At 46.7% G+C, this 137,653-nt stretch overlaps 1 protein-coding gene and 1 non-coding gene across 10 annotated transcripts; both read left to right on the forward strand.

The window, feature by feature from the left end:
• Positions 1-38,804: 38,804 nt before the first annotated feature.
• On the forward strand, positions 38,805-113,517 carry ZBTB40 (zinc finger and BTB domain containing 40). Of its 9 annotated transcripts, XM_043444823.1 has the most exons (22): positions 38,806-38,963; positions 45,041-45,195; positions 46,014-46,054; positions 64,064-64,155; positions 65,804-65,854; positions 74,223-74,986; positions 75,444-75,577; positions 84,541-84,730; positions 85,334-85,491; positions 89,500-89,692; positions 92,035-92,171; positions 92,574-92,775; positions 93,142-93,275; positions 94,891-95,059; positions 95,368-95,826; positions 96,907-97,113; positions 100,675-100,839; positions 104,045-104,259; positions 105,561-105,723; positions 106,458-106,544; positions 107,639-107,856; positions 109,617-113,517. In XM_043444823.1, exons 6-22 carry the CDS (start codon positions 74,296-74,298, stop codon positions 109,809-109,811), a joined length of 3,717 nt encoding a protein of 1,238 aa, XP_043300758.1. In that variant the 5' UTR covers positions 38,806-38,963; positions 45,041-45,195; positions 46,014-46,054; positions 64,064-64,155; positions 65,804-65,854; positions 74,223-74,295; the 3' UTR covers positions 109,812-113,517. The 9 variants fall into 9 exon arrangements, with proteins under 9 accessions (XP_043300765.1, XP_043300758.1, XP_043300763.1 ...); XM_043444828.1 differs by lacking the exon at positions 64,064-64,155; XM_043444822.1 differs by lacking the exon at positions 45,041-45,195.
• TRNAC-ACA lies at positions 85,997-86,068 on the forward strand. Its single transcript has one exon. It is a non-coding gene; the product is annotated as a tRNA-Cys (tRNA).
• Positions 113,518-137,653: the final 24,136 nt, after the last annotated feature.

The raw sequence follows: 137,653 nt of genomic DNA on the forward strand, positions 1-137,653 counted from the left end.
CTAGCTCCCTGAACAGGGATTGAACCTGTAGCCCCTGCATTGGAAGCGGAAGTCTTAACCACTGGACTGCCGGGGAGGTCCCCACAGCTTTCTTTCCTTCCTGCATTCCTATGCATTCTCTTTTAAGCCCTGGGCAAGCTTCTTCTCGGTTTTCCCAGAACTCTCCTAGCGCCCGCCCCCCAGCCCTGCTGCAGCTTCGCTGACGGATCTCACGTCCCCAGCGTTTTGTAAGAGGCAGCATCAAGGGGCCGGTCTGCTAGAGCCTGGAGCTCTCAGCCTGTTTCTGACGCTGAAACTGTTGCCAGCTCCATGTTTACACATTTACTCTCATAATATTTGCTTTCCGTGGCCATTATTTGCCTGACGTCAGATGAAAATGATCAACTCCCCACGAGGGCTTTCAGAAAGCAAGGTCAGCACCTCCCTAACCCCCCTTCACTGTCCCATCCCTTCTCTCCGTTTCCTAAACTAACTACCCTCCAGGCAACGAGTAACTTAGCAAAATGTGTTGACGTGAGACCAAGAGAACAGGTACATTCTGATCCCAGCCTATCACTGACTTTGGCAATCTTGGGCAAGTCTGGTTCTTTCCCTGAGCTTAGGTGCGTCATCTCTGCCCTGAGAGGTCTGGCTTATCTGGTCTCTCAGGAGCCTCCCCGCACCACGGTTCTGTGACTCGGGGACCCTAAGATCCTCCCAGGTGGGAAGATTCCAGAGTTTACCTGGCTCTTCCCTCCCAAGCTGATGGAAGGGTAGGAAGAAAGAGAAGAGCGATTGTGAAAACAAAGCCATACTTCTCTTTATGTGCAACCATGCAAACGACACAATCTCTCTCTCATCAAGATAGAAAAGAAAAACAGAAAAACTACAAGCTCTCCTATTAGATCATCTCCTGGAGGCATGTTCCTTTATTCCAGCAAACACTCTGCACCCCCAAATATCTTGGGGAGCCTGGGAAGGGGCCATAAGTTGAGCTTCTCCCACCCATCTGCCACTTATCATGCTTGCTTAAGTCGTGGGTGAAGCCAACTACTCCCCAAGGCCAGCTCTGTTTCCCAGGGAGCAGGAAGGGTTACGCACAGGTTCAAGATGAGAGAAAATTGCAAAAGTCAAGTCAGGGAGTCCCTGATCCCAATGACATGGCCTTCCGTATCAAGTATGCAGCGAGAGCGCAGTGAGGGGGGCAGCCCACGCTGCCAAAGGACTGAGCAAATCATTACCTGAAACCTCAGCCTGAAACACTGCAGAAGGACGCATGGACCCCGCCCTGCTGGGCACGAGGCAGGCGGGATCGGGCAGGGGTGGAAGGAGATCCGTGAAGCAGGACAGACCCGGTGCAAGCCGCGTCATCCTACCGGCGTGCGCTCTGCCCGCTGTGAAATGGAAATTGGTTAGGATTCATTCCTCGTGGGGCCATTGGAATTTCAGGAAGGTAGTTTAGGGGAAGGGCCCAAGCCAGTTCTAAGTTCACGTAGGGCTTTATCAAACGTCCTTCTCCTGCCTTGAGAAGTGTTGTTGAATGATGCTTTGAGGGTAATGTGTGTGGATTAGTCACTCAGTCGTGTCCGACTCTCTGTGACCCCGTGGACTGCAGCCCGCCAGGCTCCTCTGCCCATGGGATTCTCCAGGCAAGAAGACTGGAGTGGTTGCCATTTCCTTCTCCACTGAGGGTAGTGACGATACCTTATTCAGGCATACAGAATGTCCGAGTTCTGAGTAGCACCCACACAAGCGCTCTCATTACAGCCTCGCTTACCACCGGCCCACAAGGCAGACGCCACTGTTCCCACTTTACAGCTGCTGAAGCGGAGGCTCAAAGAGGCGAAGCCAAGTGTCAAGAGCTCACCGTGATTCAGCAGCAGGCTGAGGGCCGCAGCCGGCCTCTGGTCAGGGCTCTGGCACATCCTCTCACAGGGCAGGGCCTGTGTGGCCTGAGCGGGTCTAGCTGTGCTCAGGGGCCCACCCGCAGGCACTAGCCCCAGGCCTCCCAGGTTCTCTCTGGCCTCAGGTGGACGTTCTGGGCCATCGGCGGGGAGCTCGTGGAGAACTGTGAGGACACAGCGCCCTCCAGTGGCTTCTGTGAGGCAGTGAGAGAAGCTGAAGTCACGAGTGCTTGCCTGTGCACTCAGGAGTCTCTGCCGCTTTCAGAAAAACCTCAGTTTCACAAGGGCTGCAGCCCAGATCAGGGGCACAGTCCCGCGACTGCCCCCACCTGTCCCAGCTGAGTCCCAGGGTCACTGGCTCCTTGACACCCAATAGTCCCTCTATCCCAAGGCTCTTAGAATTCCATTATTTTAACCTGGGAAGAAACTTAACCACCACCTAAACGAACTATTTCTTTGCACAAAGGAAATTCTTTTTTAATATCTATTTTATTTTTAAAATTTTATTTTATTTTTTAGGCCTTGCCATGAGGCACGCGGGATCTTGGTTCCCTGTTCTTGTTGTTCAGCCGCCCAGTCGTGTCCGACTCTCTGTGACCCCATGGGCTGCAGCACGCCAGGCCTCCCTGTCCCACTCCGTCTCCCGGAGTTTGCCCAAGTTCATGTTCATTGCATCAGTGATGCCGTCCAGCTGTCTCATCCTCTGATGCCCTTTTCTCCTTCCGACCTCAGTCCTTCCCAGCATTAGGGTCTCTTCCAATGAGTAGGCGGTTTGCATCAAATGACCAGAATACTTGAGCGTCAGCTTCTGTATCAGTCCTTCCAGTGAATATTCAGGGTTGGCCTCCCTTAAGATGGACTGGTTTGATCTCCTTGCTGTCCAAGGGACTTTCAGGAGTCTTCTCCAGCACCACAGTTCAAAGGCATCCATTCTTTGGTGTCCTGCCTTCTTTATGGTCCAGCTCTCACAACCATGCATGACCACTGGGAAGACCACAGCCTTGACTTAGTTCCCTGGCCAGGGGTCAAACCAGCACCCCCTGCATTGGGAGCATGGAGTCTTAACCGCTGGACCTTCAGGGAAGATGCCAACACAGAGGAAATTACTGAATGCAGAGTGGAGACGGCACATCCAAGGTCACACGGGAAGTGAGTGGAGGCCAGAGCCCAGACTGCCCGTCTTTTCATTCAGCCCCAGCAGGACGTTCAGACAAGCTGGGTTCACGAACCCTGCACCTGCCTCCCACCTGCTTCCTTTCTCCCCTCTGCCCCCAGGGTTGCCAGAGACACCAGGCAGAGTGGGGCACATGGAAGAGGCAAAGCACCAGCAACAGGCACTCAAGATCTTGATGACTGTGTGGCCTTGTGCAGGTTACTTAACCTCTCTGTGCCCCAGTTTCCTCCTCGGTGAAATGAGGAAATCATAGCACTTACATCACAGGGTTGCCATGGGGACCAAACGAGGTGTCAAGTAGAAAAGACCAGCGGCACATTCCTGGTAGGTAGTGACCACCTGCCACAACTTTTATTTTATTTTGGTGGTGCCCTTAATTCACTACTCACTGCTGGGGGCGCTAAAAGGTCTCCCAAGTACATCTCTCCTCCTCCCTTCTCTTGCTCATTTCTTCTCCTCAAGCCTTAAAGTGGCAAAGGAATCCCCAGCCCTGGAATTTCACCTCTCTCCCATGTGAGGTGCTGCAGGCAAGGTGGCCTGGGTGGGAACTGAAGAGCGGACACTGCTCCCATGCAGGTCATCGGGCCACGGTGAGCCGGGCTGAATTTCAGAGAAGGATTCACAGGGTTCCTCTGGGGCCAAGAGGACACGAGCATGACCAATACCTCCCAGGGCTTCTGGAATGATTCTAAAGGGCCCAGCTCTATCTGTCGGATGTCACCAGGCTCTGCTTTCATGATGGAACCTTGAAAATCCCTCCTTGGTTTTTTTTTTTTGCTTCCCAGCAGGCTTGGAGGCAGGCAGATGTGCGGTCAAATCCTGGCCCTACTGGTCACAAAGCTGTGTGATGTTGGGAAGAGACTTGATACCCCTAAGCCTCAGTTTCCTCATCTGTAAAGTGGGGGTTATGACAGGATTGTACAGAGCTGTTGGATCTGGAAGAAGGAGCACGGTGCAGTACATGAAGTGTGGCCCTTCGACTTGCCTTTGACCAGCAACTCAGGATAAATTCAGCATTTTGCCCCCCAGGTCTGCTCTTTCTCTTGGAGTCCCTGACTTGGTAGGTGGCAGCATCTACCCAGTGACCCAAGGACACGAGACTCAGGTCCTCCCACCTTGTGTCCGCTCAGAGAGTGAGGCGCTCAGGTCATCACGCCTTCCTCGCCTGCTGACCCTGTTCACCCTCTTCAGCCATGGCTCTTGATCCAGAATTAGGTTCTGGTGGTTCCTCCTTCCACAGAGCATGAACGGTAGCTGCTCAACAGATGGAAGTGATTCTTTTTATTACCACACCCCACCCCACGCACAAGATGCAAATTCTCAGAAGGCAAGACATATCCTATTTGGGCTTCTCAGGTGGTGCTAGTGGTACAGAACCTGCGTGCCAATGCAGGAGACATAACAGACATGGGTTCTGCCCCTGGGTTGGGAAGATCTCCTGGAGGAGGGCATGGCAACCCACCTCAGTATTCTTGCCCAGAGAACCCCATGGACAGAGGATCCTGGCAGGCTGTGATCCATAGGGTCTCAAAGAGTCAGACATGACTGAAGCAACTTAATACAAACATATCTTATTTATCTTTATATCCCCAACAAATAGCAGGGGCTCTGGCCATAGCAGAAGTTAGTAGATTTTTTTAATGGAAGGATGAATGGATGTGACTGAAAGAAGAGAAAAAAATATGTAAGAACTGCCATTTATCTGATAATGAGGCAGTGACAGAAACATGCAGGGCACTTTACAAAGTGATGTCTTTGAATTCTCACCCCAACCACAGAAACAATTTCTGTCTCCCTAGTTCATAGGAGAGGAAACTGGCTCAGAGAGGTGAAGACACCTGCCAGAAACCATGGTGATGATGTTGGTGACACAGCCCCGATCCAGAGTCACTACTCTCTGGCTGCAAACCCCACAAGATGTCCACTTCTCCACACTGCCTCCTAAGAGGGGGCAAGTCAGAATAGCAGCCAGCACCCGAAGGAAATACTAACTGCATTTATTTAGAGCTTGTTAAAGTTGTCAGGGGACTTCCCTGGCCGTCAGGTAGTTTATATTCCACCCTTCCAATGTAGGGAGCACAGGTTCTACCCCTGATCAGGGAAGTTCCATGGGGTGTGACCAAAATATGAATTAATTTTTAAAAGATTAATGAAGAAGCTTTTAGGTGCTTCACTTACTATCATTTAATCCTCACAATGAGGGAGGCTGCTGTCTATCATCCCCATTATACAGATGAGAAAACTGAGGCACAGAGAGCTTGGGTAACTGCCAGCAGATGCCCGACTCTTTACTGCTCCATAAGCCATTCTGTCCCCCAGATGCTCAGGGTACCTGATGCAGCACAGAAGGACAGACCTGGAAGGGGGAATCTTGGGTCTGAAAGTCAGAAGCAGCATAGACAAGGACGAACAAATGTCTCCAGGCGTTCAGGACCAGGGTATTAGGATGCCCAGGAAATGTTGCTGTTATTACTGATATTAATAACATATTACAGATGTTATGTAGGAATATACTATCAAATTACTTACACTGTCCTGGCATATTACAGTTTTCAGAGCCCTTTCGCATGCACAACCAATTTTCCCTCACCAAAGTCCTTCAGGATACACAAGGCAGGGGTAGTATCACAATCTTACAAGCAAAGAGTTTTTGGTAAAGAATCTGCCCACAATGTGGGAGACTTGAGTTCAATTCCTGGGTTGGGAAGATCCCCTGGAGAAGGGAAAGGCTACCCACTCCAGTATTCTGGCCTGGAGAATTCCATGGACTGTATAGTTCATGGGGTCACAAAGACTCAGACACGACTGAGTGACTTTCACTTTCACTTTCAGAGGAGTAAGGTGAATACCTGAAGGTCATGCATCAAGGAGGTAGTCATATGGATCCAGGCCTACGGTGTTCTAACTCACCTGTGTGGTTTCTCACATACCTGCAGCCTCTCTGAGACCCTGCATGGTATATAGCACGGGTCTTGTTTAGAAGGTTGGACGGGAGAGGAGGAGAGGCAGAGGACGGGCCGAGGAGGACGGGAGGAGAGAAAGCAGGACCGTTAGGGACCTCATAAGGGCAGCTCTGCCCTGCACTGCGGCAACTGGACAAGACAGAACAGAACAAGACAATCTGGGCGTCCGGGGCCCCTCTGGGTCTCAGCCTCCGCTCCGAGCAGCACGCCAGCCTGGCAACCCAGAGGCGGACACAAGGTGGCGCCCTTGGCCAGGGAGCTGACGGGAGTGAGCCCGAGGCCCGCAGACAAGGCAGCCGGTGTTTCCGCCCAGCCTCTGATGAGCCAGCTTCCCATTTGAAAGGCTCTTCCAAGCCTCCTCTACTGAAATCCCAGGTCAATCCTCTCGAATCCACAGATAAGGGAGCCACATGCTTAATCAGGGGTGGTGCACAGTTACGGCCAGCCTGATGCATCCAAACATGGGCGGATGCAGATTTTAAGGACAGTCCAGCAGGTTTCAGCAGAGAAATCTTTCTAACGTTTATTGAGGACTTCCAATGGGACAGGCACGATGCTAAGGGCTTCCTCTGCATGTAAGGTTGTCAGATAAAATTCAGGGCCCCCAGTTAAATTTGAATTCCAGATAAACAAGGAATCATTTTTTAGGATAAGTATCTCCCATTTATTGCACAGGGCATATTTGTACTAAAAAAAAATTATTCCCTGTTTATCTGGAATTAAGATTTCACTGAGCATCCTGTATTTCTGTTTGCCAAATCTGACAATCCTATCTGTATTATCTCATCCTTACAGCCACTGAGGAGGAAGAGTCTGGAACCATCTTCACCTTAACCTGCATCGTAACCAAGGTTCCAAGTCGCTTCTGTCTTGCCCAGATTGTTGTGCATCAGGTGAAGCGTGGGGCTGCGGTTCCAGCTCTGCCCGATGCCCAAATCTGCACCAGTTTCCTCTCTGACCAACACAAGGGGCAGAAGAAAGAAAAAAAAAATAATAATTCCTCTGTGCTGTTCAGGAAGTGACCAGTTAACATGGTCTCTGAAGGCACCAAATGGAAATATTCACCATATGATAATAATAGAGGGTCCATTGTAAAATGAGAAAGGGTCTTAGAAATCATCCAGCTGAGAGGCGGTTGAGATTTGGGGCTAAAACGCGGGCTCTGGAAACAGACTGTTTGGTAAAAGCCAAGCTCTATTTGTCATCAGCTGGGAGACTTTGAGCCAATGACTTTGCTTTGCTTTGCTTTCACCATTAAGAATATGAGGAAATGCTATCATGGTAGGGTTGTTGTAAGGATTAAATGATCTAATACATATACAGCACTTATTTTTTTTTTAATTTTTAAAATTGCAGTATAATTGCTTTACAATGGCTTGTTAGTCTCTGCTGCCCAACAAGGCTAATCAGGCGCATGTGTATATATATCCCCTCCCTCCCGAGCCCCCCGCCCCTCTAGGTCATCACAGACGCTGAGCTGTCTCCTTGTGTCATAGAGCAACTCCCCGCCCGATGCATATTCGCACTCAGAACAGTGCCTTGTGCCCGTGAAAGTCGCTCAGTCGTGTCCGACTCTGCGACCCCCTGGACTGTACAGTCCATGGAATTCTCCAGCCCAGAATACTGGAGTGGGTAGCCTTTCCCTTCTCCAAGGGATCTTCCCAACCCAGGGATCGAACCCAGGTCTCCCGCATTGCAGGGGGATTCTTTACCTAGCTGAGCCACAAGGGAAGTCCAGCTATCTATTTGCACTTAGAATAGTGCCAGGCACTTGCAAACATCCATATATGTATATGGAATCAATATCACGCAACAGGGAAGAGTCCACTTCTCGACCTTCCAATCCTGGTTTCTCCCATGACAGTTGGTACGATGGAATCCTACTACTCCGAGATCATTGACACAACTGAAATCTTCTGGCTCTTTTTCTCCAATACAATAGTGTAAATTCACTTTATTCTCTCCGCAAACATTGACTGAGCGGGGGTGGCGGGGCTGCCACATGCCAGACACTGGGGTAGGCACACAGGACAGAAAAGCAAGTAGATGCCAAGAGACCCTGGTGTGATCAGTAGCAGGAATGGGGAAGCCCGAGGTACCACTGGGCCAGCAGATGAGAGTGACGGAGAGGCAAGTGAGAACTGATCTGAGCCTCGCAGGACAAAGGCAGTTGGCCAGGCAAAGAAGGGGCAGGAAAGACCTTCCAGGTCGAAGGGACAGCACAGGTGAAAGCCTCGTGAAGTGAAAGTTGCTCAGTTGTATCCGACTCTTGGCGACCCCGTGGACTATACAGTCCATGGAATTCTCCAGGCCAGAATACTAGGTGGGTAGCCACTCCCTTCCCCAGGGGAATCTTCCCAACTCAGGGATTGAACCCAGGTCTCCCGCATTGCAGGCAGATTCTTTACCAGCTGAGCCACAAGGGAAGCCCAGGAACACTGGGGTGGGTAGCCTATTCCTTCTCCAGCGGATCTTCCCGACCCAGGAATCGGACCGGGGTCTCCTGCATTGCAGGCGGATTCCTGGCAAAAGCCTAGAGGCAAACCCCAAAACATGCCATCCTCTGCGGGGCCCATGACAAAGAGACTGGGGTTATATGCCAGTGAACCAAACGCTCCCCACAGTGCCCTGAGTGGGCAGGGTAGCAAGCTCTCTGCAGTGGGATGGCTGCCCCACGGTTAAGAAGCAGCTAGGCCAAAAAAGCTTTCATGTCATAAGGAAACCACTGCTCACCCAAACTGCCAAGCAGGACCCAAATCAATGCACTTAAGGAGGGACTCTGCCTTGGAGACGGGCTTGGGTTCACCCTTGGTGCTATTTTGAATATGAATTTATCCACCATGGAATGGAGGCCAGGTATCACAGCACATCCTGAGAGTCACCAGAATCAAAGATGGATGTCGGCGGAAGGCAGATCTTCGACAAATATCCATCTGTCTCATCTTGACGCGTTCGATGCAGAAGGATAGTTCTGATTGTTACCAGCTCGGAGAAGCAGGCAGCCTTGCCCTTTGAAGTTGGTATGGCTACAGCCCCTGGGTTCTGGAGTTCCCCCCGCCCCAGCTGGCTTTGTGCTCACTTGGACCTTCCTCTGAATGTCATCGTCACCAAGGTCATTGGAAGCACTGCATCTCTGAGGGGCCAGGGATATTTGCTGGTTATTGGATGATATTTCTTCCAGGGTCCTAAGGGAGCCTCCCTTGTGTGAATGCCAGGAAGTCTGAAATGCCTGCATTGCTAAAACCGTTGACATCATCTGTGCCCAGCAGCTCCCTCTCCTGCAGGTGCCCGCCGCTCTGCTACTGGGCACGAGTCTTTAGTCAGCGTCTCCTGGCCTCACCAGGGTGACCCCAACGTCGTTCTCACAGGCTTGAGGCTTCGTCTCTGGCTGAAGGCAGGTCACAGCCACAAGCCGTAAATGGCCACAGCCAGCCAGCTGTCTGAGTCAAAACGATGGGGACCGTCGCTGACTCTCGGGGTCCCTCAGCACCCCCGTGGCCATCAAGTCCTGCAGCTCCATCCCTCCCAAGCCTCTCCCTGCCCACTTTCCCCACCACCCCTCATGACCACTCTGGTCAAAGCCACCATGATCGCAAGCCTGGGCACCGTCTTAGTCACCTAGCAGCCTGTCCTGGTAGCCTACAGTCCTATCCCATGGTGATTTGCCATTCTACCACTAGACTGATGATTCTAAAACTAGAATTGGATCTTCCTGCTTAAAACCCTTCCCCTCATTCATTCATTCACTCAGTCAATTATTCACTTCTTCAATAAATATTTTGGTCTACCAACGCCAGACATTATTTATTATGTGGTTAGGAATACATCGAGACGGACGAAATCCCTGCCTTCATAGATTTACCTTCTAGTGCATGTGTACTGAGAAATATACAAGGAAACAGGTGAAAGATGTCAAGTAGTGGTAAGCGCTGGGAATAAAAATAAATCAGAGAAGGAGATTTATTGATGGAGGAAAATGCCATGCTCTCTAGGGTGGTCAGGAAGGCCCCTCTGAGGACTGTTTGAATAGAAACCTGAATGCAATAGGGGCCCAGAACTACATGAGATGTGTCCTAGGCAATGACAGGATACTGCATTTCATGAAAAATAATAACCCATAGGAAACAGTATAATATTTTCCTAGTGCATAAAACTTAGCCAAAGAGAACTGGTTGGCCATCTTTGCAAAAACCTAGGAGATGTTTAGAAAAGCTTTCATTGGTTCTATAACCTTCAGTAACTGACTTACCAGCCTTCTCTGGCGGCTCAGATGGTAAAAAATCAGCTTGCAACGTGCGAGACCTGGGTTTGATCACTGGGTTGGGAAGATCCCCTGGAGAAGGGAACGGCTACCCAGTCCAGTATTCTGGCCTGAAGAATTCCATGGACAGAGGAGCCTGGCAGGCTACATACAGTCCATGGGGTCGCAAAGAGTCAGACATGACTGAGCAATTTTCACACAACTGACTTACCATGCCGTTTCTATTGTTTCATCTATAAAATGGAGATTCTATCATCACTCACTCAGCTGTTCTAAAGATGAAATGAGTTAATGCATATGACGTGCTTTAGCATAGCTCCTGGTACATGTCAGCTATGATTCAGATCATCATGTCATCACTTTTTAATGGGAATCAGGATCCCTTTGAGACTGTGAAAATGCACACATGTACACACACAATTCAACCTACCACTGTGGATGTTTACAGATTCCCTGAGGTCCATCCACTACTCTCCCCAGTGGTGGGGTAGGACCGCATGGACAGAGCTCAGGACTCCACCTCCAGATTCAACCAGAGAAGCTCTGTGTTAACCTGTTCTACATACTTGCATATTGTATTTCTACATGTGATTTCACTGGAAGAAAAATATGAAAAGGGCTCTTTTCCCTCTCATTTTGCAGATGAGGAAATAAAGGCCAGTGACGGGTAGAAACGCATCCCAAAGTCACAGAGTAAATTAGAGGCAGAGGCAGAATGAGAATCTAGATCTCTTGTCTTCCAAGTTAGTGGGTAATATGAAAGGGAAATTGGCAGAAGCCTCACTGGGTAAAAATGGTCCCACTGGACTGGGCATAGCTTAAGTGGACGAGAACATGGATTTGGAAGACAGGCCTGGGTATGAATCCTGAACTGGCCACTTATTCACCTTGAGTAAGTTTTTTAACCTCTCCGACCATCAGTTTGTCCTAAAATGATATAAAAAATACTCAAAAGTCTTCTATCATGAAGGGCCAGTGCTGAGTGTGGGATGGCAAAGCAGTTTATGTAAACATGTTTGAGATCAGGTTCAGATATGTCTCAAAGTCCTCCTGACCACGCACGTCTGCATTTCTTCTGGATAAAAGTTTAGAGAGATACGATAGTCACTAAAAGAATCTGTGAGGTTGAAGGGAACGAGTTTTTGATGTGCAGAGAGCATCAGGCCTGGGTACAGGTTGGGGGACTGGAGAGGGTCTCTGAGGGGCTTAGCACCTGTTCCATGTATAGTCCTCAGTCGCATCCGACTCTTTGTGATCCCATGGACTGCAGCCCACCAGGCTCCTCTGTCTATGACATTCTCCAGGCAAGGGTACTGGAGTGGGTTACCATTTCCTTCTCCAGGCAATCTTCCCGATTCAGGGATCAAACCCAGGTCTCCTGCATTGCAGGCTGATTCTTTACTGTCTGCGCTACAACATGTAGTCGTGCCCTGTATGCTACTCTCTGGAAAATTCTACCCGGGACAAGATGATTCTGTTGTTGCATTTATTGCTCCTCAACTGCATGCTTAGGGGAAAGAAATTCTGAGACACACAAATAATATCAACTTCATAGAATTGTTGTGACATTTGGAAAAGATAATGGATGTAACAAGTTTCACTCTGTGCTTGGCATGGGGTAAACTTTTAATAAGCATATGCTGATTTTAGAAATGTGAGGTCACTGTCAGTGTTGAAAGCAAGAACCACAAATGATGGGGTGTGGTCTGTGTCATTTATCACAGAATCCCTAAGACTTGACACAGTACCTGGCACATAGTAGGTGCTCAATAAATTTTGGAAGAATGATTATAGACAGGGTAGAAAGATGAACAGCAAAATGGAAAAATGCTTGTTGGATTCATTATAAAAAATATAGAAGCAAAATGGAGACGTCTTTACAAAACTCTTGAGAAAATTCCTCATTTATGCAGTCAGTGCACATTTAGTGAGCGCTTTCTCTGCTCCAGGTACTGTTCCCAGTGTGGGGACTGAGCCATGAACAAAGCAGGCTGTTTTGTTCCCTTGGGGTCTCTGGTCTCATGGAGATCACATTTAAGTGTGGGGAGATAGATAATAAATGAATAAATGTGATTTAATAATTGGGGCCATGAAGAAAAATAAGGTGAAAGAAAGGATCTGGGGAGTAATGGAGATGCTGTTATAAATAGTGAAAATCTCTCCAAGAAATGACATTTGAGCAGACACATGAGTGAAGCCATGTGGATATCTAAGGGAAGAGCTTTCCACACTTGAAAACAGTTGAAAAGAGAACAAATGCATTTTATCCAGTACCTAGGCCTCATTTTCAATCGACTGAAACAAAATAAAGACTCTTTGTAGTGCACTGCCTGAAAGTTGAACAGAAATCTACTCCACACGAAAGGCAAACCTTTAGTTAATCTGTTTTTGTTGTTATTGAAATCTTAAGTACCTCCTTTATCCCAGATGGCTCAAAACCTGCAGGGAAAGAGATGCTTTAGAAACACAATTCCAAATGAAAAACAAAAGAACCCAGCAATGATAATGGCCTCACAAGAAATAACTTCAAATTGTGAGTGCGCTGCTTGATGAGATTAAACAGTTGGAGGCAAATGATGCAAGCCCCAAAAAGGAAAATATTCCTATGAATCATTTCACAAATCCCGTGCTGGAGCACATCAAACTGAGCAATTTTCTGTTTGGGGAACAGTCATCCACTTACTCAAGAAACATTATAGAACATCCGATTATTGTGTTTCATGGCTTGAAGGATTACTTGAACCCAGATTTAGTTTATAGAGCTTTCATCTTGCCCCAGGTTGGCACATATTTATTGATCATTTTTATTTCATTTACTAGTATTTTATTTTTCAATTTAATTTTTGCTTTTATTTCCAGTCCATTCACCTTTCCCCCATAGGCCCTCTTATCAGGTTCTCAGGCCATTTTATTTATATATATAAATTCATTCACACAAACAAGATGTGACATTGCTATGTGTGCATATTTAATGTACACAAGTGGTATATTGCTACATATCTGACTCTGCTTCTTTGAATCTATTCATGTTGATTAATGTAGAGCTAGCCTTCTTTTTGATGGTAGCCTTATATTCCATCATTCACACATGTTTTATTTAGTTATCCCTCACCAGGGCTTCCCTGGTGGTTCAGAAGGCAGAGAATCCACCTGCAATGCAGGAGACCTGGGTTCAATCCTTGGGTTGAGAAGATCCCCTGGAGAAGGGAATGGCTACCCATTCCAGTGTTCTTGCCTAGAGAACTCCATGGACAGAGGAGCCTGGCAGGCTACAGTCCATGAGGTTACCAAGAGTTGGACACGACTGAGTGACTAACACATATTTGGGAGTTTGAGATGAACACATACACACTGCCATATTTAAAATAGATAACCATCAAGGACCTGCTGCATAGGCAGGTTTTAACAGAGATTTAACGGAACTCTGCTAAAATTCTGAAATAATCTAAATGGGAAAAGAATTTGAAAAAGAACAGATACATATACACGTATAACTGACTCACCGCTGCACACTTGAATCTACCACAACCTTGTCATTCAATGATACGCCAACATAATACAGCATTTTTTAAAAGACAAAAAAGAACATTTAAGTTATTTCTAATTCTGTTAGTATAAACTAGTGCTGCAATAAACATCCTTGAATATTTATATCTCTTAATGTACTTAATCAAGAATTTCTCTGGCGCTTATACTCAAGACAGGATTTTTAGTGTACAGTGATATGCCTATGTCCATATTACTAAATATCCCCCAAATTTCTCTCCTAAAAACTGTACCAATTCTCATTCCCTGAACAGTGCATAAAAGTTGCATTTTCCCCACATCTTTGGCACTTTGATATTATCCCATATTTTTTCTTTGGCTGTAAAGTGGTATCATTTATTTTGGCTTTCTTTGATCATTAATAAGGTTAAACATCTGCATCTGTTTATTAGCCATTCTAGTCTCTGGTTTCCTCTTCTCCGAATTGCTTGCCCATACTTTCTTCTTTTCGCATTTTTATATAAAATCCTCCTCCCCCTTTTTTCCGATGCTGTACATTTAGGATGTTAATGTCCGTCATGTATGTTGAAAACGTAACCTCCCAGTCTGTTATTGCCAGCTACCTCTGTCTCTGGTGCTCAGTTTTTCTTTCTTAACTCAAACGAACAAACTCTGATTTTAATTGGACCCCAGGCCTCCTGGTATAAAGACTACATTTTCCAGCATACCTCGATATAAGAGAAGGTATTATGGGAAATATGCAGAAAATATTCTTAAAGAAGGAGAGTTCCATTCTTTCCTTTTCTCCTTCTCACCAGTTGGAGTACTGGATCACAAGTTGGGAGCCATGTGCTAAGGATGGAAAAACTGTGATGGAAGGACCAGACCCATGATGCCGGCCCTGAACTGCTTACATATCTCACAGCTAAACCTAAATCTAACTGATACAAGCAAAGTCTCCTTAGTCAAATCCATCTGTTTCCTCCTTCAAGATATTCTTGCTGATTTCAAAGTCACAGTGATATTTGCCTACACTTTTCTTCTAATAGTTTTTGTAGCGTTGCTTTTTCACATGGTTTTTAATCCATCTGGAAATATTATGATTTGTTTCAGGAGGCTACCTTCACTTTCTTTACATTATGAGCCAATTCGCACACCACCACTTATTAAACAGTAATTCTTTCTTTCCTCGCTGAGTTGTGATACCATCTCCATTGTATACCAGGTTCTCAGCCCTATATTGAATCATAGTGGTATTGGGAAGTATATGTGGTATACATGTGGTATACAGAAGTATATGTGTGGTTTCCATGTTAAGTAGATATCTATGGGTTGTTTTTTTTTTCCATTAAATATAATGTCTGCTGGCTCAGTGGCAAAGAATTCACCTTCCAGTGTAGGAGATGTGGATTCAGTCCCTGGGTTGGGAAGATCCCCTGGAGAAGGAAATGGCAACCCACTTCAGTGTTCTTGCCTAGGAAATCCCTAGGACAGAAGAGTCTAGTTGGCTACAGTCCATGGGGTTGCAGAGTCAGACAGAACTTAGCGACAGAACAGCATCTTTAACATTAGATCTTAATTTTCCTTGTCATATCATCTTTATCCCGTGGATTATTTAGAGATATGATTTTCAGTTTTCAGACATATGTCCACTTTCCCTTTGTTAGTGATTTCTGTTTCTGTTGCATTTGATTTAGATAATTGTTTGATATGATGACACTTCTTAAAATTTATTAATCATTCCTTTTTAGCTTAATATATGATCCACTTTTACACATTTCATGTGACTTTGAGAATAATTTGTATTCTGGCTGTGTGGGTATATATAAAAGCTTAAACTCGTAATTGTTCAAAATTTCTTTGAACTTTTAAAAAAATTATCTCTGCCTGATCAGTTTCTGAGAAATATATGTTAATGTTACCAGCTACTGTCGGAAATTCACCCACTTTGCCTTGTGAGTCTATCAGTTAAAAATATTTCTAAGTTATATTATTAGGTGAATATGTGGTTATTATTGATATGTTTCCTCAGTATAAAGTTCTTTTCACTGATATTTGTGGCCCTTTTAGTCTGTATGGATGCTTTTTGCTCTAGCTTTCTTCTCATCTGTATTTGCTTGGTATATATTTTTCATCATCTAGTTTTTAATTTGCTGAGTAAGGAATATGTTTACACGAAATGATGTTTAAAGGTATATAGTGAATAGTTTTGCTCATTCCCAGTTTCCATCCACCATGTGGCAGTCATCAATTTATTGTATCTCAGCTCAAAATTCACTCTTCTTTATGTTGCTTTGAGATACTAGAACTAGACTCTGTAAACATTTCTCCTTTGGTAGATGGTATCATGCTACACCTTGTCAAGCAGAGGGCTGAAGGAAATTGCAAGAGGAAAGGGCTTATCTTCTGATTCTGATGCTTTTCTTTCTGGCTTTTATAGTATGGCTGCCAGCAGATGGCTTCCTTGCTAGCCAGTGGCTTCCCTGTCAGAGATGGGCAGGAAACAGCGGTGCACACGCTCTATCTTCCCATGGCCTATCGCAATACCTTCTCCAGTGGAGTGTGAATCTCAGCTTTGGGGTGAGGGGCTCTTCTGAGTTTCTTCTTCCTTGAGTATACTCCTTCAGCCTTAGAGGCAGCAGCTTACCCTCTACATCTGTGTCCTATGTGGTAGCCACTTTCCAAATGTGGCAACTTAGATTCAAATATAATTAAAATAAAATCAATTTTAAAATTCAGTTCTTCAGCCTCACTAGCTACATTTAAGCGTTTCGTAGCTCATGTGGCTAGTTGACTATTGCACTGGACAGTGCAGATATAGAACATGTCCATCAGTGCAGAATGTTCTACTGGTTGGTGATGCTTTAGCAGCCTCTCTTTTTCTCTTAGGAGTTAGTTTCCTTTATTAGCTAATAATTCTTTACATTGTTCAAATTAATTTTATACTAGTTACATTGCTGTGCTGTGCTTAGTCACTCAGTCGTGTCTGACTCTTTGCAACCCCATGGACTGTAGCCTGCCAAGCTCCTCTGTCCATGGGGATTTTCCAGGCAAGAATACTGGAGTGTGTTGTCATGCCCTCCTCCAGGGGATCTTCCCAACCCAGGGATTGAAGCCAGGTCTCCCACATTGCAGGACGATTTTTCACTGTCTGAGTCACCAAGGAAGCTCAAGGATACTGGAGTGGTAGCCTATCCCTTCTCCAGGGGATCTTCCTGACCTAGGAACTCAACCGGTATCTCCTGCATAGCAGGCAGATTCATACTCATACTAGCTGAGCTACCAGGGAAGTCCACTAGTTGCATTACTAATAATTCTTTTTATTTCCTGTTCTGATTTCCCAGGTTTCTGTCTGCTGATTGGCCCATGAATGATACACATTCTATTTTTCATATGTAACTTTCCAATATTTTTATGCAAATATGAGCAAATACAAGTATATATTCCTTTTTTAAGCTTTTTATTTTGTGTTGGGGTATAGCCAATTGTGGGTTTCCCTGGTGGATCAGAGGGTAAAGAATCTGCCGGCAATGCAGAAGACCTGGTTTTGGTCCCTGTGGTGGGAAGATCCACTGGAGAAGGGAATGGCTACTCACTCCAGTATTCTTGCCTGAAGAACTCCAAGGACAGAGGAGCCTGGCAGGCTACAGCCCATGGGGTTGCAAAGAGTCAGACATGACTGAGCAACTAATACATACACATAGCCAATTAACACTGTGATAGTGTCAGGTGAATAGCAAAGGGATTCAGCCATACATATACATATATCCTTTCTTCCCCCAAACTCCCCTCCCATCCAGGGTGTTACATAACATTGAGCAGAGTTCCATGTGCCATACAGTAGGTCCTTGTTGGTTATCCATTTTAAATATCACAGTGTGTACATGTTCATCCCAAACTCCCTAAGTAACCCTTCCCCTCATCCTTCCCTCAACCCAGCAACCATAAGTCCATTCTCTAAGACTGTGAGTCTTTTTCTGTTTTGTAAGTTCATCTGTATTAACAAATATATATTCCTATCTCTATCCACTCCAACACATACACTTGTTTATACAAAGATAGCAAAATATGTATATAGAGCAGAAGTCTGACAAACGACTGCCAGCAGGCCAAATCTAGCTAAATCTGTCCACACCCATATGTATTGTCTGATTGCTTTCAGGCTACAAATGGCAAGTTGAAAGTCAAGCAGCTGCAACAGAGATTGCATGGCTCGCAAAGTCAAAAATATTTACTGTCTGGTCCTTTACCAAAAAAAAAAGTTTGTAGATTTCTGTTCTTCATCTTGCTTTTTAAATTTAGAAATATATGTAGGAGTTCTTTCTCTGTGAGAATGTTAGTGCTTCTTCACTCTTTTTGAAGCTGTATACTATTCCACTCAGTGGACACATCACAACATATGTAAGTTTGTTCCTTTGGTTTAAATCCCATCTTTTTTCCTATTTCAAGGGTTATTTCAGTGAATAACTTTGTATATGCATCATTTTGTACATCTGTAGGTACATAGACAAAATAAGTACCTGGAAGTGAAATTAATAATCAAAGAGAAAATGCATTTTTAAAGTTTGATAAAATCTGTTAGTCTTGGGACTTCCCTGGTGGCCCAGGGATTGAGAGTCCATCTGCCAATGCAGGGGACATGAGTTTGATCCCTGGTCCGGGAAGATTCCACATTAGCTACAAAGTAACTAAGCCTGTGTGCTAGAGCCCACAAGCGCAGCTACTGAAACTTGCACACCCTAGAGGGCTGTGCTCCCAGCAGAAGAAGCTACCGCAAGGAGAAGCCTGCACACGGCAACTAGAGAGCAGCCCCCACCTGCCACAGCTGGAGAAAGCCCGTGAGCTGCAGCGAGGACCCAGTACAGCCCAAATAAGTAAATAAATAAAAATCCTTCATCTATGCAGGAATGGTACTAATCTATGTTCCAATCAACATGGAGTGCCTGTTTCCCATCTCATTGTCAAATTTCCAGAATTTTGTGAAATTTGATAGGTTTTTTAAAAAAACGTATTCCAAAGTAGTTTTAATTTGCATTGCTCATATCATGAATGGGTTGAGCACACTTTTTAAGTGTGTGAACTGCCTCTTGATGTCTTTTTTCTTTTTCTGTGATTTTCAGAAGACTTTCAGTCTTGTTCTTAATTTCTAGAAGCTCTTCGTGTGTTAGGGAAATTAGATCTTCGTCTATACTATGTGTGGCAAATAAATCCTTCCAGGTTGCCATTTTTGTTTAAACTTTATTTATGAGCCTTTTAAAAACTCTGGCTAAATTGATCAATCTTTTCTTTTTCAGTTTTTAGATTTTGAATCAATTAGAAAGTCCTTCAGTACCTCAAGGTTATAAGGAAATTTGCTCATTTTTTCCCCTAGTACTTTAATGTCTACAATTTCGTAGCTTTAGTTCTTTGATCTATTTTTAGTTTATCCCAGCACAACATGTGAGGTATAGATAAAACTCTTTTTTCAAATGATTATCCAGTTATCCTCAAACCATTAATTATAAAGCTTAACTTTACTTATACTTTTAGAATATATTAAACTTCCATATGAATTTTGGTTTAATCTTGGACTTTCTATTTCATTCCATCAGTTTGTCTGTTTATGTGCTAATTATTCACTGTTTTAATTGTTGAGGCTTTAGAATGCAGGTCTGGTTGATAGGTCTGGTTCTTCATATTCTTTGCTGTTTATTTTTTCCATAAGAAATTTAAAATCACTTTGTCCAGTTGCAGAAAAAAAATATGTTGTGTTTGCTGAGAATTAACATTTTTATATTTAGTCTTCTTGACATTTAAGAAATGATGTATCTTTCCTCTCAAGTTTTCTGTTGTATTCTGCACCAATATTTGAAGTTTATACTTAAAATTAATTGATAATTTATTTTTTGTTACTATTGTATATATGGTCTTTTCTTCTATTATCTCCTCTAAGTGGTTTCTGTATAAAGTTTATTCATTGGTATATCAGTCAGAGTTCTTCAGAGAAACAGAATCAAAAGGATACGTATAGACATGAAAGAGTTTTATTTTGGGAATTCAGTTCCGTTCAGCTCAGTCACTCAGTCATGTCCAACCATTTGCAACCCCATGGACTACAGCATGCCAGGCTTCCTGTTCATCACCAACCCCTAGAGCTATCTCAAACTCATGTCCATCGAGTCAGTGATGTCATCCAATCATCTTATCCTCTGTCGTCCTCTTCTCCTCCCGCCTTCAGTCTTTCCCAGCATCAGGGTCTTTTCTAATGAGTCAGCTTTCACATAGCTCAGCTGGAATTCCATCACCTCCACTAGCTTTGTTCATAGTGATGCTTCCTAAGGCCCACTTGATTTCACATTCCAGAATGTCTGGCTCTAGATGAATGATCACACCATTGTGGTTATCTGGGTCATGAAGATCTATCTTGTACAGTTCTTCTGCATATTCTTACCACTTTTTCTTAATATCTTCTGCTTATGTTAGGTCCATACCATTTCTGTCTTTTATTGCGCCCATCTTTGCAAGAAATTTTCCCTTGGTATCTCTAATTTTCTTGAAGAGATCTCTAATCTTTCCCATTCTATTGTTTTCCTCTGTTTCTTTGCACTGATCACTGAGGAAGGCTTTCTTATCTCTCCTTGCTATTCTTTGGAACTCTGCATTCAAATGGGTATATCTTTCCTTTTCTCCTCTGCCTTGCTTCTCTTCTTTCCTCAGCTATTTGTAAGGCCTCCTCAGACAACCGTTTTGCCTTTCTGCATTTTTCTTGGGGGTGGTCTTGATCACTGCTTCCTGTACAATGGCACAAACCTCCATCCATAGTTCTTCAGGCACTCTGTCAGATCTAATCCCTTGAATCTATTTGTCACTTCCGCTGTATAATTGTAAGGGATTTGATTTAGGTCATACCTGAGTGGTCTAGTGGTTTTCCCTACTTTCTTCAATTTAAGTCTGAATTTGGAAATAAGGAGTTCATGATCTGAGCCACAGTCAGCTCCCAGTCTTGCTTTTGCTGACTGTATAGAGCTTCTCCATCTTTGGCTGCAAAGAATATGATCAATCTGATTTCGGTGCTGGCCATGTAGTGATGTCCATATGTAGATTCGTCTCTTGTGTTGTTGAAAGAGGGTGTTTGCTATGACCAGTGCATTCTCTTAGCAGAACTCTATTAGCCTTTGCCCTGCTTCATTCCATACTCCAAGGCCAAATTTGCCTGTTGCTCCAAGTCTCCAAGTATCTCTTAACTTCCTACTTTTGCATTCCAGTCCCCTATGATGAAAGGACATCTTTTTTGGGGTGTTAATTCTAGAAGGTCTTGTAGGTCTTCATAGAAACGTTCAACTTCAGCTTCTTCAGCATTACTGGTTGGGGCATAGACTTGGATTACTGTGATATTTGGTTTGCCTTGGAAGCAAACAGAGATCATTCTGTCATTTTTGAGACTGCACGCAAGTACTGCATTTTGGATTTTTTGTTGACTATGAGGGCTATTCCATTTCTTCTAAGGTATTCTTGCCCAGAGTAGTAGATACAATGGTCATCTGAATTAAATTAGCCAATTCCAGTCCATTTTAGTTTGCTGATTCCTAAAACATCGATGTTCACTCTTGCCATCTCCTGCTTGACCACTTCCAATTTACCTTGATTCATGGACCTAACATTCCAGGCTTCTATGTAATATTGTTCTTTACAGCATCGGACTTTACTTCTATCACCAGTCACACCCACAACTGGGTGTTGTTTTCACTTTGGCTCTGTCTCCTGATTCTTTCTGGAGTTATTTCTCCACTCTTCTCCAGTAGCATAATTGGGCATCTACCGACATGGGGCATTCATCTCTCAGTGTCCTATGTTTTTGCCTTTTTACTGTTCATGGGGTTCTCATAGCAAGAATACTGAAGTGGTTTGCTATTCCCTTCTCCAGTGGACCATGTTTTGTCAGAACTCTGCACCAAGACCTGTCTGTCTTTGGTGGCCCTGCACGGCATGGTTCATAGTTTCATTGAGTTGGACAAGGCTGTGGTCCATGTGATCAGTTTGATTAGTTTTCTGTGATTGTGGTTTTCATTCTGTCTGCCCTCTGACTGATAAGGATGAGGTTTATGGAAGCTTCCTGATGGGAGAGACTGACTGTGGGGCAAACCGGGTCTTGTTCTGATGGGCAGGGCTATGCTCAGTAAATCTTTAATTCAATTTTCAGTTGATGAATGGGGCTGTGTTCCCTCCCTGTTGTCTGACCTGAGGCCAAACTACGGTGAAGTTAATGAAGATAATGGCGACCTCCTTCAAAAGGTCCCGGGCTCACACTGCTGCACTCAGTGCCCCTGACCCTGCAGCAGGCCACCACCAACCCACACCTCTGCTGGAGACTCCTGGACACTCACAGACAAGTCTGGGTCAGTCTCTTGTGGGGGTCACTGCTCCCTTCTCCTGGGTCCTGGTGCACACAAGGTTTTCTGTGTGCCCTCCAAGAGTCTGTTTTCCCCATACTGTGTAAGTTCTGTAATCAAATCCCACTGGCCTCCAAAGTCAAATTCCATGGGGGTTCTCAATCTCTTTGCCAGACCCCTAGGTTGGGAAATCTGTTGTGAGCCACAGAGCTTTCTTACCAGTGCGAGAATTTATTTGGTGTAATTGTTCTGCAGTTTGTGGAAACAGTGAGAGACTTTATTTTGGGGGGCTCCAAAATCACTGCAGATGGTGACTGCAGCCATGAAATTAAAAGACACTTGCTCCTTGGAAGAAAAACTATAACCAACCTAGACAGCATATTAAAAGGCAGAGACATTACTTTGCTGACAAAGGTCCATCTAGTCAAAGCTATGGTTTTTCCAGTAGTCATGTATGGATGTGACAGTTGGACTATAAAGAAATCTGAGTGCTTAAGAATTGATGTTTTTGAACTGTGGTGTTGGAGAAGACTCTTGAGAATCCTTTGGCCTGAAAGGAGATCCAACCAGTCAATCCTAAACAAAATCAATCCTGAATATTCATTGGAAGGACTGATCCTGAAGCTGAAGCTCCAATATTCTGGCCACCTGATGTGAAGAACTGACTCACTGGAAAAGACCCTGATGCTGGGAAAGATTGAAGGCAGGAGGAGAAGGGGACAACAGAGGATAAGATGGTTGGATGGCATCACCAACTTGATGGACATGAATTTGAGCAAGCTCTGGGAGTTGTTGATGGACAGGGAAGCCTGGTGTGCTGCAGTCCATATGGGGTTGCAAAGAGTTGGACATGACTGAGCAACTGAACTGAACTGATATCTATAACCATGAGTACAGCTGTGAAAAAGAGAAAAGCACTAATAAATGCAACAACACAGATGAAAACCAACTAATTACACTGAATGAAAGAAGCCAGGAATAAAATACTATTACATAATTTCAATATATGAAATTCTAGAACAGTCAAAAGTCATCTATATGGACAGAACGTAGATCAGTGTTGCTTGGGGAGTGTGAGGGGGAAAGGGGAGTTGAACTAGGAAGGGGCACAAGAGAACTTTTTCAGGTGATCAAGGCTGTATATTGTCACCGTGCTTATTTAACTTATATGCAGAGTACATCATGAGAAACCCTGGGCTGGAGGAAGCACAAGCTGGAATCAAGATTGCCAGGAGAAGTATCAATAACCTCAGATATGCAGATGACATCACCCTTATGGCAGAAAGTAAAGAAGAACTAAAGAGCCTCTTGATGAAAGTGAAAGGGGAGAGTGAAAAGTTGGCTTAAAGCTCAACATTCAGAAAACTAAGATCATGGCATCCAGTCCCATCACTTCATGGCAAATAGATGGGGAAACAGTGGAAACAGTGGCTGACTTTATTTTTCTGGGCTCCAAAATCACTGCAGATGGTGACTGCAGCCATGAAATTAAAAGACACTTACTCCTTGGAAGGAAAGTTATGATCAACCTAGATAGCATATTAAAAAGCAGAGACATTACTTTGCCAACAAAGTTCCGTCTAGTCAAGGCTATGGCTTTTCCAGTGGTCATGTATGGATGTGAGAGTTGGACTATAAAGAAAGCTGAGCACCAAAGAATCGATGCTTTTGAACTGTGGTATTGGAGAAGACTCTTGAGAGTCCCTTGGACTGCAAGGAGATCCAGCCAGTCCATCCTAAAGGAGATCAGTCCTGGGTGTTCACTGGAAGGACTGATGTTGAAGCTGAAACTCCAATACTTTGGTCACCTGATTCGAAGAGCTGACTCATTTGAAAAGACTCTAATGCTGGGAAAGATAGAGGGCAGGGGATGGAGGAGAAGGGGATGACAGAGGATGGGATGGTTGGATGGCATCACCAACTCAATGGACATGGATTTAGGTGAACTCCGGGAGTTGGTGATGGACAGGGAGGCCTGGCATGCTGCGATTCATGGGGTCGCAAAGAGCCGGACATGACTGAGTTACTGAACTGAACTGAAACATATTCTAGAACCTCTGGTTTCTAGTCTGCAATGTAAGAAGCTTGGAGGTTACCACTCCATTCTAACATGAAGTAAAAACCTGAACACACTGAAAGATCTATAACTCTCCTTAGATTCATCAGAGAAGTGAGGTCGCAGAGCAACAGAAACCTCCATGGGAACCAGTACCAGAATAGGAAAACTAAATTGAAATTGATGGATTTCTTGTGGATAATTCTGAAAGTTAAAAACTACAGAGGGACCTGGTAATAGATGGGGTGGAGGGGGGTGGGGTGAAGGAGGAAGCAACATACTTTTTTGAGTTTTATCTCCTCGAATTCTCACAGTGAGTATCACAGAGAAATCCTCTAGTCCTTCTGGCATCAGGAGGAGGAAAGGAATCATTTTGGAGTACACCAGAGCATTTTATTTTATTTTTTCCAAGAATAAGGCCTTCTTATATAGGAAACCACTGAACCACAGTCTAACCTGCAGGGTTCTATCACAGTCTAACAGCCATGGGAGAAGGTAAATACACAACTCTAGCTCACTCTTACCAATCTCACTCTTGCCAATCCCACATAAGGGGGTTTGGGGATGAGAAGCACTGGTGAAGTTCATAGTCCAAAGACACAGGCTCGCCAAAAATCTGAGATCGAGTCATAGGTCTACAAAATACTTTCCCTCCCCCTATGCCTTACCACCCCATCACTAAAGGTCTATTTTCAGCAATTCCTTTTACCTAGTACATCATGTCCACCTTTCAACAAAAAGATTACAAGGCATAACAAAAGACAAAACCCACAATTTTAAGAGAGAAGCAAGCACCGAGAGTTAGAGGGATTTCCCTGGCAGCCCAGTGGTTAAGACTCTATGCTTCTGCTGCAGGGGGCATGGGTTTGATCCCTGGTCAGGAAACAAAGATCCTGCATGCCATTTGGTGCAGCCAAAAAATAAAACTTAAAAGAAAAAAACAGAGTTACATATGCCAGAGACATTGGAATTACCAGACTGAGAGTTTTAAACAACTATGACTCAAATGCTAAGGGCTCAATGAATAAAGTAGGCTGCATATGAGAACAGACCAGCAATGCAAATAGAGATGGAAATTATAAGAAAGAAAGCCCAAAATGCTAGAGATCAAAAACAATGAAATGAAGAATGCCTTGATATGGACGTATGAGTTGAATGGACATGGCTGAGGAAAGAAATTCTGATCTAGAGGCTGTTGTTGTTGCTCAGTTGCTCAGTCGGATCTGACTTTTTCAACCCCATGGACTGTAGCCTGCTAGGTTTCCCTGTCCCTCACTGTCTCCTGGAATTTGCTCAAACTCTCGTCCATTGAGCTGATGATGCCATCCAACCATCTATCCTCTTGCCCTCTTCTCTTCTTGCCCTCAATCTTTCCCAGCTTCAGGGTCTTTTCCAATGAGCAGGTTCTTTGCATCAGGTGGCCAAAGTATTGCCAGATTTAATAAATAAAAATACAGGATCCCTGTTCAATTTGAATTTCAGATAAACAACACTAGGCATAGGGTATGTTGTTGTTCAGCCACCAGTTCATGTCCAACTCTTCAAGACTCCATGGACTGCAGCACACCAGGCTTCCCTGTCCCTCACCATCTCCCAGAGTTTGTCCAACTTCATGTCCATTGCATCAGTAATGACATCAACCATCTCACCCTCTATCGCCCTCTTCTTCTGTCTTCAATGTTTCCCAGCACCAGGGTCTTTTCCATTGATTTGGCTGTTTGTATTAGGTGGCTGTTTGTATTAGCTCCAAAGTATTGGAGCTTCAGCTTGAGCATCAGTCCTTCCAATCGGTATTCAGGGTTGATTTCCCTTAGGATTGACCAGTTTGATCTCAATGGAAACTTCCAGAACTGAAAAACATAAAAAAAATCCCTAGAATATATAAGATCTATGGAACAACCGCAAAAGGAGTAACAGATAAATAATGGAACTACCAGAAGGAGAAGAAGCAGAAAAAGTTGTTACTTGTTTCAAAGCAATATTTGAAGCTATAATGAGAACATTTCCTCCAATTAATGACAGATACCAAACTGCAGATCCATAGTCTAAAAGAATGCCAGCATGATAAACATGAAAAAAATAATCCACAATCCATATTGTATTCAAACTTCAGATAATTAACTACAAAGAAAATATTTTTGAAAGAAGAGAGAAAAAAACCTACCTTACTTAACAGAGGAGCAAAGATAAGAATTTCATCATGCTTCGCAGAAACCATGCTAGCAAAAAGAGAATGGATGAAATCTTTAAAGTGTTAACAGGAGAAACCCACAAAGCCAGAAGGATGTACCCTTCAAAATTATCCTCTGTAAGTGAATAAGAAATAAAGACTTCTCAGACAAGCAAAAATTTAAGGAATTGGTTGCCAATAGAACTGCCTTGCAAGAAATGTTAAAAGTTCTTCAGAGAAGAGGAAAAATATATACATCAGAAAACTGTATCTTTTGTGCCCAGAAAGAGCATAAAAGAAGAAATAAGTGTGGGTAAAATAAAATTTTTATTTTTCTTATTCATATTGTATTGAGCTAACATAACAGTTTGTTCAAAATGATAATATCAATGATGTGCTTGATTTTATAAGTATATAATATATACAAGGATATATTTATGTATGTTTATGTTTCAAGGAAATGAATGATAGCAATGATACAAGGAATAGGAAGGAGGAATTAAAATTATTTTGTTCTTGTAATGTATTGACACTACTTGTGAAGTGTTATAGTGTTGTTTGAAAATAGACTTGAATTAGTTATAAATGTATTTTGCAAATCTAAGGCAACTACTAATGAAAGTAAGATAAGAAATATAACTGGTATGCTAAAACAAAGAAGAGAAAATGGAATAATATAAAATGCTTGATTAAAACAAAAGAATAAAAAGGTGTAGAAGACAAAATTAGGACCAAAAAAAAAAGGACAACAAATAGAAAATAGTGACAAATGTGAAAGCTATTAATCCCATTACATAATAACCACTTTGAATATCAACTAGACTAAATACACCAATTAAAAGAGATCATAACAATATACAAAAATCAGTGTGCTTCTAAACACTAACAAGAAACTATTTAAAAAGGTAATTAAGAAAACAATCTCATTTACAATGGCAACAAAAAAATAAAATGCTTAGGAATAACTTTAACCAAAATGGAAGACTTGTACACTGAAAACTATAAAACATTGATGAAAGAGAGCAGACACAAATAAATGGAAACACATCTTGTGTACATGGATTGGAAGAATTAATATCATTAAAATGTCCATATTATTTAAGATAATCTACAGGTTCAACGCAACTTTTTTCAAAATTTCAATGGCATTTTTTTCAGGAAGAGAGAAACAATCCTAAAATTCATATAGAACCACAGAAGTCCTCAAAGACCCAAGGCAATTTTGTGCAAGAAGAACAAAACTGGAGGCCTTACACTTCCTGATTTCGAATACTAATATATTACAAAGCTACAGTAATCAAACAGTATGGTAGTGGAATTAAAAAAAAACATAGACAAATGAAACAGAATTGAGAGCCTAGAAATGATAGTCTCTCCAATAAGTGATGTTGGACAAACTGGATATTCACATGTAAAAGAATGAAACTGAATCCTGTCTTAAAACTCCTAGGAAAAAAGAAAAACATAGGAAAAAATTTTTCTTGAAATTGATCTTAGCAATGATTTCTTGGATATGACACCAAAAGCACAGACAACAAAAGTGAAAGTACACATGTGGGATTCTATCAAACTAAAAGCTCTGCAGAGGGAAAGAAAAACTAACAGTAAAAGACAATCAATTCTACAGAATGGGAGAAAACATTTGCAAATCATATATCTGATAAAGGATTAATTACTGAGCTATCAGGGAAGCCCATACAACTCAATAGCAAAATAATAATAGTAACTACCTGATGTTAAAATGAGATGCAAGAATTTTGTCAAAGAAGGAGATAAATCTATCTTTATTTACAGGTGACATGACTGTCTGTTGACAAACTCTGAAAGAATAAGCCAATAAAAACTTCCTAGAACTAAGAAGCAATTATATTAAGGTTGAAGGATACAAAGTTAACATTAAAATGTTAATACTTTACAACAAGCCATCAATGACAAGTAAGTTTTGAAATTAAAAATGCAATACTACTTATCTTAACACCCCCACAAGATTAAATACTTAAGTACAAACCAAACAGAATATGTTTAAGATTTTTATGAAGAAAGCTACAAGATTCTGGTAAAAGAAATCATAAAACTAAATAAATGGAGGGCTATGGGGCTTCCTGGGTGGCTGAGACAGTAAAGAATCTGCCTGCAATGCAGGAGACACAGGTTCAGTCCCTGAACTTCAATGTAGCACACGGTTTTCATGTGACTTTTTCTGGGTTTGTTTCTTCATTAGGGTTAGTGACTTTGAAGGTCCCGTCTACTGTTCAGATTTAATAATGTTGAGCAAATGATTTCTTTAATAAGACTGCAGATTACAAATGCATGCATTTGAAGTATAACAGATGCCATGTGAATGAAAATAAAAATGACATATTTACCTAGCACTAAGCAGTTTTGTTTTGTTTTTTTTCATCTAAAACTTTCCTTATAGTGGAAATCTTAAGATTTCCAACAGGAACATGAACTATATAGGACATGAACATCAACTATGAACTACATACTGGGACTTCCCTGATAGCTCAGTTGGTAAAGAATCCACCTGCCAATGCAGGAGACCTGGGTTTGATCCCTGGGTCAAGAAGATCCCCTGGAGAAGGAAAATGGCAACCCGCTCCAGTATTCTTGCCTGGAGAATTCCATGGACAGAGGAGCCTGGTGGGCTACAGTCCATGGGGTGGCAAAGAGTAGGACACGACTGAGTGACTAACACTTTCCCTTTCATCCCATGTTCATGGATATGAAGACCTAATACTGTCAAGATATCAATTCTTTCAAACTTGATCTAAATACTTTATGCAATCTCAAGGAAAATCTCAGTAAATAATTTTGTGGATTTTGACAAACTGATTCTAAAGTTTTTATGGAGAGGCAAGAGACCCAATAACCAACACAGTATTGAAGGAGAAGGACAAAGTTGGAGGGCTGACACTACCCAATTTCAATACTTACTATAAAGCTATGGAAATCAAGACTGTGGTATAAGCAAAAGAATAAATCAAGAGAACAGAATAAAGAGCCCAGAAATAAACCCGTATAAAGTCAACTGATATTTGGCAAAAATAGCAAAGGTAATACAATGGAGTAAAAATGGTTTTAACAAATGACACTGGAACAACTGGACATCCTCATGCAAATAAATGAAACGAGACACAGATCTTACTTTTCACAAAATTAATTCAAAATGGATCACAGACAGAAATGTAAAATGCAAAGCTCCTAGACAATAACATAGGAGAAAATCTAGATAATCTTGGCTATAGTGATGACTTTTTTGGATACAAACCAAAGGCAGAATCTATGAAAGAAAGAATCAAGCTAGGCTCAATATAATTAAACTTTTTGGCTCTGCGAAACATTATGTTAAGAGAATGAGAAGACAAGCCACAGACTGGGAGAAAATATTTGCACAAGACATACTTGAAAAGGACTATTATTCAAATTATACAAAGAACACTTAAAACTCAACAATAAGAAAACAAACAACCTGATTTTAAAATAGACCAAAGACCTTAATAGATCCCTCTCCAAAGAGGATGAACAGATGGCAAGTAAGCATATCAAAAGGTACTCCACAACATATATCATCAGGGAAATGCACATTAAAACAACAAGATACTGATATATACCTCCTAGAATGGCCAAAATTCAGAACACTGACAACATTAAATGCTGGTAAGAATGTGGAGCTGTGGGAACTCTCATGCCCTGCTGGTGGAGTTCAAAATGGTACAGCTACTTCAGAAAATAATTCAGGAATTTCTCACAAAACTAAACATATTTTTCATATATGACCCAATAATTGTGTTCCTTGGTATTAACCCAAACAAATTGAAAAGCTATGGCCACACAAGAGCTTGCACACAGATGTGTATAATACCTCTATTCATAATTGTCAAAACTTGGAATCAACCAAGACGTCTTTGAATGGGTGAATGGATGAGTAAACTGTGGTACGTTCAGAGGATGGAATATTATTCAGTGCTAAAAAGAAATAAGATACCAAGCCATGAAAAGACATAAAAGAAACTTATATGTATGTTACTAAGTGAAAGAAAGTAAAAGTGAAAGTTGCTCAGTCGTGTCTGACTCTTCTCCACCCCCTGGACTACATACAGTCCATGGAATTCTCCCAGGCAGAATACTGGAGTGGGTAGCCTTTCCCTTCTCCAGGGAATCTTCCCAATCCAGGGATTGAACCCAGGTCTCCCACATTGTGGGCAGATTCTTTACCAGCTGAGCCACAAAGGAAGTCCTAAGTCAAAGAAGCCAATCTTAAAAGGTTATATACTGTATGGTTCCAACTATGTAACACTCTGGAAAAGGAACAACTATGGAAACTCACAAGGCCAGTGACCTCCAGGGGTCTGGGGGGCAGGGAGGATGAATAGGGAGAACAGAGAGGACTTATTTACTTTTCAAGTGATTTTTTTTTTAGCTTTAATTTTTAAATTATAAACATAGCATATGAACACATTTATTAGAAAAACTCAATCATCACCAAATATATAGCAGAAAAGTGAAAAGCCATCTGCAAATCTCAGGCTCTACCTTATATACAGATGTCAAGCAGTTTGATGGGTTTACAAATGTTCATTTTTATAATAATTTTTGAATAGGAAATATATGCTAATAGTTCAAAATTCAAAAGCTACCAAGTAGTTTATAGGAAAAATTATCTCTTTCCCTGTTTCCAGCAATTAAATTCCCTCCCTTGAAGAAAATCCTATTAACAGTATATATATCTGTGGGCTTTTTTAAACCTTTTATTTTATAATGGGGTATAAGTGATCCCTGGTGGCTCAGTGGTAAAGAACCCACCTGCCTGCCAATGTAGGAGACCCAGATTCAATCCCTGGGTCACTGAGATCCAGTGGAGGAGGAAGGATCCCCTGGAGGAGGACATGGCAACCCACTCCAGTTTTCTTGCCCGGGAAGTCCCATGGACAGAGGAGCCTGGCTGGTTACAGTCCATGGGATCTCAAAAGAGTTGGATACAACTTGGCGACTAAGCAACATTTGTGTTTTTTTCAATTTTTATTTCATATTGAAGTATAAGTAATTAACAATATTGTGTTAGTTTCAAGAGTACAGCAAATGCGTTTCAGAGCAGCGAAACTACCCTGTATAATGCTATAGTGGTGCATACATGTTATGCTGTTGTTCTTGTTCAATCCCTAAGTCATGTCTGACTCTTTGCAACCTCATGGATTAGAGTCTGTCAGACTCCTCTGTTCATGGGATTTTCCAGGCAAGAGTACTGGAGTAGTCAATCCCTGGGTCAGGAAGATCCCCTGGAGTAGGATACATGTTATGCATTTGACCAAATCCACAGAATGAACAACACCAAGAGTGAACCCTAATATAAACTTTGGGTGATAAGGATCTGTGAATGTAGGTATATCAAGTGTAACAGATGCGCTGTTCTGGTGGGAGATGCTGATGGTAGGAGAGCCTATGCATGTGTGGGGATAGGGGAACACTGGAAATTTATATACTTTCCTCTCAATTTTGCTGTGAACCTAAAACTGCTCTTAAAAATAAAAATATTCTGTATCTTGATATGGTGGTGGTTACATGGGTGTATGTACTTGCCAAAATGCCACTTTAAATGTGGAGAAGGGAATGGCAACACACTTCAGTATTCTTGCCTGGAGAATCCCATGCAGGCTATAGTCCATGGGGTCACAAAGAGTCGGACACACCTGAAGCAGCTTAGCAGGCACACATGCACACACTTTAAGGGAGTATACTTTTTCTTTTATGTAAATTATATTTAATAAAGTCCACTCTAGATGAGATGACAGATTACACTGGCCTTCTGTCTGCAGAACAAAGGATAATTTAAAAAAAAAACTGCAGGAGGAGGATAGGTGAGAGATAAAAGTCATTCAAACTCTGGCCATGGAAACAGAGTATATTTAGAGGTAAAATCAACAAGACTTGGTGACTAGTTGAGGGTGAGTGACAGACATGTCAAGGACAATTCCCAGCTGTCTAACCTGAGAGATCAGGTAGAGAGTGGTGGGTGGGCTGTTCTCTCTGAGCTCGGGAGCTGCAGGGGAAAAGCAGACTGGACTGGAAAATTACAGCTTCTGTTTTGGATTAGATGGATACGATGGGCCTGTGAGCCATCTCCAAACATGTTGATCCCGTCGGTCTGAATGCAACAAAGCCTCTTGTCTCAGGAGAAATTGAGATTCATGATATAAGACATAAGAAGACCAGACCCCACAGAAGTACCCTTATTGGCTGGGAGCCCCTCTGGAGTGAGGTAGTCTCTCCCTTCTCTTGGTTTTTTTGTCATCTTGGATGGATGAGCAAGCTGACCTTTCTGAGTCATTTGGCAAATTCCAACAGCATCCTCATCTGAGACTCTCTGGCCTCCACTGGGCAAGATCTGAAGACAAGCTTCATTTGGATTGGAGAAAAGGGTTAGTGGAATTCTAACACTTAGAAAGCCAGGGAAAAGAAGGCTAAGGCCCAGATACCTACTCTAGCAGATAAAAAGCATATGCTGAGCCTCTAGCAAACTTCACTTCTACAAATAACACCACCGCCTTGGGGAACAGCAAAGACATTTGACCAGGCAGCAGCTGTGCGGAGAGTGCTATTTAAAGACACAGCTTTTGCAGCCCAAGGACTCTGGGCTTAAGATTTGATTGGAAGGCGGAGTGAAGACTGAGGAAAGAACCAGATTTGGGGAAAAACATCACCAGGTGGTTGGCTGCTGATATGAACTCTGAATATGTTAAATGAGCTCATTTTAATAAAATTATGTCTATCCATCTCTCTCTGAGTAAATTAAATGTGCTAATTCACAGAAAGCACTTGAAACAGTGTCCAGCTCATGGTGCTTATTGAAAGGAAGCTGTCCTTATTACCATCATTATCTCCCCATCTACCTACCTACATATATTTGCTCAGAGATGGAGAAATACTCATCTATAATGATATGTTACTGCTAAGTGGTAGGATTTAGAGTGATTCTGTTTCTAACTCTCTTCTTTATATGTTTCTGTAATCCTTGAACTCTTTATAACAAACACATATATTCTGTAAAACCCACAAGTCATCATTCTGGGGGTAGGGGGAAGTGAAGGCTCTAGAGTCAGAGCCTTAACCTCAACTCCACTGATTAATCACTGTGTAACCTTGAGCAAATTATTTACCTCCTCTGAGTCTGGTTTCTCCTCTATAAAAGGAGGTAGTGTTATTACTTACCTCATTTGGTGGCTATGGGAATGAAATTAGATAATCTAGGTAGAACCTGGCATGGTACCTGGCAGCAAATAAGAGAGAGATAAATAATGACTGCTATTACTAGTGGTAGAAGTGGTCCTGGTTGTGTTATTTCCTACCAGGGCAAGGCTGATGTTCTACTTACCTCAGTTTTCTTGCCCTGAAGTAGTCATTCTGGAGACAGTTGGCAATTTAACCAGGGCCACCTCAGGCATCAGCCTGGGAACATTTTCTGTCAAGGTAGAAAAGAAAGTGAAGAGACCTCAAGCACCATCCCCCTTGTGATCAAGAGCTAGGTCCTTTTGGTGACTGAGAAGTACAAGTTATTTCTCCAAAACTCTTGAGATTCTCCCAAGCGAGGAGGTCCTTAGAGGATCCACCATTGGCTTCTTATTCTCCCATATGATGGCTGGCCAGAAGCCAGGAACACTGCCTTCCATCACTTTATGCTGTTCTTCATGGGCTGTAGGCAAGTCATTTCCATGAGAATTTCTAATAATACAAAACCTCAAGGGAACAATTATCGGGGAGCTGCAGCCATTTTCCATTGACCATGTGTGAGTATGTTGGGGAATTGCATTCATTGTTATGTCTAAAGCAATCCTTCTATGTACAGATGACCAATAGGCATATGAATTCCAGCTGATCTATTTAAAATCCTAAATGATGATGCTGTTAACATGCTGCACTCAATATGTCAGCAAATTTGGAAAACTGAGCAATGGCCACAGGGCTGAAAAAGGTCAGTTTCCATTTCAATTCCAAAGAAAGGCAATGCCAAAGAATGTTCAAACTTTCATACAGTTGTGCTCATTACACATGCTAGCAGGGTTATGCTCAAAATCCTTCAAGCTAGGCTTCAACAATATGTGGACTGAGAACTTCCAGATGTACAAACTGGATTTAGAAAAGGCAGAGGAACCAGAGGTCAAATTGCCAGCATCTATTGGATCATAGCAAAAGCAATGGAATTCCAGAAAAACATCTACTTTTGCTTCATTAACTACTCAAAAGCCTTTAATTGGGTGGATCATGACAAACTGTGGGAAATTCTTAAAGAGATGAACACCAGACCACCTGCCTCCTGAGAAACCTGTATGCAGGACAAGAACCAACAGTTAGAACTGGACGTGGAACAACAGACTGATTCAAAATTGGGAAAGGAGCATGTCAAGGCTGTATATTGTCACCTCACTTATTTAATATAGATGCAGAGTACATTATGCAAAATGCTGGGCTGGATGAATCACACGCTGGAATCAAGATTGCTGAGAGAAATATCAACCACCTCAGATATGCAGATAATACCATTCCAATGACAGAAAGTGAAGAGGAACTAAAGAGCCTCTTGAAGAAAGTGAAAGGGGAGAGTGAAAAAGCTGGCTTAAAATTCAACATTCAAACAACCATGATCATGGCATCTGGTCCCATCACTTCATGGCAAATAGACGGGAAAAAAAGTTGAAACAGTGACAGATTTTACCTTCTTGCCCTCCAAAATCGCTGCGGACGGTGACTGCAGCCACAAAATTAAAAGGCACTTGGAAGAAAAGCTATGACCAACCTAGATGGCATATTAAAAAGCAGAGACATCACTTCACAGACAAAGGTCCATATCGTCAAAACCTTTTCTTCCATTTTTTTACACTCTTCCTGTGGGCATATCTTGTGGCTCAGCTGGTAAAGAATTTGCCTGCAATGTGGGAGACCTGGGTTTGATTCCTGGGTTGGGACAATCCCCTGGAGAAGGGAAAGGCTATCCACTCCAGTAGTGGGGTCACAAAGAGTCAGACACAACTGAGTGACTTTCACTTTCACACTTTTCCTGTAGTCATGTACAGATGTGAGAGTTGGACCATAAAGAAGGCTGAGTACTAAAGAACTGATGCTTTCAAACTGTGGTGCTGGAGAAAACTCTTCAGAGTCCCTTGGACTGCAAAGAGATCAAACCAGTCATTCCTAAAGGAAATCAACCCTGAATATTCATTGAAGGACTGATGTTGAAGCTCCAATACTCTGGCCACCTGATGTAAAGTGCTGACTCATTGGAAAAGACCCTGATGCTGGGAAAAATGGGAGGCAGGAAGAGAAGGGGGCAACAGAGGATAAGATGGTTGGATGGCATCAGTATCAGTTATCAGTTCAGTCGCTCAGTCGTGTCCAACTCTGCGATCCCACGGACTGCAGCATGCCAGGCTTCCCTGTCCATCACCAACTCCCAGAGCTTACTCAAACTCATGTCCATCAAGTTGGTGATGCCACCCAACCATCTCATCTCTGATGGGGTCACAAAGAGTCAGACATGACTGAGCAACTAAGCACGCATACATGCACTCCTAAGTTCACAGGAGCAGCATTTACAATAACCAAACATAGAAACAACCTAAATGTCCATAGACAGATGAATGTATAAAAAAGATGTGGTGTATGTGTGTGTACACACACACACACACACACACACACGTACCAATGGAATACTGAAAGAAAGTGAAAGTGTTACTCATTCAGTCGTGTCCAGGTCTTTGCCACTCCATGGACTATAGCCTGCCAGGCTCCTCTGTCCAAAGAATTCTCCAGGCAAGAATACTGGAGTGGGTTCCCATGTCCTTCTCTATTCAATGGAATATTGCTGCTGCTGCTACTAAGTCGCTTCAGTCGTGTCTGACTCTGTGCGACCCCACAGACGGCAGCCCACCAGGCTCCCCGTCCCTGGGATTCTCCAGCAAGAACACTGGAGTGGGTTGCCATTTCCTTCTCCAATGCATGAAAGTGAAAAGTGAAAGTGAAGTTGCTCAGTCGTGTCTGACCCTTAGTGACCCCATGGACTGCAGCCTACCAGGCTCCTCCGTCCATGGGATTTTCCAGGCAAGAGTACTGGAGAGGGTTGCCATTGCCTTCTCCAAATGGAATACAACTTCACTATAAATAATGAAATAATGCCATTTGCAGCAACATGGATGGATCTAGAGATTATCATACTAAGCAGAGTAAGTCAGAAAGAGAAAGACAAATACCATATGCTATCACTTGTATGTGGAATCTAAACTATGACACGAATGAACTTTTTATAAAACAGAAACAGGAAGAGACTCACAGACTCACGGACATAGAGAACAGACTCATGGTTGCCAAGCAGTGGAGTGGGGATAAAGGCAGGGATTGGGAGTTTGGGATTAGCAGATGCAAACTATTACATGTAGAGTGGATAAATAACAAGGCCCTATTGTATCTCATGGGCAACCATATTCATTATCCTATAATAAACCATAATGGAAAAGAATATGAAAAAGAATATACATCAATATTTAGAACTGAATCTCTTTGCTGCACAGCAGAAATTAAGACAACATTGTAAATCAACTACTCTTCAATAAAATTTTGAAAAATAAATAAAACAAACCTTTAGATGAAAAGAGTTCTTTCTATATTGTCTATACAAGAAATGTATACTCCTCAAAATAAGAAACAAAACTTATTTAAAACCTCATCCTATAACCATAACCCCAGGAATTCAACATATCCACATTTCTCTTTTTTTCTTGTTCTTGTCTCTGTAGGATTCAGTCTTAAATAAGGAGCATAGATTGTGTCTGCAGTTATTCCTGCTGCTTGAGAATAATAACCTCAAGCCATCCACATTTCCATATAGTACCTTGGCAATAACACTGCTCTTTAAACATTTGACTGATCAGATAAATATTTGAATAGCACCTACTATGTACCAAGCACCACTCTATGTGTTTGTTAAATCTGACAATGTGGTATTGAGTGCTCCCACCAAAGGAGAATGCAGAGATCGTGAAAATAAGTGATTAGGAGACACAATGGCTATAGGTGTGAGTCTAGTGACTACAAAAGTGACTGTCATCTACAGTTACTTTGACTCTTAATGTGATAGTGACATATGACTATACTAGTGAAAGTGACTAAGTGGGCGGTTAACAAGGACCCTGTATACCCAGTTGTGTGTGTTAGTCTCTCCGTCGGGTCCAACACTTTGCGACCCCATGGACTGAAGCCACCCAGGCTCCTCTGTCTATGGAGTTCTCCAGGAAGAATACTGGAATGGGTGGCCATTCCCTTCTCCGGTGGGGGGGGGGGGGCAGGGATCTTCCCGACCCAGGGATCTAACCGGGGTCACCTGCACTGCAAGCAGATTCCTTACTCTCTGAGCCACCAGGGAAGCCCACCTACCCAGGTGGGGTCTGTAAATGTTGACTGTGTGGCAGGGAAAGTAGCTGAGGGATAATGATGGTGAAAACAACTGAAAGGGTGACAGCTGAGCACACATTCCAATTGCTACACCGCACAGGAACTGTTAGAAGTTTGTGGTCACAGAGAGGGGAGGTCGCATACTGGACAGTGACTGTAGAAGATAATGAACCAGATGGCAGCAACAATGCAAATGACAGTTTTGCCCAGTAGATTGAATTTATGATTAAAAAGGTGATGGGAGTGGGCCCAATAATGACATCCTTCACAACGACTGAATATTGACACTGTGGATGGAACAGCTGTAACCAAACAGGGAACTTGGCCTTGTACTGAGACAACTAGATTTGAGCAGCATGATTGGCAGTGAAAGAAAAATTTGCTGTCAGTGACAGAATGATATTGTGGGGTTCAGCGGGCCAGCATCGATGTGATTTAACTTATCTGACACCGTTTGGATATGATTTCATCTGTCCGGCTGTGGGAAGGTGGCAAGAGGAGCCCCCCAACTGCAAAGCATAGGACGCGATGGCATGTCAACAGAAAAACAGAGCAAAAGCAAAGCTATCACTTCACCCCCAAACCCATGCATCCTACAATGGCCTCTTAACGTCCGAGTCAAGCTTCTCCACCAATGACGAAGCGTTTGAGAACGAGGCTCGGGTCACGTCTCTGTCTTGCACGTGAACTTGCTGTCTTTGGAAAAGTTGAAAGAAACCTTTAGTGCCTAATTCTCTGCCGTGGTTTGAAATGAGAGAACCTTAGCGCGGCCTCACCCAGGCTAGTGGAAACCCGTTAGAATTTCCTCAGGGAGTGTGGGGAGGGGAGCGAAGGGTCAAGGTTCAGAGGTCGGAGAAGGGGTTAGCAACCGGCGGGTCCGAGCGTGTTTGCATTGGTAGAGATCACGCGCGTGCGCGTGACGCAGGCCACGCCCCCGTAAGGCCTGCCCCTTCCCCCAGCACGTGACTGTGGCGCGCGAGGCAGGCCGGGCCGCCCCCTCCCGCTCTTCACACGCCTTCAGCGCCGGCCTCAAGATGGCCGCCCTCTGGCGTCTCTGGCGCTGTTGAATGGAGAAAGCTTTATTGTTCCCTTCGGGTACGAGTGTTCGTGTCCTCTATGGCGCTGTCAATAAAGAACGGCAGTTTGAATCGGTCCTGAACAGGTAACCATAGAAACGGGGCCGGGACTCCGCATTGGAGACCCCTTTTGCGGCTGAGGGCCGGGAGGCGCCCCAAATGAGGGGCGCGCAGAGACCCTTCGGCCTGGCGAAGCCCGCTGCGCCCTGCCGAGTGTCCCAGCCGGCTGTCCCCGCCCCGGGGGGAACTTGGAACTCCCCTACCGCACCCCTGGAGCGGCCCACACTCCTGAGCGCAGACTTCGCTCTCGTCTCCGGCCGAGGGGTATGCCCCGGGGTCCCGGCCCGGATGCTCGGCCGGGCCTAGGCCCCGCTTGGGGCCCGCCCTCCGCCGGGGACTTGCCTTCGCCCCGCATCGCCGGCAACTCGGCGCAATCGGAGGCCTTCTCGCAGCTGCTCCTCGCATTTTTTCCCCCCGCCCCCGCTAAAACCCCTACCCCTCCCCGGGCCTCGGCAAACTGAGGCCTTGGCCCAAAGCCGCCGCTCCCCTCCCTTCCCTTTTTTTTGGTCTGCCGGGAGCTAAGAAGGTTTTACTTTTTTTAAAAAACTGGTTGAGGGAGAAAGTATTTCACATAACTTGTGACAGTTAACAGGAAATCAAATCCCGGTGTCCATCAGTGGAGTTTTCTTGGAACACAACCGTGTTCGTGGTTTCTATATTTGTCCATGGCCGCTTTCCTCGTGCAAGAGCGAATTTGAGTAGTTGCAAGGCTTAATCTGATGGCTCTGACGCTTTGATCCCCAAAGCCTACGCTGTCTTTGGCCTTTCGCAGCAGTGTGGCAGGCCCAGCTGTAGACGCAAGTAGGCTGGGTCAGTGTTGTCCTTCAGGCTTCAGGGACTCCTCAGGCCCCTTCTCACCCGAGTGGGAAACTCGAGTTACAACTGCCCTGTGCACCCCTAGAGCTCTGTAGTTAACCACACACTCTGGCTTCCATTACTTCTGGTTTTATTGGTTTATTATTCCAAGTGGAATTGTTTCCCCTCCTTTGAATAACAGTACCATCTACTGAGCACCTGCAGTAAGCCAGATGCTTGTTTATATTAATGCACAGCGCTTTTGTGACAGCGACTTTTGTGTGTCCATGTGTCTGTTTTGCATGAGTTGAAAGCCCAGGTTCTGAGAGGTTAAGCTGTTTTAGAGCCTAATCGATTATGGGTCTAGCAAGTTACTCCTGGGAGCCACCTGCCTGGGGACCCATGTCATTCTGCTTGGATTTTATTCTTTCAGATCTGTCAACCTGGCACTATTGGCTCTTCCTTGGAATGGAAGCCAAATCTTTGTATGGTTTGTGGATTTTAATTACAGCCTCAAAATGAAAATTTCCTCTTACTTGGCTAAATCATCAAACTTCTGCTGCACCCCCACTTTCTAATTTAGACGTTGTCCTTTTATAGGAGTTGTTCCCAAACCCAACTATTCATCACTAGTTTAACAAGTAGACTCAGAGTACCCCATATTTGTATGCATGCATTTGTTAATCATTCAGTATTTGTCGTGTGTCTGCAAAATACTAGAAATGATTCAGACTCCTGGAAATAGAAATACAATGGTGAACAAGATCAGTGTGATCTCTGCCCTTCCATGGAATTTAAATTCTGTAGAGACTTGGACAGATGGCATACGAGTAATCAAAGATAATTTCATATACAGCTGTCATAGCATCTTTATAGTAAAATTAGTAGTTAGTTTTTATTGAGTGATTCCTGTGTGCCAAGGACTGCATTATGTGCTTTATTTCCATAGCCTATCATTTAATCCTCACACCAACACTATGGCATAGGTTGTATTAATAGTCCTATTTTAAAGATGAGGAAACAGAATCAGGAGAGATGTCCAAGGTTACATAGCTAATGCCTAAGGGAGCTAGGACCTGAATCTAAACTGATCACACTAACCACCCTGCATTTCCCATCTGTTTATTATCTTTCCTACTGCTTGGGAGGTCTTCAAGGGCAGGTCCTGCACCTTGCTTGTTTTTACACCAGCTGCTAGCCAGCGCCCACAACCTGGCATTTGGCAAATATTAAATAAATGCAGGTCATTCATTGAGCAAACATTTCAGTGTCTGCTGTCTATCCACCAGACAGCACTGTGCCTGTGATCACCAGGATGAAACGTGGACCTAAAACCGGGGTCTTAACACAGGAAAGCGACAGCCGAGTTACTCCAAGTTGTGGCAGCTGCTGTAAAGGGAACAAGGCGGTGCTGGCTTGGGAGCCCCCCTGTCTCCAGGGGTCTCTCTTCCGGATAGTTTAGGCTGAAACTTGTGGGGTGACCAGGATCCAGTTCAGAAGAAGGGAAAGGGGGAGGAGTCGAGGCGGAAGAACTCTTCAGCAGTTCAAGCACTGTGCCATGGCAGCAGCTTGGAGAGCCCAGGGCTGAGAGAGGCCGGCGATGGTCTGCGGTTCACAGGCCTGAGCCTGCGTCCTGGCCCTGTTTCCAGCTTTCCTGCCGAGAAGGGGCAGCTCTTGGGCCAGTTACAAGTTATCCTCTTACCTGATACATGTTGGTAATGGATAATGGTACCAGAGGACTCTTGTGTGTTTTTTGTTACACGTGTTGCTGAATTCCAGTTAGAGTAGCCAAGTTTGGCCCCAAATGGAAACTTACTTAAAATGCTGGAAAGTGAAAGTGTTAGTCATTCAGTCCTGTCCAACTCTTTGTAATCCCATGGGCTGTACTCCACTGGCCCTTCTGTCCGTGGAATTCTCCAGGCAAGAATACTGGAGTGGTTAGCCATTCCCTTCTCCAGGGGATCTTCCCGACCCTGGGATCAAACCTGGGTCGCCTACATTGCAGGCAGATTCTTTACCTTCTGAGCCACCAGAGAAGCTCACTCAAAGTGCTAAATAAGAACAAAAATTCAGAAGTGCATTACAGTTGAATTGAGAGTGTGTGTGTGCATTGGTGTATGTGTGTATGTTTTTATGTTTGGGGGAGGGGACAGGTCTTATTTTTTTCTTAGTGTTTATGTTAAGAGGGGAACATTTCCAAATGGGATTTAATTTTTTAAATAAAATTACACAACTGCCTGTAGAGAGTGTTTCATCGTTTTGGTGCTTTAAGCTTGAAAATATTTGCATTCCTTCATTCTAAGAAAATGATAGGCTTCTTCTAGTTGGTAGTAATTTTAGAATTTGTTTGCAAATGATTTTAGGTTTCCTCTAAAAGTTTTCAAAATAATGTTGCATACTATAAGCAGAATGTTGAATGCTTTAAAGCAGGTAGACTTTTTGCACAGGTAAAGACACATGATGTTTGGGCTCATAAACATGAAAAATTACAGAGGCAGTAATAAATTGAGCAGAGTATATAGGAAGATCATCAGTGTCAAGTTTTACTTTAAACTCTCTCCAGTAAACACACTGCATAAGTCATCAGAAGATGTGATCCAGCCCAGCAAATGGAGCAGGGAACCCAACAGAGAGTGGCATGTTAATGCAGCGCTAACCAACAAGCCCTGAATTAAATTGCTATTTTAGGTTTGGGTGGGACCTTCGCATTTAAACTCTTGCAGTTTTACTCTGTGATTTGGGTCTGTTGGGTTTCGGTAAAGAGTAGGTGGTAACACTGTTTGAAGGATAATATAATACTGCAGGAAAAGCCCGGGCATACCAATTTGTTTTTCAATCTATTTTATTTCAGTTCAAAGCATCATTGCAGACAAGCAGCGCAGGGTAGCAAGCCACACTTGGGCAATACTCACCTGCTTTTGGAGATTGAGGAAGACTGAGAATAACCAAAGTGTGGCTTGTTTTCTTGGACTGTCTGTCTGCGAAGATGCTTTGAACTGAAATAAAATAGATTGAAAAACAAATTGGTGTGCCCTGTTGCCCGTGCTGAGTGTTTACATTACCCTTCTGGGGTATTGCCTGTGCCAGCACCCTGGGGAGGCGTGACCCGTCAGCCTCTTTCAGCTCCTCCAGAGCGTGAGCTCTTTGATTTTCACAAGGAAATTGAATTGGGATATGTGCTTTTCTGGATCTCCAATAGCCTGCCTTCTAAAGCCATCATCCTAATAACATGGAGAAGGCAAGCGATAACCACAGCGAGGAAAGAATTAAATATTAAGGGCATTTAAATTCAGAGATGAGGTTGTCACTTCTTTTAAGTCATGCAGAGGGTGCGGTGTTTCATTCACACCGAGTGCGGTTTTAAGTCTCCTACAGCTCTCAAGGCAGAGAGGGGTAGGGAAAGAAAACTGTCTTTCCCAACATTACCCCAGTGATGTTATTTAACTGCTTAGCCTCAAAATCATGACATCAAGTATTTCATTTCCATAGATAAAGTAAATACGTTACTGCTGATCCACATCAACTGGTTAATCTGGGGTAGATGGTCAGGTGGCAAGGGATCTATGAAGCCTTTGAATTTGCCTGCAGACTTGTGTGAATGCCATTTTTAATTCTGGGAAAAGAGCCCATTATAGGCATAGTGCAGAGATGTGGTGGGTTCAGTTCTAGACCATTGCAATAAAGTGAGTCACATAAATTGTTTGATTTCTCAATTTCTCAATTTCGATTTCTCAGTTTCTCAAACATGACATGTAAAAGCTATGTTCACACTATACTAGTCTGTTAAGTGTGTAATAGCATTATGTCAAAAAAAAAAAATGTACATACCTTAACTTTTAAAAAACTTTATTGTTAAAAAATGCCAACCATCATCTGACAATGCGTGATTGCCACAAACCTTCAATTTGTAAAAAAATGAACTCTTTTTGAACCACAATAAAATGAGGTATGCTTGTACTTTAGTCAGATCTCAGAGGGATGGATCCTAGACCCCTCCAAAGGTACAGAGCCAACAATGAATATACATACACCACTGAACTGAAACAGCGAGGAGAATCCCCTTAAAACCAGTACTTTCTGTTTTTCTTTGACCTTGACCTCAAAGATGGAAAAGTATCTTTCCTGGCTTTGTTTCCTGTCTAAACCGGCTGAACATAGTTGAATGTGCATAAGCCTTTACCCAGCGAAGTGCTTCAGAGATGCTTTAGAGATCCTTGTCATTGTTTTACGCGAGGCTGGTGAGTGGGGACGTGTTGTCTCGGCAGACTGGTAAGCAGATAAAACAATCGTTTCTTCCGACAGGTGAAGGGAAGAGCACAGAAGCCCAGTACTGTGGCTCTAGGCACCAACTTTCTGCAGATAGAGTCAGTTCCTCAGGATTAGAAAGCGGGGATAAAGGGGAGAGAGGAGGAGAAGGGTAGATTCAGAGAGGCAGCACAGGGGGAGAGGGTGCTGCCCTGCGTTTGTCCTGGGGCCCCTCTGTGACGGCAGAGCTGCTGCTTTGAAACCAGACTCATCTCAGACTTTAGCTAGTGTTAGGACCTCTGAAAAAGTCAATTTGTAGATGTGTTTTCTGGTTTTATTAGTACCCAAAGCAGGGTGGGGAACGGGGAAGAAGGAAATATCTTTTACATCTTTATGTTCTGTGTGTGCATGCTCAGTCATGATGACTCTTTGCAACCCCATGGACTGCAGCCGGCCAGGCTCCTCTGTCCGTGGGATTCTCCAGGCAGGAATACTGGAGTGGGTTGCCATTTCTTCCTCCAGGGAATCTTCCCAGCCCGGAGATCGAACCTGCATCTCCTGCATTGGCAGGTGGATTCTTTTACCACCGAGCCTCCTGGGAAAGCCCGTCTGTATGTTAGGCTATATATTTATTTAATGGGACCTTAGTAGAAAACAGTTTAAGCCAGAGTTTGGCCCATGCAGTGTTTACCAATTAATTGCTTACTTTTATTTTATTTTTAAATATTATGTCAAATTAATTGCTTACTTTTAAACATCAAAGATTTTGCATCTGTCTGACCCCTGAAGGCGTTTGCATGAGTGCCCTCTGCTGTAACTCGAATCTGATTCTGGGACACACCATAGAGTCTGTTTTGTGAAGGAAAAGACCCAGAAAGGTTGAGGGAGATTAGGAGCAAAGGTTCACAAGGCTGAATAGCTTTTTAGGTTCCAAATACTGGCTGTCTGACTTTAAAAAATATAAAATCATAAGTGAACAGTATACGATTCTGTTTCTGACTTTGAGAAAATTTTACTACGGGTAATCTAACTCTCCAGTTTCACCTGTTTCTCATCTTTCCAGGTCTGTGGCCTGACAGCTGGGTCTTTCTTCTTGACTTCCCTTAGCTCCCTGCCCCCACGAGGGGCTCCGGTAGCAGTGAACTTGTTCTTTTTCCTTCATCTGCCACTTCTCTTGGGTTCCTCGTCTCCATGGATGGCGCCACAGTGTTGCCAGAGGTAGAAATCCGGAGTCGTCCAGTGTTCTTCTTCAACTCTCCATCCCCTTCCACTCCCCATCCTCAAATGGCACCCATTTATTTAGCCTACAAGCCTGTTGAAGTCCCCTTTCTCTTTTGGCCAAAGCTGCTGTAATCTCTTGTCTTGAATTACTGCCACAACAGTCTTCTAGCTGGCTCGCCAACTTCCAAGCTTCGTTTCTCTCCTGTCTGTTTGTACACTGTTGCTCGTGATCTTTGTAAAGCACAGATCTGAACGTGTTACTCTCCAGCCTAAAACTCCTCTGCACGGTTCCTTGGCATGGCTTGGGCTGCCCTCAGACCCTGGCTGTGCCTGTCTCAAGCCTCAACTCAGCACTGTCTCCACTCACCTCTCACCCTTCTGCTTGGCTAACAGTCATTAACACTCAGCGGGCCATGCTCTGGGGCTTTGGGGCTGTTCATTCACTCTGGATTTCTCTGGCCATGTTATTAACCAGGCAAGTAGCAATGCTGTTATCTGTACTGACCATTAGGTTGCTGAATGTTTTAGTTTTCTATGTGGTTTCTTTTGTCCTTCGAATATACACTGTTTGAGATGAATAGTCAAACACGGTCCCAAAGTCCCTTGATATAATTGTTTTCTCTGTGTGGTTATGCCACCAACTTGATAATCAGACTGATTTTTGTTTTAAGACTTACGAATTACTTTTTAAAATTTAATTTTGTTTTTTTAACTCTGAAAACCATGTACATGCTTCCAAAATCAGAACTATATAACAAGGGACATTCACTGAAGTTTTTATTTCATGCCTGACCTTTCTTTTCTTTTTCTCTTAGGTCTTGCTGCCAGAGTTTTTGGGATTCTGGGAATCTGTTAGGTAAGAAATAATATTTAAGTATACTTTTAATTTGTTTTCTCCTTTTATGAGTTCAGAATATCTGCCCAATGTCTGTGGTGTACGTTACAAAAATATTTTTTCCGGTTTGTCACATGCCTGACTTTCACATATGTTGTGTTATTGCTGTAAAGTTTTACATCTTTATATAGTCCTAATTATCAGTCCTGCAGTGTATTACTTTGTAGTTTGAGTCAGAGTTAGGAAGTTTGCCCCACTCTCAATTTATGAGGAATTCATTAACGTTTTCTTCTAGAAAAATATATGGTTTCACCTTTTTTAAAAAAACATCTAAGACTCTGATCCATTTGGAGTTTATCTTGGCATTTGGTTCGAGGAAGGATCGAGTTTTATGTTTTTTCCAATGGCCAGCCATTTATTGTAACACTACTTATTAAAGGCTCTTATCCTTTCTTTACTGATTTGAGCTGCTGTCTTCAGCAGATACCACTAAACTCTTCTGTGCATTTGGGTTTCCTACTCGATTTCCTGTTTTGTTCCATTGGTTTGATTGTCAATTAATATGCCATTACAAAACTGTCTTAATTTTAGTGGCTTTGTAATTTGTTTTGATATCTGGAGGGATTAGTTTTTCCTTTTCAGAGTTTCCCTGGCTGTTTTGCTTATTTATTCTGCCATATGAGCTTCATAATAAGTTTGTTTAATTTCCAGATGAAACAGCTTGGTGGTATTTTTATTGAGATTATGTTTTAATTTATAAAGTAGCTTAGAGAGAATCGATATCTTTATGAGGGTGAAATTTTCTACCCAAGGATCATGGTTCGTTTTTCCATTTCCTCAAGGCCACTTTTTTGATTTTTCAAGAGTATTCTATGTTTTTCCTTATATAAATTTTGTTTGCTTCTTGCTCAGTTTATTATACTTTTCATTCTTAAAAAAAAAAAAATCCTTTTAGAATCCCCCCAGAACGTCTCAGAGAAGTTGTATACACCCATATACTCAAAAAGAATTTGCATATCATTTCTGATGGTTGATAGATGCCCTCCTCCAAAAGCCCATCACACTATGTCGTCCCCTCAGAATCCCTCCTCTTCTCTCTCTTCCCACTCTGAATGCTGAGCTCCAAGTCCTGTATACTGAAGGCAGTCAGTGCGTGTTTGCTGAATTGAGTGAGTAAAGCAGTAAGAGGAGAAGAAAGAGAATCAAAGAGTGGGGAGGAAGCCTGTAAGACCTGCTTTAGGGAGGTTTTCCATGTACAGATGCTAGATGTCCCTAACATTCAAAAAACGAAGATCATGGCATCCAGTCCCATCACTTCATGGCAAACAGATGGGGAAATAATGGACACAGTGACAGACTTTGTTTTCTTGGGCTCCAAAATCACTGCAGGTGATGACTGCAGCAATGAAATTAAAAGATGCTCCTTGGAAGAAAAGCTATGACCAACCTAGACAGCATATTAAAAAGCAGAGACATTACTTTGTTGACAAAGTTCCGTGTAGTCAAAGCTATGGTTTTTCCAGTAGTCATGTATGGATGTGAGAGTTGGACCATAAAGAAGGCTGAGTGCCAAAGAATTGATGCTTTTGAACTGTGGCATTGGAGAAGACTCTTGAGAGTCCCTCGGACTGCAAGGAGATCCAACCAGTCTATCGTAAAGGAAGTCAGTCCTGAATATTCATTGGAAGGACTGATTCTGAAGGTGAAGCTCCAATATTTTGGCCACCTGATGTGACGAACTGACTCATTAGAAAAGACCCTGATGCTAGGAAAGATTGAAGGCAGGAGGAGAAGGGGAAGACAGAGGATGAGATGGTTGGATGGCATCACCGACTCAATGGACGTGAGTTTGAGTAAACTCTGGGAGTTGGTGATGGACAGGGAGGCCTGGCGTAGTACAGCCCATGGGGTTGCTATGCGTTGGACATGACTGAGCAACTGAACTGAGCTCCAGTCTGTAGTCTTAATTCACTGGTTCATAGCTTTTTGTTCTCTAATCCCCATCCCAGAACTTAAAAAATACAAAGAATACCGTGTTGACAATAAGAGTTACCATTTATTGAACACCTAAAAGGTGCCAGGCACTGTGCTAGGAGTTTTACCTAATTATTTCTTGTAATCCTCACAGGAACTAAGCAATAGATACCATTATCCCCATTTTAAAAATTATGATGGAAATTTCAACCATAAAAGTGAGTAGAGCATTATGAGCTTCCATATACATGTTCACTCATTTTGCACTTGAGAAAACAGACTGTGAAAGGTTAAGTAACTCAAGGTTTCAGAGCTAAGGTCAGGCTTAGAACCCAACTCTTGTTATTTCCTTACTAAGACTGTTTTTTGCTTTTTCAACTCCAACTGGCCAGGGAAAAGCAGAAGCAAGGAAGATGGTCAAGAGCCACGCTTCTAAATGCCTACTAGTTGTCGTCTAGTCACTAAATCATGTCCGACTCTTATGACCTGAGGGACTGTAACCCACCAGGCTCCTCTGTTTATGGGATTTCCCAGGCAAGAAGATGGGAGTGGGTTGCCATTTTCTTCTCCAGGGGATCTTCCCAACCCCACGGATAGAACCCCTGTCTCCTGCATTGGCAGGTGGATTCTTTACCACTGAGAGGTGATGTTGAGGTGGATTCTTTACCACTTTACATTCTAATTCACATCACGATATTTCCCTCAATGCACTGTTTGCAAACAGCAAGCCCTCCTCTCCCTCTTTACTGCCTCTCTTATGCTCTCTGCCTTTGCTCTGCCTTCTCTTTATCTAGTCTTATTAGTGCAGTCTGATACTAGTTGATTTTTAAAGGCCTGTCACTGTTTTGAGTACCTAGCTGCTAACTTGATGTTGGGAACATAGTAAAAACTTATAAATTTAAATAACAGTGAAACTTGCTGCTCTTACTCATTTAGCCTGTACCCAAGAAGTTTGGTGCGGTGCTGTAACTTTTGAGTGATGCTCAGACGCCCCGGTAGTCATTAAATCTGACCACCTAGACACAAGCTGCTCTTCTAGCTGGTACTTAAAGCTGCTGTCAGCTGCCCTCAGTTCCAGTCAGATTTAAACCAGAGGGAGGCTTTCTAAGGTCAGAGTCCAAGACAGCAGAATAATTGGCCCCTAGAGTTCTGGGTTTTGTTTTTTTTTTTTTTCCTGGGCAGCAAAATGTTGAGGATAAAATTTTCCGTGTATTTCTTTGAACATTTTTGAGCAAATATTATGGAGTCCCATAGGCTCTTTTCAAAAGTTAAAGGCAAGAGAGAAGTTACCCTTTTTTTTCTTTTTTTTTTTTTTAAGTTAGCTACTTAAGTTAACCTTCTTGTCATAATCCTTAGTGATAGGTGAAAGAAAGATTGAGATGAAAATAATTGCCACTTCTTCAAAGACAAGAGAAAAGGCTTTCAGCACTGAGAGGAGAGGGGACTGGAGTTCACGTATGAAATATCCACAGAGGTGTCCTGCAGGCTGGGGGACCTGAGTAGCGGAATAGGACAGTCTTGCAGGAAGTTAGGGCTCCACAGCCTCTTCAGGGCTTCTGCTGCTTAACGACAAAGTAGAAGAAAAGAAGGCTCTTAAACTCAAAGTGGTCTCTCCTTCCCAGATATGCCACAAACTCCTTGAGAGCAGGGAGTACGCTGAACTTCTTACTCCGTGTAGTTCCAAGCCAGTGAAGGGCCTTTGGCTGAGCTCAGTAAAGATCTGCAGGACAGACAAGCACACACTGTCCACTGACAGTCTAGGAAGTGGGTCTTGGAGCTTCAGGGGCGGCGTGGGGTTCGCATCCCCCAGTGGCGCTTTGACCAGCTGTGCGGCCTTGAACAAGTCAGGGGGGCTAGGGTAGTGTGTATGTGGTGCTGCTTCAAATAGCAGGGAGTAAGGGCTTCCCTCATGGCTCGGCTGGTGAAGAATCTGCCTGCAGTGCAGCAGACCTGGGTTCAGTCCCTGGGTTTGGAAGATCCCCTGGAGAAGGGAACAGCTGCCCACTCCAGTATTCTGGCCTGGAGAATCCCATGGACGCTATAGACCATGGTGTCACGGAGAGTTGGACACAACTGAGCGCCTCTCACTTCAAGTAGGCTCTAAATCAAGGTCATCTGTTCTTCCTTAAAAAACCACTTCATTTGCTGTCTGTCTCTGCACTGCCTCTGAACAGAGAAGTTACTAAAAAAAGTAGGAGAAGGACTCAAGGATCAAGAGCTTCCATGCTTTTTAAATTCTCAAGCTTGGGCAATATCCAGTGGGAAAGGTTCTGGCTCCAGAGTCAGACAGCATGGGTTCATTTACTGACTCTCCCTCTCACTGGCTTTGTGATTTGGGGCCAGTCATTTTATCTCTCTAGGCCTCCACTTTCTCAGTTAAAAGGGGAGTTAATAATAGTAACTACCTCACAGGTTTTGCAAAAATTATATAAGGCCACCCATGCAAAATGCTTGTCACAGTGCCTGGGCTATAATCTTCATAAAACGTTAGCTCCTGTGGTTAGGTTGCTGCCTTAACCCTTCCAAACTATGCCTGTCTTTCCCCCTTTCCATCATGTCTTCCTCACTGCTTTCCATTTAAAAAATACGTATCGGAGTCAGAGGAAACAGAAGAGTCTGATTTCTGTCGTTAGTGAACTGGAAGGTCTTAAAACCCTTCTCAGGGCCTCAGTTTCTTCATCTACAGATGAGAGAATTGGAGCAGGTGGTTTCAGTTCTTTGTATCTGCTATTAATTTTCAGTGAATTAAGGGTTTTCTGTGAAATCTCTCGGATTAGTCCAGCATGCTGTTGTGAGAGGCCCAGCTCTCTCCCTTTCTTAGCTGATTCAGCTGTGAAACTAGCAATGTGATTGTCTATAAATTCTTTTTTAGAAATTATGTAATATTTGACGTGTAGCATATAGAAGATACTGATACACACATAATTTATATAAGTGACGAGGCAAAGTGGTTAAAAACAAGTAAATCTGTGAACTGACCACACAACCAAAAACTGTAAAAAGAATATTTGGCAGGTGTATTTTTATGCTCCCTTTTAGCATTTAATAAATGTTTACAATGTTATGGGAAAGGCTTTCATGTCTATTAACTCATTAACAGTGACTTAGTAATGCTCAGGCTTCCCTGGTGGCTCAGATGGTAAAGAATCTGCCTGTAGTCAAGGAGACCTGGGTTCCGTTCCTGGGTTGAGAAGATCCCCTGGAGAAGGGCATGGCTACCTACTCCAGTATTCTTGCCTGGAGAATTCCATGAAATGAGGAGCCTGGCCGGCTACAGTCCATGCTTGCAGCTACCCCATGAGATATGACTAATATTATCCCCATTTTATATGTGAGGAAACTGAGGCCCAGAGGGTTAAGCAACTGGCCTAAGTTTGTATAGCTGGTGAGAGAGACCAGGCTGCAGTGCACCTCCCGGGCAAGCTGTCCGTCTCTACAGACTGCGCCCCAAACCTTGACTGGTAAACGCACAGCCTCTGGAGTCACACGGCCTGTTTTGATGTTCTTTAGCTGCCTGAGCTCTTTTCCATTAGGTGGGGTATCTTTGAATTTGAAATTTGCTCCTGAGTGGTCCAGACTTAACTCCCTACTGCAGAAAAGTGTATTCTCATAATCAGATTGGCAAAAACTCAGAACTCATCCACATTTTCAGATCAAGGTAGAAGTACAGTGACAAAGCCAAGGGTCCTTTGTAGCACCTAAGAGGTAGGCTGTGAAAGCGCTGAAGTGGTGATTGCTTGTTGAGACTCTGCAGGCTGGAAGGGTCGGCATTAGATGTAATGCAGTCACAATCCCCAGTCACTCATTAGATGAACATGTTGCTCGGGAGATTTTGCAGTTTGGCCTGTGAAGAGTCATCTTGGGTGAGCTACTGGATCAGAGCAGCATGGCCCAGAAAGGCAGGGGAAAGGCAGATAAGCCTCTCAAAGCCGCCTTCCATTACAATAGCCTTGAAAAAAATCTCTTGTTTCTATGAATTAGACAAAAGATAAGAGGACACAGCAGTTTGTTGTGCCGAACAGTTGGGTGTTGTATTTTACAGAACATCTCAGAAAAAGAGTTTCATTAGAGATTGGGAGAATCCGGAAAAAGAAATTAGTTGAATGTAATAGTTATTATAGGCTTTATCAAGAAGCAGACGCTAGCTGCCAGTTTTGAGATGTGGGAAACAACCTTTCTAGTGGTCCTTCGTCTACTGTGTCCTGCCTCCTTGAGAGTGTGGTGGTGAGGTGGTGGTGGTGATGCTGACAGTGAGGCTGATGCTGGCAGCTAGCCGCTAATTAATTTATTGAGCACTTACTGTGTCCCCAGCGTATAATGCCGGTGCTTTAGCTGTGTTAATTCTTTTGATCTTCCAACAGCCCAGTGAGAGGGGTACTGTTATTACCCCTATTTTGTAGATGAGGAAATTATGCCCCATGGAGTTGAGGTGATTTTCCCAAGATCACAGAGTTTGTAACTGGGCATTCAGGATTCACACGCAGGTAGTCTGACTCCACCTGCAGCCTTTAACCGTGAGCTACCCTGCTGCTCGTGATCGTCTCTCAGAAAGTGTGCGGCTGAACAATGGTGTGCGTCAGGCATTTACAGAACTTACGGATGCGTCTTCGCCTTCCTAGTCCGTGGACTTGGGCTCAAACCCCACACTAGACATATGTAAATTCCTTGTGGGCACTGATTTTATCTTATTTAACTTTGCTTAATACATGGTGGTGGTTGTTGTAGTTGTTTAGTTGCTCAGTCATGTCTGACTCTTTGCAACCCTATAGACTATAACCTGCCGGGCTCCTCTGTCCTTGGGATTTCCCAGGGAAGAATACTGGAGTGGGTTGCCATTTCCTTCTCCAGGGGAATCTTCCCAACCCAGGGGTTGAACCCATGTCTCCTGCATTGACAGGGGAATTCTTTACCACTGAGCCACCAGGAAAGTCCTGGTACCTGGTAGGAGATAAATAAATATCTAATGAGTGTATAGTGTGTCGGAAATAACACTAGCTTTGAAGCTGGGCAAACATACCTGGGTTTTTTAATTTGCAGATTATAAAAATAATTTATGTTTACTGTAGAAAAATTTGAACTATATGAAGAAGAAAATAAGTCCCCCATAGTGACGCTACCTAGGGACAACCACTGTTAGCATTTTAATATATTTTCTGTCTTTTTTAATGCATATGTATGTATGCATTTACATATATTTAAAAACCACATTGGAATTATATATACAGTTGCATGCTGTTTTTTTTCCTTTTAGTACATTGAAAGCGTTTCACCATGTTATTAAAAATCTTCAAGAGCCTAATTTAAAAAATTTATTTAGATATAATTCACATACCGTACAATTTACTGTTTTAAAGTATACAATTCAAAACCTGTGTAACTATCACCACTTTCTAATTCTAGATCATGTTCATCACTCCCAAAGAACCCCCACACCCATTAGCATTCACTCCCCAATCCCTCCTCCTCCCAGCCCCCAGCAATCTAATCTACTTACTGTCTCTATGGATTTGCCTATTCTAGACATTTTATATAAAAGGGATCATGCTCTGTGTGGCCTCTTGTGTCTGGCTTCCTTAACTTAGCATAAGGGTTTCAAGGTTTACCCCTGTTTGTAGCGCTATGAGTATTCCATTCCTTTTAATGACTGAATAATATTCCATTGTATAACTATACACCATTTTATTTGTTTATCAGTTGGTGGACGCTTGAGTTGTTTCCACTTTTGGGCTGTTATATATACTGCTACAGTGAAAATTAGTGTACAGGTTTTTGTGTAGACATATATTCTCATTTCTCTTGGGCATATACCTGGAGTGGAGTTGCTAGGCCATACAGTAACTCTGTGTTTAACTTTTTGAGGAACTGTCAAACTACTTTTCACAGTGGCAGCACCATTTTATATTCCTACCAGCAGTGTGTAAGGTTTACAGTTTCTTCATATCTTCAGCAATGCTTATATTTTCTGTTTGTTTATTTTATTATAGCATCCCAGTAGGTGTGGAGTGACATCTCGTGGTTTTGATTGGCATTTCCTCTGTGACTACTGATGTGGGGCATTTTCTCATGTGCTAATTTGCCATTTTGTATGTCTTCTTTGGAGAGATATCTATGCAAATCCTTTGCCCATTTTAAAATTGGCTTATTTGTCATCTTATTGTTGAGTTGTTATGAGTTCTGGATACTTTGTTCTGATATACTATGTTTATATATTCTGGGTACCAGACCCTTATCAGATATATGATTTGAGAATATTTGTTCCTATTTTGTGGGTTGTCTTTTTACTTTCATGATAGTGCCCTTTGATCCACAGAAGTTTTTTAATTTGATGAAGTCCAATTTATTTTTCCTTTGATTACTTAGGCTATCTATAGGTATCATATACAGAGACTGATTTTTAATGGTTGCATAATATTCCATAGTATGTCTGTATACCATATTTACTTTAAAAATCTCATATCTAAGTTTCCAATTTCTTTACCATTAAATCTATTGCTCTGCATAAATATTTTATTATATCCCTAATTGTTAAGTATGTCTTTATAGATAGATTCCTGGAAGTAGGTCTAAAGGAATGAACATTAAAAAAAACCTTTTTCTTCTAATATCATGGGACTCATTCTTTTTTTTAATCTGTAATTATACAGCTGATTTATATTACAGATATATTCTGTAAAACACGTCCTGGTTAAAACATTCAAACAATGCATATAAGGTATATTTTCCACAATCTCCCCAAATTCTCATGTCTCTCTCCAAGGACATTTTTTATAGCTTTAGGTGAGCAGGTTGCTTACTGGATTACATCCCTAAAAGATTTTTACCAGTTTATACTTCCATCAGCACTGTATGGGTACCTGCCTCATTGCTCTCTTCCCTCTGTTATCAGTGCAAATATTGTATTTATCTCAATAGGTAACACATATTGAGCATTTACTGTTGACAGGCACTTTGTTAAAACATTTAAGGTGCATTGTCTCTTTTCATCTTCACACCAAAACTGTAAAGACATTAAAGTGACTTGCCCAGGATCACTGACTGAGTGTCCAAGTTAGGCTTCAAACCCAAGTCTAAATCAGAGTCCATGGCCTAAAACCACTGCTTCCCACTGAAATACTATCATTGCAGAACCTTTCCAAATTGATTGCCCCTAAATAGTATTAATGTTTTGATTTGCATTTCTTTGTTTTTCAGGGTGAACTTTTCTATTGGGTTGTTAACTGTTTCTTTAGTGAATTATCTGTTTTTCTTTGTCCATTAAGAAATATAAATGTTGAGATTTTTCTTGTTTTTGTATTATCATTCTATTCTAATATTAGCTGCTTATTTTTCACTTCATGTGATATGAAGTGTTTATTTATGTTTTAATTTTGCTAGTGCTGATTTTTTTGGCAAGTTTTCATTTATATGTAGTCAAATCTATTGATCATTTGTAAATTTATTGTGTTTCCCATATGCATAGAAAGGTCTTCTCCACCCTGACCTTAGTTAAGTATTCATTAATATATCTTTTAAATATCTTAGTCACTTAAAATTTTTTTGTTTTTTGGGTTTTTCTTATTTTTGTTAAGTCACAAATCCTCCCTACTACAGTTCTCCCTTTGGCAGTGGATTGGGAAATTTGCAGTTATGTATTCCCTGAGATACTTGTGGGCAATTCTGTGGCTTGAGAATAATTATTTTCTCATTGTTAGAGCTATCAATGATTGATATTTAAATCAACATTCAAAGAAAAAACTAGTAAACCAAATAACGTACCTAGTACTAGTGGCTGCCAGGCTGTCAGATACACAGGAAGCCTCCCCACTGAGGGCCTGTTGTATACACTTAGGAGTTTGGTACTTGGTTCAAGTGCTAGCTTGAAAGCCCAGAAACCTAGGTCCTGGCTCTAGCCCTACCATTGCTTAGATAACAGGACTTGGCAGTTCACTGAATTTCTATCAATTTCTTCATCTGGAACATGAGAGGGCTGAATTACATAGTCTCTATAGATAATTCTCATTGTAAAATTCTCTGATTTTTTTTTATTATCCTTCTGATCAGGAATCATTCATGTTTGTTATTAATATATCTACATATATTTAAGTTTTAGTGATTTGTGGCAGAGTGGTCTGAAAGAATGCAGAGTAATAGGTGAACAAAGTGCATGAGAGGAAGGAGGAGGTGAGTAGACCAAGGGAAAGGGAGTAAGGACTGAATCGGGTTCAGCTAAAGCAGATGACCCAGATAGAAGTTAGAAGGTGGATGAGTTCAAAGTTGAGCACTTCCTTGGGCATAGGCTCCTTGAAGGAGGAGTAGTTCTGATCTGCTATGGATAGAGGTTTGGAGCATCAGAAGAGAAGCCTGTGGGTGGGAGCAACTGGAGGGCAGTCCCTATGTCCTAAAAGACTGAAAAATTAGCTCACGGTCAGTGCTATTAGGTACCTGCACAGGGTCACCTCAAAGACAAAGCTGAGTTCAGCTGTATCAGAAGAGAGGCTGGAGCCACGGTAGAAACCAGGAACTTAATAGTGGAAGGGACAAGCCAGAATGTCAGTGGCCATGCAGTGGACGTTGACCCCAGACTACCTGCCTGGCCTGGGGGCCACACATTTACTTCCATGGCAAAGACAGATACACCAGGCCACCCCTGAATGTTGAGAGATGCAGTGTCTTGTGGGATTTCTCACTATACTTGACCTTACTGCTGTAATTCTTTCACAGATGACTGCAAAGAGTAGGCATATCTCACTAATAAGTGAACTAATAAATTGACTTTCTGATTTATATTTCTTCTCTTGTAAGTTTAGACAGTGCTATCCAAACTCTCAGATGCTTTTGAACTGTGGTGTTGGAGAAGACTCTTGAGAGTCCCTTGGACAGCAAAGAGATCCACAGTCCATCCTAAGGGAAATCAGTCCTGAATATTCATTGGAAGGACTGATGCTGAAGCTGAAACTCCAATACTTTGGCCACCTGATGCGAAGAACTGACTCATTGGAAAAGACCCTGATGCTGGGAAAGATTGAAGGCAGGAGGAGAAGGGCACGATAGAGGATGAGATGGTTGGATGGCATCACTGACTCAATGGATATGAGTTTGAGTAAACTCCGGGAGTTGGTGAAGGACAGGGAGGCCTGTTGTGCTGCAGTCCATGGGGTTGCAAAGAGTCGGACACAACTGAACTGAACTGATCCAAACTCCCCAAGTCTGATTGACTTTGAGATCTAGGGTGTTTGTATCTATGAGGTTGATAATCGAACTAGACCTTTGGTAAATGAAATTCAAACCATTGAGGGGAAGTCCCCTGCTAATCTCTTCCTGGCAGGTCAGCTGGCCTGTTCCAACTTCACTTTTTCCCAGATACGCATTTCCATCCATCTTTTATCAGAGATCACCAAAAGACAAGACATCTCAAATTCAGGTGATCCTGTCGGATCTTCCAGCCACACATCTCTGTCTATGAGAGGGGTTGAAGAATGGTGGCACTGAGCCCAGAAATCCTCTCAAGACTAAGGTAGTAATTAAGAACAGGTAGATCTGTGTTTGAACGCTGCTCAAACCTGTATGGTCTTGGACAAGGTCTGGCATAACCTTGTTGGGTAGTTTAATTTCATCTGTGTATTAGGGTTAATAATGAGATCTACCTCATAGGGATGTTGGAGGATTAAGTGGGGAAGTCTATGGACAGAGCTTAGAACAAATGCTGAGTATCATTATCATCATAGAGCAGTTAAGTGCCAAAGGCACTTAAGAGATTCAGGGATAGGAAAAAGAGCAGAGACCAGTGGATTGGGGGGGAAAAAAAGCTGGTTTAATCACTTCCTCTTCACCCCGCTGAGGAGGGAGGGATTCCTACCCTAGGGCTGTGTGGATGGGTGAGCACACAGCAGTGGACACTGGCAGATGAGACTGACGGCAGTTTATAACACTTACACTAACAGCCCAGGGAGGACACAGCGGGTGTACGCAGGAGCAGGGTGAACACCAAGGGCTGTGGGAGGCAGGCCTGTAAGTATCAAAAACAAAAAAAGTGGATGCCGTCTTGGTTATGCCAGAGGGTGTGATTGGCTTGTTGAATAATTCTGTGGGCTGTCAGGAAACTGAAACCCACTGCCCAGGAGTAAACAGAAACAGTACCTGCCCTCTCTGATAAGGAAGATTGTTTGGCTAGGGGACCTTGTCCACGGGAGAAATATGGGTATTGGAATTTGTGGTTAGGACATTTGAGGCCCTCTTGATTTTACCAGATGTCAAGGCAGCACAGATTATTAAGCCTTCATCTTTAGACTTTATACCATAAAAGAGAATATAGGCCTTGAAATGCTGTTTGATACAGCTTTCAGGGGATTTGAGTAGAAGGCCGTGGAAGGCAAGCAAAGTTGTCTGGTTCAATGGGGGAAGACAGATGGGCATAGTAGTTAGAATGGAAATGTCACAGTAGGTCACACATGGTGTCATGAGCCCAGAACTGTTCACTCTCTCCAGTTCAGCCTGCATTTATGGATTGGCTGTACCATCCTAGGACCTGACAAGGCTTAGCCAGGTTCAGCTGACCACTTCACTCTAGATCAGGAGCAATTTGACTTCCATTTACTTTGGCAGCAACCTAGGAAGCTTGTCTATCCCTGGAAGTCCAGGTCGCTAGAATGCATTCTAAAGGAGTTTGGGTTGGTTCCAGGCCACAGAGCTATTCACCTAAGGTTATTAGAATCCTCCATATTTTGCAGGTTTTGTTCTTAGAGCTGTTCTGACTAGAGAAAAGGGCAGGTGCAGAAGGGAAGGTTTTGAGGATGACTTAGAACTCTTTAGGGGTGAAGGGTTGCATTAACATATTTGATAATAATTAGATGTGAAAAAATGTGATTTGAGATGAGTGTGGTATAGTGTTTTGCTAGTCAGAGAAGGTTCCTTGGACAAACAACATCTGAATCAACTCAGAGCTTATTAGAAATTCAGAATTCAGATCCCATCCTAGGCCTTCTGGATCAGAATCTTTTCTTTGGTGAGACCCCAGGTGATTCTTACATACACTGAAGTTTGAGAGACTGTTCTAGTGGGTAGAAGGGCATGAGCTTTTAGAAGGCTCAGACAGACTGGATTAAAATTTCAGTTCTTCTACTGATTCGGCCCTGTTGCTTAACCTCTCAGCCATTGGAACTGAATTGTAAATTGGCTTTAGCTATCTTACTGGGTTATTAGTATTAAAGAGGGTAACATGTAAAACATGCTTAGAAACATAGTAAGGTACTTTATTAGCAGCTCTTATTTGTGGTTATTTGATAAATAACATCCTTGTGAAATTTGATAGAATATGAAAAGAGAGAGCAGGTACCATCAGAGCTAACTCTGTTCATGAGACATGTATTGGTAATTTAGAGAGTATGGTCTCCTGAGCTGACGGGCCCGTGGTTGTGGTTGGCTCACTAACCAGTTCCCCTCAGGGTGCGACTGTAAGTGTCCTTGTTAAGTAACCAAGAGTTGATAGCTGTACTTCTTAATGGCCACTGAGCTCTTAGAAGATAGAGTAATCTGCAGAAGTGGTAGTGAAGTCTTGGCCTCCAGCGAGGCCTTCACATTATAGAGAAAAGAACTATGTCTTGAGAATAGTTCTTCTCAAGAGACCTGGGCTCATTTATGCCCCTTGTTAGCTGTGTGGCCCTCAACAAGCCATTTGACACCCCTGACCTGAGTCTGCGTCTGTAAGAGAAAGGTAAGTGGAGTGCTGAGGTGTGAATCCCGGTAGATAGCAAGATACTGTCCCTGCATGGTGAGTACCATAGAGCTCACTAGACAGCCTCCCAAGTCCCCAAAGGTGGATCTTAGGCCTGATTCAGCTGCCTTAGACTCTTCAGTGCAGTAAATCCCCTACCCCCGAACCTTCAAGGTGCAAACCTGCAGAGATGCAGACGTGCCCCTGTACGCCAGCCATTGTACAGTACTACTGTACTTTGCAAGATACTGCACTGTGAGGTTAAAAATGTTTTACTTTTTGTGTTTGTTGTGTGTTATTTGTATGAGAAGTGTTATAAACTTGTTACAGTACAGTCCTATTATAGCCAGTTGTGTTAGCTGGGTACCTGGGCTAACTTTGTTGGACTTACAGATTGGACTTACGAACATGCTCTTGAATGGAACTCATCCAGTTGTAGGGGCCTTGCTGTATGCAGTGCTTCAGAGCTGTTCCAAACCCACACCCAGATCTCCCAGTAACCAGATTGTGCCTTAGGAAAGCACACAGGCCATTCAGGCATTGCTACAAAGCTGAAAGGTTGGAACAGTAGTAGACTAGCATTTGGGATGGATTGATGATGATAGATATTAGAAATAGCAATGACAATACATATAAAAAGATACTGTCATGAACCCAGGAGTATCAAACATAAAATCTCCATCCCTTACACCATATACTGCTGCCTTTCAGGCCCTCAGTGTAAGAGGAGACCAAATGACAGCTGCTTTTGAACTCGAGAAATGTGGGCCCGCTAAAAGCTACGGTCACCCTTTTGTAACCTCACCAGTCCTACTTGCATTCTCAGAAATAATTGCTAGTGGTTTTCTTTTAACTTAGCTGATTCCTTAGATACCTTACATTTTAAATCGTCTTTTTGTGTGTAGCAAATGCCCCATTTCTTGTCTCTGAATGTGTGATCTTTGCTCTAATTATGTTGAGAGTGCCTGTTATTTCACCTGACTCTGGTTGTTTGTGAGATACTAAATAGCCATGGGGTTCAAGCTGATTTGGATCAAAGAGCGGCTCAGCCTCCCAGGACCTTGGTTTCCTCCATTAGAAAGGGGAGGGATTGAACTAAGGCCATTGGGTCATGCAACAAGAGTACGTGATAGATAAAGTAATGAACTTCTGTTTGCTGAAAGCAATAAATAGGGCTCTCCAAGAACCCTTTCCAGCTGTCTGGTTCCAACAGAGCCCAGAAATCGAGACAGAAGTAAAGATTTTATTTGGAGATGGGAGTATCAATAGCAACAGTAAAAACAGAACTTTAAGCAGATAAGGTTGCTTTGAGCCAGACCAAAGAGAGATCTCAGACCATGAGAAAGATGTGCCCCAAAGAGAGTGCAGAATTTGTTAGGAGAACCAGGATGTAGGACCTTGACCAAGTCTTAGAATGGCTTTTCTTTCTTGGGTATTGGGATACAGAAATCTAGGCAGAGGTGGGTCCAACTTGTGTTCCATGGAACTTTACTGTTTGACAATATACATAGGATCCGTGTTCTTCCTTCCCATTGCTAGTCACTTTTCCCTATTAGCGGCTTCCCTGGTGGCTCAGAGGTTAAAGCGTCTGCCTCCAGTGTGGGAGACCCAGGTTTGATCCCTGGGTTGGGAAGATCCCCTGGAGAAGGAAATGGCAACCCACTCCAGTATTCTTGCCTGGAGAATCCGATGGACGGAGGAGCCTGGTAGGCTACAATCCACGGGGTCATCCACGGGGTCGCAAAGAGTCGGACACGACTGAGCAACTTCACTTTCCCTATTAGACCATGCCGTCTGTCACTGGAAAAGCTCTGCTTTAATTGTGCTGTTTCTGTTTCAGAAGCTCCTCCCTCAGTGCAGGTTGAGCTCCTCTGCTCATTGTCCGGCCTCCCTAACCTAGGCGGTCTAGTGCTCCACCTTCCCTCTCGCATACGGAGACCCACCCTGGCTCGTGTCCTAATGATGACGACACCCGCTGGAGGCCTTTCCTGTGGGGGCAGTCCCAGCTGCCTGTACTCACACATGACCCCAGAGTATTCTCCCTCCCTTCTCACCCTTGCCTGTTGAAATTGTACCTAACTTGCATTTACCAACTCCAGCCCTTCCCTTTCCTTTCCACTCACTGAGATCAATCTGTTTTTTTTTCCCTCTTCTCTCTTTCCCTCTTCTTGTGTCTGGTGGATTGAGTCTTTTAAGACTTCCGTTTTCAGTCATTCCAGTCGAAATAAGCTGTCAAGGTTATTACAAACTCCCTGTGGACAAGGACATTGTTTTATATTTCACTTGGCTTCCACACCGCACCTAACAGTGGGCTGAATAAATGGTAGGCAATTGACCCATAAATAGTTGTTGGTTGACACGTGTATTGCTGGCTGAAGACCTCCCAAGAAATAAGTGCAGTGAATTGGGGAATGGCGTGTCCAGTTCCTGAGGCCCACAGAAGAGGCTTTTCTCCTCCAGCAGCGGCAGCGGAGGCCTTGGTTTGAGTCTCACTAAGGGCATTGCCATCAGTTGTGGATTTCAGAACATCTACTTTAATTAAATGATGTATATCAAGACTATAAGTCTTTAGTGTTATATTACTTCTTCATTTTTTTTTTTTTTAATGTTTGTTTAGTTGTATGCACTGGGTCTTAGTTGCAGCATATGGGCTCTAATTTCCTGACCAGGGATGGAACCCGTGGGCCCCTGCATTGGGAGGCTGGAGCCTTAGCCACGGAGCCACCAGGGAGCCCCCTTTGGTGTTAGATCCCTTCTTGTTCACTGAAGGGATGCCGTGTTTCTCACCAGCTCACACTTAGTTCTCGCTTGTGGTTTTCCAGTTGTCGTTTTTTTTTTTTCCTGTGTGCGTGACTGTTGTTTCTTTGTAACTTAAAGAATTCTCAAACTTTGAAATCCTTTTTTTGGAAGTAGACAGAATAAAAATTGAAATAAATAAATAAATACTCTTTGTGCTTCTTTTAGAAAGCTGGCCTAGTTTCCACTTTGTGTTGAATTCCCATTTGTGTTTTGGGTCATTATGCAGCACTTGGTTCAGCCAATTAAGTGTTTTCTTTCTAAGTATCTTCTGTATCAGTACAGTCTTTTCTTGAGGCTTTAGTATTGTTCCTTTGAGTAACATCCATCTCTCTGGTGCTTTTTTGTTGCTTAAACGTTCTTCCCTTGGGACTTCTGACAGTTTTCCAAAGTCTAGCAATTTCAGGAAGTGCTTAATAGCATAACTTAGGTTGCCTCTGTATAGGAATCTATAAGACTTCACTTAAACAGTTCAACATACTGTGTTCCACTGTAGTTTCTTAACTCTGAAAAGCACACTTTCATGACATTATATTTAGTGCTATATTCTCTCCCCTCCATTTAACTTCCTTGCAAGCAGAGTCAGGAGGAAGCAGTAAAATATATGTTAAAGGTTTTTACATTTTAGTTGTAAGATTGACAATATAGTTTAGCCTCTCTCTGTAGTACATTTCAGTTGCCCCCAAATCGCTAGTGTATCCCTGATGATTATATATTACATTTATTTAATAACAGTATTCTGTACTTGAAAGTGATCTGCAAAGATTATATAGTTTAATTGTTTATGTACAGATATGTACTTTAGCTGTCATGTCAGATGGGTAGTTTCAAAACTATTTAATGAGGAAGATTCAGTCTGTCTAGGTAATTATAACGCAGCCAACACATGTGGTCTTTACTGTGTGCTAGGCACTGTTCTAAGTGTAAACACACCCACACATTAATTCTCTTATAAGCAGCATATGGCTGTGTGTTTTTTTTTTTAAGAATCCAATCAGAGAATCTCCCTGCCGTTAACAAGAAAGTTTAATCTGCTGCTTTATTGTGATCACGGATACATTTGGACTTACTTCTGCCGTCTCAGGTTGCTTTCTCTTTACCACGCTTTCCTTGCTGTTCTTTCCCCCTTTTCTACTTGCTGCTGTGGGTTCTCAGTTGCTTCGGTTGTGTCCGACTCTTCGAGACCCTCTGGTCTGTAGCCCACCGGGCTCCTCTGTCTATGGGATTCTCCAGGCAAGAATAATGGAGTGGGATGCCATTCCCTCCTCCAGGGGAATCTTCCCAACCCAGGCGTCGAAACTGGGTCTCCTGCATTGCAGGCGGATTCTTTACCCCTGAGCCACCAAGGAAGCCCAGTTACTATTGTAGTAAAATCACATTTTCTTAACTCATTTTTATATCTCTTGTTTGCAAATATTTGTTCAGGTTTTATTCCCTTATTTCCTTACCTGTTAGCATCCATCCTTCACTTAAGCCTAGAGCTAAAGTTAATCTTTATTTTTGTCATCCCCTTGGCCCTTGGAACATTTTAACTCTCATTCTTCTTCTCTCATCCTCATTTTTCATTTCAGAGAGACTGTGGATTTTTATGAATGTAGACCTCAGGGCCAGACTGCCTGAGTTTGGATCCCAGGTCTGCCACATGCTAGTTGTGTGACCTTAGGTAAGTTGTATAACCTCAATGTGCTACAGTTTTCTTACATGTAAAATGAAGATGATAAGAGTACCTACTTTACAGAGTTGTTGAAAAGACTAAATGAAGTAATAGATGCAAAGCATTCAGAACAGCGCCTGGCACATGAGAAGCATGCAGTAATGGTGGCTACTGTGGTTGTCATTATTCTCTTCATTTTTAATTTCCCCTTCCTTGTCCATTTAAAATAGCTGGTATATGTTAGGTATACCAACACATTTCTTAATTTCTTTTTTATTGAGATAGAATTAACACACAGCACGATGAGTTCTACTTGAGGAGTTTTTGACCAATACCTACTCTTTAACCACCATCCAAAATAAGACATAGAACATTTCCATTCCCTGAGAGTTTCCTTGTGTCTCTTTCTGTTTAATTCCCTCCCCCCACACCAATCCCACGACCTCTGCAACTGCTATCTGGTTTCTATCACTGTAGATCAGTTTTGCCTCTGTCTGTTTCCTGTAGATAGGGTCATATGTACGCACCCTTTTATGCCTGGCTTCTTTGATTTAACGTACTATTTTTAGGGTTTATCCGTGTCCTTGCTTGTATCAGTGGTTAATCCTTTATTGTAAGAAACCTCCGCACAGTTCTTCAGCGCGTTTGTAATGTTTGGCGCTCTCGCCTGTGAGGTGTAGGAGTTCTAGTCATTCCACATGCCCACATACTCGGTGTTGTCAGTCTTTCTGATTTTAACTGTTTTAGAGGCTAAAGAATATGTTTAGCAATTTCTTTGCTACTTGGTGTTTTGTCTTAAATTCTGTACCTTATTTTTGGTTCAGTTTCCTTCTTATAGTAATTCTTTCAATGGTAGTCTCTGAGCCTCTTATCTTTGAAGGTGATTTTAGTTCAACCTGTATATAGATACATGGTTAATTGTTATTTCCCTTGACATTTGAAACTGTTAACTCCATTTTATTCTGATATCTGTTGTTATTAATGAGAAGTCTGTATCAGTCAACTTGTCACTCTCTTGTTAATAATCTTTTCTTTTGGTTTGCTTACAATTTCTTTTTCTCAGTGTTGTTGATATTTTCAAGTTTCTATTCTAAAGACTCATGTCTGACTTTAATTCTTGAGCATTTTCAGAAATTACACAATCAAATTGCTTCTCCCATGTGTTCTTCAGCATTTCTACCAGGGACGCCTATTGAGATGCGTGTGAAACCTTCGTATTCTGTTTTCCATGGCCTTTAACCTCTTTCAGATTTCTGTATTTTGGTTGTTGGATTTTTTTTTAACTGTGCTACCTGCTGAGCCATTTTCTCACACTTCTTTTCCTAATCACTAGTTTTCTCTTTAGCTTTCTCTAATCTGTTTAATTCATTGATAGATGAATTTCAGTGACTTAACTTATTCCTAGAAGTTCTTTTGATTCTTTTTCACATCTGCCTTTTCTTTTTTCATATTATCTTTTTCTTTATTTATGGACTTAGCTTCATTTTGCCTGTTTATTAATAAACTAAACAATTTATAGTGTTTTCATAGTATTCTCTAATTTTTAGGATTTCCAGTTCTTGGGGATGCCATTTGTGCTCTTTCCTGCATCTAATGTCTTTCCATGTGGCAATTCATTTCCTCATCTGACTTTTTGTTTTTATTGTTTGCTTTTTAGGGGTGTACAGAAATCCTCCTCATCTGTGACACTCTACATCTGTCTGTTTTGGTAAGGCTCTTCGTGTTTGATTTTTTTTTTTTCCTCCCTCACCTCCAACCCCTACTCCCATTTCCTTCCCCTTTACAGCACCCACTCTGATGTATTTGATAAAATGTCTTTGGCTGCAGTGTAACTTTATCTTATTTATTGTTTTGATTATGTGTTTTTGACTTACATACATGATATTATGCTCTAGGTCGTGTTCTGTTTGTAATTTTTTCCACTCAACTGGGTATTTAAGATCCATCCATGTTTCTAATAGCTAGTTGTTTGCTTCTTTCTAATGCTGTCTATTGCATAGTATATATTCTGCATGTGTGTGCATGCTAAGTCACATCAGTCATGTCCGACTCTGTGACCCCATGGATTGTAGCCTGCCAGGCTCTTCTGTCCATGGAATTTTCCAGGCAAGCATACTTGAATGGATTGCCATGCCTTCCTCCAGGGGATCTTCCCAGCTTAGGGATCAAATCTACATCTCTTATGTCTGCTGTGTGGGCAGGCGGGTTCTTTACCACTAGCGCCACCTGGGAAGCCCATATATTCTACATGTCTATCTGCATATCACTAAATTCTTCTAGTGATTGACCTCTAAATTACCTCCTGTTTCCCTGCTACCAAAAACAATGGCTCAGTGGTCTTTCTGGCTATGTTTTCTTATGAACCAATGTGAGAACTTTTGAAGGAAATTTATCCAGGAATATGATTCTTAGGGCACAAGGCATATATGCACAGAAAATTTCACTAAATATTAGCAGCAGGTTTTTCCAGAATCGCTATATCAATTTATATACCACCAATTTTACTCTGGGTTCAATTTTATGTTCTACTATATGTTACTGTAAGACTTTAGAGAAATTACTTACCCTCTCTGGACCTTAGTCTCCTCATTAGTAAGAGGGAATAATAATAGCATCTGCATCATTAGATTGTTAAGAGGATAAAATGGGTTAATATATGTAAAGCATATTCCTGAATATAATAAGTACTCCCGGAATGTATAATAAATATTACTGCCTTTACTGCTATTATAACAACTACTATTACTTGTTAGCCAGTTAAGTAAGCTTCTCTTCTGAATTGCTGTTATATCATTTGCCCATTTTTCTCCCCATTGAATTTTTTTCACTGAAGGTTTCCAGGAATTTCTTATATATTCTAGTAATTAATTCCTTGTTGTCTTTAAGCTTTGCAAATATCTCCTGGTTCTACCATTTGTCCATTGTCTGTTAATCGTGCCTATAGATAGAGTTCTTTGACAGAAACCTTTAATATCAATATAGTCAAATTCATATTTTTATTTTAAAAAAAAAAAAAGCTTTTTAAAGCTTTTGGGGCAGTGTTTAAGAAGTTTCCCTACTCCTGCTTCAAAGATACCCTTTGATATCTTTTACTGTAGCTTTTATAAATTTACCTTTCACATTCAGGTCTTCCTCATATGGTTTGTAATAGTGAGCTCTTTTCTGTCTATGTTTTTCTTTTTCCCTGTGTGTCTCTGTGCTTTGGGTTATGAAAGTATTCTGGTTTTTTTCTCCTGCATGTCAAAGACCAGATTTTATGTTAATTTTTCAGCTCAAGATTCTTGTGTGATACAGAATATAAATTTGGATCCTTCACCCTTTATGTCATAGGCCTACGTTTTAGATTTCTTGTGAGTGCCTTTTCCACTATTCAAGAACCAGATAATTAGCAACTTTTATTGCCATTTCCCTGAGCCAGTGAGATTTTTCAGACTGCAAATCAAGGAGGAGTAGGTATTTGAGGCTCTGGGCTTTGTACAAGGGTCTCAGTTCCAACTCCCCTAAATTCTACCTGCCTGAAGCGATATTTCCAGTCTCCATGTGAGCATTAGTGCTTTCTCCTCCAAGCCTAAGTTCTGTATTGGAGTTTAAAACCCTACGGGCCACCATGGTCTCAAATCCCACTTACTGTTCCAGCTTTGATTTTGATGTTACTTTCATTTCAGGTGCCTGGGGATTTCCCTTTTTTTTTTTTTTTTTTAAAGTTTGACTATATATGTTAAAAGCTTTTTTGTTGTGTTTTATCCAGCGTTTCTGCGTGTGAAGTGGGAGGAAAAGGTCCATTTACATCAGCCCAGTGTGCCGTTTTGTCAAGTCTTTCCTTTAATTAGTATTCCTGTTGATCTCAGTAAACTTTCAACTTTACCAACGTATATTCATTAAGTAACCTTTGATCACCCTTGAATTTATTCTGCCTTAACTATCCCCATTATCTTTTTCTTGCTCAAGTTTATAACCATGTTTTTAGTGTCTACTAAAATAGACATAAATTGGTTCAACTTTTTAAACCCTGCTCAGTTGCTTTTTCTGTTACAGTTATTTTTTATTTTCTTATCTAACTTAGTTGTTTACAAAAATATGAAATAACTGACCACAAAAAAAAACTGTAGTTAATGCTCAAAATACCTCCCTTGGGATCATTGGTGGCTCTCTGTGTTTTTTAATCTAATGAAAGACTGAAGAAAAATGACCAGAAGAATGACTCCCAAAGCAACATTTTGAATAAGTTTTAGTTTATCCTAAAAATATAATCCCAGTAACTCGTTCTTTATTAATATGTTTGTTTAAAAAAATTTATGTCTGCATTACTTTTGACTTATTATAATCCATAAAGCCTATTTCTTGCCTTAGGAAGAAAATCACATTCTTTTGGTATCATTTGTTCTTTAGAAAAACCACATCATGTTTAGTAGTTTTTACTTGGTTCTCAAGATGCTCTTTGAATAAACTTTTTAAAAAATTATATGAATTCATGAATGTTCTACAGTGTTAGACACTACATAGTTTGGGGTGATTAATACTGAAAAATTTACATTCCTAACTGGAAATTATTTTTTAAATAAAAGAACTTTATTTTTTAGAGCAGTTTTTCGTTCACAGCAAAATTGAGAGTAAAGTGCAGAGTTCCCATATAACCCTGTCCCCACACAACTTCTCCCACTATCCTGAAACACAGTGATACATTTGTTACAATCAGTGAGCCTACATGGATACATGATTATTACCAGAAGTCCTTAGTTTTCATTAGGGTACATTTTTGGTTTCATACATTCTATGAATTTTGGCATGTGTCTGATACATGAATTTACCATAGTAGTTTCATAGAGGATAGTTTCTCCGCCCTAAAGACCCTCCGTGCTTCACCTGTTTATCCCTCCCTACTCCTAACCACTGGCAACCACTGATCTTCTGCAATCTCCATCATTTTACATTTTCCAGAATATAGTATGGTTGTATACATATTGTAACGTTTTTGTGTTGGATTCTTTCACTTACTGATAACGCATTTTTAAGTTTCCTCCACATCTTTGCATTGCTTGATAGCTCATTTCTTTTTGCATGAATCATATTCCATTGTTGGGATGTACCACAGTTTATCCATTTACCTGGTAAAAGATGTTTTGATTGCTTCCAAGTTTGGGAAATTGTGAATAAAGCTACCGTAAGCATCTGCATGTAGGTTTTTGTGTGGTTGTAAGTTTTCAGTTTGTTCGGGTAAATGCCGAGAAGCACAGTTGTAGGATTGTATGGTAAGAGCGTGTTTAATTTTATCAGAAACTCCTTAACCGTTTACAGGGTGCTGTGCCATTTTGTCTTCTTGCGAGCAGTGAATAGCGGTTCCTGTTCCTATCCATCCTCACCTGCGTTTGGTGTTGTCAGTGATTTGGGTTTTAGTGTTTCTAATAGGTTTTCTTTGCAATTCCCTTATAACATATGAAGTTAGACATCTTTTTATATTCTTACTTGCTAGCTGTAGCTTTCTTGGTGGGATGTCTGTTAAGGTCTTCAATCTATTTTTTAATCAGGTTGTTTATTTTTTATTGTTGACTTTTAAGAATTCTTTGTATGTTTTGTATAATAGCCTTTTAACAGATGTGTCTTTTGCAGATATTTTCTCCTAGATTGTTGCTCTGTGGCTTGTCTTCTCGTTCTCTTAACATTATCATTCACAGAGCAGAAGTTCTTTAAGTTTAATGAAATCCATCTTATCTGTTATTTCTTTCAGGGATCATGGCTTAGGAGATGTATCTAAAAAGTCATTGCCATACATGAGTTCATCTAGGTTTTCTGCTATGCTGTTTTCTAGGGGTTTTATAGTATTGTGTTTTTGCATTTAAGTCTGTGATCCACTTTGAGTTAAGTTTGTGAAGGCTATGAGGTCTGTGTCTATTTAATAGATTCATCTTTTTTTTTTCACATGCGGCTGTCCAGTTGTTCCAGCACCATTTGTTGAAAATACGTCTTTTTTCTGTCGCACACTCTGCCCCATTGTCTAAGATGAACCGACTGTATTTAATGGGTCTTTATCTGCTCTGACCAGTCGCACGGTTAGACTACTGTCGCTTTGTCGCTGAGGATTGAAGTTTGAGTGCTGAGTAGTGTTAGTCCTCCTACTTTGTCCTTCTGCCCTGATACTGAGTGGGCTATTCTGGATCTTTTGCCTCTCCATATAAACCTTAGAATCACTTTGTCAGTATCCACCAAATATCTTGCTGAGATTTTGATTAGGATTGTTTTGAATTTATAGATCAAGTTAGGAAGAACTGAAATCTTGACACTGAGTCTTCCTGTCCATGAACATGGAATATTTCTCCATTTACTCAGTTTTTCTTTGATATCTTTCCTCAGAGTTTTGTAGTTTTTCTCATATACATGTTATATATATTTTGTTAGACTTATTCTTAAGTATTTCACTTTTTAAATTTTACTTTTTGGGGTGCAACTTAAATGGGAATGTTTTAGCTTCAAATTCCACTTATTCATTGCTGATAAGGAAAGCAATTAACTTTTATATTTATTTACCTTGTATCCTGCGATCTTGCTATTATTAGTATTAACTTTCTTTATCAGTTCCTTCAGATTCTCTATATATCATCTCATCACAGACAGTCATATCATCTGTGAACAGACTGTTTTGTGCCTTCCTTCTAATATGTATACCTTTACTTTCTCCAGAATGATACTGAAAAGCGATGGTGAAATGAGACATCCCTGCCTTGCAACCGTTCTTAGGTAGAAAGCTTTCACTATAATCGATATGCATCTTTAAGTGGTTTTCTTATAGGCAACGTAAGAGATGTGTCTTGTCTTTTGACCCACTCTGACAATCTGTTTTTAATTGGTATGTTTAGAACACTGAGGTGGTAAGGTGTGAGGAGGAGGAAGTGTGTCCTATAGACAGAGGGTCTCAGCCTCTTGGTCAGCCTATGCCCCCGGACTGTGAACCTCACCAGTGCTTTTCCCGGCCCCCTGCCCCACCTGTAAGTGGTACAGGATGACTAGAATGGGCTGACGTTGAAATTGGGTATTGCCCTTCCTCCAAGTAGGTTAGACTCTGGTAAAATAGTTTCTTCTGATTCTAGACCTTGTTGAGAAGAACAGAATGCTTTTTCATATTTTAATATGGTTACTTTCTCCTTCCTCCTGCCAGAACAGAAGGGAATTTTTCTCCAGGATATGCTGTTAGAACTCAGTAGAACTCTTGGAGTTAAAACTCACAAAATCATGACGCCATCCCTCTGGGGCTTTTCACCCTCAGACTGGTCCACCCTGAGCCTCTATCACTTTGTCACCTTAAGCTTAGTTTTCCTGTTCTGGTGCCACTTCCCGTGGACTTCTGCTGGTGCCTTTCTCTCTGAGAAGCTGTGATTCTCTGCCTGTCTCTCCAATTCTGGGGGCAGTGCTTTTGCCCAATGACTTCACTTCTCTGACAGAGATGAGAAGTGTTGTTGATTTTTCCATATACCTTTTCACTTGTTGTTAGGGTAGAATGGTGACTTTTAATCTCATTACATGCCAGACTAGAAACCTGGGAACCAGAACTTGGAAATATTTTCACTCTATTTGTCAATTTCAAATGTGGGAAAATAAGGAAATAGTGGTAGAGTGAAAAAGTAGTCATAATCCTTCTGACAAAGGCAACCGTTGTTGTTTTGATAAATGTCTTTCCATCCTTTTTGTAGTTTTTTTAAAGTTTATACAAGTGAGATTGTAAAGTTTTGCTATCATCATAATATCCTCAAACCCAAAGCAGAACTAGATGTCTCCTTCCCTAAACTATCTCTTTCGTGTTATCTGGATCATTTTGGATGACTCACTCCCCAAACCAGGAACCTGGGGATTGTCTCTGACTTCCCTCACGTCTCTTAGATCCTAAGTCACGACAGTTACACTTTCTAAATAGTTTTGGCTACCTCTCTCCCTTCTATTCCCACTTCTGCTGGTCAGAGTCCTCAATGATTTTCCCCTGAACTTCTGCAGTAATAGAGCCTGACTCTAGCATTATCCCCTTCAAATTCTGCACAAGTGTCGCTTGGATGATATATTCCAAAATGTGTATCTGACGACGTGCCTTTCCTAGTTAAAGTCCCTCAAACTCTTCATTGACTCCTCACTGCCATTAGGCTAAATCCAAGCTCCTAAGCGTGGTCTGTGTACCTCTCTGTGGGCAGGACCTTTGCCTGCCTCTCCAGGTTCATGTCCTGACACTCCCTGCCCCTTCTTTATGTCCCACTATCACTGATCGCCTCATACTCCCCGCTCCTAAACCTCCTTCCTGCCACTGTGTGATGTGTTCTTATCTGTGTGCTTCCCGCAGGCTTCCCTGCTTGGAATGCCTTTTTCCCCCTCACTCATTTCTTAAGGCAGGTGAGCTGTTAGCTCCTCCTCAGAAACCTTACTCTGACTCTTGAATATCCCTGTCCCCCAAGCTGGCTTCTAGGTACAAATCTCTGTCATTACATTTCCTCCCATTATTCATGTATTCATTCCACCAACTAACCAACAGTGTTCATGTTGGGCAGAATTTTAAGCACTGGGATACAGCAGACAATGAGGAAAAAAAAAAACTCCTGTCCTAATGGAGTTTATATCCTAGTGAAGGGAGGTACATAATAAGTAAGTGGTAAAAACATGTGTCAGTAGCTATGATGAAAAATAGAATAAGAGGGATGGAATGTTCTGAGGTTGCAGAGGAGGCTGCTGTTTAAAGAACGTGGTCAGGGAAGGCCTCATGGATCATGTGGCCTTTGGGCAGAGCCCTGATGGGAGCAGGAGTGAGCCACGCACGCGTGAAGAAGCTTGTGCACGAGTGTGCTCCGTGTGTTCCACGATCAGCAAGGAAGGCCTGGTGCTTTCAGCACATGGTGAGGGGGACGAGGCGGAAGGTGAGTTCGAGAGCTAATGACAGCCAGAGTCAAATTCTGACATTTGGCTTTTACTCTGAGACCAGGAACCATGCATGCTTTTGTGCGGGGTGACGGTATCTGACTGTGTGCTAAAAGATGACTCTGACTCCTGGGTTGGAAATAGAGTTGGGTAGAGAGAGGTAGGGCTCAGAAGGGGCGGAGGCATGGAGACCAGATAGGACGTCGTTGTAGTAACCCAGATAAAAGGTGATGGTGGCGCGGGCTGACCAAAGTAGAGCCAGGGGAGGTGGTGATTAGTGATTGGAGTCGGGATATATTTTGAAGGTAGAGCCAACAGGATTTATAAAGCCTTGGATAAGGGACATGAGAAAAAGCAGGAGTCCAGAATGATTTCCAGGTTTTGTATATGAACAACAAGAAGGGACAGAATTGCTGTGAAGTGGGGGGGGAAGATGGCAGGGGAGTGTGGATTTAAGTTTAAGAAGCTGATCGGGCCTCCAGTTGGAGATGTTTAGTAGGTAGTTGCAAGTGTGCTTCTGGAGTTCAGAGGAAAGGTCTGCGCTAGAGATATAAATCTGAATGCTGTCAGGATTTAGGTGTTTCAAAGGTGTGGAATCAGATGAGAGAGAAGATAAGATGTGAGATGACAGTCCTGGAGCAAAGAAAACTTTAGAGGCCAGAGTGGTGCAGAGGACCCTGCAAAGGAACCAGAGGGTGAAGTGCATCTCACAGGGTGGGGACGATGACCTGTGTCCACCGCTGCAGGCAGGTCAGGGCGGTGTTGTAAACCTGCTCTTGTGTGTTTGTCTCCTTCAGTTGGCTGAGAACTCGAGAGCAGACACAGTCAGCAGTGTTGTTACTTACAGCTTTGAAATCAGTGAGATATGGGCGTGCCATTTAATGGCTGTTTTTCCTTAGGCTGGTTCTCTCAGTCTCTTTGAGCTTCAGTCTCATCTGTAAAATGGGAAGGTGAGAGCATCTTGTAAGGATCAATGAGATCATCCAGATGGCATGCCAAGCCGAGCCCCATCCAGGCGGTTAAACGCGTGCCAGTTATCATGACGATTAATTCAGTGCACCCAGCCCTTCCTGTTCAGCAGCATTGGCTGAATGAACCAGTGAATTGCATGTTCATTTTACTATTTCATTCAAGGCGTTTCCCTGTGTGCTTGTGAAGTGTTAACGTGGCATTTCTGGGGGTTCCTCCAGGGTTGCATGCTGACCCTCACCAAGTGTTTCTGCTGGAAGAGAGGAAGGGGCGTCCTCGGACAGAGCCGATGTGATGGAGCTCCCCAACTACAGCCGGCAGCTGCTGCAGCAGCTCTACACGCTGTGCAAGGAGCAGCAGTTCTGCGATTGCACCATCTCCATCGGGACCATCTACTTCAGGGCCCACAAACTGGTCCTGGCTGCTGCCAGCCTCCTGTTCAAAACCCTGCTGGACAGCACAGACACCATCTCCATCGATGCATCCGTCGTGAGCCCCGAGGAGTTTGCCCTCTTGCTAGAAATGATGTACACCGGCAAGCTGCCTGTGGGCAAGCACAACTTCTCCAAAATCATCTCCTTAGCCGACAGCCTACAGATGTTCGACGTGGCTGTCAGCTGTAAAAACCTTCTGACCAGCCTCGTAAGCTGCTCTGTCCAGGGTCAGGTGGTGAGGGATGTCTCCACACCATCCTCAGAGCCATCCAGCAAGGAGTCAGAGAAGCCCGAAATGGAAATCCTTTCCCCCGAGGGTGCTGGAGAGCATCACACTTCCCCGGAGGTCTCTACTCCTCCAGGGGGCCCCGTGAAAGTGGAGGTGAAGCACGGGGTCCCCACGGCTGGTCAAGAGATGAGAGTGGATCCTCCCGCTGCCCAGGAGGTTCAGGGGGACACAGACACCCCAGTGTCTCACTCAGCTGAAGTTTGTCCCTCCCGCCCTGTTGTACAAACCTTTATTGAGGCAAAGGAAGCAAGCACAGAACAAGGTAATATTCACTTAATCGTCGTTTTGTAACCTATCCTTCTATTACGGGACTCAGTGACCTTTATGAGTTTTTTTGTTTCATTGATAAATTTATCAAAGACCACTGTTAGATTGGAAACCAAGATCCTATGCAATAGTCGTAGGAGGTCATTCTTCCTTTCAGCATGTCTGTGGTTTTAGGTGTTGGAAGCCTGAAGGTGAGCCACAGGGCAGAGAAGCAGTGTTGTACTGAAATGACCATGTACCATTTTTGATTTTTACCCATTATCTTAACTAGGATGAAGATGACGCACAGGAGGAAGCTGTAAGAAATGGTGTTTTCTGCTGCTCATAATTGATATGTTAGATACCATTTATAAATGCAGTGCATGACCTAAAAGTTCTCAGCTTAAACTGGTAAAAAGCATTTCAAGTAATCAGCCGCTGATTTTTTAAATTTTGTTTTGTTTTACATTCAGAGTATGAGGGGAAACATTACCAGCTGAATTTTCTTCTAGAAAATGAAAAAATCTTTTCAGATGCACTCTTGATTACCCAGGATGTTTTAAAAAGACTGGAAGAGTGTTCAGAAATTAAAGATGTGCAGAAGCAGGTAGGTACCATGAGTTTTATTTGTTTGCTGGTTTCATGTTCTAAGGATATCAGATCAGGTATCAGGGTCTCAAAACCTTAAGCTTTTTTTTTTTGGGGGGGGGCGGACATTTACCCCCTAAAAGGACAATCTTGAAAAGTGCTAGGCAAGGTACTTTCAAAACAAAGACACATTTTGATCACTAGGTGAATCCCCAGTTTTGAAGCAGGATACTTAACTGAGGTTACCATTTCCTCCTGATTAATCAGGGGTAAAATGAGGCAGGAGGTAGTCACAGATAACCCCAAATCATAGATCAAATAATAGAAACAAAAAACAAAATAATCATAATTACTGAAAACATGGTACAAAAAGGATTTAATATAAACTTACATAGTAAATTGCATCCAGTGTTTAGGAATACAGTCGCTATTTTCAGACAATAATGGGGAACTTTTATTGAATATTTCACTTGTGCTATACTTGCTTGGTACATATGTTAGTTATCTCATTTAATCCTAAAAAAAATCATTGAAGTGGGTACTATTTTATTATTTTATATCCCTGTTTTATGGATGAGAACTATCTCAAAGAAGTGATATAGTTTGGCCAAGGTTGCAGAGGTCATGAAACTAAACTCTGAGCAAGAAGTTAAACCTAAGCATTCTGATGTTAGAGCTCTTCTGTTACGCACTGTGTTACTGCCTCCCACCGGGGTAAAAATGATACGCGTGTGTCACGTATGTGTAAATGTTTAGTGCTGTCTACGGAAAACTACCAGCTGCTTGCCATCTCTGTCACTTACTTGATGTTTTCTGCTTTTTCACCATCTCAGTGAGATGCGTCCCCACCAGTGGGCTCCCTCACTGCCCAGCTCCTCACCCCTGACGGTGCAGGGCCACACGGCCGCTGTAGGACCCTCTCGCGTCCCCTTTCTCGTGGCCTCGCCGCTTATCCTGAGGGGTGCTGGCAGAGTGAGCGGGCACCGCCCCGCAGACCTGCCCATCCAACTGGCGGGTCCTGTGGGGAGGCCTCCTCTGGTGCTGCAGGCAGTTTAGTGGCCGTTAGTTACTGTCGTTGACTGAGTTGGTAAGGAATCCGCCTGCAGTGCAGGAGACCCCGCTTCGATCCCTGGATCTGGAGGATCCCCTGGAGAAGGAAATGGCTACCCACCCCAGTCTTCTTGCCTGGAAAATCCCATGGACAGAGGAACCTGGTAGGCTATACAGTCCATGAGGTCGCAAGAGTCGAAAACGACTTAGTGACCAAATCACCAGTTATTATTCATCCACCCAATGCGTGCCTTCTACTCTTTAAATAGTTCCCTAATTCATAGCAAGTTACTTTTTATTTTATTGTTTAATTTTTAATTGGAGGGTAATTGCTTTGTGTTGATTTCTGCTGAACAGCGCAAATAGGCCCTAAGAGAGTGTGTGTGTGTGTGTGTGTGTATCCCCTTCCTCTTGAGCCTCTTTCCCTCTGCCCCACCACAAGCTGCTTCTTTGAAAAAACAAATTCAAGGTCAAGTGTTTACCTCAACCATGGTTTACTGACAATTGGCTGTAAATTGTTTTCTTGAGAGATAAACTGTTTACAAGACTGTGTGGACCCTGATGACTCTCTTAGGGGAGGTTTCGAGTTGTAACTCCTTGGTACTCTTTGTACTGATTATGCAGAAGGACATGATGGTTTTATATTTTTGCACTTGGATGTTCTCTTAACAGTGCAATCCATCATTTTTGTCACCAGTTTGTTACCTCGATAGCGTACAGACACACCTCTTCGTTTTCTCTCTCTGACTTCCTCTGCACTTGGGTTACCGAGGAGCGTTATCATTCCTTAGACCAGCAGTCCTCAGATTATTAGTGTCACCTGTGTACTCACTTAAACGGAGTCTTGTGCATTTTTTTTTTTTCCTGACACTGGTACCTAATAGTGTCTGGCACATAACAGGTGCTCAAAAAATATTTGCTGTACAAGGGTTCATTCAGCATTTCCCCCTCCTCCTTGTCCTAATCCTTTGATGGCAACAATGTTAATAGTACTTTGCAACACCACAGTGATTCTCCAGTGAGTGATCTTTATAGGATTATGTTATTTCTTCCTCCAGGTTTTAGAGGTCAGAGTAAGAGCTCTACAAAACACTTGGTGGCTACATTTAAAAATGATTCTGTTTTATTCTATAATAAATTGTTCAGCTACAGAAAGAAAAAGGGAAAAATACTCTAGGAACATAAGATTAAATTAAATTAAACATAGAGTTGGAGGAGGAATTCCTTGGTGGATTTTCCACATCCAGCGCAGGGGTCCCAGGTTCAGTCCTTGGTTGGGGAGCTAGGATCCGGCAAACTGCGTGGCAGGGCCAAAAAAATGTGTGTATACGTGTGGTGCGAGCCAGCAAGAGAGAGTTAGGGGCCCTCGCCTTGTGCACGGGCGCTTTCTCGCTCTTGCTCTCACACTCCCACTTTCTTTTAGACAGCTTGAGGTGTGATTGACATACAGCAGACTGCACATGTTTAAAGATGGCCGTTTGCTAAGTTTCAAAACCTGAAATCATCATCACAATCAAGATAGTGACCATGTCCACCCCCCCCCCAAAATATTTTCACATCCCTTGGCAATCCGTCCATTCTGCCCCTTTCCACCCGCCCTTCCCCAGGTAACACTGGTCTGCTTTCTCTCAATGAATGTGCATCTTCTCGAGTATTATATAAATGGAGTCCTACGGTCTGTGTTCCTTTGGGTCTGGCTTCTTGCATTCAGCGTAACTATTTTGAGGTTCACCCAGGTCGTTGCATATTCATTCCTTTTTATTGCTGAGCAGGGTTCCATTGAATGTATATCCCATTTATTTATCCAGCTCTACCATTTAATAGCTCTGGAGCAGGAAAGGGCACCCCACTCCCGTATCCTTGGCTGGAAATTTCCGTGGGCAGAGGAGCCTGGTGGACCATAGTCCATAGGGCCGCAAAGAGTCAGACAGGACTGAGTGACTGAGCGTGCACACACACATCCCTCGTTTACTAGCCTTGTGACCTTCATCGGCTTAATCTCTGTAAGTCTTAAGTTCCTAATTTGTAAAATTTGGGAGTGTTATCACCTACATCATAGGGTCATTGTGAAATTAATTAAGATTTATGTAAAACTCATACTAAAATGCCAGGCACATAGAAGGAGCTCAACAGGGGATGACTGCTGTTGTTTGCTGATACATTAACTCAGTGTTTTTGGACCCAGTCAGCCTTGAAACTCTGTTTTCACTTAATACCTTATAATATCCTAGTACTCTGGTCACTTCCTTTGACGCAAGATGGTTTGCTGTTGATGTTCAAGCTTAATTTGCAAGTCATGCCTTCAGATGGGTGCCATTACCCTTGAAAGTGGTTTCCTGAACTGTCGGCGTAGTGTCTCACACGAAGCCACCAGTCTCTAGAATAACAATTCAGTGTATATAAAATGATCTTGTTAAAATGTACGCCTCCAGACCACATTTCCAGAGTCTGAATCTTACATTCTGGTAGAGCTTGGGAATCTCCATCTTGAACAAGTTCCCTGTGGATGGCTTTTTTGGTACCTCTAGACTACATTTTGAGAAGCATTGCTGGAGAAGTTAACAGCCTACAAAATTCTTAATGTGTGATGGCAGATGTCACAGCATCTATGCTGACAGCTCTCAGTGTTTTGAGGAGTTGCTGAATACCCACTTTCCCAAGTGTTATTCTTTGTTTTCCTCTTGATTCAGCAAATATTTACTGAGCAACTGGTATGTTCCAGGCATTGAGCTGGTTGCTAGGGGAAAAAAAAACCTAAATAAGGCTGGATCCCTATCCTTATAGAATGTCTTGACAGCAAAGAAATCCTGGCACGTAGATAATTCTTTGGGAAGTGTGCACAGAAGTCACACAACTGCCAGAATCCCCCAAAGACTTCAGTGTCAAATCTAGATTTAGAACTGTTCACTTGGACCATCGTTCTGTATTTCAGCTGCAGTTGTAAACGTTGTTTGGAGAGTTTGTTTGCTGTTGTCGTTCTGTTTATACATTTCTGGCTCCCAGATAGCTTTGACTGTTTTTTTGGTGGTGGTGGTGGTGATTATTTGGTTAATCATCATCACATTAAAAAAAAAAAAAATTAGCTTGGGCTTCCCTGGTGGCTCAGTGGTCAAGAATCTCCCTGCCAGTTCGGGGGACGCAGGTTCGATCCCTGGTCCGGGAAGGTCCCACATGCTGCAGAACGTGTAACCCCGTGCACCACAGCTACCGAGTGTGTAGAACCCAGGAGCTGCAACTCCTGAAGCCGGTGCACCCATGTTCCACCACAGCCAGAGAAGCCGCTGTGATGAGAAGCCCACGCACCACAGCTGGAGAGTGGCCCCTGCTCAGCAACAAAGAGCCAACACAGCCAACAATAAATTAATAAAATTATATAAAAAAAGATAGCGCAATGTTAAAAATAATTTACACTTAGATGTGTAATTTTGAGGCCTATTAAGGCTTGTAAGTGATATTCTGATTGAGATGGACCAGTCAGTTCCTATTTTTTTCCCCTAAAAATCAGATATGAGATCGGCAGCTGGCCTGGATTGTGTTAGGGGGGGACACACGGACCAGTGTCCTGACTGTTTTCTTTCCTGAGATGAGTGATGAAAGGTGGCAAAGCCACGGCCTGAGCAGTGATTGCAGCAACGCGAGGAGAGGCTGGGCGGCTTGAGTTGTGTGAAACCAAAGCCAAAACTGATTAAGGAGAAATCTCTCGGGTGTTGGGATGGGAACGTGTCTTCCGCTTGTCTTTATCTCAGTGTAGTATCTCTGACCCATTAGAAAAAGCAGGTACTGACCTAAAGGGCTTTCTGGCTGAGCTGAGTAAAAGAAAAGTGTGACAGTGTTAGTCGCTCAGTTGTGTCTGACCCCAGGGACTTTGCGACCCCAGGGACTGTAGCCCACCAGGCTCCTCTGTCTATGGGATTTCCCAGGCGAGAATACTGGAGTGGGTAGCCATTTCCTTCTCCAGGGGTCTTCCAGAGCAAGGGATCGAACCTCCATCTCCTGCAATGCAGGCAGATTCTTTACCATCTGGAACCACCAGAAACTTACACTTTTTTTCAGCCTTTATGCTAAAACTTTTAATTGTCTACTTTGTTTATTCTTAGCCATGGCCCTGCTTTTTAATTCATTGTGTATATAGCAAAGTGAGTCTTTGACTAGAATAAGGAGATATCTCTTTCTACTATTGATTTCCTGCTGTTTGATCTACTTTTCACCTAAAGTTCTAGGAGGACTTCGCAAACCACAGGCCTGGTAGCATCCTTTTTTCCTTCACCTTTGTTTCAAAGGCAAATAACATTGAAGGCTCTTATGTGAATCTGATGTTTTCAACTGTGTCATGACTTCAAGGGTTTGTTAAGTGCAGGTCTGTGTTTTGTGGACTGTGTTCACTGACAAAGTAGGGTAATAACTTTCTTGAGAAGTGAAGGGGTAGGATTCACTCTACAGATCTAGGAGAGAGAAACTTATGGTGTTTTCTTGAATCTCTTCTAATTATCAAGTCTGAGATATGCAGCTACAGCTCAAAGGGCTGGTGGTCTTATGGGAAGGGAATTTCATTTAGTTAAACAAACATTTATTAAGCACCTATTGTATACCGGTCTCCGCACTAATCATTGAGACCAGGAGGAATGGTATAGATTGTCTGGAGGCTACCCAGTGTTCCATCTGATGTTGATTCTAATAAGTCCAATAAAATCCAGTGAAGTGGATTTGGTCACACTCGAAGTCTGGAAGATGAAACTGGGCGAAGGAGGCGTGCCAGGTCCATGGAGTGAGCCGGCGTTTCATGCTGGTGTTCTGCTCACCAGCCACGCAACCTTGGGCAAGTGACTTCACCTCTCTGATGCTCCTTTATATAGTCGCGGTCACGCCTGCAGGATCTGACGGGAGGAGTGAAGTAGATGGCACGTATTGCACAGCGTCTGGGGTGGTGCTGAGCTGTCGTGATCTGTCTCGTTATTGCCCTGGTCTGGCCCTCAGCATTCAGGGAAGGCATGAGCAAACAAGAGTGTGGTGTAACCAGACAAGTCCAAAGGCAGTAGGCAGACAGTTGGGAAAATAAGTAAATGCCATTAAAAGATATGAGTGTAAGGGAAAGATTGAGTCATTTTTTTCACAGACAACAGGGAAAGAAAACTGTTCCGTCTTTAAATATATTGACCCATATTTCACTCATAGATAAAAGTACTTTGAGTACTTGTGTGACCATGAATTGGTATGAATTTATTGAAGTACTTTTAACTGTAAGAATCAAAGGGGTTCTAAATGTCTGGTTGAAGAATAAAAGTCTGTTTTGGTTCATTTTCCTGGAGTTCTGTTCCGTGATAGCAATCAGTGAGTTCCAGCCTGTTGCAATATGTGACACCCTTCTGTTTAGGCAGATTCCCTGTTTCCAGAAAAGGGCTTACTCCGCTGTGGAGCCCAGGCAGCCTAGGGGGCTGATGGAGTTAACAGGCAACTGTGCTGGCTCCGATGCAGGTCTACAGTAGGTTCTGGAAGAGAGAGCAGGGAGCAGGGCCGTCCAGCCAGCTGACTGCTCGCTCCTGGCCCTTCTATCAGCCCAGCCCCGCTTCTCTTCCCAGATGGCCACCCTGGTGTCACTGCTGAGCAATGAAGTTAACAAATGTTTTAATTTCACTGCTGAGCAGTTCGGCAGAGGAGGAGACGGCGGTGAGGATAATGAGCGGCACATCAGATGCCACCCTTGATGGAAGCTTCCCCTCCCCGCTGGCTCACATGATAATGCAGACAAATTGAATGCTGAGAGGGGCAGACCTGGGATATCCGGAGAGCTTCAGGCGAACGAATAGTGGCCCAGGATTCAATGAGATAGCTGCAGGCTGTTACCAGCAAGGTGCACAAGATGGGCAGAGGAGGAAATGGAAAATAAAGAGGAAGAAGCAGGTTTAAAACTAAGGGTATGAGCAATCATGGGTCTTTAGGAGATACCTATTCCCATGCTTCTATGTTGAACAGATTTCTCTTAAACTTTAGCAGCTTTAAAGAACACGCATCTATGCCCTCATGGTTTCTGGGGGTCAGAAGTCCAGGCACAGCTCAGCTGAGTCCCTGGCTCAGGGTCCCTTACAGTGCTGCACTCAGGGTGTCGGCCTGGGCTGCACACACACCGAGGCTCACCTGGGGACGTCTCTTCCTAAGCTCACTCACTTGCCTGTTGGCCAGCGACTGAGTTCCTTGCCACGAGGGCCTCTCTGTTGGGCACCTCCCAGCATGGCAGCTTGCACCCCCAGAGCAAAGATGCCGAGAGAGTCCACACAGGGACGAGACGGCAGCCACAGTGACCCAGCCTCACACGTGCCGGCCCAACACCTGTCCCGTATTCTTTTCCTTAGAAGTGAGTCACGAGGCTCAGCCCAAGGGTGTGAGAACCTGGAGGCAGGCATACTAGGAGCCATTTCAAGAGGCTGCCTGCCGCAGGTCCCTACTGCTGTCAAAGAAGAGGCATTCTAAAGAGACTGTAGGCCAACTGCTGAAAGCCAGAAAGTCTGAATAAATGAGAGCAAAGAGAATTAGGCATTCAACTAGTATCTTTATCTTGTTTATTATTTTTAAAATAGAGACAACGATTTATCTTTTGTTCATGAAAGTTACTTATTCCAGTAAAATCTTAGTGTGGATTGTGTATTTTATCTCTGTTTACTTTTGGAGATGACCAACAAACATAGGAACCTTTTTTTTTTTTTAAGTTAGCTTTATGCAGTCCTTTCTGATCAGAAAACAAGCTCGACCAAACTCAAGAAACACAGAGTCTGACTCATTTATAATCCTGTTTATTTGGGAGGCAAGGAGAAGATCAAGTCTCTCTAAACAATAATTTTAAACATGTAATTACTGTCAGAATATGTAATAACTGTCTGGGTGAACTTTGCCAGTGTACATATTTATGAGATCCTTTTGTGTTGTATATATTGCTCTGTGTGTGTGTGTGTGTGTGTGTGTGTCTAGAAAACCTTAAATTTTTGTTCTCTAAAGACTCTCCTTAGAAAACTATTTTCTTTTGTAGTATCAATACTAAAAAAACATAAGAGGTAGGTTGTAGTTTTGCCAAGTAGGAATATAAAGATTATACATAATGCTATCCACATGAAATTAAGTTTTGATTACCAGATTTTTCATTACTGCTGAGATAGAAATATGAATTCTGCCTTCCAGTTGGCCTTCTTCCCATCTGCATGAGAGATGCTCAGTCGAATGCTCACATTGTTTGTTTTACCCCTGGAGTCATGTTAGTGCTCTAGGTTTCAGAGTCGTGGAGGTGAGCTGGGTGTGAGGCATGTGGTGCTGAGACCCCTGGAGGATCAGGTACATCCAGCCGACACTGTGACTCTGGACTGAACAGAGTTCAGGATGAGCATGCTGGTTTTCAGGGCTGTCTGCATGAAGCAACATGTGTGAGAGCTTTTCAAAAGGAGAGTGTATAAGGGAGAAAAAACGGAGTTGAGACCAGTCTTAGGTACTGCTTTTGGTTATGGATGTGAAAGAAGAGCCGTCGAGGAAGGCAGAGGAAGAATGGCCAGAAAGCCCTGGTGGCTCAGCCGGTAAAGCGTCTGCCCGCAATGCGGGAGACCCGGGTTCGATCCCTGGGTCGGGAAGATCCTCTGGAGAAGAAAATGGCAGCCCACTCCAGCATTCTTGCCTGGAAAATCCCATGGACAGAGGAACCTGGTAGGCTATAGTCCATGGGGTTGCAAAGAGTCGGACACAACTGAGCGACTTAACTTTACTTCAGAAAGGCAAATTCTTACAAAAACACTTCCATGTCAAGAAGTCAGAGAATTTTGTTGCAGAAACAGTAGTAACATCAAATGTCATAGAAAGGTCATGACGGCGGGGATCATACTGTTGAGGGCCTGCTTGCCCAGTCCAAGGAGCATAGGATTTCTGACTCATCTCTTTCTGGGCACTTGTGTTCTGCAGACCATAATGGGATGCCTTGAGGGTGAAGGACAATCAGCATTTCAGAGAATCCTGGATAAAGTAAGAAGTGAGAGCCTGGATGTTCAGACCGTTGTGTCCCTGTTGCGGCTGTACCAGGATTCCAGTCCTGCAGTCAGGACAGCACTGTCAGACGGAAAGCCGGAGGCTGTGGAAGCAGAGCCGCGGAAAGGTAGGAGGAGCCCCGCCCACCCGAGTGACCGCGTTTTGCTCTGGGAAGATGCTGCAAAGCTTACTTGAGTGATCCCATTTTTTCAGTGGCTTAGTTATTGTTAAGTGGTTTGCACAGAAATTTCTACCTGTAGTTCCAGAGGCTGCGTGTTAACATACACAAACTGAATCTGAGTCTTCATTTCTGCCCCCTAGTTAACTAAATCTGACACCTTGAAGTTGCAGAATATCATCTGTGTTCTCCTGCCCTTCAAAAGCCACACGTCCAAATCAGTGTTTGGCGTGCCCAGGGTGAACTGGCTTGCTGACAGCACGTAAAGGCTGAGGTTTCTCTCGTTTGGGTTAGGTACAAAGCGGTGGCCTTGCCAACCAGACGTTAACCTCTGGCTGGCTCTACCGCTTTGTGTTTCGACAGATAAATGAAACATTTTCCCTTTCATAGAAGAGTTTAAACGGAATAATAAAGTATTTTCCTCTCCAAAAGGAGATTGCGTTCGGGTGCCCAGAATAGGCTGAGAATCACTTTACTATTCTGTTAGATCTCTCTTGACAAACCACACTGTCATTTTCTTCAAATTGACTAGCCTCTCTTGTTCGTCTCCAGCTCTTTCTCCCCCAGGGAGCACAGAGGAGGGAAAGACCTTGTCTGTTCTGTTACTGGAACACAAAGAGGACCTGATCCGGTGTGTAACACAGCTGAGACCCATTTTGGAGTTCCTGGAAACAGCGGAGGAGGAATTCCTGCCTGGCTCTGAGAAAAGGGTGACTGTCCAGTATCTCTTGCTCCCTCCTGAACTCATGCGACACTTATTTTTAAGCCTCTCTTGTGGCACAGAGCACCATTTCCCCTTGCAGTATTGCTTCACACACTGTGCGTGAGCACCTTAAAGCTCGGGCTCTTAACTTCATGCTCCTGTATCCCCTGCGTCTTTAGATGCATGGACAGATGGTTCTCCCTGCTCTGACTCCGTGAGATTTTGATATACAACATTTGCCCCCAAAAGAGTTAGGTATGTGTATTCAGGCACATTTCTGATTATTATGACACTTTTTACAGAAATGATAACACTCTTCATCTTTAGAGAAATTGGGAAAGCAAGCAGAAAGGAAAAAACCTAAACGTCCCACCATCTCAGCACTCAGAGATCGTCACTGCTAACATTTTGGAGCCTGTGCGCCTGCTTTTCTTGTTTAAATCACCCTGGGGTGGGAGTACTGTATAGTTTTGTGAGTTTATTTTTTAAATGAATATATTGTGAATGTGACTTCCCTGGTGGCTCAGATGGTAAAGCATCTGCCTACAATGCAGGAGACCCAGGTTCGATCCCTGGGTTGGGAAGATCCTCTGGAGAAGGAAATGGCAACCCACTCCAGTACTCTTGCCTGGAAAATCCCATGGACGGAGGAGCGCTGTAGGCTACAGTCCATGGGGTCGCAAAGAGTCGGACATGACTGAGCAACTGCACTTTCTTGCGCTTTGTGAATGTATTTCCATACCTACAGTATGGATCACGGTAGCTGTATTCTGTTCTAATGGCTATACCATGATTCTTTAATGCTTTCCTGTTGGGCATTCGTTTCTTATTTTTTGCTATTCCAGTGTTTTGCTGTCATAAATGATGCTGCAGGGAACATTTTGCACACAGATCTTTGCATACATCTCAGGTTATTTTCTCAGAGGAATTTCTAAGAAGTGAGATTTTGGAAGAGAGAGTGTCAAGTTTTTCAAGTGTTTGATATATATTGCCAAATTGCCCTTCAGGAAGGTTGTACCAATTTACTCTCCCACCAGCCAGCTACTAAAATCCTCATAAAACTGCTAGCATGACTTCTCAAGTCCACTAGATAACTGTATTTGTTGGTGTTATCGATTTCAACTTTGTGCTAAAAATATTTTGATATTGGGAAGGAAGAAATAGGGAGACAGAACTTTCGTGGCACCAGACTGTGGGAAGTGGCTTCACTGTTCAGGAGAGAAAACGTTCATGAGCCGTGGGTGTGATGGCTGAGTGTGGGACTGACAGTGGGGGAAGGGATCCTAGATTTTCTTATTCTCGGTGATATTGCATTGCCTTTTTTTTCATGTAAAATGGGAAAACTCTTCATCTCAAAATTGTATTTTGAAAATTATATTTTTAAAAATTTAACTCCTTTGAACTTTTTGAGAAAGATGATATGCACACAGGATAAGATTAAACCCCTATTTTTTCCTTAGACTTCAGATTAAGTGTAATTTTAGGCACTCAGTTTAAGTAAGTTGCTTCTGTCTCTAGAAGCATCCCATTCCTTGTTAAGTGATTTCATTCAATTACTCATTCAAACTTTTTCCTTATTAGCTAGATTGGATGTGTCCTCTGAACTGTTTCATTATCTTGGTAAAATAGCACTTATAGGTAGAGCCCAAACTCAGCCTCGTTCTCGCCCGGCAGACCACACTGTCATTTTCTTCTGTCACTTTCAGTTTGCTTGACAGAAAGGGCTGAAGCAGAAGAACTTAAATTAGTTATAAATCACAAAAGCACTTCTTAGGATTGGGGTTCCACCAGAGCTTCATTAAGCTACTCTTTCTCACGAAAATTGAAGCAACATAATAGAGCAGGAGTGTAGCTGCGAATGTCGATCACACAGGCACAGTGTTTTCATACCATCTGGAGCGGGCTGTCTCGGGCCTTTGGAACTTTCTCTCTTCAGGAATGATGCTAGTCATAAGTACCATGGCCCTTCTGTAAACATACCTTGGGTTCTGTAAGAAGTGGTAAATAGGCATTTCTTTACTTCAGGACTGGAAACAGATACAGAAATAGTAATTACTATAGCTGCCACTTGTTTATTGTTTTCTGTGTACCAAGCAGTGTGCTGAGGACCTTTTAAGCCTTCCTAAATTCTACCCTTGCAGTAACTTTATGAAGTCGTGGATATTACCCTAATTTAAAGATGAAGAAACAGAAGCTGTAGAAGGGTAAGCAGCGCACCCAAAGGCACAGTTGCTTGGGGCCGGCCCTGGAGCCCAGACTTCTGAGTGAAGCACATCTGGGGCTTGCCTGGTGGTCCGGTGGTTAACGTTTCACCTTCCAGTGCAAGGGGTGCTGGTTCTATACCTGTTTGGGGAGCTAAGATCCTACGTGCCCTGTTGTCAAGAAACCAAAACATAAAACAGAAACAAGATGGTAGCAAATTCAGTAAAGACTTTAAAAATGGTCCACATTAAACAAAAATTTTTTTTAATAAGTAAGTGAACAAAACACATCTCTTAACCCCTGTGCATCTTGGTTCCTATTAATATTGGTAACCACTGTCATTTACTAGCAGTCACTTGTCCTAGGAGTTAGGCTTGGCTCTACGAATGGGAACTTCATTTTAGAGAATCCTCATAACAACTGTGCAAAAGAGTTGGTATTGTTATTTTCTTTTGCAGATGAGGAAAATAAGTTTTAAAGACTTAAATAACTTGCCCAAAGTCACAGAGGGCATACATTTTAAAACTTGGTTTCAAACTAGGCCTGTCTGGCTTAATAGTTCCTTCTCACTATTAACAGTATCCTCCTGTCTCATTTTGGATCAGGTTATCATTTAGGATCTAAGAGGTAACATGGAAATCAGAATAGCTTTTAGATACAAGCCCTTATTTTAAATTATGACTCATTTTGTAGATAGAAATCTGATATGTTTGAGACCTTAAAGAGAATGACTATGTTCTGTACAGACAGGAAATATGACAACTTGATTTATTAATATATACACGTGCCTTTCATAGATATAATACTCCTTTTACATATATAAAACCAATTTGGTTTTATACCTGAATTTATTATTTTTAAAATGGGAGTAATTTGATAGTGGCATCCTCTGACATGCAACAGTGACTGATCTGCCTAACTCTTTTTCCTGAGAGCTGGCATTTTCCCAAAGGAAACCTCAGGATTCAGTTACTGTGAACCTATAGACTACATGTACTAAAATAATCCCCAAAGTTATCCACAAGAACCAAGTTATATAGAGTGAGTTGCAGTCCATGAAGAATTAGTTCTACTATAATAGGTAAATAGCTATAAAGTCACTGTCAGGGATTTGACTTTTCAACCTTTTGCTGGAGCCCTGTGCCCTCTTGACTCAGAGAACCCTCTGGCACACCAGAGAAGAACCAGTGGGTAGAACTGTGGGGTGATGGCTGCAACTGGTGTCTGTGGCCACTGGGGAGGAGAGGGGTAATGAGGAACCCACAAGAAATATAATCCAAAAGTGCACTTTAAATCTGTTATTTTGGAGACCACAGACAAATGAAGTATCTGGGTATTCAAATTGCTGTATCAATAAAGGAAGGAAAATGATAGAATTGCTCTGAACTTGCAACCTCTGGCCACTTTATTGAATAAAACGGGAAAACACTGTAACCGTATTTATTAATTGCTACTCGATTTCTCAATCCTTAGTGTCTGAACAGACTCAATCTAAAGCTTTGATGTAGACTGCTCACTCTGTCACATAGACCTAGCATAAGAATATTTTCGCAAAATGCAGTGAGGTAAAGAATACGCACAGAACTGCAGTTGAAAGAGAAAGATTTTCATAGAGCTGTTTATTTGGAGACTGTTTTGGATTTTATTTAAGCAGAATAAGGAAGAGACTGTGACAGCTAGCTCTAGAGATGAGCAGGAGAAGACTTGAAGACAGGGCAGCTTGTACTGCGGTCTTGCTGGGCTTTCCAGTGGTGTGTCAGATACACTTAGAATTGCCAGTAACTGGTGTCGGGTTGATTGCTTGCCACCGCAGGTGATTCTGAATTGCTGTGAGGGCAGCACACCCAAGGAGACAATAGAAAATTTGCTGCACAGAATGTCTGAAGAGAAGACCCTGAGTGCTGAGAGTTTGGTAAAACTGCTGCAGGCTGTGAAGATGACGTTCCCAGACTTGGGCCTTCTGCTGGAGAATTTGCAGAAATTAGCCGCTTTGCCGAGCACCACAGGTATAAGTTAATTATTGATTCTCTGGACTGGGATCACTGCTACAGAAAATGATAGCTTAAAACTCCCCATTTGGCTCCTCACTGGGGAGATAAGACGGCGTTTGGAAAGGCCATTGTGAAAGGGAAACTTGCTGCCTCCCAGTCAGTGCTTCTCAGCGTTTCTGGAGTTAGGATTGGAAATCCGAGAATTTCTTCTCCATTAAACTCCCCTGTGATGTTCCCCTGGTTCAGGGTTTACGAAAGTACAGCTTTCCCAGGGCTGAATGCCTGTGGAGCAGATGGGCTCACAGACGTGAGCAGCGGGAACTCACTTCCCGCCTGGAGTGTGTCTGCTTCCAGCAGTGCCCAGAGTGGACCACCCCTCGTGTCCAGCCAGTTTGGGTTAATGGATCCACATCCCATCCCTTAGAAAAACAACCCAGCTCTAGCCAATCCCACTACCCCCCCCCACCCCACCCCCATCCCAGAGCATTGGAGACTGAGGTGGGTTTCAGAAAAAGGGAGTTTGGGAAGTAAGAGAACTTTTTTACTAGCTGATAGAAATAGCATATCCTTATACAAACTTGAACCATTCAAAAAATAAAGAAGGAAAGAACCTCAAATCCCACTTGATTATGTCAGTATTAACACATTCTGTCACATTATTTTTACAGTGTTGAGATACTCTACTACATTTTATCATTTCCCCCACTTTACAGTGTAACGTAAATATTCTCCACATTTCAGAACACTCCCTAGAGTTCTGGGTTGTTTTTTTTTTAAGGCTGTATAGTTTCCATCATCAGGATACATAGGCTGTGCCTGTATCCAGGGGCACGTGTAACCTAACGGTGGAGTCTTATCAAGATTCCTAGGGTTTGCATCCTGCCTTCTTTGGTAGCCGTGTGACCCTGAGTAAGTGACTTAACCCTTCTGAACCTTATTCTCTCCTCCGTGAAATAGGGGTAAGAATGGTACCTACTCCTTCATTTTCATGGCTACTATGAGATAAATATGTAAACATTGAGCTCAGAGCTCAGCACGTAATTTTGTCATTGTCTAGTGGTCAAGTCATGTCAGACTCTTTGCAACCCCATGGACTGCAGCTTGCCAGGCTTCCCTGTCCCTCACCATGTCCCAGAGTTTGCCCAAGTTCATGTCCATTAAATCAGTGATGCCATCCAACCATCTCATCCTCTGTCGCCCTCTTCTTCTGCATTCAATGTTTTCCAGCATCAGGGTCTTTTCCAATGAATTAGCTATTTGCTCTCTGGTAGCCAAAGTATTGGAGCTTCAGCTTCAGCATCAGTCCTTCCAGTGAATATTCAGGGTTGATTTCCTTTAGGATGGACTGGTTAGATCTCTTTCTGGTTGCTTTTTAAGGGACTCTCAAGAGTCTTCTCCGGCACCACAGTTTGAAAGTATCAGTTCATCAGCACTCCACCTTCTTTATGGTCCAGCTCTCACATCCATACATGGCTACTGGAAAGACCACAGGCTTGACTATAGACATAATAGGCACTCAGTGAATGTTGGTTGTTATCTTCTTCATCATCATCATCTCAAGTTTCTTAGTGGCGAATATCTTTTTTTAAATTTATTTATTTTTAATTGGAGGGTAATTGCTTTACAGTGTTGTGCTGGTTTTTGCCATACATCAACATGAATCAGCCATAGGTATACATAGTGGCAGAAATCTTTGTACACAGATGTTTTTCTTTTCTTTTCTTTTTTTTTGCCTTCAGATCATTTCTTAAGGCTAGATTCCCAGAAGTGGAGTTACTGGGCCAGAGAGGAGAATAAATTTTTAAATATCTGTAGAGCTAAAGGGAATGCCTGATAGTTTTTATTTTTCTTTGCTTTCAAATAAATACGACTTCTTGAAAGAGAGCCGATAACAGATTGGCTCCGAGGGCATCTGAACAGAAGAAGGATGGGTCAGCTTCGCTACCACACTCGCAACTCATGCCTGCCTGTACTTGGGATCACCACATGGATGCTTTACCTCGGGCCTGATGCATAATATCTCTTGAATCTGTACATCTGAATCTCTTACAAGTGCAGCCTTCTAATTACCCCGCTATTGAGCAGTCACTAGCTTCTCCCACTGGGCACTCACTTTCAGAGTGCTGGTGGGTGTTGTGGGCCTGCAGCCCTGAGTGATTAAGTGTAGCCCAGAGGAGACGTGAGCACGTGTGTGTGAGGCCCACGCCAGGAGCTCCAGCTGTGCGCCAGAGGAGACCAGGCTCCCGTACCAATCTGCTCCTCCGCCTGCATCTGTAGCTCCCCTCACGTCACCTGGAAGAAGCCCTTAAGGAGGCTTTGTCGCATCAAACGTTGTTGTCTTGCTAATATCCTTACAGCTCAAGCAAATCCTGATGACTATGGGATTGAACTATTGAGAAGGTATCATGAAAACCTCTCTGAGATTTTCACAGACAACCAGATGTTACTAAGAATGATCCCACATGTGAAGAGTGTAGTCCCTGGAGAAAAAGAGGTAAGAGAGAGGGAGGAAGGGTGGGCAAAATGAGAGAGAAGAGAAAAGATTAACATATATATGTATGTTTAATATATATTCTATATAAGCACACACAGCCATGTTCAGATATGATAGACTAGGAAGTCAGCAGAGAAGGAGAAGTAGAAGGTGATTCCGTTTCGAAGGCAGAGTGACAAGTAGGGTAGTTGTAATGTCTGTAATGATGTAAAGAAGGGCTTTCCAAAGGAGGAGTGGGAAACCTTCTCATGTATCAACATCTCTCAGGTTGAAAGAGGTGAAGGATGTTGAAAGACTCCCCAGAAATATGTTCACTATGACGCAATGCCCAGACTCGCAGTTCTGTAACTGGACCGCCTGCTAGAAAGTCCCTTACGTGTGTGTCTGTGCTGCATCCCGAAGGTCATGGAGAAGCTCGTGAGACGTGATGCTGGTTCCGGCGGTTTCAGTGCTCTGATGTCAGCAGTTCTAGAAAAGCACACACTGTCTGCAGCGGCCATCTGGCAACTGCTCCTGGTGGCTCAGGAGACAAAGACCTGCCCACTGAATCTGCTCATGGAGGAAGTACGAAGGGAGCCCAGCGCTAACGCTTTCTTCCGGGCAGGTAGGGTGCCAGGGACTGTGTGCTCGCTTTGCCCCCTCCAGAGACTATTGTCCATCTTGCCAGAACATAGAGCTCTCTTTCAGTCTTCCGCATCCCAACCAGTAGAAGTGAGGACCGGCAGTTTTGATCAAGGATGTGGGAGTTTGTAAACCTCTTAAAGTAAAATATGGGCAGTTATTCTACACTTCTATTAATAATATCAGTCTTCCAGCTTCAGTGCTGTTTGCCCTTCCCCCGCCCCGGCCCCGCTGAGGTGGGAGCTGGATGAAGTAGATTCTCGTGCCAAAGAATTGAGCTGAGAAAAAGTGAGGAGGAAAAATGCAGCTCAGTGCTCTACTCATGAGTTTTCAACCCCTCTTTGTTCAGTGATGACCCCAGAAAGTGCTGCCTTCGAGACCATCCTGAGGCATCACAGCTCGATCCTAGAGGCCATCCAGCAAACGGCTCAGCTCAAGTGCCTGGCCTCAGAGGAAGAGCAGTTGGCAGAGACCGTGAGAGAGGTGCGCTGGGGATGAAAACGCAGTGTCTGGGGGAGTTCTGCAGCGTCGGTGCCCAGGACCGTCTTCTCTCCTAAGGGAGTAGCCAGCTCCTGTTTAGCGACTGCTGTGGGCGGGCCCGGGACCAGGAGACATTTGTCGCGCTTTCGCTCTTTTCATCCTCCCAACTCTGCGTGGCAGGTGCTGTCTCCCACATTTTACAGATAAGGGACCTGGGGCTCCGAGGGGTCAGTGACAGATCTAGGATGTGCCAGCCGGTCAGAGAAGCAGCCAGGATTGGAATGCGGGCTCAAGTGACTCAGAGGCAGATTGAGTCCGTTTGTCTGAACCTAGGAAAACTCAGAGGGAACCATGATACTCTCCTGTCACATGTTCTAAGAAGCAACATTTTTCAGAGGAAGAAAAGTAAAATTGGTCTTATTACACGCTCTGTTCTGGCTTCTAGAAAGAGCCAAAATAAGCATAGAAAGAACAAAGCTTTCGCCCATATGGGGTAGCAAGTAGTGCCAGCTCATCTTCTGTACGGCTTCTACAGTGTGGCTGGCGTCCCAGAAAAACCAGGTGGGGATGGCGGGGGGGATTCACGGATGTTCATCCCAGGATCACGTGCATCTTGAGTGCAAAAGAATCATAAAGGAACATGAAATTTAGCTACAGATTCACCTATGGTGCTTTTTGATCCAGATGGGCATGGCTGTGGTGTGTAGAAGGGCCTTTTCTAACTCTCCACACAGGTGACAGCCCCACCTTGGTGTGACTGTCAGATGGGCAGAAGACGGCACACGTTTCTGTGGGGCTTCAGAGGAGAGATTCATCTGCTAGACTCTCTCCAGCATGCCTCAGAGATGGGGCTTCTGCCGTTGATCAGTTTTAGCCTCGCTAATTGGTCTCATGCCTGCCTCCAGGGACATCAGGTTTATTTAGATAGACTTGAAAAGAGCAGAAATAAAATATCCCCCAAAATGAAAATTCCATTTGGCCATCTGTGGATGGTTTAGTTTTATTTCTCAGCATACTGACTCTTTCTGCTGATAGCTCTAACATTCTGAGAGGGTGGCTTTGAAATAATATTCTTGGCCTCTTTAAAGCCCCTATTTGAACCTTCTTTAAAAAGCTGAGTTTCTTTATGAAAGAAAATGATGTTTAAAAGGGTACATCTAAGTATCTAAAAATGTGAAGCCTACACTGATCATGCAGAATTGCTTCCCGACACTGAGACCATTATATACAATGAAAAATTGTCTCAGTCTTCAAGACAGAAATGCCAACAGCCACATCCTATAGCTCTCCTAAGCATTTGATACTGAGATCTAGAAAAGTTCTTTAGGAGACTCCTGGTTTCTGAGAAGATACTTCTCATAGAAATACCTCATCGATTCCTTGCTTGCACCTTTGTATATGCACACTGGTCTTCACATGTGTCTCCTTGTTTAAATTTTGTGAATTTCCCTGCGCTTGGAGAAAAGGGGGCTCTCCGCTATATGTACAGGAAGAAATGTGTTACTTATTATAGATGGGGCAATGCCTCCCTGAAATTAGCTTTGTTTCCTAAGTTGAAAACCATAGAGAAAATCTGCTGATGTCAACTACAACCCTTGGTCTCGTGGTATTCATTTAGATTCTGAGCAGCTCCTCTGAGACAGCCAGCCCCGACGCTTCCCTGGGAGCACTGCTGAGCAGAGCCGCGGAAAAATCCATCTCAGCCACTGAAATATGTCAGCTCCTGTGCAGCGTCCACAGATCCTCCCCAGGCCTGCAGCCCGTCATGCAGGAGTTAGCGTGCACTGGTAAGCAACGGGGCGGGTGGGTCCTGTTAGGCCCCCAGCTTGTCTCCTTGTTGGAGAGAAGAGGCTGCAGTTCATGGAAGAGCTCATTCTTCACGACCTTACTTATTGCATATGCTCTCAAATGCTTAGAGGAGTCTTAGACCATAGATATGGTTTGTGTTTGTCAGAGAGAAGAGATGACAGTGATATTTCATTAGAGTTTGATGAGGGTCCCAAGTAGTTTCCAGTCTCCCCCAAAGAAGGAAAGTTAGAAAGCAAAGTAGAAGCCAGGACAATTTCCAGAGCCATGCGATCTCTCTTCTGCACAGGTTTCCTTACTCAGGAAAAGGGAGAGAAGGAAAGGTGGACAGTGAGTGGTAAATTTCACTCTGAAGGCAAGGACAAAGCAGGTGAAAAGCCAGCCGGCGAAGACCGCCAGCCTGGAAACCAGGACGGTCAAGGAGAGACGGCTGCCTTGCCCGAGCAGCAGGAGAAAGACCCGTCTGCCTCCCCAGACTCTGCCAAGAAGAGCTTCGTCTGTAACGCCTGCGACAAGAGCTTCCACTTCTACTGCCGCCTCAAGGTGCACATGAAGCGCTGCCGGGTGGCCAAGAGCAAGCAGGTGCAGTGCAAGGAGTGTAACGAGGCCAAGGACTCCAAGAAGGAGCTGGAGAGGCATCAGCTGGAGGCCCACGGCGCGGCTGCAGAGCCCAGCGTCCCCAAGAAGAAGAAGAAGAGGCTCCCGGTGACCTGTGACCTCTGCGGACGAGAATTTGCTCATGCCTCAGGTACGCTCAGAAAGGCGTGGTCACGGAGGACGATGATTCAGACACAGTGAGTCCCCTCCGTGCGGACGACCGCTGTTCTGACAGCGTGTGCGTCAGCACACTGTCCAGCAGTCAGCCTAGGTACCCTGCTCCCAGGATCGGCTGTGTAGTACTGTATTACAATGGGTTTATAATACTTTTCACACAAATGCCACATAAAAAACAAACGCAAAAAAGAAAACATTTTAAATCTTATAGTATAGTACCTTGAAAAGTACAGTAGTCCAGGTCAGCAGCTGGCATACAGGGGCATGTTCGCATCTTTGGAAGTTCGCAACTCGAAGGTTCGTATGTAAGGCACTTACTGTGTTGTAGTTTGGATTCCAGGCCTTGCCTCCAGGATACAGGAAGGACTGTGTAAGGCCTTAGAAAATACAGCGGAGGCAGGGGACCGTTTTGAGAGGAGCGCGAGCTTGGGAATCAGCATCCTGAGCTTTCATTCACACCCTCTGTCAAATAGGTACCCTGATTAACACCCACTTTTTTGGATTGTTATGAAGATTTAGGGCTTCACTGGTAGCTCAGCTGGTAAAGAATCCGCCCACAACGCGGGAGAACTGGGTTCGACCCCTGGGTTGGGAAGATCCCCTGGAGAAGGGAACAGCTACCCACTCCAGTATTCTGGCCTGGAGAATCCCATGAACAGTATAGTCCATGGGGTCACAAAGAGTCAGACACGACTGAGCGACTTTTTGCTTTCATGAAGATCTAAGACAGTATGGCTAACACACCTAGTACCATGTCTTCAGTAGAGTTAGTGCTCAGTAAACTGTGGCTGTTATTATTCACGACGATAACCAGCTCTTTCTCACCTGATACTCTGGTTTCCATGTACCACTGGTTTCTGGAGAGTAAACAAGAGTCCTAGAAATCAGCAGAAGTAGATTGTTTTCCCTTGCCTGAGACCTAGTGAAACAGAAACGTGAATTCACACCGTGCTCTCTCTCTCAAGGCCTGGCCTGGCAGTGCTCAGGCGTGTCCTCCTGCTGGATTCATAGCTCTGACCACTCGTATTTCTGGTCCCTGGCACGGCTTCCCTAGGCATGCAGTACCACAAATTGACGGAGCATTTTGATGAGAAGCCATTCTCCTGTGAAGAATGTGGGGCAAAGTTTGCGGCCAATTCTACCCTGAAGAACCACCTTCGCCTTCACACGGGGGACCGGCCGTTCATGTGCAAGCACTGCCTGATGACCTTCACCCAGGCCTCTGCCCTGGCCTACCACACCAAGAAGAAGCACTCAGAAGGTAAGGTGTGGAGAATGTCTTCATTCTTCCTGCAAATGTTAATGGTGTGAGCTGCCTGAAAACCCACTGGAAATTAGGCATGATAAAAAGTCTCAAGTAGATCAAAAGCAGAAACAGACACAATCTCCAGGCCCACAGCTGATGGGAATACCTTTGTGCACAGACATGTAAGATGCTTATGGTGAGAGTCTAAAGAGTGGCCAGCTGACTTAGTGTGGTGACTTTACGGTTACAGAATTTACATAAAGCCAGGAATCCCATGGGCTTCGAGGTGGAGGTCAAGCATAAGAAAACCATGGTTGAACACGCACTGTGGATCGGGCAGTGGTGGGTGCTAAATGTCTTACCTGGAATCCCTGTGAGCATGGAGCTGATGGTCTCGAGTGTCTCTAGTGTAGCGACAGAGACCTCAGTGGTGTGAGGTGGAATAAAACCATTACAGGGACACATGGAAGGCGGACATAAGGGTTTCTAGTCCAGTGGGAGGGGAGGAGGAGGTGTGTGGTCAGGGAAAGCTTCCCGGAGGAGGCTGTGCATCTTTTGGAGCAGTTATGTGTGAGCACAAACGCCACCACCATCTCACCTGGACCACTGCTGTTGCCTCCTAACTGGGCTTCCCCCTCACCCGCTTTCTCTGGGCAGTGTGGTCAACGTGCAGGCTCAAGCGAGCCTCTGAAAGCTAAACCACAGCAGGTCGCTTCTCTGCTCAAAGCCCTGCAAGGAGTTTTCACCTCAGTCAGCGTGAACTCTGAAGGTAGCCTGCTAGTCTCCTCGTGATCAAGTCCCCTGATGCCCCGCTGACCTTATCCCTCACTGCTGTCCCCTCGCTCGCCCTGTTCCACCTGTTGCAGCCTCCTTGCGAGGCCTCTGACCTGCGGGGCATCTTCTGCTGACCTGTGCTCTGGCTGTTCCTCTGCTTGGAAGGCTTTCCCTTCAGACGCCTCCAGGCTTCACTTCCTCCCCACCTGCAAGTCCTCATGCATGCCTCGCCTTTCCCGTGAGGCCTCTCCTGCCCACCCTGTGTGAAATCTCAGCATTCTAGCCCTCCTGCGTTGGTTTTCTCCATATAGCTTACCATAGGATCGATCTGTCATCTACCATCTTTATTTTGTTTATACTTGGTCTTCCCCCTGTTAGAATGCATGCTGCGTGAGGATAGAGCTCTCAGTCTTTTTTTTCCCCCTCTTTCCCCTGTATCTGTGGAACTTAGAATAGTACTCAGCAAGAGGAGGCCCTCAATAAACATTTACAGAGTGAATGAATTTCTTGAGCATCATTCCAGGTGCTAGAGATGGTGCAACTGTACACACCCTCATGGAACTTACATTCCAGTGGGTAAAACCAACCATATATCAGTGTATAATATAAATTCAGATAGTAGTCATTGCAATGAGGGAAAATAAAGCCGAGTAAGCAGTAGGGGTGCGGGTCAGGCCCTGTTTATTTCTGTCAACAGTGAGGGCAGATGAGATCTGAGTTGAAACCTGAATGGAACCAGTGGAAGATCCAGGAGAAGAACATCACCATGTGGACCACACAGCTCCACACCCCATGTGGGAGCAAAAGAGCCTCAACTGCTTGAGGGGCCCGAGAGAACTAGAAGGAGCTGAAGCACAGTCCACGAGAGTCCAGTGTTGAGAAATAAGGTCAGGGAGGTCACCAAAGGTTGCTCTTATAGGATCTTAGGAGCCAAGGTAGGGACTTGGCTTTTTATGTGAGGAGTGTTAGTTTCTATTGCTGCTGTTAAAAATTTCCAGAAACAGTGGCTTGAAACAGCATGAATGTATTATCGTTTACCATCTTAAAAGTTAAAAATCCAAAATAGGCCTTAAGAAGCTTTAGCACCAAAGTTTTGGCGGAGCGCGTTCCTCCTGAAGGCTCTCGGGGAGTTTGTTCCCTGCTTCTCGCAGCTGCCAGAGGGGGTTCCGTAGCTGCAGTCTCTGCCTCGTCATTGTGACCCCCCTTGCCTGTCCTCCCTGCCTCTTCCAAGGACCCTTGAGATTCCAGTTAGGCCTACTGGGGTACCTAGGGTGCCCTCATCTCAAGGTCCTTAGTCACATCTGCCAAGTCCCCTTTGCCATGTAAGGTGACAGCGCACAGCCTCGGGCGTGAGGGTGTGGACCTCTTTGGGAGCGTTGTCTGTCTACCGCGGAAAGCCATGGGCGAGTTTTGAGCAGAGGAGTGATAGGATCTAACTCACAGTTTTTCAGGTTGACTCTGACCACTCTAGACAATAAACCTTAACAAGGCAGGCGTATAGGATAAACAAAGAGATAGTTAATCTGTTGTGGAGCTGATGGACTTTTTGATGAGAGCCATGTTGGGGGAGGTGTAAAAAACATTCAAGTTGGGGGCTGTATTGTTGAAAGTCGAAGCGACAGGATGGAGAATGGATTAGATGTGGGATGTGAGGGAACGAGAGGCATTAAGGATGGCTCAGGGGTTTGGACAGGAGCAACCAGGCAAGTGATGCTGCCCTTTAAGGAAACGGGGAAACTGGAGAGAGAGGGAGAGTGTGTGTGTGTGAGAGTGTGTGTGTGTGTGAGTGGCTGTGGGTGTGGGGGTATGTGAGAGTGTGTGTGTGTGTATATGGGTGGGTGGGTGGTGGGGTAGAGAATCCGGAGGTCTGTCTTGGTATATGATAATTTGAGATACCTCTTAGACCTCCAAGTGGAGAAGGAGACCGATAGACAGGCAGTGACTGTAAGTCTGGAGCTGATGCTCTAAATGTGGGAGCTGTGAGTGTACAGATGGAATGCAAGGCTCTGAGATGAGATCATCCAGAAGGTGGAGAAGGCGGCCAAAGGCTGAGTCCTGGGCTTCTCAATAGTTTCAGCCTTTGGTTCTAGAAACCCTTTTCTTTCCTAACAAAATTTTATTCCAAAGGGTAAACATACAAAAAATGAAAATGAGTTTGATCACCCTAGTTAAGGTCAACCCTATGATCTGGGGGGTCTGCACCCTAACCTTATAGATTTTCCCCCTTTTTGTTGGCCCATAAGGGTGATTGGAAGTACAGTTGTTCTAGCATTTTTTTTTTTTTAACAAGTACCAGGTTTCCAGACATGCTCTTTACCAGTGTTTTCTAATACTCTTTGGCAGTCTAGTCTGGTCATTGTATTTTCACTCCGTGCATGAGAAAATAGAGAAGGCAAGAGAATCTTTAGAGCAAGTTGCTGGCAGAAAATTTTCATTCTTCTCGGAAGCTCTGTCTGTCATTTTTATGTGCATTTCTGCCCTGTGTGTTTTCAAAGGGATCCAGGCTCAGGTGTTTCTGGGCTCAAGAATCTATCTGTTTCCTGGGAATGGAATCAGCTCGTCCTCACTTGCAGTGGCCAGATTCACAGATGGGTAGTCTCAGAGCAGGGAGGCCACACTGATGCCCTCTGTGTGATCTGCTGTGTTGGTGAGGTGCCGTCTGACCGGATGGCCCAGAGCTCGCACCCAGCACGTCACACACTACCTGATGTTTCCCTGCCGTGTGCCTTAGAACGTGACTGTGTTTTTATGAATGCCTTACGTGTCTAGTGCTGGCTCTGATAGACTCCCGTGTGTTTCCAGGGAAGATGTACGCCTGCCAGTACTGTGACGCTGTGTTTGCCCAGTCCATCGAGCTGTCCCGTCATGTGAGGACACACACCGGCGACAAGCCATATGTCTGCAGAGACTGCGGCAAGGGCTTCCGGCAGGCCAATGGGCTCTCCATCCACCTGCACACCTTTCACAGTACGTACTGAGGTTGCACAGGGCGCCAGGCTGGGCCCTGGGAAGGCACGCAGCGGTCCTCACGGCGGCCGGCTCTCCACCCTCCCGGGCCCCGCTCAGCGCCTTCCCCTCCCCTGTCCTCCTGCAAAAAGCTGGAGTCCCTCTTTGCTATTTCCAGAAGAATCCCATTTTAATGTGTCTCTGTGTGATGCCTCATTTCTCTGTCCGGGCTATTTCCTTGTCTTCTGGTTTAGCCCACCTGGCTCTTCTTGGCTGACAGAGGCCAATTATGTTTGAAGGAAAGAGCCTCTGTGACAGGCAGGCTCACAGAGCCCCAGAATATTCCCCGTTTGTCTGCTGAGCTGCTTTCTTCTCCTCCCACCCCGCCTCTCCCACTCTCCTTCTGGTCATAACCTGCCTTTCCCCCGAGGAGCAGCCCGACACTTTGTGAATTAATGTGTAGCGTGTGGCCCCTCACGTGCCCCTTAAAAGCCTGCTGCTCGGCATCCTCTTCTGGATGCCTTGTGTTCACTCAGTTAGTGGGGTCTGCCCTGTCTTTGTGGAGAAGGAAATGGCAACCCACTCCAGTGTTCTTGCCTGGAGAATCCCAGAGATGGGGGAGCCTGGTGGGCTGCCGTCTATGGGGTTGCGCAGAGTCGGACACGACTGAAGCAACTTAGCAGCAGCAGTGGCCCTGTCTTTGTCCCCTTTGACTAGAACCGCTACAGGTAGAGACACATGTCCATTCTACACACACGGCGGGGAGGGAGAGGAGATTTTGTGATCCCCCATCATCAAGAAAGGGCTTCTTCCCCCGTGCTCAGTGGGTAAAGAATCTGCCTGCAATGCAGGAGACACAGGAGATGCGGGTTCAGTCCCCAGGTTGGGAAGATCCCCTGGAGACGGCAGGGCAACCCACTCCAGTGTTCTTGCCTGGAGAATCCCATGGACAGAGGAGCCTGGTGAGCTACAGCCCGTAGGGTCACGAAGAGTCGGATGTAACTGAAGCGACCGGGCATGCACGTACGCATCATCAAGGAGACACGCACGGGTCACACCGTCTCCAGCCACGCTAGTTGTCGCAGGCGCGTGATCAGCACAGTCCAGCAGGGGCTTCACAGCCCGGGTCTGAAATCACACAGGCCTGGGTTTGAATCTTGACTACTCTGCCATTTACTTCCTTAAGGCCTTAAACAGATTTCCTTCTCTTGCTAAGCTCCACCCCTTCGGTAAGCGAGAGGAAATGGTAAGGTTGCCACACTGGGTTGTTGAGAGGAGAAGAGACCTCACACGTGGAGCGTGAAGCTCCACGCCTGACACATAGAACGCGCTCAGGAAGTGCAGACGGCGCTGGTGACAAGAGCAGCCGTCTGCGGTGCCATCTGTCACCGTCAGAGCCTGTCTCCTCCCTCATGCCCTGCACCTTGCATTCCCATCTTCCCTTTTCCCCTCCCTGCCTCTGTTCCCCACACACCAGTTTCTAGCTGTTGGCAAATACGGTATCTCACAAACATGTGCTTTCTGTCAACACATTCAGGCCTGTTGTCAGCCGGCCAGCAAGGCACTTGGCCAGAGCGTGCATGTACCCAGCATGTGGCTGGATGCTGGGCAGTGCGGGAAAACATAAAGTGCCTCCCACCGTGACCCCCCATTACCCCCCAGGAGTCTTACAAGGACGTCCAGCAAATCTAGTTGCGGTAGACTTCCGGATGAGTGAGATCTGGCTTGGAGCCAGTGCCACAACTTGGAAGTCCTCTCAGCCTCTTTCAGTGGCATTCCGCTCCAGTCACATTGTCCCAGGAGCATTATGTGGGGTCAGGAGAGGGGCAGACTTATCAGTTTTCAGAGTAGAGCAGACCCTGAACACTCCGCCATGACTTGGCGCGCGTCACCTGCAGCAGGTCCAGCATCCAGACCCCTCTCTCGTCGGCTGTTCTTGCCTGTTTCATGGTCTCCTCACTGCTTCTGGAGAATCCCTTCAGGTGTCTTAGAAGACAGTGTGAATCTGAGATCTCATGAGCTCATGTCTGTGGGGAAACTAGTTAACGATCCCGAGTCCCACCGCATGTCGGAATTCCCAAGTTAATATCAATCATCGCACACAGGAGATTGGCTTGTGGGCTGGGCCTTTCTTGTGGGCAAAGGATTTTATTATTAAAACATTTTACTTTTCGTTACTTTCAGAGAAAGGACTGATGTTTCCTGCCACAGGGCTGGCAAATGTAGTCTTCATCAGTGCTAGTTCTCATTCTTGAGGTTCCCCCGAGGAGTTGCCTTGTCCAGTTAAGCATGCAGTGCAGAGCGTGGCCTGGTTGCCCAGCTCCGCAGTATCCTACTCACGCCATTGGACATTCTCTAAAGCTCAAATTTCCTAATCTGTAAAGTAGGGCTAGTCATAGAATCTGCACATAGGGTTATTGGAAGGACTGAGTGAATGAGGGCATGGAGGGCACTTAAAACTCACCCGTCATATGGCACTTAGTAGACATGGCTTAGGAAAATGTTTTTGTGGTTGAATCTAAAGTGGGGATCAAGGATGCATTCCTCCTCTGAGTTGTCCTACTGACCACAGAGAAAGTAGTGATGCTTCAGTAGTGATATATGGGGAGTCTCTGTGGAGAATTAGAAAACTCCACAGTGCCCCTCACCACCAGGGGAAGGGAAGAGTCCTGCTTCCTGGAAAATAGTAAAATCAAGTTTGAATCATAAGACGTGAAGTGAGGAATCGAGGTAAACTGCTTAATGCTCAGTTCAGTTCAGTCCCTCAGTCGTGTCCGACTCTTTGCAATCCCGTAGACTACAGCACACCAGGCCTCCCTGTCCATCACCAACTCCTGGAGCTTATTCAAACTCATGTCCACTGAGTCGGCGATGCCATCCAACCATCTCATCCTCTGTCGTCCCCTTCTCCTCCCGCCTTCAATCTTTCCCAGCATCAGGGTCTTTTCAGATGAGTCAGTTCTTCCCATCAGGTGGCCAAAGTATCGGAGTTTCAGCTTCAGCATCAGTCCTTAAATGCTCAGAGGTGCTTAATCCAGAAGCCTCAGAGGAGTCTCACCCCCCACCCCGGGACGAAGGTGGGAGGTGGTTGGGTGGTAGATAACAGTGACTCCCAGCCCTTGGATCCGTGGCCCCGTGTGACCTCCGAGCAGTCTGGCTTCTGGAACTGCACACAGCCAACCTCTTCTCACTGACTGTTGCCTGTGGTGTCTCCCCCGCCCACCAGACATCAAAGACCCATACGACTGCAAGAAGTGCAGGATGAGCTTCCCCACCCTGCAGGACCACCGCAAGCACATCCACGAGGTGCACTCCAAGGAGTACCACCCCTGCCCGACGTGCGGCAAGATCTTCAGCGCTCCGTCCATGCTGGAGCGGCACATGGTGACCCACGTCGGGGGGAAGCCCTTCAGCTGCGGGATCTGCAACAAGGCCTACCAGGTGAGCCCGGCCCCCGCGGGAGCCTCTCCAGCTCCACACCGCCCCCCCCCCCACCCTCTGGTCTCCCTCGGCCCCCCGGGGCTGGCAGCCTGTGGGACACCCCGCGTCTCCAGGATGTGACAGGGCGGCTGGTTCTCACGAAGCACGCAGCTGGTAGCTTACTCAGCTCCTCTGCAGTGACTGGTCAGAGTGGGGTCGGTGGGGAGCTTTAATTGGAGCCAAGAGTCCTTGCCCTCCTTCTCTTAGAGTTCAGCCTTGTCCTGAACTGAATGCTGCTTTTTCCCTGGATACTCAACATTCTTTGGAACCTATTGATCCATGTGTCAAGGGATGTGAGGATGACAGTGGCTGGAATTATCTTGTTTAGCAGAATTACTGGTGTTTTGTGAGTTTCTTTTTTTTTTCCTTAACTCCTAGGGAAGAGCTCTTTTTTTTTTTTTTACCTTAGAGTTCGCTATGTAATTAAGTGAAACCCCATATGGATCTGAAAAGAAACCACATCTGTGAAAAGCCCTCTGAGACCACAGAGCGGAGGACGGCCCTTGCTGGCGTGTATAACACTTGGGTACAGAGAGATGCCCAGCAGCTCATTTCAGCTCAACTGAAATGGACAGCTAGCTTTGTTCTGAGCCTTGTACTGGGACGTTGGGTTTGCAGGGCTGGGTGAGACCTAGGCCGGGTCTCTGGGAATCCGCAGAGTTGTAGGGAGAGTGTCACAGCGCCGCTCCCGAACACAGGAAGAAGGGACACTGGCTTTCGGAGCTGGCCCAGCAGCCCCTCTCCAAAAGGTTTCCCTGCTGCGCCCTGGGCCTCCGAGAGACAGCTGGGTGGTGAAGGACAGATTCTCCAGGCAGGCCAGGGTGTGGCTCTGGTGCTTCTGTTTGCTAGTCGTGTGACCGTGGGCACTGCAGAGAGCCTCGCACCTCCCTCCCAGGCGTGCTGTGAGGCTGCGTTTCTGAAGGGCCCAGCCCTGCCCTGTAGTGGCCTCAGTACATACACGGGCACCTCGTTGCCATGAATACCAGCCTTCCGTCGCCTGTCAGTGCTCACGGTGACGGGTACGAGTGAGACTCCAGGTCGACTAACTAACTGGGCTCCCCACTCCTTGGAGCTCCTTTCTCTCTAAGATTGGCTGCTGCCTTATTCAAATCAATTTTTGCTCAAATAAACTCTTTAAAAAAAAAAAAGAGTGGGACTCCAGATCATAAGCTTCCCTGGGAGCGCTTGTCTCTCCGGAGTCTTTGTGAACCCTCCAGCTTCCGGAAACATTTAAGACCTGACGCTTGCCACATTGCTTTCAGCAACTGTCCGGCTTGTGGTACCACAATCGGACCCACCACCCAGACGTGTTTGCTGCTCAGAACCATCGATCTTCCAAGTTTTCGTCCCTCCAGTGCAGCTCCTGTGACAAGACCTTCTCCAACACCCTTGAACACAAGAAGCACATCAAAACGGAGCATGCAGGTGACGCTGGGGTGCCCCGGACGGGGAGGGGGGTCTGGCGAGTTGGGGGGGCCCGGTGGCTCAGCACCCTGGGCTCCAGGCCCAAATCGCTCCTCCCCGTGCTGGAGCACGGGGTGCTTCGGTGATTCCCCGGCGCGCCCTGGACGCCCGTGGGTGCCACGTCCGTCTACCCGTCCACTAGCAGAGGCAGAGGTCCTGGAACCTCGAGCAGTGTGACTCCCGCCGTCCCCGGGTGATGGGGGTCGTGACACGGGAAAGGGCACACAGGCGGGGGCGGCTCTCCTCACTCCAGTGTGTGACCTTGGGAAGTGACCCCTCTCTCTGAGCCAGTTCCCTTCTCTTCAGAAGGTCGATTAGTCACGCCTGTGTGGCAGGTAAATGGCATGATGACAGCAGCTCGCGCTCAGGGAGGCTTTCCTGAGCGCATGGAAGTACGCTAAGCTCCGGGTGTTTCCTCCTTTGATTCTGCAATCCTCCCCTTTACATCCAGCCATTCTGGATCCACGTCTGGTGCTCTTTACCACACATTTCGCTGGTGTGTTGGGCTGGCCAGAAAGCAACATCGTGCAGAAAAACTGAGCGAACTTTTTGGCCAACCCCTAGCGTAGGAGTCAGGTTCCTAGCGCTTTTAAGACGCCCACCACGTGTGTGCCCTCGCCCCAGCCCCGGTACTCCCCAGCCCCCGAGTCTCCCTTTCGTTCTTCCCACCACGTCTCCTCTCGTGCGCTGCGCAGACATGAAGTTCCACGAGTGTGACCACTGCAAGGAGCTCTTCCCCACGCCAGCCCTGCTGCAGGTTCACATCAAGTGCCAGCACTCAGGTCAGTGCCCCGCGAGGTGCCCCGCAGGGCGGCCCAGGGTGCGTGCCCTCCCCGCCCCCTGTTCACAGCCGCGCCGCCCAGGCTAAGTGCCTCACCTGCCAAATGGGGCCGAGGGTACTGCCTGCCTCATCGGGTAACCGTGAGACCCGAACACGTTAGTGCACGGAACACTCTCCAGGCATCTTACGCATTACCTGTGATTATCGTTGTTGCTGCTATGTTGCATCAAACCTAAATGCCAGTTATTTAAGAGGCACCGTTTTTAACGAACCATTAGAAAAACTGGTTATCCTAAGTTCTGCTCTGGGCTCAGTTTGACATAGATTTTTATGCAGTCTCGTCTGCCTTTAAGTAAGTTGATTAACATAAGAACTCGGCTTCCCAGAGTAGCCCTCAGGTGAAATTATTGGCATGCATGTTATTCCACACGGGGTTGTCCTCTGCCATCAAGAGCGCCAGTGAGGGAGCGCGTGGTAAGGCCTGTGGTTTTGGTCTCCTGAGCATTAACGTAGAGCTAGTCTCTTCTGATTCCTGCTTTGGGAATGCAGCTCACCATTCAAACCTGACCTCCCCCCTCCTCAACCACTGGGTTCCTGTGAGTTAGAAGCACGCACGGCTCCCGTCTCAGGGCTTTTCTTTCAGGCGGTGGACAGGCGTGCTGCAGGTCTGCACGCTGCCTCTTCAGGCGTGCGTGCACAGGTGCTTGTGGACACTTACACCCGACCTGCACGGCTTGCAGCAGCGGTACATGTCGTTGGTCCCATTTCAGAGATGTTAAATGTGACAAAATGGTCAACATCTTTACCATTGAATGAATGAATAATAGGCTTTGGCAGAGGCAGATGTAGCCTGAATCAGATGCTAATGAAGCTGGACCTGGGACCTCTCACTGGTGGGACTTTTCCAAAGCTCCCAATCCTGTGTGTGTAAATTTGTATTCATTTCCCTAAAGAGGGCTCCCCAAGTTGTTCAAGCTCCAGGCCCCACACAAGCTGAAGAGCTGCCTCTGGACGCCTGGCCCAGCCTGGCCCTGCCCCTTCCCGGCCCCGCCCCGCCCTGGCTCCCTCAGCCACACGTTCGTCCCCCTCCCGCAGGGTCGCAGCCCTTCCGCTGCCTGTACTGTGCGGCCACCTTCCGCTTCCCGGGGGCCCTTCAGCACCATGTCACCACCGAGCACTTCAAGCAGTCGGAGAGTACCTTCCCCTGTGAGCTCTGCGGGGAGCTCTTCACCTCCCAGGCCCAGCTGGACTGTCACCTGGAGTCTGAACACCCGAAGGTGCTGGGCGCTGAAACCCAGTCGCAGATGGTGCAGGTGATTGTGGGGCCTCGGATGTGGGGGTGCTGACCCAGGGGTCTTGAGGCTTCTCTGGAGGCAGCCCCTTCAGACAACTAGCCTTTCTTCCTGGGACTCTCAGGGGGCTCCGTGAGTGATGACTTCAAGGCCAGGAGGATCTTGCAGAAGTCTCCCTGGACCTTTTATCAGACAGAACACAAAATTCTAGCCACCTGGTGGCTGCCTGTGAAATGGCCCCTGGGTATAGAGAGGCTGGAAAAAGAATTTTAAAAGCAGAATGACCTGGGCCTCTGTTCCCAATTCACACCCTCCCTCACCCTCTGAGGACCACCATGGGGTGTGGTCAGAGTTACAGGAAACCTTGGAGGAGGTGGATGAGCTCTTTGTTGGGACCACCTTGGGTGGAAACGCTTTGATAAGCCCCTGTGGGCTGGGCTCAAAGCATGTTTGAATGTCTGGGCTTTTCTGGGGGAAAACCCGCCTCTTCTCAGGTTTCAAGGCTGTGTTTGCTCCGGCCCCTTTGTGTCTCTGGAACTCTTACTGCTCTTCCGGTCTTCTCCAGAGAGGGTGGGCAGAAGAGGGAATGAAGCTCCATTCTGTTGATTGACAGTAAATTGTGGATGGACCAGAGAGGGACTGGGAGCTGGCTGGGCTGCACTTCATCCTGTCCCGTTGAGCAGTCCCTTCAGCGGCATTCCTGCAGGCCTCTGTGCAGAGCAGAGGGCACGGCAGGTGCCCAGGCCTCTGGGTGCTGCTCCTGCTGCCATTTCAGAAGAACAGCTCTGCTTTTATTTTATATATATATATATATATATATATATATATATATATATATAAGGACTCTTGGTAAGATGTCCTTTGGAGGGGAAAAACAAAAGAGAGTCCATTGCTAAAACGACAGTTTGAAAGCTGCTGTCCTAGATGATTTTTTATTGAACTTTGCAGTCAGCCTCTTCCCTCCCACAGCAGAGACGTGGCTGAGCTTGGCTCCCCCGTCTCTCCACTCCTGTCTAGAGGAGGACACACTCTCCGCTCTCGACCAGCCCTCAAGAATCAGGGTGGCTGAGCCCTGTGTGGGCCCTCCGCATTGACAGCATCAGCTATCCTGAGCTCCATGGCTCAGAAGGTTGAGGTTCAGGCAGCAAGTAGGTGTTCTTAGCAGACTAGTTCTCCCGGTGATGGGGACATCAGCTCTAACAGATGATGCACATTTGAAGGGGCACCTCAGCCAGGTGAGCTGTGTGGGGGAGCTGATAGAAGCCACATTCTGTCTATCTGTTCTCTCCTGTAGCCACCTAGCCTCCCAAGTGAGGCCCTTCACCTGATCAAGGCCCAAACACGCCACCTACGGCAAGCTGAGGCTACCAGTCAGCCGTCCCCATTTCCCTGGTCCAAGCATGACACAAACCACCTTCATTCAGTAGCACTCCTTTCACATGGCACTTAGCTCTGTGGTGTAATCCTCGAGACAGGAACACCAGTGTGAGAAGCAGAGCCCGTGTTCACTGGTGTGTAATCATAGAGTCCAGGCGCCCTGAGATGGCGTACTGAGCTAAATTATAGCAATTTAGCACACAGAGTTATTTAAATTGTTTGCCTGCCTTCTCTTTTGCATCACGGGTGTGTTAGACTTGCCTCTTCCCATTAGGCACATGTAATTGCTCTCCTCAGGTGAAAACATAAATACCATCATTACAGCGTGAGAGGAAAACCATGTAAATTCTGGGGAGCCAGCTGTGGACACTGCCCAGCCCTGCCTCGCGGCCTTTCCCTTTCAGGTGATCCAGACCCCAGAGCCGGTGGCCCCGACGGAGCAGGTGATCACGTTGGAGGAGACCCAGCTTGCTGGCTCACAGGTGTTCGTGACGTTGCCGGATTCCCAGACAGCCCAGACCAGCTCTGAGCTCGTGGCCGTGACCGTGGAGGACTTGCTGGACGGGACCGTGACCCTGATCTGTGGGGAGGCCAAATGAGTGGCTCCTCGTGGCGGGGGGGTCCTGCGTGTGCAGTGGAGGAAAAGCTCCCCACTTGCCTGTTGCCCTTCCTCCCTGGCACAGTATTGAGCATCTTAGCTTCGCACCAACCTAAGTGGTCTCCTTGGGAAAGGGGCAGAAGCATGGCTGTTCTCATAAAACCAGCATCTGAGTCATTGGCAGCCAACACGACCGCCCCCCCGTGACCAGCAGGCCTGTTCCCCACAGGCCTCCTGTGGCAGCCTCTGTGACCCTGTCCACCCCAAGCGGAGTGTGGCTTCTGAAACAGCCTGAAGGAGCAGTGGGGTAAGGGCCGGTGACCAGAGGGACAGGTGTGGCGTGCCGGCAGCCCTCAGTGTGCGGAGTGGCAGCTCCAGGCGGGGCCGTGGTCTGCGGAGTGGGCCAGCACACGCTGCCAGTGCCTTCTGGCCGCTGAGAAGGGGGAGAGCCGCACTGTCAGACCGTGCGGGGATCCCTTTCCTCGAGTCTGGCGTCCTCCCAGCCCCCTCACGGCGGCAGTAGGACCAGCAGAGCATGCCCATCAGGAAGGCCTCGTTTCCAGGCCGAGGCCCACCCTGTCGGTTCCGTCGGCCCTCCCCACGGCCGTGGGGGTGTCCGCTGTGAGGCCACGTAGCTGCAAACCACGCCTGCCCTCCCGGAAACTCCTCGTGGTGTTTTGCACCGGAGGCTGGTTCCCACGGTGTTTCCGGGGTGTCCTTATCCCCTTTCCTTAATCAAAGCCTCACCTTCCACCCAGCCTGGAGGCCTTGGCCCCGCCCCCTGGTGCACGTGGGCCCAGGGGGCGTGGTGCCCGCAGCCCCCGACTCCTCCCCCTGCCCCGTCTTCCCTGCCGCCTGTGTCGCCTCACTGGCAGCGCCCTTCCCGGCCGCCACGGGGAGTGCTGGCCAGCAGGCCTCTGAGGTCTGAACTTCACAAAGCTTTTTTTTTGTCTTCAGTTCCCAAAATATAATCTGATAATTAATGGTTTATGGAATCCATTATGAAGTGCAATTAGATGGATATAGGTTCCCGCCGTTCGGAGGGAATGGCTAGCATTTATCTTCCTTTCCTTGATGCCAGAAGGTTGATGTCTGCGAGGGCAGCGTGTCCACGCCCAGCACGGCTCCCTGCCAGCTTGTGCAGCTAAGCCCCTGTCTGATCCCTCACCCTCACGATACAGGCCGCCTGAAGACAAGGCCACCCCTCCTCTCTAAGCACATTTCACATCACCAGGCACCAGCAGGGGAGGGGGTCGATTCGAGTCACTGAGGTCGGTCCTTTTATCGCCATCACACTTTGCCGAACGGGCCACAGGATGGCCCTTACCACCAGCCTGCTCTCTGCAGGCAGCTCTGCAGCTCGCTCCCACCTCCAGCCGCGTGCTCATTTTCTGTGCAAATCGCTTGAGCTTGTCAGTTCAGGGATCTTCCCATTAGGAAGTAAATGAAGTTTTCAAAGGCCAATGACTGACCAGAAGATGGTGCTCAAACCTTTAAGACTTGGCCTCCCTGTGAGGCCCTCGCTGCTTCTGCCAGGGCTGTCTGTATCCTCTTAAGGTTTCTCAGCCCCGTGAGCTGTCAGACCAGGACTGCTCTTGATCAGCAAATGACGAGATGACACCCGAAGCTCCACTTGGCACCAGATAAAACCCCACTGAAAGGACGGAGCTGTCCAGCCCGCAGGGTGTGGAGGCCAAGCCCGGCAGATAAGAAGGCAGGGGTACTTCGGAATCGCAGCGTCATCAAAACTTCTTCCAGCCAAAAAAGGAAAAATTTTAAAAATTAATGACTGAGGACCTGTAGGGGAAAGTGATTTTTTTTTTTTTTCTTTTTAAAAAAGTCTTCTGAATAAAGAAAGCTGTAAACTTTCACCCCAACTTTCCGATCCTTTTCAAGTACCGAGACACCCTGTTCTCAGGTTTCGGACAGAGACCCGGATGGAGGCAGGAGGCTCCTTCGCCTCAGAGTGGCCGGACCCGCAGCTCGCTTTGCCGAGAGCGGGCGGGGAAGCGGGGCTTGCGGCCCGCTGCTCTCTGAGCCCCGGCACAGGCAGCGGGAGCACGAGGCCTGTGTGGGTTCTGGTCGGCGCGAGGGGAAGGTCCACCCTGAGTCTCGTTTCTGCTCCAAGTGGACCTCTGCGAGATGCCGCATCAACGGTGATTTTTACACCATTGCTCCCTGGCGATCCCCAAGCGTGGATTCCATTGTAGGAAGACTTTTCTAGTTCCGTCTGCCCAAGAGACTCTGAACTGCTGCCAGGGAGGACGCTGTTCCCCAAGTTGCTTTGTCCACATCACTGGCTGGCATGTGCACTCGTGGCCTTTGCTGCCGTGTCGCTGCCCCGACCGTCTCGGGGCTGAACCTTGGGGCACTGGCCATGGTACCCGAGAGTCTGTGGGCTTTCTTGGAACACTTGGATTTATTCGTGAGACCCCCGCCCACCCCACCCCCCCAACTCCCTTCTCTGATGCCAGAGCTCGTGAAACGCCTGGTGAGGAGGAAAGGGCAGGCAAATTCCAGGCTGGAGTCTGATTCCATGGGAACAGTGGGGGATCTGTGATGGAAAAGCATTTGCTCATCACAGATGAGTGAGGCAGATAGACACTCAGGAGCAAGGACTGCCCTGGGAAGATGGGCCTGGGCAAATATGTGAACAGAGGCTGAAAGGGAGTGGACAGAGACAGCGGTCTGTACTTGTTTATTTTATAAGGCCTCTCTCTTCCGTCTCAGAAGCTGTATGTTTGGGAAGCGCTGAGCCCAGGAAGTACCACAATCTCTGGTGTGAAAGCAGGGTTCCGCTGGTGGTTCAAGTCATCTCTGAGGAAGCTGTCTGACTACCCCCCCCCCCCATCAACCACGGAGTGTTCTTCAGCTTCATCCCCCGGAAAGAGCCCTGAGAGTCGCGGGCTGAGGGCAAAGGAGACCCAGTCAGACAACGGCACACAGGGAGACGAGGAGCCCGTTCTCTGCCCCTGGTGTAACTTGCACCAAGGAGAGAGATGGGACGGGCCCAGAGCTTCTCTATCCCAGGTGACGCTGCAGCCACCATAGGCTAACTACGTATTAGTATTGGGGGGGCCGGGTGTGGTGTTTATATCTCACGTCCCTGAGATCTACGAATGGGCCAAGGGTTGGAGGATCTGCCAGCCTTACACAGAGTGGTTCCAGGAGACAAGCGGTATCTCTGAAATTGGGGTAGATAGTTGGGCAGCGGTGGAGAAAATCCGGGGGTGCTTTTGTCAGAGGAGGGCTTGAGCAGCCTCTGCCCAGCTCTACTGGGCCCAGCGTGTTCCCGGGTTCTGGGGAGTCAGGGAGAAAGTGGGCACGAAAGAATGATCTGGGGTCTTGTGGCCATGGACAGCCTCGGGGCTGGTAGGACTTGGGCCCAAAGCTCAGCAGCACAGCCAGAAAGAAGTCAGAAAGCTGCTCCCCTCAGACTCGGCCTGGGGGGGAGGGAGAGGACGTTGTGCTTTGGGGATGACATTGTTGGAAAAAAGAAAAAAAAAAATATCCCCTGGGCTAATTTAGATTTCTTCCCAATCGGAAAGTGTTTGATCACGTCCCTTACAAAGGCCAGCCACAGTGGCTACCACCCGTGGTGAGGGCAGCTAGCCAGCACAGGATGCTGTTGAAACTGGATTACAGACCATTAATTCGCATTCAACTTGAACTACTCTATATAAATAAAATACGTACTTTGGAAAGAATTATGCTGTGTGAGTTTCAAATGGACTGTGATGATGCAGACCGTGTTCTCTGTGGTTGTGGGCAGCTGTCAGATGGGAGCAGGCTGGACAGGCCTGCTTTCCCAGGGGCTCTTGACCCTGCGGACCGTGTGAGCACGGCCTGGGGACGGCCAGGACCCGCCTGTCGGGTGGAGTCTCCTTTTCCTGTCCCTCGCTCCCAGGGAGCAGGCGTGGTGTCTGGGTTTCAGAGACCCGCCGCAGCACATCCCAGCACTGTCACTTTATGACTGTGACCTTGGTGAGATCCTTATCCTCTCTAAGCTCCCTCCTCCCAGCGCTCGCTCATTCACAAATAGAGGAAATTATTGTATTTACCCCACAGAATTGTTCTAATTAAAAGCCTGGATTTAATGAACTTGGTGTTGAAAATTGTAGTTGTTATTAATAAGTCCTTCACATGCAGGTCAGCCATTCCCTACATTTTCCAGTGCTGGGGAGAGCATTCATTCCTGCCCCTTTACACGTCTCACCTCTTCCCCTCTCTCTCTGCATCCTTGGGGATCTTGAGAACACCCACCACTTTCCATTTATCTCTTGAACCTCAACTGCCCCCAAAGCGCAAAGTGCTGAGCAGATAACTGTGAAATAAGCAGAAACCTTTCGTGGTGAACAACTGAAAATGTCACGTTGCTGGCAGCCAACACGGAAACGAGAGGTAGCCACGCGGGCAGGATGTTCACAGTTTCCGCAGTGAGAGTCCTGCGGGGAAGGCGGAGGCATCATACCCCACATCCCCCTAAGCTCAGGTCTGCCCCGAGGCGGGGTTGGGCGTGGCTCTGCTCACGTCTGGGACAGTCCTGACCCTTGCCCAGAGCCCATGAGGCCTCTAGGACGCAGGCCTTTCTGCCTGAGCAGTGTGTGTGGGGAGGGGGGCTGGAGCCGTCGGTCGTGTCTGGAGCAGTGATCCTGGGCTCTGGCCGTGAAGGTGAGCGCGTGCAGAGGTGAAGTGCTGCTCTGGGTCAGGAGTGGTTGAGCAGAGGGAGGAGAGTGGCCGGGCGATTCCTTGGCGGTGTCGTTATCTCGTCTGGGCCGGGGGTCGGCTGCTGGAAGCACAGCCAAGGTGCAGCTTCCCAGCCCACCTCCCATCTGACCGTGACCTTGGGCGAGTCATTCCTGGCGACGACTGTGAGGGGGAGGGTCAACATCTGTAAAATGCCAATGGTATGACGTCTGTTCCTGATTCTAGTACTTGAACCTGAGGGAAGAGGGCAGAGAAGGGCAGGACACGCCCTAAGATGGAGGGCCTGGAGCAGAGGGCAGGGGAGCCCCAGACCCAGACCCAGAAGGTCCCGTGGAGCTCCCCAGGCCACACTATAAACAATCCAGAGCCTCTGTCTCAGGCCGGAGTGGACAGCGATAAGAGGGGGGACAGGACCTCCCAGAAGGAGCCGGGATTCTCGGAGCTGCTTGGCCCCGCCGCTAGGGGTCCCGTCCGAGGAAGGGGACAGACTGGCGGTCTGGTGGGCACGCATCCAGCGAGATGGCGGGAAGCGAAAACACCAAGGATGCGATGGTGTCCAGCCATCCCACCTTGCCTCTGGAGCTCTCAGATTCATAGTTCATCTTCCCTTCCACGAGCCAGTACTCAGGCACGTGTTTGGGTAAAAAAGAAAGAACTTAGGGCTCCACGTGCCTTGTCCTAGACCTTTGTTGGGAAGCACTCCAGGACTCACGGCTTCACTGAGAAGAGAGGATCTAGGACATGGCTGGGGGGCTGGTGCGGGGGACGAGCTCAGCTTCTTGTGAATGCTCGCCAGGCCTTTCTTGTGCGTCTGTCCTGCCTTCTGCTCTGTCACCCGGTGCTACCAGAGCATGGGTCCCGCGTCCACTGGACACTTGTATTTCCCACATGCCTGGCAGCAGACAGCGAGCTTTGGGGGTTTGGCGGGTGCCCCTCCTGCCCAGCCAGGGACCGGCAGAACTCCTCCAGTTGCCCTCATACCCTCAGGCAGGACTCACCTTCCGCCTCTCCCCACTGCTAGCAAGCGGGGCCCCCCGGTTACCTATGGGCGGGTCCGTCAGGACATCCTCCTCTCTCTGTCCTCTGAGAAGAGCTGGGCAGAAGGCTGACAGCAGCTCGCCCAGCCCGGAGCTCCCCAGCTGCTCTGATCAAACACCACTCCTGCCGGCTCTGCGTGCACCAGTTCCCCCAGCGCAGGCCAGAAACAGCTGATCAAACACATCAGGACAAGGTCAGTCCAGGGACCCACAGTAGCCCTCCAGGAGAGATTTCACAGACCTGCCATCAGGAGGGTCTGATAAAAACGGACAAGGGGTGGGGAAGCGGACCCACGGGGCCGACCCAGGACCAAACATCTTTTCACTCCATTTTGAAACCTCTGTGCTCCATGCAGGGTTCAGACCAAAGCCCACATTTCCAGACAGGCCAGAGCCAGAGCCCTCTGAGCCCAGGGAGCCAGGGGGACGCGTGTGCACACAGGACTGTGGGGGTGAGAGAGGTGTCAGGTAGGAGCGCGTGGGCTTGGGAGTGTGGGGCTGTTAGATTGTCACAGGATGACTCGAGAGCCTCCCTTGCTAAACTGTGACCCTTTCAAGGGCAAGAACTGTGCGTAATCCTTTTCATTCACACACACACACGCACACACAGGCTGGCACAGCAGGTGTCCTCTTGAGCTGAAGTTCTGGAGCCTGTGGGGTCCTATCATGTACATGGTCTCACGCCCGACGCTGTGGAGGCTGAGGATGGATCAGGTTAATACACCAAGGAGATCAAACCGGTCCATCCTAAAGGAAATTTACCCTGCATATTCATTGGAAGGACTGATGCTGAAGCTGAAGCTCCAATACTTGGGCCACCTGATGCAAAGAACCAGGACCCAAGCCTTGATGCTGGGAAAGATTGAGGGCAGGAGGAGAAGGGGTGGGGGGTGGCAGAGGATGAGATGGTTAAATAATATCACTGACTCAGTGGACCGTGAGTTTGAGCAAATTCCAGGGGATAGTGAAGGACAGGGGAGCCTGGCGTGCTGCAGTCCATGGGGTCTCAAAGAGTCAGACACGACTTAGTCAACACGGCTGGACAACAGCAACGACAGCCTAAGACAGTGTGTGATGCCTGCTCCAATGGGACTGCTAACCTGGCTGGCCAGGCAAGGGCTGCGGATGAGACATAAGTACCAAGAACCCCATGCCAGTGCAGACACACAACCTAAACACCCATAAATGCTGTTTCCTTTCTCTCTCTCTCTTTTTTTAGTTTTGTCTTTTTCACTGGTGGGGGTGCTTAATATTTTCGAGAAATGCTCTCATCATTAATAATTAGTGTTATTAAGTGCTTAGCACATGTTGGACTCTGGATGAAGAGCTTTATGTAATTTTTATTTCACCAGCACCATGATATAGGTGCTGTTGTTACCCCACATTTCAGGCGAGGAAACCCGCCCAGGAAAGCCGCTTGACGGGTACATGGCCAGTGAGCAGCTCAGCTGGGATGTGATCCAGGCTGCCTGACTCCAGAGCTCGATTTTTTTTTTTAACTTTTAATTTTGTGCTGGGGTATAGCCAATTAACAATGTTGTGATAGATCAGGTGGGCAGCGAAGGGACTCAGACATACCTATACACGTGTCCATTCTCCCCCAAACCCCGCTCCCATCCAGGCCGCCCAGAGTTTACTCTTAAACACCAGGCTACATCCAGGCGTTTCTTGCTTGATACCCAGTTAGCCAGAAGATACCTGGGCAGCCAACTTCTCAGTCCTTGGGCCACTGGTCAGGGCCACCTGGACGGTCATAGACCTACCACGTCCCCTGACCTGCTTCCTCCTTGACCTCCCCCTCCGTCTCTTCTGCCTGAGACAGCCAACAAGGCCGGAAACTCTGCTTATATCAGTTGGAAATGTGTCCAGTAGCAATAGGAGTCATGCCCTTTGCCTTGTTTTGGGACTAGATCATTTGTGGTCTAAGAACTGTCACTTGGAGGGGCCCCTGCTACCTCTCACAGGGTCACCAGCCCTCAGTGGACCCTTGATGGCTCGTCCAGGGCTCTTCCTTCAAATCAGAGGACCGTTCAGGCGCTGTTTGAGCTCCCACTGAGCCCACCTTGGGGTCGGGCACAAGTGTGTGAGGGTGCTTCTCCCCCAGGCAGCTCAGGGAAGCATCTCTGCCTTCCCCATCTCTCCTCGTATCCTGGGATCCTGAAGGAAGCAGTGTTTCCTAGAACAGCGGTGCTTTTTTTGGAGGACACAGGATCAGGAGACAATAGAGCATGCAGCAGTTCAGAGGCCGCTGTAGAGTTACTCAGATCCGAGTTCAGATCCCTGCTTGGTCCCCTGTTAGGTGTGTGCTTTGGGCATGTCTGTGTGTCTTTACCTGATTGTTTTTCTTCTCTGTAAACTGGAGGTGATGAAAGTCTCAGGGTAATTGTGGAGATTAAAAGGAACACCTGTGAAATTCAGATGTTGCTAGTGATAACAAACCCACATGCCAATGCAGGAGACCTAAGAGACACCGGTTCGATCCCTGCATTTGATACGATCCCCTGGAGGAGGGCGTGGCAACCCACTCCAGTATTCTTGCCTGGAGAATCCCAGGGACAGAGGAGCCTGATGGGCTCCAGTCCACAGGGCTGCAAAGAGGCAGTCATGACTGGAGCGGCTTTGCATGCACGCATAGGTCATGGTATGTAGGGAGTGCTCCATAAAAATGACACCATTCATCAAGGGACCCAAAGCCCCGGGCAGTTCTTGCCCCAGTGCAGAGATCCCACTGGGTGCTTCCAAAGCTCAAGTAGGGTAGACGTCTGTGGGGGAGTGGAAGGTGAAAAAGAGGGCCAGCCGGACAGAGTCCCCGGAGGGCAGGGCCCGGCTGGGTGTCTCTCCGTCCCCCCGTTTCCTTGATGTCTGGCATCCAGGGAGCACCTGCTGCAAGACTGGCGAGCGGCAAGCCCAGGCCTGGGGTCCAGATGCCCGGAACTGCACTCCTGACGCTGCCCCCTGCTGCCCCTCGGGGCCACCTGGAGCGAGATCCTACAGCCCAAGGGGCCGTCACAGGGGCAAGCAGACGTCCTGGATAGAACCTGGCCCTGTGGCCCCAGTGGGCTCGCTGTCTTGTCCTGGCATCAGCAGAACAGGTCGTCTTGACCCATTTCTGTGCCAACCTGGTCTCTCGGCTTGGAGCAGGAGAGTCCTGGGGTGGGGGGTAAATAGAGGGGAGGGGCACGGAGCACAGAAAGGCAAGGAGGTGGCAGGTCCTGAGCCCAGAGACGGGGCCTCCAGCATGTTGTGCAGGAGCAGCGGGCCCGGAACGCCTTACACTTGAGGAGCACTCTGCTGCTCTCAGATCACTTCCATTTGCGTCACCGATCCTCACGGTAAAGTGGAAGTGTAGAGTCAGTATCTTCACGGTGACCCTTTCCCAGTGAAGGAATTCAGATGCAGCCTCCTCTGAGGACCCGAGGGTCCTCAGCTAGTGAGATGGTTTGGACACCAGCTGGAGGCTTTGCCCACCTCGCCACGCTGCCCTGTGGTCCCCCCCCCGTGACTTCATGACTTGCAGTCATTTGCTTGCCTGACTCTGGGCAGCATTGCTCTGAGGCTGGAAGGGCTTGAATGATTATTTTGCAGATGAAGAAACTGAGGTTCCGGGAGGCGACGTCACTCGGTCCCGTGGGAAGTCAGTAGCAGAAATGCAGTCAGAGCAGCTGGACCCGGCATGACCTTCACTTTGCAAGGAAGGGCACAGCCGAGGCCAGGAGAGGGAGGGGACTCGGGGCTCAGCTGGAGGCCCCAAGGAGGGACAGCCTGAGCGTCCGTTACCGCCCTCTGCCCTGGCCCGGCCAGGTGTGCACCCACCCAGTGAGGTCACAGGTGAGCCCCTCCGACAGGACCCTCTCTGATGACAGAGGTGGTCTATCCCGCACCGTCCCATGTGGGGCCACCGTCAGATGTGGCTTTGAGCACTTGACACATGGCCACTGTGGCCGAGAAGCCGGATTTAAAATTTTAAATGGTCGTGTGTGGCTAGTGGCTGTCGTCTAGATGGCAGACAACGGCGGGGAGGCTCAGAGGTGATCACTGCACAGGAAGTGGGTGAACCTGTATTCAAACCCAGGTCTGTCAGACTCCAAAACCCACCACCATCCGCCGCCTGTCAGGAGGGAAGTGCAGTGAGCGAGTGGGTAACACTGGCCTCAAGGTTTGGAACACCTAGTTTCCTTCGGTAAGGCTTCCCTGCTTCATGTTTGTATGGTCAGTGTCTCCACTGCTCTGCGCCCGCCCCGTCTTCATCCTCATCCTTTTTATTTATTGTACCAGGGTCTCCACCTCCCTGGTGACTGACCTGGTACGTCCTCTATGGTGACGCTACTGCCATCCCATTTTACCGATGAGTGAGTATGGATGCTCCAGAGGGCGGAGAAACTCATCCAAGCTGGGTGATCTCTTGCTGGAAGAGTCACGCTGGTATGAATACACAATGCCCAATTCTTGCTCCTGTTTCTCTCCAGCTCCACACCAGAGCTGAGCTGAACTTAGAGGGTGCCACGGAGTCAGCCAAGAAGCCCCCTGCCCTTCCCTTCCTTGAGAAGACATGGCCCTGAGCACGCCGCCTGGGCACCAGCCACCGTCCACGCCAGAGGGGGGCGGCAGAGGCTTCAGTGTGCTTGGGGACACATACCTTTTGTGTGTCTCTTATTGCAGGAGAAAGCACTTGCCTCAAACACGTTTTTTAAAAAAGCCTACCACAATCTCAAATGCGAGTTTTGTTTATCTTGGAACTAGCAAGATTTGTGGCAGCAGGCCAGCACGTCTATAATGAGAGTCGTGGGAAAACTAAATTCATTGTCACTCACGAGCCGGGTGACCTTGGACAGGTCTCCTCCGCCCCACCCCAGCCAGTGGGTTAGATGACCTCTAAGGGCCCTTCTGCAGCATTCTGTGACTCCTTATAGAGCATGGGCAATGGAGAAATCAGGATTCGGGGCCTGACTCTGCTACGTCCACATCGTGTGAGTTGTCTCTGAGCCTCCGGCTCCTCACCTCGGCTGTCACTGCCCCTGCAGATGAAGGCCTGGGCCAGACACGGGGCTGCCACGTGGCGAGGGGGCCGGGCCGCTGGTGGGCTTCATGGGGGTCACACAGCGCCCAGCCATGCCTCATCGTCCCACTCTCGAGGAAGAGACGCTGGAGGAACACCTGGTCCTCAAGGGGGAGGGGAACGCGTCCCCTTCGGGCCAAGATGCTGGCACAGGTGCTCAGAGCTGTGCCAAAGAGAGCCTCCCAAGGTGCCCTCCATCCGGTCCAGTCCCGCCTCCTCCCTCCCCAGTGGGGGCCACGCCCACCACCTGCACAGCTGGGAGGAGCTGGCGGGACAGGTGACAACAGCCTCCAGGCCTTCCTGGAGCTTGTGGGGAGGAGCTGCCCCTGGAGGGGAGGAGGATGTTAGCACAGCGGCCCTGCAAGCCACAGTCTGAAACAAGCCCTGGGCCAGGGGTCGCCCCAGAGCTGAGTGGTCAGGCCTGTGGGGTCACATGGTCAAAGGACAGCCCTGCCACTGCCCAGTTCTCTGGGCAAACCACATAACCTCGCAGGCCTTATTCTCCTCATCTATGAAATATGGGCTTCCCTCATAGCTCACTTGGTAAAGAATCCGCTTGCAAAGAAGGAGACACTGGTTTGATTCCTGGGTGGGGAAGATCCGCTGGAGAAGGGATAGGCTACCCACTCCAGTATTCTGGCCTGGAGAATTCCATGGACTGTATAGTCCATGGGGTGGAAAAGAGTCGGACACGACTGAGCAACTTTCACTTCACTTCACTTCACATGAAATGGGGAGGATAATAGTCCTTGCCTGCCTCTTAGGATTATAAAATAACCCCCGTGAAGGCCCTTACGTACCCGGCAGAAAAGGGACTCAGTGAGCGGTTATTAGCTTCCCCGGCCCCTGACCCCAGAAAGGTCAGCTGTTGCAGGACGAGGCTGTGATTCACAGCCGGGACTCTGATGCCCAGGGTTAAGAGCAGAGGGAGTGCCTGCTAGGAGTTCCACCGCCGCCCTTGGCTAGGCTGCGGCTTTTGCAGTGATAGGGAGAGGCCTGAGGGGCTGGGCGGTGGAGACCAGGAACCCAGGTTTACGAGGGGCTTCCTTAACCCAGCCATCAGGAGGCCTGAGAAGAAGGGATCCCTGGCTCCCACAGACTGCCCCCATCTCCAGGTCAGAGGCTCCCCACAGGCCAGATCGGGGGCTCACGCCCAGGCCCTGAGAGGGGACAGGGATTCAGGCTTCCAGCATGGGGCCCATGGACCCCAGCCAAGCACAGATACTCCAGGCCAAACTCACCTCCAGGCCCAAGCCAGCCCCATCACCCACCCATGCCCCGAGCCTTTTCCACCCTGCTTCTCCCCATCCTTCAAGGACCAGCCTGAGTGACTCCCACTCTAGAAAGTCTCCACCAGTCACCCCAGCCCAAAGGGTTGGCCTCTGGACTTCTCTGATCCCTTATATGACCCACAATATTAAAGCACGTGATAATATGTGTTCATGCCTTCTCTTTTTACTTTATTTTTTTTTTTTGTAGACTTCCCTGGTGGCTCAGATGGTAAAGCGTCAGCCTACAATGCAGGAGACCCAGGTTCCATCCCTGGGTCAGGAAGATCCTCTGGAGAAGGAAATGGCAACCCATTCCAGTACTCTTGCCTAGAAAATCCCATGGACAGAGAAGTGTGGTAGGCTACAGTCCATGGGGTCGGGAAGAGTCAGACATGACTGAGTGACTTCACTTTCACTTTGTGGCAAAATAAATATAACATTTACCTTTGTAGCCATTTGTGAGCATACAGTTCAGGGGCATTAACTGCACTCACGTTGTACAACCATCACCGCTGTCCATCTCCAGAACCTTCTTGCCACTTCATACTGAAACTCTCTTCCCACTGAATATTTTCATCACCCTTGAAGGCAGCCCCATCCCTGTGAGCATCACCCCTTGGTCCCCCTCCTCCTGGACACCACCATTCCGCTCCCTGCCTCTGACTGGCTAGTCTAGGTTTATCATTAATTCAGTCGCTCCATCGTGTCTGACTCTTGGCGACCCCATGGACTGCAGCACGCCAGGCTTCCCTCTCCATCACCAACTGGAAGTGGAATTAGTGAAATTATGTAGTATCTGTGTTCATGGCTTAACTCTCCATGGAGCCCTGTGCCTCTATGGAGTGATTGGGGAAGAGGGGCAAGTGAAGGAGCGAAAAAACCAAAGGTGATGCCTAAGGCTCCCAAGACAGTCCTGGTCCCCTGCCACGCCCCCTCACACCACTTAGAATCCATTCATTCAACGACGGGCATCTATTAAATTCACTGTGGCCAAGACAGGGTTCTAGGTGCTATAGATACTGCAGTGAATAGAACAGAATGAAATCCCTGCTCTCATGGAGCTCATATTTTAGTAGGAGAGACTATACATGAGTCAATAGTCTGCTGGATAATGTTGAGTATCCGAGAGGACAATTAACAAAATTAAATTTTTTAAAAAGAGAGAACGATTATATTGACAGGGGACAGAGGGGCCTGGCAGGGGTGTGGATAGGAGGCTGGAAAAAGCCTCACTTATTAAGTGACTCCAGCAAAGACCTGATGACTTCCACGGCCTGGCCATGTGAATATCAGTGTCTCCAGGAGAGCTTCCCCAGCAGTGGGAACAGCTTGTGCAAGAACCCTGAGGCGCGTGCATGTGGCTGGTGTGAGGAGTACAGAGGAGGCCAGTGTGGCTGGAGCAGGGTGGGCCAGGGAGAGCCTAGGAGGAGATCCAGTTAGAGAAGTAGTCAGGGGGACCTCCCTAGTGGTCCAGGGTCTGAGACTCCACACTCCCAGTGCAGGGGGCCCCGATTCAATCCCCAGTCAGGGAACTAGATCCCACATGCCGCAGTGAAGATCGAAGATCCCGTATGCCGCAACTAAGACCCTCTCAGCCCAATAAAAAAAATAAAAGTAACTATTAAAAGAAAGAAAAGTAGTCAGGCCAGATTACCTAGGACCTTCCATGGCCTTGTGAGGGTTTGGCCAGTGGCGGATTTTGAATGAGTGCTGCGGCTGCTGTGTGGAAAATAAATAAAGGGAGAGAGAGTGGGTGCTGGGAGATTACTTAGGGGTTATTGCAGTATCTCATCACAGAAGAATTTCATAAAGATTAAAAATTAAAATGAGGCTGCAACCTAAATAAGTTTCTGAGTGGCTCATTTGTTAGCCGAGCAGGAAAATGATGAGGGCCTGGACCAGGGCGCTGGTGAGGGGTGGTCAGATGCTGACAGGCGAGCACACAGGGTTTGCTGATGGATTAGATGTGGGATCTGAGGAAAAAGAGAAGACTCAGGAATGGTTCCCAAGCTTGGTCCGAAAGTGGGAGCATGAAGTCACCATAGGCTGTGGAGGGGAGAAGAGCGAGGGGCAGGTTTTGGAGGAAAGAGAAGGAACACAACTGGGGGCGCGTTAAGCTTGAGGTTTCAATTAAACACCCAAGGAGGCACTTGCAACATGAGTCTGGAGTCAGGGACCTTAGTGATCACCCTGCCCAGTGTTCCTATTTTGTTTTCTGAGGCCCAACTGGCACCTGGCATCAACAGAGCTTTCCAGAAACTCAGGTGTCACAATCTGCCATCCTTTGTGCATCTGTCCATCTGCCCATCCATCCACCCATCCATTCATCCACCCATTCATCCATTCATCCACCCACTCATCCATCCACTCATCCATCCACCCATTCATCCATCCATCCATCCATCCATCCACTCATCCATCCACCCACTCATCCATCCATCCATCCATCCACTCATCCATCCACCCACTCATCCATCCATCCCCCCATCCATTCATCCATCCATCCACCCATTCATCCATCCATCCCCCCATTCATTCATCCATTCATCCATCCATCCATCCATCCATCCACCCATCCATCTGTTCATCTGTTGATCCACCAGGCCCTGTACATCTAACCTGTGTCAGGCATGGTGTCAGGTGCTGGGAAGACAGGAATTAGGAAGACACGTCTCCCCCTCAATAGGCTCACAGTCTTGTTACAAATTCTCTATGCCTTCCACTCCATGGCCTCAGTCTCCGCATTGGTAAAATGAGTTTGGGCCAGACAATCTTGAAGAGCTCTGCCAACTCAGATCTCCCATAACCTCATGAGGACAACTTGCCCTCGCCCTCCTCTGAGCTGGGCCCCCCAGCTGGGGTGGATGGATCTAGGCTGGGGCTCATGTTGCCTTCCTGCTCCCACATGACCTAGCAAAATTGTCCTAACCTTGCCTTTGCAGTGTATATCTTCCACCGAGAAGTGATTAACTCTTGGTGAAGCAATTAAGTCAGTTGAGCAAGTGGGGTTTGCAGGCCACAGCACTCACAAGTGACGTGGGTTAAGGTTGAGGGGGATGTGCTCAGTTACTAAGTCACGTCTGACTCTTTGCCACCCCATGGGCTGTAGCCTGCCAGGTTCCTCCATCCTTAGGATTTTCCCAGCAATAACACCAGAGTGGGTTGCCATTTCCTTCTCCAGGGGATCTTCCCAACCCAGGGATCAAACCCACATCTCCTGCATCTGCTGAATTGCAGGCAAATTTTTTTTTTTTACCGCTGAGACAATGGAAAAGCCCAATTAAGGGGGAAGATATTTGGCAATTGGAGGGTGAAAAAATCTTGCTCTTTTTACATAAAGTACATATATGTGTAAAGTATATACACAAACATACGTGTATCTGTAGTATGAAAATTTCATGAGCATGGAGAATTAGGGGAGAAGATGTCTTAAAAGGCTCCTTGGGGAGCAATTCTGGAAAAAAGAGTGAGAAGCACCAGGTTAAAAGAGGGAGGGAGGGTCAGAGTTTGGAGCAGACAATAATAAGGCTCAGTCCTCATGCTGGGGACAGAGGTGACCAAGCTCAGAGACTCTTCCCTGCAGCTACAAACTAGTGAGGGACAGGCGGGAAGCTAGACCATCGTTATACATGATGATAAGTGCTGTGCTGGGGCGGCGGTAGGGCTGGGGGTGGGGCCAGCACCAGGAAGGCTCCAGGGACGTGGGTGAGCAGGCAGCTCTGGGCAAGGGTGGCCTACTGACCCCAGCTCCCAGTCCCGGGGGCAGAGAGAGCAGATGCCCACATAGAGTGATTCCTCTGGGGAGACGGGGCTGCAGGCTGAGAATTTCCTGCTTTCAGAGCCTCCACTCAAAAATAACATCATTGGGAGACACCTGGAGTCCTCCCCTTCGAGCTCCATCAGGGCAACTTGAAAATATTACTCTTGATGGTACTGGAAAGCATTCCAGACCAGGTACCAAAATACCTGACTCTGGTCCCAGCCACGCCCCTGGTGTACATGGAGTCAGTGTCCTCGGACAGGCCACCTCCCTCTCGGTCTCCGCTTCCTTGCCTCTAACACAGGAGGTAGAACAGCCTCTCCCCCACCTACGTCACAGGGGTGTCGGATGAGGGAGGCACCACAGGAGCCATGAGTCACACTCCCCAGACACATGGACTCATCTACTTACACGCACCCACTGCTCTGAGCAGGAGAATCCTCCCCCTTTTACAGATGAGAAGACTGAGGCACGGAGGAGCTAGTCACTTGCCGAAGGCCACACAGACAGTAAGTGAGGGAGCCAAGATTTGAACCCACGGGCTGAACACAGGCATGCATGTGGTGAGAAGACAGACAGGGGTGGGTTTAGGGAGCCAGAAGCACTGGGCGCTCTGAGCTGTCCGTTTAAGAGCCACAATCCCTCACTCCCCTGGGCCCCGTTTGCAAGCAGGGCACATGCTGAAGAGATGGACTCGGATGCAGCTGGAGATCCCAGGCCAGAAAAGGGAAGGCCCCCAGGGCCCTAGAGCTGTCTTCCCAGGCCTTCAACCATCAGCAGGATCTGCTTATGATGGGGATGGGGTCATGCTGTGCCCTGGCTCCAGACCCGCAGAGTGGCCGAGATGAAGTCCCCGAGGTTCAGCCGGACAGACAGGGCGCTCCACAACTCATCACTCACAAGTCCCAGCCTCCAACCTCCCTCTCCAGACTGCCAGCAGCCCCCTCAACGCTGTGCCTGCCCTGCTTCTGCAGCAAGAAGCGAGGGTGGGCTCCCTGCGCCTCTGCTCGTGGTCCCAAAGGCCACGGTGCCTGTCCTTCACTTCCTCCCGGCCGACTCCTGCTTCCACTGGAAGGCATCCCGAGCTGTGACTGGGATGTCAGCTTTTTCAGGAAACCCTCCTTCGAGCCTCCGTTGCACCCTTGCCTTGCCCTGACCCCAGGAGCCACAGTCTCGGGGTCCGCCTTGTCGGACAGGCCTGGGCCAGAGTTGCCATCTGCAGGTGGACCAAGCCCCTGCATCAGCCGTCCCAGGAGGCCAGCGCAACCTTGTCCTATGTTCTCATCCCCATGGCAGAGAGGAGGGAATAGGAACTCAGCCAAGGTCACTCGGCTACTAGGAGGTGGAACTGGGATTGAAACCCAGAAGTCCAGTGTCAAAGCTGTCATCTCAGCCTTGCAGGAGGAGTGGGCCCCGGAGAAGTGGAGGGCCGGAGCTGTAGAGCCTTTGCAGAACTTTCCAACACCAGGGCTCTCAGATTCTAATAATATCCACAGTAGCTGAGTGCCACCTGGGCAGTGAACCACCCGTCCACACGGCCTAAAACAATTTGCCCATGTCACTCTCTGCCCATCACCCTCAAGTTAGCTGTTTCCACCGCACCTGTCACCATCTACATGTTTACACCGTCTCTACTCACTGATCTGTCTGCTCACCTACACGGAGGAAGCACCGTAGGGGCAGGCACCTGGACTTCCTGGTTCACTGTTGGAGTCCCGGCACCTACAACAGGGCAGGTGGTGAATGAATGAATACTTCCCGTGCCTGTGTGCCCGAGCCCTTCACATCTCTCACCCACCCACCCTCCCAGCAGTCCTTGGATGGAGGAGGTTTTTTCAAAGAGGAAGTGGTGCCCCAGAGTTGTCAAGTGATTTGCCCGGGGCCTCTGATAGGAGACAGAGCCAGCCAGTGGTCAGGCCCATTGGGTTACAAAGACTACCCTCTTGGACTTGCTGTTGTTGCTCAGCTGCTAAGTCATGTCCAACTCTGTGACCCTAAGGACTGTAGCCCGCCAGGCTCCACGGAGTTCTCCAGGCAGGAATACTGTAGCGGTTTGCCATTTCCTTCTCCAGGAGATCATCCCGGACCAGGGATCAAATCATGTCTCCAGTACTGGCAGGCAGGCTCTTTACCACTGACCCATTAGACACTAGGCTGCCAACAAGGAAGCGGGCACCAGAGAGGCTAACTGGCTGGCCTCACCCCCCAGCCAGCATCGCCTTTGTTCTCTGCACAGCCCGCTGGTGGGTCTCTGAGGTCCTGAGGCCCAGACCTGGGCTTATTTGTAATACTTCTGCTCTGCCTTTTATGAAGCGTGTGAGGCCTGCAGCCTTCACCACTGAAGGCTGAGTCCAGAGTTCAGCTTTGCCTTTGCCTTTTTCTCCTTTTTAAATGAACGCATCCTTCAGCGACTATGGTGTCCTTAATTCACTGGCCTGCCCGCATCCTTGGTGAGTTCTGGATACTCCTTTTAGACTGTGTGACCTGGAGCAAGCCCCATTCCCATCCCCAACCTACACCACGAGGGCTAATGGTTCTTCCAGCTCAGCTGTTCTAAGACCAACAGGAATAACACACAAGCCACACATGTCATCCTTTAAAAAATATTTGTATTATTTATCTATTTGGCGGCACTGGTCTTAGTTGTGGCTTGGGGGATCTTTGGTCGTGGCCTGTGGGATCTAGTTCCCTGACCAGGGGTGGGACCCGGGCCCCCTGCTTTGGGAGCTCGGAGTTTTAGCCACTGGACCACCAGGGCAGTCCCCACAGGTGCCGTTTTAAATTTTACAGTAGCCGTGTTAAAAGAATAAGAAAAAAAAAACAGGTGAAATTAATTTAACCATATATATATATATTTAAATTTATTTATTTTTTGGGTGTGCTGGGTTTTCATTGCTGTGCAGTGACTATCTCTAGTCACGGCGAAGGGGGGCCACTCTCCCTCCACGATGTGCAGAGCGCCCACCACAGTGGCTCTTCTTGTTGCAGAGATGGGCTCCAGGCTCAAGGTCCCCAGTAATTGCAGGCACATGGGCTGAGTCGTGTGTGGAATCTTCCTGGCCCAGGGATTGAACCTGTGTTCCCTGCATTGGCAGGCAGATTCTTTACCACTGGACCACCAGGGAAGCCTCAATTTAACCATACATCTTATTTCACCCAGAACATCCAAAATATTCTCATTTTAACATGTAATCAATATAAAAATACTAACGAGATAGTTGACATTTTCTTCATACTAAATCATCTCAGTTCAAACTACCTGCTTCTCACGTGCTCTGTAGCCACACGGGGCCAGCGGCTGCCTGCGCAACCCGTGCTGGGCTGGGGTTCTCATCTCATCCTGCCCCAGCCTCTGCTCTCCCTGACTCCCCAGAGCCCGGCTGGATGGCAGCTACAGGGCCCGTGACACCCAGAGCTCTGCTCTGAGGCTGGGGGGTGGTCCTTGTGGCCTTGACAGGATGTACGACCCTATGAGGCTTTCCCCCACGCCCCCCAGGCCCGCCCAACCTGGGAGGAGGGGACGCGGCGGAGAAGGGCACCACCTTCCTCTCCCCCAGAGGGGAGACATCACAAGGAAGACAGATCTCAGAACCTGGGGTCTCTTTCCAAGGGCGTGGGTCCCCTTCAGCTCAGATTCAATTGAGCCAGGTGCTGGGCTAAACCCTTTACACGACTCATCTCATTTACCCTGGTGAGAGCCGGGTGAGAGGTGGGAATTCAGATCCTGGGCTTTCCCAGAGGAGGAAACTGAGGCTCAGAGACATGAAAGGACTCTTTCCCTTGCTCCTCGATTCCTCTTTCTTTCTGCCTCTCCCTTTCCGGCGCCTTCTCGCCCATTGTGCATGTCTGTGTGTGGGTACGTGGGGCACTGGGGAGGGTGGGTTGGCTACAATGCACACGGGACCCACACACAGCCTTAGCACCAGGCATTATCATTCTGCTCGCGAGCTGCCCCATTGCTGGGGGTCGGGACAACGGATGGAGGTTGGGTTCAGAGCTGGACTCTGGGATCCAGAGACACAGGACCTAAGACCCTCAGCTAAGGTGGGGGCGGTGGGGGGCAGGGGGAAGATGGGGAAGGGAGGCTGGGAGACAGAACCTTCTTCTCTTGCCCCACCCAGCACCCTGAGGCATGTCCCACCCCCAACCCCCGTTTCCCCTGTCTCATTCTCTGGGACCCCAGGGTCCCCAGGCCTGGCCCTGCGCATGCTCATGAAAGAGTGTCTCCCCGGCGTTCTTGTCCGTCTGTCCGTCCTCCCCCTCTCTCTCCCACCCTCCCCATCCTCCTGGCGTTTGTCTCCACCTCCCTCCTCTTTCCCTCGCTCACTCCCTGAGCCTGGCTCTTGGCCTGTCTCTGTTCCTCCCCGTCTCTCTCTGTGTCTCTTTCTCTCTCCCTTCGCTCACCTTTTTCCCTCTGGGCCGTCCCATCTTTCCCGCGTGTCTGGGGTGTCCTCTGGGGGCCCCTAGCCTCACCCTCGGCCCCTCCAGCCTCTCCGTCCTCCCTCTCTGCCCTCGGGGTCTGCTCTCATCCCTCCCCCCCAGCCCCCTCTCTCCCTGTCACTTGCTTCTTCTCCTCCTCCTTGAGCTGCAGTGGCCTCCCGGCTCCTCCCGTCCCTCCTCCCCGGGAAGGTGGGCGGCCAGCGAGAGAGCCCAGCGGATGACAGCCGAGCCCCAGCTTCCCTCGGAGCTGTCACCGAGGAAATCACACACCAGCGCCTGAAATTCAAATTAGAGTTTTGCTGAAGCTGCTAAAACTCATCAAATACTATCTTTGAAGTCGCCGAGCAAGCTGGCCATTGCTCTTAAACGTATCTCTGTTGGAAACCGAGGGGCAGGCGGAGGGTTTGGGCCAGGCCACCCTCCCTGGGGACTCCTCCCTGCCAGGCCACCCCAGACCTGCCCTGCCACACGGGTCCACCCCCCAACCCCCGGACACTCCCGGGGTCAGCTACCAGGCTCAGCTGGCTGAGATCCCACTGCCCCACAGGCTCCCCACCCCTCCACGGGGGATCACCCCTGCCACGGACTTGCAGAGAGGATGACGGAGAGCCGGAGGCGAGGGGATGGGGGGGCTTGACCCTGACTCTGCACAGACTCCGTCTCCAGGTCCCGTTCCGCAGCTCCTCCCCAGCTCCCTGCCCCTCTGACTGCCCAGGCGGGGTGAGAGTATTTACCCACACGGTGTGGCAAGGATTAAATGAGCCATCACATGACTAGGGCCAGCGCACGGCTCGATAAAGGACCACCATCACTATAACAGCAAGAGCAAAAACGTGGGTAGCCAAGCAGCATCTTGATCACAGCAAACACATACACGCCAGCCTGCCTCTCGGACCTGGATCCCTGTGGACTCAGAACTACCCCAGGAGGAGCTGCGGGGATCACCTCTGTGGTCCAGAGGAGCTCGCTCAGGCTCCTCCCCAGGGCTCTTCCCCACCGCCCCCCTGCTGGCCCCTCAGTGTCCCTGCCCCAGGGTCTGGAGCTCCGTCTTGAGCCTGCCCTTTGCCCCCAGCCGGCACTTAGTTTCCCCAGCAGCCTTTGGCCCGCCCCTGTGACCGGATGTCTGGGTAGACGAGGGCCTGTCACCATCCCTCCTCCGGCCTGGCCTCCCCTCCCCGCCCGGGGCCTGCCCACTTTTCCACCATTACTGTCCCCCCACTCATCTGACCTTCCTCACTGCAGATAATCCTTTGTGTCTGGTCTTGTCACAAGCAAGGACAGGCAGTTTTCTGCTCAGGAACTTTCAAAGTCCTTGGACTCCGCTTCTGGTGATCACTGAAAGACGACTCCAGGAAAGGGCAAAAGTCACGAGACTGAGATGGGGAGACGGAGCCCCGAAGACCTTGGGAGCATGAGAGAGGGGGCCCACCGTGTTTGGAAAAGGCATACCCAGGAGGGCATGGCTGGCATTTGTGCACCAGCGCTGTGCCTGGCCCTGTAGGACGGTCTTCAGTTGAGCTTGCCTATGGCACAGGGTTGGAGCCTGCTGGGCAGGCAGCCCCGGGGAGGGCCCTTGGCCCCAGAAATGGCCATGTTTGGCAGGCACTGAAGAGTCAGGTGGATGCTCAAATCATGAGGTGGGAACCAGTAGGGGCGTGGAAGGGCAGCCAGAAGCCACCAACCCTGAGTTTCCCTTGAAGGGGACACCAGCCCAGCACTCCCAGATTCTAGGCGGCTGGAGAAGGCGCCCAGCATGGACACGTCACTGTGATGAGTGATGGCAGAAGTTCAGGACGCTGCAAGTCGGAGGATGCACCCAGCCCAGGTGCAGGGAGCCCAGGACGGCTTTCCAGACGCCTGAAGTCGGAGTAGCTTGAGGCTGAGATCACCAGGCAAAGGCGTGGGGAAAGAGGGGTGCGCCCACAAGAGACCGGCGGAAGGGAGCCAGGGGACCCCGGCAGCCTGGGGACACTGAAGCTCAGAGTGGTTGTTGCTTAGCCTGGGGAAGGAGGCGTGGTGAGACCCGTGGCTGAAGAGGTAATCAAGAGTCAGGATGCAGAACTCTCTAGGTGGGGAACTGATATAGAAGAAGGGATTTCCAAATGCCGCCTGAAAATTCACTCTTCCAGGATTTGGTGGCTGAGTTCAGACTAGCCAGACTACCCTGAGTACCTGCTATGTGCTCTAAGTACTATGTGAACAAAATGACTGTCGACATAGCAACACCCCTAACAGAGCCTCCTTGGCCCTGAGGGCCCACCATGGCCGGGCCCATCATCTCTGGTCAGGCTGCAGGGACCACAGGCCAACCAACATTCACCACGAGATTCAGGTGACCATCTCAGATGCTCTGGCAACCAGGGCAGCCTGACGGCCTTTCAGATAAGGAAGCTGACACTAAAGAGGAGGACGCCTCGGTCACACAAGAAGCCAAGGTCACACCCGAGTTAGTGTCGAGGCCAGCACTCAGAGCCCAGAGCGCTCATCCAGCACTTTCAACTCAATCAAGTGAGCCTCAGAGCATGAGGCTCTTGGTTAGGAATTTCTGATGCTGCTGAAACCTAACGCATTCAGCCTACACACATCTCCAGTTGTGTGCCGGGCGCCGTGCTGCATGTTTGGAAGCTGTGCTGTGGACGGGGAGGGGCAGGGATCAGACAGCATCTGAGCCGCACCAAGGCCCTTTCAGAAGGATGCAGGAGACGAGTGAGTGCTGTGCAAAGATAAAGTGTGATCTGAGAGAGGAGGAGGCCACGAGGGATGCAGACTATGAAAGGATGCCTGGGCCCCCACCCTGGACCCCACTCTTCCAACCCTGAGGCCAGGGGGATTGCCGAAACCATCTGCCAGGGTTTCCTATCCTGCCCTTCTCTGCTGTTCGCTGAGCCTGTGTGCGTGCACGCATGTGCGCGTGTGATGAGCAGGAGCTGCTGACAAGTGCCCCAGGTGTATTTCGGGGGCCGTTAAAGCTCCGTGTTTAATGGCTGGAGCCACAGTGGTCACGGCTGTCATCGGAGATTTCACGGGCTCGTTTACATCTTTAGCTTCCTCCTTCGGAGACAACTTCATCATCCCCAGCGCCCCCCAGCCCCTCGGCGGTGGTGTGGAGAGGAGGTGGGGTTCAAAGCTTCTGGTGGGGGAACAGGCTGGCAGAACAAGCCCGAAGCCCAGGCTGAGGGCAGGGCAGGCCCTGGGGTGGGGTCCCGGATCAGGCTTATCCCCAGCTGCCCCGCACAGAGCCAGCAGGCAGGAGGGGATTGGGAGGGCCAAAGGCGGGATCTGCACGTGGAGACAGGGATGGGGAACCAGCAAGAAGCAGGATCTGGAAACCAGGAGGTCACAGATGGGTGAGGTCAGGAACTCCGGAGTCAGTTAAGGGGCTGCCAAAATGGAGCTGAGAGTCCCAGGAGGAGGCTGAGAATTCCTGGCTGCACTGGGAGGAGCAGGCCCTTCATGCCCTTCCCTGGAAGTAGCTCAGAACTGTCAGGGCCTCCAGAGGCCCAGGGCTGCCGGGAGGGATGGTTCTGGCTACAGTCAGACATCCCAAGGCTGCTTCCAGCCAGAGCTCGGGACTAGCCCCCAGAAGCCAAGATATCAAAGGTAAGATGTGCGCTCGGTCTCTGTCTGACTCTTTGCAACCCCATGGACTATAGAGTCCATGGACTTCTCCAGGCCAGAGTCCTGGAGTGAGTTAGCCTTCCCCTTCTCCAGGGGATCTTCCCAACCCAGGGATCGAACCCAGGTCTCCCGAATTGCAGGAGGATTCTTTACCAGCTGAGCCGCCAGGGAAGCCCAAGAATACTAGAGTGGGTAGCCTATCCCTTCTCCAGTGGATCTTCCCAACCAGGGATCGATCCCAGGTCTCCCACACTGCAGGCAGATTCTTTACCAGCTGAGCCACAAGAGAAGCCCAGGATGTGTGCTAGAAGTGGGTAATCAGGAGTTTTGAAGTCTTTGGTTTACATCAGCCACTTAGCCGCTGGTGCCTCTGAGGACATCATTCCCATCTGGAGCCCCCCCATCCCCTCCTTTATAAAGTGGGTGATCACAAGGCACCCAAGCATCGTAAGGTGCATGCCACAGACGAACAGGCATTTCCCACACTCTGGGGGGTGCCAGGGTGGAACCAGGCGATGCGAACACAGCACTGAGCACACGCCCTGCACACCTTGAGAGCCCACCCCCAGTCAGCTGCTGCAGGATGACGAGGATGATCAAGGGGTAAATGCCAGGATGCGGGGCCCAGGAAGCACCCTACCCAGACTTCCGGACTGCAGTTCAGGGAAGGCTTCAAGGAGGAGGTGATGTCCAAGCTAAGACCCGTGGGAGAAGTAGAATTGGGCCCTGTGGGGAAATGGCAGGGCCAGGGGAGGGTGTGCAAAGGTCCAGGGCAGACAGGAGAAGAGGGCAGGGAAAGAGCAGATGCCAGACTTCAAAGGGTATTGTTTCTCAGGCCAAGGAGCCAGGGCTTTCTCCTGGGACCGCGGGGTACCTGCAGCTGGTAAGCAGGGGAGAGTGGTGCTTGAGAAAGGTCACCCTGCCCGTGGTCTGAAGCGAGACTGGAGAGGGGGCACCCGGAGCAGACACCCGCCCTGGCATGATGCAGTTAAAGAGGGGGTGGATTCACTGGGTGGTGCCAAACCAGAAGAGGGCTAGCGGCTGGGCGATTCCTGGGGCTCCTGGGGAGGAGGCATCGGAAAGGCTGAGCCCCTGCCCATTGCCGTCTCCAGGCGAGGGGCCAGGCTGTCTCCCCATCATCAGTACTCCTTCCACAGCCCCAGGCCTGCCAGCAGCCCCCGGAAACATCCCCTCGGAGAGGAGACGCGAGGCGAGGTGCCTGATGGACCTGTCACCACGGTGCCGCCCCGCCCCGCCAGCCCCGCACCCGGTAATCTGCTTTCACCAGGAACGTTGTCCTTCAGTCTCCGCCAGCTCCCAGCTCAGAGCCGGGAGGGCGGGGCACCCAGGGCGGAGAAGCTGCCTCTCTTCCCCAACAAATGACCTTGGGCCAGGCTGGGAAGAGCTTGGCGGAATTCAAACAGCCCAGGCCCCCACCCCGCCCCTACCCCCTGCAGCCCTGGGCTCTCGCCCCTTCCTCCAGCCACCTCCCCGAGAGTGAATCTGCATTTGGGACCATTTCAAACTAAACTGGACTCTTGGGAGCTCTGGCCACTGATGGGTCTCCGGCTCCCACTTGACTCTGTCTCTTACTCAAGAAGCCCTCCCCCGCCCGGGGTCGTCTGGCCAAGATTGACACACACCGGTGTGAGCATCAGATATCCTGGGTTCACATCTCAGCTCGGCCGCTTGCTGGCTGGGTGACCTTGGACAGCTTGCTCTCCCTCTCTGAGCCTCCAGGGAGACTAATGTACATGGTGTGATATCCTTGGTGGGGGGTTCCTGGATGGTGTGATACAGCCTTGGTGTGGGGGTCCTGGACAGGGGAATTGCAAAGCATCTCAGCAGATAGCCCATGAACGATGACCCCCTTCCAGCTGCTGATCTCCCCTTCCCTTGTGTGGGCTTCCCCGCCCACAGCCCCACCCCACCACACCTCTCCCTGAGGCTGACCTGTGATCAAACCCTCGGCCTGGCCCCCTCTCCACGTCCTAAAAAGCGCTCCCTGGTGAGATGGCCTCGCATGGGGGCCCTAGCACTGGACAGGGGGCCAGGAGATTGGGTGCTGGTCCCCGATGTGTGGCTGCTGCTGGCTGTGTGACCATGGGGGGATCACCTGCCCTCTCTGGGCCTGTGACTCCTCCCCTTCTCCTCCCTGCAAGTGCACCATCACCACCCTGTTTAGCTGTCTGTCCTTCCTTTGGGCCATTTAGCAGCTTGTCGGTGTTCCCGCTGCAAGGCCATGGAAGGCTCTATTCTGGGTCTCTCAGACAGGCAGAGACTGGAGGGCCACTGGTGTGTCCCCCCACCCCGCCCCCCCATCCTAACACTTCTGGGCCTCAGAAAACTGGGTGGAGGGGATGGAGTGGGAGTGTCACAGTGCCCTCGTGGCCGAGGAACTGGTGGGGCCGGGAGGGAGGGAGAGGGCGATGGGTGGGGCGCAGCGCCCCTCAGTTTGGAGCAGCCGTGATCACCGTGATCACCAAGGCTGCTCAGTGATCCTGCAATGCAGGGCCAGGGCTCCCCGCACCCCCATGCTGCGGGTCCTGCAGTGACGGCAGTGGGCAGTGACGGTGGTGGCCACCAGTGGGTGGGGGTGGCCTCGGGGCTGGTCACGACCCCGGGGGTGGGGCGAGGGGACTCCTGTAATCAGATCCTCCCAGGCGGCCAGAGAGGCCCTGCCCCTCCCATCACACCCTCTGCCTCAGAGGCTTTAATGAAAATCAGACAGAGATCTTTAGAGCTGCTTAGCATTTCAATACATTCAATATTGGGTATTACCAAGTCACCCTCCTAAAGCTATTCCCTGCTCTGGAGAGGTGCCATTCCTACCCACCCACCCCCATCAAGTCATGGCACTCTCATTCTCCTACACACACACGCACACACACACGCGGGCCTCTGAGTGTGTCTCTCTGTCTCTCCGCATCTCTCTCCCTCCCTCCTTCTCTGATTGACTCTCTCCCGCAAACACAGAGAGCTGCTCCCATCTGTCAGAATACCGATGGGGGCTCATCTCCTCCCGACAGGCAGAATGATGATGATAAGGTTATTTTTTTAATATCAGGGATATTAATGCTCCTCTTTCTGATAACAAGCCACAGACTGATCACTCCTGCCCCTGCCCCCCCACCTCCCCAGAGGACGGTCTCCGGGCCGGGCATGAAGCAGAGGCGGGGGGTCCTACTGGGCACCAGGCACCTTCTAAATCATCAAACCCCTAAACAGCAGGTGGTGGTGTTCCATCTTTCAGACTGGGACCTGAGGCTCAGAGAGGTGAAATGACCTCCCAAAGACACACAGCTTTGGCAATGGCCCGCATCCCACCCCACCCCGTCTCTGTAACCCACAAATCATCACTCGGGATGGCCTCTGCTCTCCCTCACTGCCCACCAGGCCCGAGTCTGGGGCTCCCCCTCATCTGAGTATCCCCTCTCTCCCCTCTCCCCACTGCCTCACCACAGTGGGAGTGTGGGCTCTTAAAACCACAGTTCTGGGTTTGAACCCCAGGTCTGCCGCTTCACAGCTGTGGCATCTTGGATGGATCATGTAGCCTCACCTCCACCTGAGTTTCCTCATTTATAAAGTGGAGATAATAATAGAACTTGCTTCAGAGGGCTGTTATTAAGATTAATAAGAATAGTGAAGATCCTGCCTCATCATCCCAGATGTCGAGAGCCCGTGGAGGCCTCCCCACCACGCTGAGCTGCACCCCAGAGAGGTCATGTCATTTGCCTGCAGTCACACAGGCAGGTAGGGGGCAAAGAGGATCTAGCCCCCTTCCCGGGTCTGGGCCAGGCCCCCCTGCCCCCACCAAAGGGTGCCAGGACACAGGCAAAAAGTCCTCATGGGGGCGGCCCCATACTGCGTGTTGAAGGTTTGGTATCCAGCGCCAGCTGAGATGAGCCCTGCTCTCGTAGGAAGGGGGCAGGTGGATTCCCAAACTGAGCTGAG

The sequence above is a fragment of the Cervus canadensis genome, chromosome 24 (assembly GCF_019320065.1).
Source record: "Cervus canadensis isolate Bull #8, Minnesota chromosome 24, ASM1932006v1, whole genome shotgun sequence".
Taxonomy (NCBI): domain Eukaryota; kingdom Metazoa; phylum Chordata; class Mammalia; order Artiodactyla; family Cervidae; genus Cervus; species Cervus canadensis.

What these genes read in the sequence shown, in the direction of transcription:
- ZBTB40 (XM_043444823.1), top strand. Translation starts at nt 74,296, where the DNA reads ATGGAGCTCCCCAACTACAGCCGGCAGCTGCTGCAGCAGCTCTACACG. An exon ending in GGAAGCAGAGCCGCGGAAAG is followed by an intron (nt 84,731 to 85,333) that starts GTAGGAGGAGCC and finishes GTTCGTCTCCAG; the next exon opens with CTCTTTCTCCCCCAGGGAGC. An exon ending in TGCCTGGCTCTGAGAAAAGG is followed by an intron (nt 85,492 to 89,499) that starts GTGACTGTCCAG and finishes TTGCCACCGCAG; the next exon opens with GTGATTCTGAATTGCTGTGA.